This window comes from Ostrea edulis, chromosome 6, assembly GCF_947568905.1.
Source record: "Ostrea edulis chromosome 6, xbOstEdul1.1, whole genome shotgun sequence".
NCBI classification, from domain to species: Eukaryota; Metazoa; Mollusca; class Bivalvia; order Ostreida; family Ostreidae; genus Ostrea; species Ostrea edulis.
In genome coordinates, this window is record NC_079169.1 from 81573021 (window position 1) to 81709219 (window position 136199).

General features: G+C 36.0%; 5 protein-coding genes across 6 annotated transcripts; 3 read left to right on the forward strand and 2 right to left on the reverse strand.

Annotated features, from left to right (window-relative positions):
• The first annotated feature begins 12792 nt into the window (after window positions 1-12792).
• LOC125647389 (uncharacterized) lies at window positions 12793-27461 on the forward strand. The gene is made up of 10 exons (XM_056142012.1): window positions 12793-14169; window positions 16399-16515; window positions 16700-16841; window positions 17035-17515; window positions 17964-18740; window positions 19370-19447; window positions 21090-21261; window positions 24875-25002; window positions 25108-25185; window positions 25373-27461. The coding sequence occupies exons 1-10, from the start codon at window positions 14069-14071 to the stop codon at window positions 25801-25803; spliced, it is 2505 nt and encodes an 834-aa protein (XP_055997987.1). The 5' UTR covers window positions 12793-14068; the 3' UTR covers window positions 25804-27461.
• Window positions 27462-27706: 245 nt separating this feature from the next.
• Window positions 27707-37100, reverse strand: LOC125672533 (apoptosis regulator BAX-like). Of its 2 annotated transcripts, none has more exons than XM_048908727.2 (6): window positions 37041-37100; window positions 34551-34706; window positions 33715-33799; window positions 32919-33054; window positions 31944-32042; window positions 27707-28934 (listed from the first exon to the last, which is right to left on the reverse strand). In XM_048908727.2, exons 1-6 carry the CDS (start codon window positions 37054-37056, stop codon window positions 28827-28829), a joined length of 600 nt encoding a protein of 199 aa, XP_048764684.1. In that variant the 5' UTR covers window positions 37057-37100; the 3' UTR covers window positions 27707-28826. The 2 variants fall into 2 exon arrangements, with proteins under 2 accessions (XP_048764684.1, XP_048764683.1); XM_048908726.2 differs by having other exon boundaries at window positions 36917-37072.
• A 9423-nt stretch (window positions 37101-46523) lies between these two features.
• LOC130047330 (uncharacterized) lies at window positions 46524-64435 on the reverse strand. Its single transcript, XM_056142013.1, has 7 exons — window positions 64295-64435; window positions 51546-52388; window positions 50694-51505; window positions 50425-50500; window positions 49812-49901; window positions 49273-49368; window positions 46524-46544 (listed from the first exon to the last, which is right to left on the reverse strand). Exons 1-7 carry the CDS (start codon window positions 64433-64435, stop codon window positions 46524-46526), a joined length of 2079 nt encoding a protein of 692 aa, XP_055997988.1.
• Window positions 64436-75197: 10762 nt separating this feature from the next.
• LOC125647390 (cysteine-rich venom protein-like) lies at window positions 75198-83036 on the forward strand. Its single transcript, XM_048874070.2, has 8 exons — window positions 75198-75654; window positions 76796-76978; window positions 77505-77653; window positions 79582-79667; window positions 79760-79845; window positions 80030-80131; window positions 80217-80333; window positions 82669-83036. Exons 1-8 carry the CDS (start codon window positions 75543-75545, stop codon window positions 82887-82889), a joined length of 1056 nt encoding a protein of 351 aa, XP_048730027.2. The 5' UTR covers window positions 75198-75542; the 3' UTR covers window positions 82890-83036.
• A 10461-nt stretch (window positions 83037-93497) lies between these two features.
• LOC125672555 (uncharacterized) lies at window positions 93498-120562 on the forward strand. The gene is made up of 15 exons (XM_056140952.1): window positions 93498-94090; window positions 94783-94845; window positions 95006-95171; window positions 96309-96413; window positions 111654-111763; window positions 114486-114703; window positions 114945-115134; window positions 115259-115390; window positions 115516-115637; window positions 115717-115890; window positions 116007-116157; window positions 116553-116704; window positions 116794-116971; window positions 117090-117309; window positions 118207-120562. The coding sequence occupies exons 1-15, from the start codon at window positions 94060-94062 to the stop codon at window positions 119459-119461; spliced, it is 3267 nt and encodes a 1088-aa protein (XP_055996927.1). The 5' UTR covers window positions 93498-94059; the 3' UTR covers window positions 119462-120562.
• Window positions 120563-136199: the final 15637 nt, after the last annotated feature.

The window sequence follows — 136199 nt, forward strand, 5'->3', positions numbered from 1 at the left end:
TTAAAAGAGATATATCTTTAAACAAAAGAGATATACCTTTTCGTGAAAGAGATATCTCTTTTGGTTAAAGAGATATCTCTCTAGCGTAAAAAGATATCTCTCTAACTTACACAGATATCTCTTTAACCAATAAAGATATCTTTCTTATTTAAAGAGATATTTTATTTTACGAATAAATAGTAAAAGGGCTTGCCATACTTACAGCCATTGAGCAGTGAGGGTTCTTTAGCTTGCCACACCTACTGCGACACGGGGCATCCGTTTTTAAGGTCATCTCCGAGGACTCGTGACATTCACACCTGATGCCGAGCATTTGGCGATGGAACTGTCACTACCTGTTTTAACAACTTAGGTTTGTCGCGGCCGGTTGTAGAAGTTACTCACAGACTCAAGAGTTTGAAACTACTATTTGCAATGCGATTACAAATTCTGGACTAATATTGCATGCAAGAATATCTCTTACTAATAACTCAGTAATTCATATACCTCGCCTTAATGTCAAACAACTTGATATATAAACAAGGGGTTAAGTTCTTTAATGCAAAATACATTTTTGCAAATCTCCATATTGTGTTTGTAAGATTCTCGAAGTTTTTCCATTTTTAAACAATAATTTAATTACAAATTTCATGAGTTTGCCCCAAAACTTGAAAAGGTCCCCTTGCATTAATGTCAAACAATCTTTTTCACAATTCAAGGGTTACATACTTTCAAAAAATAATTGTTTTTAAAGTTCCATATTATTTATAAATGATCTGAAGAACTTTTCCATTTTTTTGGCGAGTTTTAAAGAAAAAAAAATCATGTTTTAGCCCCAGAAGTCGTAAACATCCCCAATTATTTATGCCAAACACCTTGTCAATCAAAGGGTTACATAAGTTTACATAATACTTCTTTGTAAATGCCAATGACATCTATATCGGACGTGAAGATTTTTTTCCCAGTTTTCGGTTATTATTTTTACAAATTTTTGGTTTTCGCCCCCCAAATCTAAAAGGTCTCAATGTCAACAATCTGATTTATAGTTACAGGGTTACAGACTTTCAGAAAATAAATGTTTTCAAATATCCATGTCATCTATATAGGATCTGAAGGATTTCTCTATTTTTCGTCGATTCTTAAAGAAATCATGTTTTAGCCCTAAAACTCGTAAATGCCCCCACGTAGAAATGTCAAACACCCTGATTTATAATCTAGGGACTATGTACTTTCAAAAAATACTTGTTTGCAAAAATCCGTAGGGGGGGGGGGGTGTCCCCCATTACCTTTTACTAGCCTATGGTCTATATATAGCAATAAAATGAACGTCTGTTGAATTAATTTCGACAATCATCGATGAAGAAGTGCAAGTTACTAGTATGCTGTACATGTACATTAAACTTATATATAATATATATATATTTAATCAATATATCCTGTCCTATCGATCACTTCTTGCTAGGGTTCATCATTGCAAACTCAGTGGCGTGTTCCTGAATCCACGTGATCTCGATTACTTTACACGAGACGTATTTATGACACTTTGTGACAATTCGATGAGACTAAGCGTCCTGTTTCGCGCTAAGTACTGTCAGATTTGCACATCGTTATGTCAATTAATAGCCTGCTACCAAAGGAACTTGCGAGAATTCAAGGGTCAACATGTTCCTCTGTCCAAGGAAATTGTTCATGTAAGTACAAATGTAGATCTTTTAAAATTAGAGGGGGGGGGGGGGTAGTATCAGTGGTTTAAATTTCTTTTCCTTAAGATGTGAAAGTTTTATAAACTTTTCAAACAATACGTATATTGTAACAACTCGCACGTAAAATAAAACACCATGTACTATGTATCATGACATGAAATGCACGTTAAAATTCGCCTATTACGGTCAATCTAATTCGATTTGACGAACCGAAGTTTTACTACGAACATTACTCTTTAACATTTTTATCAATGACCTCTTTCACTTTGTAAATAAATGTAATCTCTACAACTATGCAGATGACAATACTTTATCAAAATCAGATAAATCTTTAAATCATGTAATAGCAGCACTTCAAGATGACAGTAGATCTCTGATTAAATGGTTTAGATCAAACAAAATGCAGGCAAATCCAGAAAAAATCCAAGCTATCTCTGTTGGAAACAAAACACACAATGAAAACATAGCTTTTGATTTAGATGGGATAAAAATTTCATGTGATGAAGAAATAAAATTGTTGGGCATTACAATTGATTTTAAACTTTCTTTCAACACACATATTACCAATATTTGTAAAAAGGCAGCAAGGCAATTAAATGTTCTTAAACGAATAGGCAAACATCTTAGCAAATTAGGTAAATTAACCATATATCATTCATTTATTATGTCAAATTTTAGTTATTGCCCGTTGACATGGCACTTCTGCACTTAACAAAACACCCGCAAAATTGAAAAGAGCTCTGAGGTTTATCTATGGTGACTATAAAAGTACTTACGAAAACCTATTAAAACAATTTAAATTGCCTTCACTAAAAACCAGAAGAATGCGAACAATAGCTTTAGAAACTTTTAAAATTATCAACAAAATGTCCCCACTTTTTTTTTTACAAGATCTAGTTGTTATAAAAAATCATTCATACAATTTTAGATATACAAATACAGCGGAAGTACCAAGACCTAGAACAACCAGGTACGGGATTAAATCTTTTAGATATGAGGCAGCAAAGCTCTGGAACTCTTTGTCAAACGATGCAAGAAATATTACATCATATAATCTATTCTCAAATTATATTCAAAATTGGTGTGAGGAATTAAATTGTAAATGCAGCTCATGCAGATTCCAGCCTCTCCTGCCTAAATCTAGTTTTGATCTAACTTCTAACTATGCTTCTAAGCTTACATGTACAAATTTAACTGTATTATTTTTACTCCGCTCTGTCTCTTAGGTATGCATATTTATTTAGTCTATGTATATATCCATATTTTTATGTTTGTGTTGCAAACTGTTTTCAGTGCTGCATGCGCATCTTAATATAGCTAGTCCCTGTGTATATATATGCATGACTTGTGATGTCTGTATACATGTAATACTATGCGTCCTGTTTTATTTCAAATTTCTGTTTTTATGTCTATGCATGCAATTATATATCATTAGTGCTTTGTGTTTTTAGCTCACCTGAACCGAAGGTTCAAGTGAGCTTTTCTGATCACTTTTTGTCCGTCGTCTGTCTGTCTGTCCGTCTGTCTGTTAAACTTTTCACATTTTCGACTTCTTCTCCAGAACCACTGGGCCAATTTCAACCAAACATGGCCAAAAGCATCCTTGGGTAAAGGGCTTTCAAGTTTGTTCAAATGAAGGGCCATGTCCCTTTCAAAGGGGAGATAATCACAACAAGAGGCTCAAGGGCCTAGAATCGCTCTTCTGATAAATTGTACAACCCCACCATTTCTATTCTTAGCCTCTTAGTATTCTAAATCTTTAGTTAAATCCTAAGAATTCAAAAAAGTAGGTCAATGTGACCTACTTTTTGGTTTACACATTTTGAGAACCCAAGAAATATCAACTGACAAAGTTTGATGATTTTAAGCCAATTAGTATCTGAATATTGAAATATAGCTGTCAAATTCCAATCGTAGGTCATGGTGACCTACTTTTTGGTCAGCGAACTACGAACATGCAAGACCCATCAACTAACAAAGTTTGATGACTGTAGGTCAAATAGTATCTGAAATATATAAATATAGGTGTCCAATTCCAAAAATAGGTCAAGTTGACCTACTTTTTGGTCGAAACCCTTTGAACATGCAAGACCCATCAACTGACAAAGCTTGATGACTGTAGGTCAAATAGTATCTGAAATATATAAATATAGCCGTCAAATTCCAAAAGTAGGTCAAGGTGACTACTTTTTGGTCGACACACTCCGTAGACTCAAGATGCATCAACTGTCAAAGTTTGATGATTGTAGGTCAATTAGTGACTGAAATATATAAATATAACTGTCAAATGCCAAAAGTAGGTCACAGTGACCTACTTTTTGGTCGATACACTCCGAAGACTCAAGATGCATCAACTGACAAAGTTTGATGATTGTAGGTCAAATAGTGTCTGAAATATAGTAATTTAGCTGTCAAATACGAAAAGTAGGTCACGGTGACCTACTTTTTGGTCGACACAAACCGAAGACTGAAGACACATCAACTGACAAAGTTTGATGATCCTAGGTTTTACAGTGCCCAAAATATGCATCTAAAATTGAAAATGTGAAATTTGAATATCTGCAAAATTCAAAAAGTAGGTCACTGTGACCTACTTTTTTTATAAATATGTTTCAAGGCCTCAAGATGCATCAACTTACAAGATTTGATGATTCTAAACCTCTCGGTATTTGAAATAACAACTTAAAATATATCTATAAATGATAAGCCATAAAATTCAGAAAGTAGGTCACGGTGACCTATTTTTCAGTTGACGCATTTCAAGGTCTCATGATCCACCAACTGACAAGTTTTGATGATCATAGGCTTCAAAGTGTCCAAGATATGCATCAAAATTAATTTTAAAATAAATACCTGCAAAATTCAAAAAGTAGGTCACCGTGACCTACTTTTGAGACAACTTTTCACAAGGTCCTAAGATGCATCAATTGTCAAAATTTGATGATCTTAGTCCTTATAATGACTAAAATATCTAAGATTTAAGGAATTTAAAAATTTTATAAATTTAGGTCAACTTTGAAGTGACCTTGAGACCACGCCCTTTGCCCCAGGGTAATGCCTTGAACAATTTTTAATCTACAACATATCCTCATCCTTATGTGTAAGTTTGGTGATAATCTGCCCTGTGGTTCTTGAGAAGAAGATTTTTTAGCAACCACTACTTTTATTTGCATTTTCCTGATTATCTCCCCTTGTTAAAGGGTCACATCCCTCTATTTAGTATGTATGAAAGACCTTGGGCCAATGATACCCTGTAACAAATTTGAAAAAAATTGGCCAAGGGGTTCTTGAGTTTTAGCCCTTTTTCTAAAAAGTTTACGCACACCGCACACCGCACAAATGGCCATAGCATTAGCTCTTTGAGCCTTTGGCTCAGAAGAGCTAAAAATGCAAAAATAGGGTGGGGTCATTTAAAAATCTTCTTCTCAAGAACCACTGGGCCAGAAGAGCTGAAATTTACCTGAAAGCTTCCTGACATATTGCAGATTCAAGTTTGTTCAAATCATGGCCCCCGGTGGTAGGATGGGGCCACAAGGGGGGATCGAAGTTTTACATACAAATATATAGGGAAAAACTTTAAAAATCTTCTTCTCAACAACCACTAATCCAGAAAAGCTGAGATTTACATGAAAGCTTCCTGACATAATGCAGATTCAAGTTTGTTCAAATCATGGGCCCCGGGGGTTGGATGGGGCCACAATAGGGGATCAAAGTTTTACATACAAATATATAGGAAAAATCTTTAAAAATCTTCTTCTCAAGAACCACTGAGCCAGAAAAGCTGATTTTTACATGAAAACTTTCTGACATAGTGCAGATCCAAGTTTGTTCAAATCATGGCCCCCGGGGGTAGGATGGGGCCACAAGGGGGATCAAAGTTTTACATACAAATATATAGGGAAAAACTTTAAAAATCTTCTTCTCAAGAACCACTAAGCCAGAAAAGCTGAGATTTACAAGAAAGCTTCCTGACATAATGCAGATTCAAGTTTGTTCAAATCATGGGCTCCGGGGGTTGGATGCCCGGGGCCACAAGGGGGATCAAAGTTTTACATACAAATATATAGGAAAAATCTTTTTCTCAATAACCACTGAGCCAGAAAAGCTGATTTTTACATGAAAACTTTCTCACATAGTGCAGATTCAAGTTTGTTCAAATCATGGCCCCCCCGGGGGTAGGATGGGGCCACAAGGGGGATCAAAGTTTTACATACAAATATATAGGGAAAAACTTTAAAAATCTTCTTCTCAAGAACAAATAAGCCAGAAAAGCTGAGATTTACATGAAAGCTTCCTGACATAATGCAGATTCAAGTTCGTTCAAATCATGGGCTCCGGGGGTTGGATGGGGCCACAATAGGGGATCAAAGTTTTACATACAAATATATAGGAAAAATCTTTTTCTCAAGAACCACTGAGCCAGAAAAGCTGATTTTTACATGAAAACTTTCTGACATAGTGCAGATTCAAGTTTGTTCAAATCATGGCCCCCGGGGGTAGGATGGGGCCACAAGGGGGATCAAAGTTTTACATACAAATATAGGAAAAAGCTTTAAAAATCTTCTTCTCAAGAACCATTGGGCCAAAGAAGTTGACATTTACATGAAAGCTTTCTGAGATGGTGTAGATTCAAGTTTGCAAAGGGTAGTTTGGGCCATAATAGGGACTAAGGTTTTACATGCAAATATATATGGAAAGTCTTCAGATATGGGCCAAGGTGACTCAGGTGAGCGATGTGGCCCATGGGCCTCTTGTTTTTAATGCTATATAGTCGGTTAAAGAGCTCTTAGCTCATGTTTATTGTTTACCTGTATATAGTTCCGACTTTAAAGAAAAATTACTTACTTACTTACTATATTCATCTGTCTAATTCTTATTATCAATTATTTACTAGGAGAGGGCGTTCAAATTTTAAGAACTTGTGCCCAATCATTTTGTCTTTAATATCTTGACAATAAAACATGTTCAATTCAATTACACGTATTTATAAATGTATATTTGATTCCTGAATGAAAGGTATGGCGAGATTTACTGAGATTTCATCTTGTGATTCTAAGTCATTAAAACTATTTCAAAATGTAATTATTTTTATCAAAAAGGTGGAGATGTAAACATAAACTTTACAATGTGACAGCTTTGTTATATTGTAAAGTTTGTCAAAAATGTTAATCGTATTCTACCTCACATGACAACGTACGACAATGGTAACATGTACATGTACTGCAATCTCTCTCTCTCTCTCTCTCTCTCTCTCTCTCTCTCTCTCTCTCTCTCTCTCTCTCTCTCTTCCGGAATACATCTTGTCTGTACTTCAAAGTTCTACATCCCAAGTACAAATGATCAAAAAGACTAATCTAATCACTACAGCAATGTCTGATCATATATAGGAAGAAAAATATTCCACAAGACATTTTTTTTTTTACTAAATTCTCAAATATTCTTCATCGGCTACAAAGATGCAACGCTTGCTGTCTTCAGAAATAATAACAAAAGGCCAACAGGCCTTATCGGTCATCTGAGTATTAGTTAAAAGTATCACTAGTCCCAAGGGTATGGGATCAAAAAGAAAAATTCATGTTCTGCATATCTAAGCTAAATTCCAATATTCAGCAAAAGTATAAAACAAGATGTGTTCTTAAAACTTTAAAAATGCCCTTAAAAGTTCATATACCAATGCCGTACTTTACATAATAAAATATATGTAACATTAAAACGATATGACAAATTAAAGACCTGTTCTAAAGTAAAAACCCTAAGGATAATTTTGGTTCATCCTTCCTTGCTTTTCCTAAGTATGCACTTAGTTTTTATACCATACCAAACATAAAGAAGTCTTACAAATGAAAAGGACAATAATCATTCTAATACATTCGGCTCCACCCTGGAAATAAAACCGTTACTCCCTGGGATCATGAAATTTACAATTTTGGTCAAGGACCCATACTCCTTCTAAATATATATTTAGTTTCAATTTAATATCAATAGCATTAAAGCAGATATTATTTAAATGTTTTTACACATACATGTATACATTATATAATACTAAGTTTGGTCCCACCCTGGATTCATAACCTCTACCCCAGGGATCATGAGATTACAATTTTTGGTAGAGGCCTTCCTACTCTACATCACAATGCATTTAGTTTTTCTTGCATATTTGCGGTTGTAGAGAAAACTTGAAAATTCGTCAATTTTTGCTTCTCCCCCAAGGCCCCAAGAATCCTAATATTTACAATTTAAGTTACCCTTGTCCCATAGATATTTCATACTTTTGAAAAGAATTAGAATAGTAGTTATCAAATTAATTAAAATATTCTTTTGTTCTCAAATTTAATAACTGTCAATTTTGGTCCCACCTAATGTCAAAACTCCTACCCCTGGGAGCATGAAATTTACAATTTTGGTAAAGGACTACCTGTCCTTTCTAAATATCCATTTAGTTTCAATTTAGTATCAATAGCACTAAAAAGATGTTATTTAAGTGTTTTACACATAAATACTATATAGTATATACTAAGTTCGGCCCCGCCAAAGTGTCAGGACGTCTACCCGGGAATCATGAACTGTTCAATTTTGGTGCGGGCCTTCCTACTTTACATCACTATATATTTAGTTTTTCTTACACGTGTGGTTGTACATGTAGAGAGGATTTTTGAAATTGGTAAATTTTGGCAGTTGTTACAGTACCCTGCCCCTAAGGCCCCAGGGGTGCAGGAGTTCTGACATTTACAATTTATATCCCTCTTGTCCCAAACATGCTTCATACTAAATTTGAAAGGAATTCGAATGGTAGTTATCTAGACGAAGTTAAAAATCTTCAATTTTTCAAACATTTAATAACTGACCATTTTGGCCCCACCCAGATACCAAAACTCCAACACCTGGGATCATGAAATTTACAATTTTGGTAAAGGACTACCTGTTCACTCTAAATATCCAATTCGTTTCAATTTAGTATCAATAGCACTACTCCAGTGATCTAAAAATGTAAACTTTTGGTTTCCTGAATTTCTTTTCAATGTATATATTATCCTGGTGGTTTGTTTATATACACATGTATTGTTTTACGTCACACTCGAGATATTTTCACTCATTTAGAAACTTCACCATCTTCTTGGAAAATGCCACAAATTTCAGCAACAGCAATAAAACTTCATAATCATGTCAACGCCTACCATAAATTTCAGCAACAGCGATAAGGCTTCTCTATTGTGCCAATGCCTACCACAAATTTCAGCAACAGCGATAAGGCTTCTCTATCGTGCCAATGCCTACCACAAATTTCAGCAACAGCGATAAGGCTTCTCTATTATGCCAATGCCTACCACAAATTTCAACAACAGCGATAAGGTTTCTCTATCGTGTCAACGCCTACCACAAATTTCAGCAACAGCAATAAGACTTCTTTATCGTGCTAACACCTACTACAAATTTCCACTTACAGCAACAGCAATGGGGCTTCTTTATCGTGCCAGCACCTACCGTGATGCAATTTTTGCTCGTAAACGAAGAATATAGAATATCTTATTTGTTTGTTTATCTTTGAGAATTTTCCGCTCATCAGACATAACGTTTACAGCCGTATCAGAAAGGGTTCTCTAGCGTACATGTACTAAAGCCTGTTGTGACACGGACAACGGTTTTTAAGTTCTCGTCCGCAGCGACTGCTGAGAGTGTGGTGAAGGAACAGTCATTACTGTTTTTCTGTAGTTTGACACGGCCAAGGATCGAATCCACAATCATTCGGTCTTACCACTGAGCCACCGGTATATATATACATGTGTATATATATATACACCACATGACGTGAGGCTTCCCGAGTGTCTCTTGATCTTGAAAGGAACGAGAGTTTGCGAAAATCGGTTTGTGAAAGTCTTTCCTTCAGCTGACGCCAACCTATTGAAATATAAATGATTTACATTACATGCAACAGACACAAATTGTTTTGATGACATGCCGAAATGAAATATACATTGGAAAATCTCGAAGTTTCCAAAAAGCTGAGATAGTTATCAATGCCTTTTATATTATAAGGCTTCAGCAAATAAAATTCACATTTACATGTCGTTTTCAAGACTTAACCGTCCTAGAAAAATTTACAAGGAACCCCACCCTTCTAAAAGAAATATGTTTAATATGTTGTTTTACGGCTTACTTGAGATATATTCAGTCCTAAAGAGATGTTACCAGCTCAAGGTAAAGCACCACCAATTTAACCTTACGTATGACGCTATCGACCTCTGTGGTGAGGGCTCTTTATCGTGCCAATGCCTGCCGTGACCTCTGTTTGAATGCCGGTAAAGCCTCTATCTATATTTTAACCTGGGTCTCTCGGTTGCGAAACAGCGAACTGTCACCTCCGGAAAAAATCATACCACCCTGGCTGTCTCTATCGTAAGCAAGCTTCAGGAAAAAGACCTGAATTTCCTATTTTCTTTGTGGACGCAATCAAAATTCTGCTGACTCTTGACACAAGCTTAAAAAAATGTAAGCTAAATGTCAAAATTACACAATTTCTTATATTTGGGAGTTATCTCTCTTGTCAGAGAAATTGTTCTGTTAGGGTGTGATGTATACCAAGGAAATGCTGCGGAAAATACTTAGGAATTAAATTGATATTGTAGACGTTGATTAATTGTTGAGAATCAATATAATACATTTACAAAATCTATCTTTCGTGGCCACAAAATTCTCTAAAGGTTTGTGATAAGACGTTCTTTACTATCATACCATCTTTACTATTCTACTAACATATCTTCACTTCCTTTTTATGCAAGGGCAATCATTTTCCGATCGTGTGACCTTTTCTACAACAAGACAGGTTTGCGCCTTGATAAACAGCTCTTCATTCTAAGGCAAGGCTCTCTATCTCTAACCTTATCTTCGCGTACTTCTTTTCCGGATATTTCTGTTCTCTCTATGCTTTCAACAAAGTTTAATCATTACATTATCTTAGCTTCTTTCATCCATTATCATTGCACATATACATACATATTTAAATATTTAGTGACAAACGAAATGTTAACTTCAATAAAAATCAGAACTAATGAACAAGATAACATTGACACTTTATCTACTATTTTTATCACATGAGAAATGTTAGTCTATCGAAATCCTACAAACGATCGTCAATCTAAGCTTTGAACATGCAACTCTCTATATATACATGTACTACTGTAATATACATGGATAACCCCACTTCTGAACATTACAAACGATATCAGAAAGATGCCGCCGTAAAATGGCTGAAATATTGCCAAAACGGCGTAAAACCTCAATCAATTATGTATAATTTTATTCATTTTCAGCTAGAAAATGTAATTCATATGACAATTTGTCAATATTACCCTTTGGTAAAAAGAATATTTTTAATTAGTTACGATATCTTTACTTTTGATTTTTTTTTTTACAATTTGATAAGACTTTTTTTCAAATTCCTTACGCTAGTCTCAATTTTTGGCGCATGATATACGGAGTATGTGCTTCGTATTTGTTCAGTGTTTTGGGTTTGTCCACAACTCAAACTCTCCGCAATTTGATACTGCCAAAGAAAAGATTGTAGGATATCAACAGGGAATTAGTGTTTGCTAAAGAAAATTGCATACACATTTATATATCATGTCCTAGACCTACCATTCTTGAGCAAAATTTAATCCCATTATTTCTGCTACTTCCAGCTGAAAAAGATGACGCAATCACACGTTTAGTGCACTTCCTACATGCAACAATATGGTCTGAGATATCAGTCTGAAATACCGGTAATTCGTACTTGTAATTCTATGGTCTGAGATATCGGTAGTTCGTACATGTACTTGTAATTCTATGGTCTGAGATATCGGTAGTTCGTACTTGTAATTCTATGGTCTGAGATATCGGTAGTTCGTACTTGTAATTCTGTGGTCTGAGATATCGGTAGTTCGTACATGTACTTGTAATTCTATGGTCTGAGATATCGGTAGTTCGTACTTGTAATTCTATGGTCTGAGATATCGGTAGTTCGTACTTGCAATTCTGTGGTCTGAGATATCGGTAGTTCGTACATGTACTTGTAATTCTATAGTCTGAGATATCGGTAGTTCGTACTTGTAATTCTATGGTCTGAGATATCGGTAGTTCGTACTTGTAATTCTATGGTCTGGGATAGCGGTACTTCGTATTTGTAATACTATGGTCTGAGATATCGGTACTTCGTACTAGTAATTCTATGGAATGGTATATCTGTACTTTGTACTTGTAACGCTATTATCTGATATATATATATATATATATATATATGTTGTACTTATAACGCTATTATCTGATATATATATATATATATGTATGTTGTACTTATAACGCTATTATCTGAGATATCTGTATGTTGTACTTATAACGCTATTATCTGAGATAGCTATACGTTGTACTTATAACACTATTATCTGAGATATCTATACTTTGTACTTGTAATGCTATTATCTGAGATATCTGTACTTTGTACTTGTAATTCTATTATCTGAAATATCTGTATTTTGTACTTCTAACTCTATTATCTGAGATAGCTATACTTTGTACTTGTAACGCTATTATCTGAGATATCTATACTTTGTACTTCTAACTCTGTTATCTGAGATATCTTTACTTTGTTCTTGTAACGCTATTATCTGATATATATATATATATATATATATGTATGTTGTACTTATAACGCTATTATCTGAGATATCTGTACTTTGTTCTTGTAACGCTATTATCTGATATATATATATATATATATATGTATGTTGTACTTATAACGCTATTATCTGAGATATCTATACTTTGTACTTATAACACTATTATCTGAGATAGCTATACGTTGTACTTATAACACTATTATCTGAGATATCTTTACTTTGTACTTATAACACTATTATCTGAGATAGCTATACGTTGTACTTATAACACTATTATCTGAGATATCTTTACTTTGTTCTTGTAACGCTATTATCTGATATATATATATATATATATGTATGTTGTACTTATAACGCTATTATCTGAGATATCTTTACTTTGTTCTTGTAACGCTATTATCTGATATATATATATATGTATGTTGTACTTATAACGCTATTATCTGAGATATCTATACTTTGTACTTGTAACGCTATTATCTGAGACATCTGTACTTTGTACTTGTAACTATGGATTGAGATTTGTGTACTTTAATTCTATTTGAATATTTACTTGTATTTCTCTTTTTTTTTCTTTTTTTTCTTTTTTTTTTTTTTTTTTTTTTTGTATCCATGGGTCCAAAGTTGGAAGAAATCTTGTGATTCGATCTAATATGGCAATCCAATTCTTGATCAAGCGAGATCAACAGTTGTCCATAGTTTAAGAATGAATATCCTTCCCATATCATATTCAGTTAATTGAGGAGAGAGGACAGAAATGAGTTAATTTTTACAGATACTAATTCAAGGTAACTAATGTAATTCCAAAACGTTGTTATACAAATTTAGGTTACTAATTTCCAGTGTCAAAATAAGCAATGGCACAATCAATATATAGTTTACAAAGCATGCATCTCTCACAGAACCCAAATATACATTTCAACGATAGTTGACCGTGATTATACATGTAGTACTTGATTTTTATTATCTTCTTTTTTTTTTTAAATAAAATGCTTATCAATATCGCATTTAACAGTATGCTACCTTACCAGGATAAATCAAGTCAATAATTCACAACATTGTAGTACCGACATGATATGAATTATACATGCCCTCTTCCTTTGCACCTCTACGGGCCGGTGATACTAGACTTGTTTTCTGATAACGCCCAACGATCATACCTGGAAAAGTCTTACTATAACGGTGTGTCTTCTCATGCTTTTATCGATTTTGAAGCGAGGAACACAGCTGTCGATATCATTGTGTTTTGCCATATTTTCATATCTTTAACGAAATATACGAAGGTGATTATTTAGTGTGTCTTCAGCATACAATATCCGTGTCCTCTTTGATGTTGTGTGGAACGATCTTAAGAACATTACCGTAATTTACAGCTGTTCGTGGATATACATATTTCCGGTAGAAATATTGATAAACAACGATTGGGAATTCTTTCTTTTATTTCTTTCAACTCGAGACGGGGAATAATCAGCGGATCCTCGCTATCTGTACATGTACTAGGACACGAAAATCAATACGATTACCCGACATTAAATTTCGGGTGTCTGATAAAAACCGAAGCAAGACGGAGCTTGCCAAAACTTTAGGGATCATAAATGTTGATATTATAGACACACAAGGTGTATCAAGGCTATAGTGTAATATTCATCACATGAAGATCCGTATGTGAATGTTCTTAGTGCTAGTTAGCATGTGATTGTTCTTTGGTCGGTTTTTGGATAAAACAGCTGGTCCATGATTGTGAAAAGGAAACGGAGAATCCCATTTTACTTTCGCATGGGCTTCGGCATCAGTAAACAAGTGACTATAACTGAACGTCATAAAGAACGATACAGGTGAGTGAAGGGGGTCCATGTAAAGAACGATACAGGTGAGTGAAGGGGGTCCATATTACAAAGTTGTGAAATCAAATATAATTTAAGTTTTTTTCTGTACACCATTTTGTGGTCAGCACTAGAGGTTCAGTTGGCCACCTGCCACGCCCACTGTGATAGCACCAATCCTCGTTACGTTTCATCCTAAAATAGTTATTAATTAATGTAAAAATCGTTGTATGAATCACAGCAGCTGTTACTCCGGGCCATTCTTCTTTTTCCTCTTCTTCTATTGATTAACAATTTGACAAGAATGAATGCATCTTCTTTTGTATTTGTATGGTATACTCAACTAAAAATCTGTTATGACCGCGCAGATATGACGACGCACTGAAAACGGACCAGTTTTGAACATACTGTAAACTTTATCTTCCTCGATTGACCATTTAATATCTAAACACTGTTGTGAATTTATTCACTGATAGGTCTATTTGCCCGGGTCTTATTTTCAGAATGTAATCTGCCAAGTGAATTGAATATTGGTTTTACCGTCTTATCTTTCATTTGTTCCTCCACTGGGAGAAGGTAAAAGAGTTTTGAGAAAGGTTAACGGTAGTAATCAAATTATATTGGCAATTGCATGGCGTACGTCTCGTTAGAATGCGGTTCTTGTAGAGGTTCAATACCTATACGGCGTTATTCTGTTCAATCTCTACGGAAAATCGATACGGAAGTGAGGTAAGGTAACTGCAAGAGTGCAACAACTGCAAGTTTATTGCTGGTTTACAAGTATACACCTATAGATTGGTGGTTAGCGCGAGTAAAGGCGTACATGTACATGTATATACCTACATGACCATATGAAGTGATCAATGATCGACTCCTCAGGTGTTTCGGGTATTTAGAGTACACTACATATCCCGCAACAACTCTACACACCTGTTTTTATATTAAATTACAGGGGAAAAGAATTGGTTTTCATAAATGTGGAACAATAAAGAAACGCCTATTTATTTTTCTCTATCGGTAGATTTAAACCCCATTTGACCACATACCCCCATATTATTGTATCTAAACAGTTTACTTTGCTCATGTCATTCATTGTACAGTGTCTTATGTTGTCCGATGGCTGTAAATAAAGTTGTTAAACGTTAGAATGTACCTCCTAGACTGATGACTATATTGTACATGTACCAGGGGAATCGATTTACCTTTTTATGATGGATCACAATGAGATATACGTAAATAGAAAGATAATGACAACGGTTACGATAAAAGTAACATCACTTCCATTAAATTAAAAATGGATAGTTAACCACTTTTTCATATAATATATGCGGCGGGGTGGACAAGTACATATCTCCGCCATGTTCTCCCCTTTTCTTCACTTCCTTCTCCGTAGTTTCACCTATCTCTCTATCCCTTTTCTTCGCTTCCTCCTCCGTAGTATCACCTCTCTCTCTCTCTATCCCTTTTCTTCTCCCTCCATAGTTTCACCTCTCTCTATCCCTTTTCTTCTCTTCCTTCTCCATAGTTTCACCTCTCTCTCCATTTTCTTCTCTTCCTCTTCCGTAGTTTCACCTCTCTCTCTCTCCTTCTCCGTAGTTTCACCTATCTCTCTATCCCTTTCTTCTCCTCTCCCTCCGTACGTTCACCTCTCTCCCTCCGTACGTTCACCTCTCTCCCTCCGTACTTTCACCTCTCTCCCTCCGTACTTTCACCTCTCTCCCTCCGTACTTTCACCTCTCTCCCTGCAGTCCTCCTTCGTTTTACTCTGTCCACCTCCACATGTACGGGAATTATAGATATATTTCTTTAACCCGATGCAAATTCACAAATGTCAATGTCTTTTGTGTATTTCTCCTAATACAAAAAGAAATGTATGACTTTTTTTTCCATTTGTGGTTAGAGTGCTAAACAAACAAGACTGATGCACATGATCATGTTCACAAAAAGGCACATGTAGCTACTGTTGCATTTACTCAGCACTTCACCCTCAGCATAGCGTTTTCAAACAGCACGAATTTCACAATTTGTGTGGAGTTTTGCGTCAGTTATGGTTAGATACATGTACATAAGAAATAGAGAACAAAAACCATTTCAGTACACTGAACAATGTGATGCTCGTAATACGTGTAGGCTTACGTGTATTACATCCTACACGAATAGCTCAGTCAGACAGTAAGGGAGATGTTAAATTAAAAGAATATTACTCTGGAAATCTGTAAAAAAAAATTAATTTTTTTTTAGATCTTCAGCGATCGTATTCAGTCGTGTGGATGCGGAGGGGGTCCTGAAGTTTGAGGTGGCTGGGACCTACTTACTCTTCAGAGACTATGAGACCGATCACCTGTACTTATCCGTGAGGTAATCACACCGCTCATGTCAGTTTGATTTCCATCAGAAAGATTCGTATGAAAAAGAGGAAAAATTTAATATTTGGTTTACTTTTACAAATACATATAGTTTCGGTTGATCTATGTTTAATATAAAAGAACCAAATTGCACATATACATATATGTATATCAAAGACAACAATATTATCCTACAGATCCAACGACTTTGTGGAGCACCACATGATCAACTTTGAAGACAACCTGTACTATATGGGCAACCAACCTTATCCTTATCTCGACTCCATCATTCTCTATCATCAACGACACAAACTTAATGGAATCAAACTCACCCATCACGTATGTGTCATGAACCAAACGTTACGTGTTTAACAGACTTTTATTATTAGTCATCACACTGTACATTCAAAACGAATTTTTAAACGAAATGTGTTATGTTCACGTTTTATCAACTAGACTCGATGCGTTGTCGAGGTGAAAATCATTATATCATTATTTTTTTCTTGGATACAATTCTAGTTTTCAATTTCAGGCTCATCTTAGTGCTCGCACTGTCAAAGCATTCACAACTAAAGTAATGCGTCACAATGGAAATTTGCCAGAAATGGACAATGACATCAATATCCATGACAGTTCTCCCCATATTGCCAGTGTAGAACATACGAATGATGACGTCATCAAGACCCGGATATCAAAATCTAGTGGAAGATTGTGGATTTCCGGTACAATGCAGCAATCACTCAAGCGTATATCTATGCCGATTCCAGAGGCCTACCATCATCTCGGAGACGTCGACAGTAGATTGACTCAGAGTTTCAGAGACAGTGGTGATTTCCTATCAAAAGCGGAAAGTTTCGAGGAATTAAACGGAGACATTTTCGATACAACTTTCTCCGCCAGAAAGCGTTCTGACGACACAGCCAGTGAGTGTAGCTCGGTAAATATAGACAATGACAGCAACAGCGTTAGAACTTTCAAACATGAGGATGACGACGGTGTTCTTGTTTATGATACACATTTATGACATCTTATGAATGTATTTTTATAACTTAATAGTATTCAACTACATTGAGTTATTCTATATCAGCACATACACATATGTTAGTGTTCTATATTACTGTATGTTCAAAATGAATCAGATTTATATTTTATACAGATGTAGAGTACATGTATCTACTTAATCTACTATATATATATATATATATATATATAGAGAGAGAGAGAGAGAGAGAGAGAGAGAGAGATTGTATTTATATATTTGTATAAGGGATGCAATATATTATATTGTATATATTCACGACATACATCGTATTATTTATTTTATTTTATCATTTGTGTGAAAGCTATCAACAAATCGTCATCACTGAAATTATTACAACATTAAGAAACATTTCAAGGTTATGTCAGGTACAATTTTAATTTCAAACGAGAGATAACTAACTACCAACCGTCCGGATGTAGTGTCACTGTTGCTAGAGATAACTAACTACCGTCCGGATGCAGTGTCACTGTTGCTAGAGATAACTAACTACCGTCCGGATGTAGTGTCACTGTTGCTAGAGATAACTAACTACTGTCCGGATGTAGTGTCACTGTTGCTAGAGATAACTAACTACTGTCCGGATGTAGTGTCACTGTTGCTAGAGATAACTAACTACTGTCCGGATGTAGTGTCACTGTTGCTAGAGATAACTAACTACTGTCCGGATGTAGTGTCACTGTTGCTAGAGATAACTAACTACCGTCCGGATGTAGTGTCACTGTTGCTAGAGATAACTAACTACCGTCCGGATGTAGTGTCACTGTTGCTAGAGATAACTAACTACTGTCCGGATGTAGTGTCACTGTTGCTAGAGATAACTAACTACTGTCCGGATGTAGTGTCACTGTTGCTAGAGATAACTAACTACTGTCCGGATGTAGTGTCACTGTTGCTAGAGATAACTAACTACCGTCCGGATGTAGTGTCACTGTTGCTAGAGATAACTAACTACCGTCCGGATGTAGTGTCACTGTTGCTAGAGATAACTAACTACTGTCCGGATGTAGTGTCACTGTTGCTAGAGATAACTAACTACTGTCCGGATGTAGTGTCACTGTTGCTAGAGATAACTAACTACCGTCCGGATGTAGTGTCACTGTTGCTAGAGATAACTAACTACCGTCCGGATGTAGTGTCACTGTTGCTAGAGATAACTACCAACCATCCAAATGTAGTGTCACTGTTGCTCGAACAAGGCATTTCTCTACATACCCGATAGTGACGTGATTGTAAAGAACACGTTCACCCTGCAGAAGGTCACTGAAAGTGGTGCAAAACTTTAAACGCTTAGAACAATGGCATGCAATAATAATACTTCATCATTCGGACGGGCAGTACATCGAAAAAATATTGTAAATTGTGAACATTCTGGAGGGGGGGGGGGGGTCCTATTTCTGATTGCACGGTTTTTAGCTGGCATTATTTAACTCTTTGTACATTTACTATAATGTGAATGGGAAAGGAACTTGTATTTAGAGGAACATGTACATGTACTCAATATTATGAACAATGTATTTGGATTATAATTAAATATGCAATATTGTTTACTATCTTACAGTATTATTCTTTATCTAATGGCCACTTTGCGTCAAAATCCTGGATCCACCAAATAGCATGTCACAAAGTTTATGAGCCGGAGATTACAATATGGTAATTCCCAACAGTTACATATTGAATATCAGGGTGTTTTATGGCTTACGATGCGCGACCAACGTATATAGTTCCAATAAAATGGGTATAATATCAGCATTCAATACAAGGTATTGGGAGGGAAAGAATAACTAAAGAGAGTTATTATATAGCGACAAATAACAGTGTTACAGAGGACACTCTCCCAACACAACAAGGATTATGGGTACATATTTGCTAGTACTACCTATGATTTGGCTCAACATTTTGACCGGTAAGTGAAATAATTTAATTTTTTTTCTTTTCGAGCATTAGCTTCTTTTTATAATCAATGTATCAGAAATATCGTAATTAGGATCACTGAAGCAGATTTTGTAAAAATTATACAAATAGAATTCAATCATATTCACATTCTATAGAGTTTTCTTTCAGTGAAAAATCGCGAAATTTACATTGAAATGAAACATTAGAATAAAGCCGTATAATTAAAACGGAATGAAAAAAGATTTCTTTCCGAAACTGTAAATATAACCCAGAACGAATTTGCAGCAGTTTACAGGATTGACATTAAATTTTCGTTGCACCTAAATGATGAAAACACATGACATTTGTGCTTTATAGAGACGACGAATCTAATTCGAATTTTTGAACGCTATATTGAAACCTGCGCATGTACTCAGAATGTGGTTGTTGTGGCAACATATTTCAAAAAGAAGCATAGTTTTCGTCATATGAAAGCAGTGTACTTCTTATTTCTAGATAGTGTGTAATAGTAAATAAAACGTTTACGAAACCTTAATGATAATCATTCAATTTCATATTGCGTTCTAGTTTGAAAAATATGCTGCAGCTGGTCCCGCTAAAACATTATAGTTTTGAGACAACCTACCGGTATCTATCTATCAATTTATCTTTCTATCCAAAATGGGTATTTTCTGTTATATTCTATAAGAGAATGGGGTAGGGGTGTTTGATCATAGAAATCTTTCTTTAGAATTCTTTCATTGAATTGTTTTCATTAACCCATCAAATATTTCTCTTTTATTTTATTTTTTACGTCCCTTCTGGAACTTTTCACTTTCAAATACCACAAATGTCCTATTTTGATGGCGCTCAAGGCCGTAGTAGTGAGGGTTCCTCATCGTACCAACGCTAACGCGCTTTATGAAATAGTCGTACTACATTTATCAAGATTTATATGCACATTATTCATATTCATACATGTGCAAGGTGAAGATAACGAACAGTGATCAATCTCATAACTCCTACAAGCAATACAAAATAGATACTTGGGCAAACACGGACCCCTGGACACACCAGAGGTGGGATCAGGTGCCTAGGAGGAGTAAGCATCCCCTGTTGACCGTATGTATAAGGAATACCTATTATTTCAATTGGTAAAGACATCAAAGGCAAAAACATTGGAAATGTAAATATTTGGTCATATACGAAAGAGTCGCGACTTCTAATACCGAACGCATGGCAAAAAAACACTCGCAACCTTTGTCAAACGTTTTTGGTTTGACGAGGCGCTGGCATTGAAAAGTCGACCCATGTGCCACCCGGTTGCGAATACAGCATCTATTGATTGTACGTTGTTTAACGTCCCTCTTGAGAATCTTTTACTCATATGGAGACGTCACCATTGCTGGTGAAGAGCTGCAAAATATATAGGGACAGGGAGGGATATTTATCGTGCCTGTTGTGACACGGGACCACTGTTTTCGCGGTTTCATCCGAAGGACCGCCCTATTTATTCACCTCATACGACAAACAAGGGGTACTGAGGACCTATTCAGATCCGGATCACCACGGGATTAGTATCTATTGAAGAATTGAAGAAAGCGATTAGGTCCTTTGATTAAAAACAAAACTGCCACCAGTCGGTAGATTACATCATATCTGATTTTTATTAGTGCTGTCAAAGTCTGAAGAGCCCTGGCAGTGTCGGGAAGAATTCTGTTACTCACTTATCACGCAATATGGAGGCATATCCTTCAGCAGAGCAGAGGAGAAATGTATGGAGCATAACTCGTCCCTGGCCAGCATCCACAGCGAAGAGGAGAGGCAGTATGTGGAAAGTATTAGGTAAGCCAATTTTTTCTCTAGCTTACCCAGTCTATTAGTTGCAAATACAGACTGACATGACTGAATATTGTTCTTAAAGAACTTAGTACTCTGGTTCTTGTTTTTTCCCCCTTTAAATATAGTTACTTTAAATATAGGCTCTTCAGAAGTTCTACATGTATCTCTTCTAGCGAATGGGGCATTGGATATAAAAAAAAATCCGTCCTTTCTTTTTAAGCGTTCTCTTTTAATTGTCCCTTGTCATGATATCTTGTTTTCCAAATTGTTCCTCTGTTTTCGGGTGACCAATACTAATGTCAAGTTGTTGCCTTCGTCTTATGATCAGACAGATTTGAATGCATGCTGATTACCTTAATCTGATACAATTTCTCTTACTACATTGCATTCTCTACCCAGAGTAAAGTGAAGCTTGCGTAACGCGCCCTCCGGTGAGAGAAGGACTACATTGTAGTTGACTTTCGGTTTCAGTTCGTATTTCCGACTGCGCCCCCCCCCCTCCCCAACGTGCCTGAAAATGTACCTAATTTCCTCATGTCTTCTTCTTCTATACAGTAACTCTACGTTTGCTTTCCTAAGACACACAATTACCGAACAGTGTCACCAGCGAGCTAATAGATCGTCCCACTCCCAGACTTTTCAATGTGAATTAACAGTTAATCAGTCCGTCAAGAGAAGAAACAGAACTCCACACGTGTCACCTTTTCTACATGTTCCATTTATCGTCTGCTTTCTCAGAATGAAAACGGAACACCATTGCACTCTTCCCCATTTGTATTCTCCTTCACATGCATACGTTGTATGTATCAATGTGACTTTACCACGATCGTAAAATGAACACATGGTGCGTTTGCGGTAACGAAGACCCTCTCTGTTGGGAATTTATAACATAATTTCTGTCTTGGAATCTCTTCTTTTCCTCAATATTGACTATTCAAATAAGTTTTTGTCAGCTACGGTATAATCAACTTTGAATTAACGGTTTGATCTAGAAAGAGATTTCAATCCCTAATGAATTCGAAGGTACTGCAAGCCATGACACATGTACATGTATGTTGATGCAACACGAATGTCCCCGCCCGTTTGTCAAGTGAAAAGGTACATATGTATCTAGTAATTAAATTACCATGCCAACTGCAACTTAATTGAAAAGATGTCTGGAACTTATCATATCTACACTCAAAATATCAGGCCAACATCTGCTTGTGTAAAATGTACCCTCATAAGTCAATTTCAACCTTTGTAACTCTTTAATATAAAATATGCGACAAATGGCAGTTGTTCAAAGATACATGTATGAAGATTTATACCCCCCCCCCCCCCCCCCCCCAAAGCCGTATAACAGAACGTTTTCGCTGAATCTTTTTCAATAATTATTTTTGGTCTAGAATGAATCGCCTACATTATTTGGGGTCATGAATGAATCGCTTGATCACTCCTTGTTATATCTAACACTATTGATTACTGGATATACTGCTTATAATGAACAATCTAACACTATTGTTTACTGGATATACTGCTTATAATGAACAATCTAACACTATTGTTTACTGGATATACTGCTTATAATGAACAATCTAACACTATTGTTTACTGGATATACTGCTTATAATGAACAATTTAACACTATTGTTTACACTGGATATACTGCTTATAATGAACAATCTAACACTATTGTTTACTGGATATACTGCTTATAATGAACAATCTAACACTATTGTTTACTGGATATACTGCTTATAATGAACAATTTAACACTATTGTTTACTGGATATACTGCTTATAATGAACAATCTAACACTATTGTTTACTGGATATACTGCTTATAATGAACAATTTAACACTATTGTTTACACTGGATATACTGCTTATAATGAACAATCTAACACTATTGTTTACTGGATATACTGCTTATAATGAACAATCTAACACTATTGTTTACTGGATATACTGCTTATAATGAACAATTTAACACTATTGTTTACACTGGATATACTGCTTATAATGAACAATCTAACACTATTGTTTACTGGATATACTGCTTATAATGAACAATCTAACACTATTGTTTACTGGATATACTGCTTATAATGAACAATCTAACACTATTGTTTACTGGATATACTGCTTATAATGAACATTCCCTGTCGACCGGTCACACCCGCCGTGGACCCTATATCTTAATCAGGTAAACGGAGTTAGCCGTAGTCAAAATCAGTGTGTCAAGAACGGCCTAACAATCGGTATGATCAATATACAACTACACACCAAGATTCATTCTCTACGAGCACTACACCTCTGCCAACGGCTTTATACAGAAATCGTGTAAAAGTTTTCTAAAATACAAAATTTGTTTTGCAATTGATGCTTACTGTAAATTGTTCAAAATCGCTGGGGTTTATGTTTTTTTTTAATCCTGAATTTGGAACTACTTCGTAATATGCGTATGAACATAGGGCATTCAAGTGGTGGAGATTTAATGTAAACATATAATCAAAATTAAGAAAGGCTGTGAAAGTACGATAAAACTTGTAAAATAAGAGACAAACAGCTAAATGGTAAACATGCACATATCAAAGTGCCAGTGGACTATGAAAAGAGCCTGGTGTATTACCTGTTGCCAGAACTTTTAAAGTGAAAGGAAATGAAAATGACTGCTAGTTCTACAACGAAAAACGTCAAACCGCCATAAATCAGCTGAAAATAAGTTAATGATGACGAAACTTAATGATCTTTTCAATGTACATATCAGCTGAATATTTTCGAGAAAACTAGAGAAAAAGCCCACCCAGAACTCTGACGGACAGGGGCAACACTACGAGTGTCGGTCAGTATATGACGGGAGCATACAAAGCCAGGAACCTACACTATACAAGTTGTCCCAAACGTTCGTGAACTGGGATTCTATAAAATTAATTCAAAATGTTTCTCGTGTACTTAGTACATAACATGCAAAATGTCAAGAAGATATGTTGAAAATCTTTAAATCAATAGAAAATAGGGTGTCCGGGTTACGCAGAGGTACATGTAGCGCTCTCGCTTCTCACCGCTGCCACCCGAGTTCGATCCCCGTGATTGTATGTGAGAGGGTATGGCCGTCGCCCTCTCGGACACGTGGGTTTCCTCTGGGTACTCCGGTTTCCTCCCACATAAATGACCCCCAAGCGCAAACATCCGTGCATCAAAGGACCCCATTGGAAATAAGCTTTCGAGCTTTCATGGGTTAGCCTTGGTATTTATGTACATATATACCGAATAAATATTTTTTTTAAATCAGTCGACTTGTAAAGTACACGTCACAAACATCAAATTTCTATAACAGCACATCGCAATGCGAGAAAACATCAGCTGGTTCGATAAACATTGAAGTAGATATACCTTTAATATGATACCTTTCATACAAGAATTATGCTTATTACTTCTGCTAAACTGAATTTTAGAGTTGGCACATATTCGTATCTTCTGCTCGCTCAGTCTAATTTATTGTAACGATATCAAAACCGTCTTCATTTTCCTTAGAAACTGAAAAATATTTTCAAAACATCCTACATTTTCATTTCTCTGTGATACACATGCATGACCTGTTAATTTTAAAGCAGAATCTGATTTTGAACAGAAAGACTTCGGTTGGTATGCCGGTGTGGCTTGGTATGAGGAGATCTGAAAATGGCCGTACCTGGGTGGACAGGAGTGCAGTGAACTATTTACCACCACCGTGGGATTATCACTCCGCGAAAAACCAAGGTATACCACAGAATCAAATTATGTCCCCTAACGAAACATGCCTCCGCAAAACCTTAAAATACGCTATTTCTCTGTACATCTCCATCTGTAACCTATTTATTCTAGAAACATGCATTTACACAAGTGGCGACTGGTACGAAGGAACGTGCAGCAACAATTTGTACTTCGTCTGTAAACGCAAAGGTGAGGATGAGTCTGGTCAGGCAAGAACTATTCATGATAATATGGTACCTAACCAAATTCAAACAGACGTTACTCTAACCATTGTATATGCAATATAGAACCATCTCCTAATCTTTGTCATTAATTAAAGGTGAAAAGGTTCACATTTACACATTAAGTTCAATGTACTCTTTCAATTGTTCTGCAGCTGAGAAAAAGCCGAGTTCGTACTCTGTGCTGAGCAAATCAACGTCAGAATTTTGGACCACGGAGATGAGATGGACACCTCTAATACACATCAGCACGCAGGACAATGTCATGGAGAAAGATGAGGTCGAGTCTGTCGCATCCACAACGACAGCACTTTCTGAAGACCTGTCTTTAACGGAAAAATTAAAACACAGCGAGGACCACGAGCGTCCTTATGATGAACAAGAATTTAGGGAAATGTTAAAGAGTTTAAAAGTAAAGAAAAAGAAAGTCAGTACAAAAGAGGCTCCTGGAAGCCAAGCCATAGGAGTGGTCGCCATTCTAATTTTATTGATCATGTTTACTGGGGTCATTCTACTGGACTTGAACACTTTTCGACAGAACTGGAAAATGTTTCGAAGGAACATGTCTTATGTGCGGAGAAAATAATGTAACGACACCGAAATATATTGTCCTTTATATGTAACATTTATACGGTTCACACTGTTTTCTAAAATCAAATAAAAGAGTATCAGTATGTTGGAAGTGAAGATAAGTGGGAATCAAGTCTTACTTTCAGTTTCGTGTACTAGTCAAGACTTGCATTAACTAACAATAATACATGACTTTTATTAAACATAAATCACATACGTACAGACATACCTCAGATTTCGTATAGTGATATAGTCACTCATCCAGACCAAATCAACTACACCTGTCCTAAATGCACTAATGCCCGCTCTTACATTGTAGATCATCCCTTTACGGACATACTTGAATTGAATAGTTTAAGGCCAGAAAGTCAGGAAAGTTCAGTGATGCAGTTTTGCTCTTCATAAAAGTTATCGATCAGAAGAGCTCGCCGAGAAGCATGAATCTACTAACATTGCACCCTATCCTACAGATTCACAATATTTAAAGCCAATGTTAACGTTAATGAAACTAGGTCAAATTCCAATGTAAAGGTCATTAGGTCAAAAGTCTTGGTACCTATAAAAGACCTGGTCATGAGGAATCTATACGCGAAACATTAAAACCCTTTCCCTCTTGGATCAAAAAGATATACATGTAGTCTAGGTTCAAGTTTTTCTAAAAGAGTTATGCTGCCGCTGCCACCGGATTCATGACAAAAGCTCTAGACATTCGTCCCGGCGAGCTAAAAAATCAATTTACTAATATCTGGCAATCTTCATGGACCTTCTAACTGACAATGGGTGAGGGTAATGTCATACCAGAAAGTTACTATGAAACTTGAAGTTAGAATGAGCATCTAATATTCCAACACTATGAAGATATTCAAATGCATGACCTTCACAAAATGTTAAACACTTTATTCTCCAAAAGAGCTTGATATTGTCTAAATGGTATTGAGAGTAAACAGGGACAAATCCATCAGGCATGATAACCCTCTACATAAAGTTTGACAGCTTTAAGTTTTCCCGGTGTCCTTAGCACAGTCCAAATGACCCGACATGTGGTCAGGACACACTGACATGTGGTCAGGACACACTGACATGTGGTCAGGACACACTGACATGTGGTCAGGACACACTGACATGTGGTCAGGACACACTGACATGTGGTCAGGACACGCTGACATTTTGACATTAGCTACGAGCATATGCATTTTATCTTCTTTTTTTTTTTTTATATACAAATGTAAGATAGTACTGACAGAATGCACAAAAATGATAATTTTTTTCAAAAATCTCATAATAGATCCAATTTAAGGAGGTATGCTACATCAGAGAAATTTGATGTGGATGAAAAGTGGAGGATATGTACAACAATATTTTGAAATTGAAAATTTTCAAATTTACTTAATTTTGTCAAAAAATGCAGTTTTAGTAGAAAGTAATTTGGAAAAAAATTAAAACCCCTGCTGGACTCGAACCTGCGACCTACAGTTCAGCAGTCGGTATTCAAACCTACTGAGCTAGTCGGCTAGGTATTGAAATTGAAAAGGAAAAGTAAAATATTGCTGATATCGATTTTTTCATCCATGTTTTTACAGGAAGTCAGCCATTATGACGATGTAGAGTACTACCTTAAATCGATCTGAAATACTAAGTGTACAAGTTTTTATGGTACAGTGTATGCAATATTTCCACAAAATTTGAAAGAAAATCTATCAATAGCATCAGATAAAAGAAACTGTTTACAGGGTGAACAGACAAGGCTATTCCAATATACCCCTCCAAACATCAAATTATGGATGATATAAAGACAAAATTATCATTCTTTGACATGATGTAAATATTGCAAACAGAACAACAATATATTAGATATATCAGAGTTCTACAACACCAGCCCATCCTTTGTTAAGCCTACAGCACTATCGAGTACCAGACACTTCATCTTGAGCATTTCTAAAACACATGAAATTTATTAAATAGTCACATGTTTCGTACAAAATGAAATACTATACACACTAGTTATAGAATATGGGATCTGTATTCCATCAAACAAAAATTCTAATAAACCACTGACTGAGAAATAAAATAATCTAAATAACAATATAGTTTTACATACTTTTCTTCAGGACATTTTCAAATATTTCTCAATGAACAGAACTTATCAGCAGTTGGTGAAGGATGAAAAAGACATCATTCTAAAGTCAATTACATTGACAACATTCACTATGACAAATTTATAGTATTGTAAAATTTCTTGATGGCACTTGCATTTAGCATACATAACATTACGTACTCTTTTACAATCAAAAGTTTGTAACATTAGATACTCTCTTACAGTAACAAGAGTTCATAGCATTAGATACTTTCTTACAGTAAAAAGAGTTCATAGCATTAGATACTTTCTTACAGTAAAAAGAGTTCATAGCATTAGATACTTTCTTACAGTAACAAGAGTTCATAGCATTAGATACTTTCTTACAGTAACAAGAGTTCATAGCATTAGATACTTTCTTACAGTAAAAAGAGTTCATAGCATTAGATACTGTCCTACAGTAAAAAGAGTTCATAACATTAGGTACCCTCGTACAATAAAAAGAGTTCATAGCAATTGATACTCTATTACAGTCAAAAGAGCTGAAAGCATTAGGTACTCTTTAGAATAAAATTCAAGAACAAAAAATAATATGATACATCGAATGTTTCAAACACAGTGTGCAGGTGTGTTTTATGTGATCCATGTTTCCATGATTTTGTGTTGTGCTGGAAAATGTTTGGAGAAAAACACTTATCTTACATTACACTGTACTAATTGGCCAGAATATGAAAGATACAAAAAATCTTTAGCAATCTCTGTATGTAAAACATGATCTGATGTTATCCTGCATGTAAAACATGATCTGGTGAAATTCAACATGATTTTTTCAATAAAAAATTACAATACACTTAAAATGGTACATGAAAAAATCTATTCACGGTACACTTCCTACAGAAGAGTACACATACAAGTTTTTATATCAAATGATTCCAACAATGATCAAAAGGTAGACACTTAAGTCTTTATTTCAGTGCCTTCCAGAGGTATAGTCCAGCACTCACGCCCAATCCCAGAATAACGATTCCAAAAAACTGATTCTTGGGGGTCCCAAAGTATTCTATAATGGCATCCTACATAAAATATAAAAAAAAATTATATATACATGTGTGTGTGTAAATGGACGATGGACGTCAGACATCGCACGATGGATGATGACAGATGCAGACCAATAGCAATAGGTCACCTGAGTGACTCAGGTAACCTAAAAATGACAAAGTTCAACTATATGTAAATTTTTCAAAAAATGTTTTTCATTTTTCAAAAACTTTCAAAAAGACACATGCACATCTTCAATGTGTCCATAACAACTCCACAAAGTTTGAGGAATGTCAAGTTGGGGTGTAAGAGGAGTTGATTACACAAAATAGGTACCTTCTATTCAAGATGTGCTTAAAAAATGACAAAGTTCAACTACATGTAAATTTTTTGAAAAACGTCTGATCGCTTTTAAAAAGGCACATGCACATCATCAATGTGTCCATAACAACTGTACAAAGTTTGAGGACTGTCAAATTTAGCAGTGTGAGAGTTGATTACACAAAATAGGTACCGTCTATTCAAGACATGCTTAAACAAGAGACCCACAGTCTTTATCAGTCACCTGAGTATTAGTTAAAAGTATCACTAGTCCCAAGGGCTATGAAATATGGAGAGAAAAAATCCTGTTCTGAATAACTATGCTAAATTCTAATATTCAGCAGCAGTATCAAACAATATGTGTTCTTCAAACTTGAAGGCCCTCAAAAGTGCATACAATTTACATAATATATGTATTAACATTAAACAATGAGTAATTTGGACCCATCTTAGAGTCAAACACTGGGGTTGCAAAATCCACCATTTTTGGTACATCCTTTTCTGCTATTCCTAAATATGCATTTAGATTTCATACAATATCAGCAAACTTAAAGAAGTCATTCAAATCATTATAATAATTTTGGCACTACCCTGAAACCAAAACCTTACCCCCTAGGATCATGGAATCTAAAGTTTGGTTAAGGACTATCTACTCCTTCTAAATATCCATTTAGTTTCAATTTAGTATCAATAACATTAAAGCAGTTAATGTTTTGCACATATACACTATATATACCAAGATTGGCCCCACCCTCAATTCATAACCTCCACCCCAGAGATCATGAAAATTAAAATTTTGGTAGAGGCCTTCCTGTTCAATATCACCATGCATTTAGGTTTCCTTAAATGTATGCAGGTGTAGAGAAGATGATTTGTGAAAATTGGTCAATTTTTGCCTTGCCCCATGGGCCCCTGGGGTGCAGGAGTCCTGAAATTTACAATTCATGTCCCCCCCCCCCCCTCCCAAAGATGCTCCATACCAAATTTGAAAAGAATTGAAATAGTAGTTATCAAGAAGAAGTTAAAAATGTTTACTTGTTAACGCACGACGACGGATGACAACCAATTGCAATAGATCACCTGAGTTTACTGACCTTCTTTGTAGGGCTGTGAGGTGCACCGAAAATTTCAGTGCATCGCAATTCATACCATTCGATTCGATGCACCGATTACAAATTCCGATTTCGGTTCGGTTTAGATTTTACATACACCAAAACAACAAATATGGCGTCCGAGTGATGTGCAGAACATGTGGTTTTTTATGCAGCAGAGATTTAAATCACTACTGTGTTGAGAGTTAGCATTTTCACCACAGATACCAGCAGAATATGGTCCGTAAGATCATTGCAGTTTATCTTTACATGGCATATAGCATTTCTGTCAGTGGTGAAATGAAATCAACATCGCAGGTAATGACAGATTTGACAGTTAATATGAGAGAAGTAAATCAATAAAGGGGAGATTTTCAAAGACTCTCAATTGATAGAATTGTTGAATTTTTACATATCAATGAAAACAATATCATATACTGTATATTTTAGATTCACTATAGATTTGTTTAATAATCAAAAACTTATGCAGCTCATTAATATAACAAATTTCAACAGACTGTCAATGTTTCCTGTTTTCTATCAAAGTTATAAAATACCATTATAAATAGATATGATGTTTACAAATGACGACATATAGTTATATAACTTAAATAAAATAAAATCAAATATGCTACTCATTAAAATTGTTAATTTTTGTGCTGTCATTAGATAAATTGGACCTAACATGAACCGAATCGAAAATAACCAAACCGTGCTGTTCTGAATCAAAACTGAACCGAATCGAGCTAACCCTGAATCGTCCCAGCCCTACTTCTTTGATCAACTGATACTGAAAATAGTGTTAAGTAGTTGTAAAAACTCAGCTTTTAGGGGCCTAATTTATTCACCATGGACACCATTTATTTTGATGTTGACAAATTTCCCAAATGTTATAACTTATATGTTTTAGCCAACAGTGCATACAAATAGCGATGTAAATACCCAAATTCAGTGAGGAAAGCGAGTATGAAATCGGCAATTGTGTGTATATTATAATGTTTAAATGGACCATCACTGTTTTTAACACTATTGGTAATGCTTATACCTTCGATATAACCATTCTATCGCAGTTTATCTATATCTCTGTCCAACTCTTTATGAAAAAGTACATGGACATAGGCGAATGGGGCTTTTTTATGGAAAAGTCCTTACGCCAAACAAAAAATTCTCCACGTTTTTTCCTTCACACCTTTCTTCCAAAAATTGAAAAAACTCAAGCCTAAATCCTTTCTACTGACAGCTAGTACACCCATATATGGCACAAAACACCCTGATGCAATGTTATTTACAAGCCGTTAATGTGATAATTGGCATTTTTGTCATTAAATCTAATCTGTTTATGAAATGGCTAACAACTGTTTTCAAACCTCGCTCGAGGTCGCACATAACGTCACACATAAAAGCAAGTAAAATATCGAAGTAAATATGCATATCACAAGATTTGAATTCATCACTTTCAAACTCAAAAAATACACAAAATATTTCCTTTAAACATGAGGAATGAGGAAAATTAATTTTGCAGAATTTTTTTTTAAAAAGTCTAGAAACGTGGATTGTGTCCTTTAAGTATAAAAGTTTATGAATGTAAAGAGCACATAAAGCATCCAACAAATGTAAGAATTCTGAACTTACCCATCCACCTCTGTCTATGATCCAACTGGCCACATAATCTGTGATGAAGTTAACTACCCAATTCACTATAGACCTGATCAGATTAATTTTGCTTAGCGCCTAGGTGTAAAAAAGAAAACCATTCAATCAATGTTTATTGTTATATATTTTATATGATGATTTACTAGAAGTATAACAGCGATTTTTTTCCTTATATAACTGGTACCGATAAACGGTACCATTCCCAATGCCAAAAACCATTGATTTTCCCCAATTTCGAGACTAAAAATTCCCAATTTACTTGCTGAAAAATAGACCAGCCGCTGACATCGTAATTTACTTAGTCTGAAATGTTGTACAAATTAACTAAAATGTTCACTTCCAGTATTAAATCGAAAGTACAGATCATAGCAGTGCGCGTGTTTTGTAGAGCTACGACGATTCTAAAACGAGCTTACGACGATTCCTTTATGTCTCACAACAGCAAATATTACCGTACAAATGTTTGTAAAGAGATGACTACTTCTTGTTTTGTTCTCTTTTTTCTTTTTTTTTAATTGAAATCATTTGCCAATACTTTGGTAGAAAATTCCCAATTTGTTCGATTTTGACGCCATTTTTCCCAATTGAATGGGTACCGGTACCAGTACCAATGGGTAGAAAAAAATCGCTGTATAATTACAAATGAGCTTATCATATGCCAAACATTTTTAATTCAGACATTACCGAAAGTACCACAAGAAAAATATTTAGAAACAGATTTAAAGCCAGTAATGATATTTCTAATAAAAAAGTCTCATTTTATCACTGTTGGGTGCAAAATGCTAGAAAACATGAGATTACATGGCTGACACCACATGTGTTGGCACCACAACAGACTTCATAAACATATAATTTACTAAAATAAAGACTTATCCGTAATCAAATTGATATGAATAATATATCATACCATTTCAAAATTCTAAATCCTAAGCTATCCAATTTCTGTATAGTTACCTTTACAGCCATTTTATACGCAAAGTAAAATAGGCACCCCACTCGACCCCAGTTGTAAACACCATCCGCGAAGAAACTATTGGCCACATTGAAGAATGTTTCATGGTTTGCACTCGGGTTCACTTGGTCACACAGACTACAACATAATAATATACATGTAACCCAGCATACACCAATCATCCTGATAGTTCTTGGTTTAATGTTATGTAAAATTTGCTATTATATAAAATAGGAGTCTTGTCCCTCCCTTCAGAGAGAAATTCAACTCCCTTCATACAATGTGTTGTAGGGGTGAATCAATATATCGAAATGTACCGGTATACGTCTGTCCAGCGATATATGATACGGTGTTTCGACGATACGATATAATGTTGGGTTTAAAAATAGCCCTTTTAATAGTCGGGATCGAAGTTCATAATTTAAAAATGGCTTCTAACAGGAACACGATTCCTCAAACTTTATATTGTAACATTGGAGATTTCTCAGACTTTAATCCTTGCTTTTACATTGTGACACATCGGGGATTCCTCAGACTTTAATCCCCGCTTTTACATTGTGACATTGGAGTTTCCTCAGACTTTAATTGTCATTGTTTTGTTATGAAATAAAAGATATTAATTAATTAAACCACTTCATTTTTTTTATTTTGATATTTTACTACAGAAAATACTTAACTACATTGTAAATCCAATATATCGGATATCGCATCAGAAAATATTGTATCGTATCGTATCGGAAAATCTTGAGCAATACACACCCCATATGTGTTGTAAGGATGTCATATTGTTCAACAAACCTCTGAATCTGTTCGTTTCTGTCAAGTTCATCTCCTATACATCGTAAAGCTCGGCCAATTTCTCGAACATATTCTAATGGAGGACCTAAAAAAATTCAAAAACTAATGAACATGTACTCATTCACATGAACATTGTGTACCAAGGGCTACAGAAAATATCAAGTGTCATTCTTCAGTAATACTGTCAGAGTTATCTTTCCTGCTTATACACAATGTCCTCTATTTTCTATCACTTCCTCAATACACACGTAGGCTCTTTTATCATTTGTGCAACAATAATGAATTAACCAAAGGTAGGAATGATGAGAATAGTGAAGAAGTACCTGAGAATGTAGTTTCATTGATACAGACTCACCTGTAAGGGTACATGGGTCCTGTAAATACGGACTCACCTGTAGAGGTACATGGGTCCTGTAAATACGGACTCACCTGTAGGGGTACATGGGTCCTGTCAATACGGACTCACCTGTAGGGGTACATGGGTCCTGTAAATACGGACTCACATGTAGAGGTACATGGGTCCTGTAAATACGGACTCACCTGTAGGGGTACATGGGTCCTGTAAATACGGACTCACCTGTAGGGGTACATGGGTCCTGTAAATACGGACTCACCTGTAGGGGTACATGGGTCCTGTAAATACGGACTCACCTGTAGGGGTACATGGGTCCTGTAAATACGGACTCACCTGTAGGGGTGCATGGGTCCTGTAAATACGGACTCACCTGTAGCGGTACATGGGTCCTGTCAATACCGACTCATCTGTAGGGGTACATGGGTCCTGTAAATACGGACTCACCTGTAGGGGTACATAGGTCCTGTAAATACGGACTCACCTGTAGGGGTACATGGGTCCTGTAAATCTTCTATGTGCAGTACTTGCTCCTGCTCACTTTCACTTGCCAGTCTGTCCTGTATGAACTGGTTCAGGAGAACCCTGGCTTGCTGCCCTACCTCATCTTTGCTGAGCTGCCGAGTCACTCCTGAGGGCCCTGGAAAAAGACAAGATCTTATGGATATCAATTCATTTTCATTTGTATTAAAAGTTTTCCATAATTTTTCACAATGCAATTAGCTGATGAAATGTGTGGAATGCAGATAATAAATTAAAAATGCATGTCAGGATGTGAAACAATATGTATAAAAAAGCATGCATAAAACAGTAACTTTCATGCAATACCACTGTAAAGGACTGTTTTGGTTGGTTAATTCACAGAACAATGCTAAAGTAAAGGATAAAAGTGCAGGGAAACTTTTGCAGGAATCTTCAGGTTTCATTCTTTAATATTTCATAGTCAAATATATTATAAAGTAAGCTTGATTGATTGATTGAATAGTGTTTTACGTCCCTCTCGAGAGAATTTCACTCATATGGAGACGTCACTACTGCCGGTGAAGGGCTGCAAATCTTAGGCCTATGCTCGGCATTTATGGCCATTGAGCAAGGAGTGATCTTTATCGTGCCACACTGCTGTGACATGGGACCTCGTTTTTGCGGTCTCATCCAAAGGACCACCCCATTCAGTCGCCTCTTATGACAAGCAAAGGGGTACTGAAGACCTAATCTAACCCTGATCCCCACGGGCATCATAGAGTAAGACAACCTAATAAAACCTAAAATATTAATTAATATTATAATACAATAAATAGTATACTATAGAAGCTTATTGAAAGTTAAATACTAAATAATGAAAACTTCATCCATTTAAAAAGAACTCTAAAATCCTCTATTTTGAAAATACATTTTCAAAACAAAAAAATGCTTAAAACTTATATGAATAACTATTTTAATATCAATTGTTTTTGAAAATAGGCTGCTTTATAGAACAACAAATACCATCATGTTAGTTACATTTATGGTAAACAAGTAAAATTTTGTATTTTAAATTCACAATAATAAATATCTCAATACAAATACTTTATTTCTGGATACCAATTCAGACTTAAAATTTCACTTATTGTACAAATGACAGATGGCACAAAATATTTTTTCAATTGTTGTAAATTATCAAATTATAAAATATTTGGGACATTAACATTATTAAAAAGGATGCCTTAAATATATCAATATTCTAAAACGGTTAATATTCACACAAGGGTCTTATGTGAAAACAATGTCTTTTACTGAATATATTCATTCTATGGTTATTTCCTATTTAGTCACCAAAAAAAAAAATTATTTGTCAAAAATGAAAAACTGTTAACCACATGGTATAAATTAGGAACGGGCATGCAGGGGTAGACAAATAACACTGCCCGATGGCAAGTGAAATTTTAAAGAAAATATATAATAATATTAAATGTAAATGCTTTGACAGTGTCGATCATGGATAAACTGAGAGTATGTCAACATTCATCCCATGATTTAATAAAAATACATACACCCCTCTAGTGAGAAATGACACAGATCCTTAAAATGCTTATATGCACGGTGAAGTTAAAATCGATTGCAAAGTGCCAAATAGATGAAAAGTCAATGCACAATGCAGAGAAGAATAAAAACATGGACAAGTTTGTGACAAATAAAGGATCCTGGATGTAATAATAACAATGGTCAGCTGTCTGCATCTACAAAGCACACAAAAACAAAGAAAATCTGGGATATTATCAAATCATGGAAGGAAACTTGCTTGTGGCTTATTACAAAGAGAATGAGATATGAATGGATTGATTTAATAAAATACAAGATAAACAATTTCAAATAGTTTTATATATGTATTAATTTACAGTGGAGTAAGCAAAATTTGTGTTAGGGCAAGTGAATTTTGTGGTAGGGTAAGTGAATTTTGTGGTAAGGCAAGCAAATTTGGTGTTTCTACCTGTCCTTGAAAAAGTACTTCTAAAATCTATTTGTCTACCCCGGGCACGACAACATATCTTAGTCCGTCCTGCATTAGTAATATTTTTTCTTTATTTTTGGAAACTGACTATTTGCTAAATAATTCCAAGATCTGTAGCCCTGAGAAACTTACAAAAAATTAAGTGATCCGGAAATGATGTGGAGGTTTATAGTGAAGTACAAGCCCCCCTCTTTTAATTAGGTTTAAGGTAATTTTTGTCACAATATAAATCTACAGCTATCTTATAAGAAGTATACTTTCACATTATTAAAATGGGCGGGCACAGCAATGTAGGATCTAGCCTCAGAACTGTCGTACTTTAAATCCAAAGAATCGTATACAGGAAACAAAGAGGTACAAACTTTTCACAAACGGTCGAAAGCTGTCAGATGAAGTCATGCTAGATATTTTATGATGGTGAAGACGTTAAATTAGATTAGTATAGTAGGATTACTAGCTTTCTAATCTAAACCTCTTTCAATCAACCTTTCAAGATCTCCATTTCCGGTTTAGAGAATATTAAATAAATCGTACTATAAATAGTCGTAAATAGAAAATCTCGAATGTTAGCATACTTCTAGTTAGTCAGGTTCCCGAGACCCCTCTGCATTTATTCTCGGGAACCTGACTAACTTCTAGTTAAACTCGTCTAATGAATTTTCTTGTTAAAAGTATAACAATGAATTTTTGTTTCCGTTAGGATGAGCAAATAAATAGGTACAAATAAACCTCAAGGTTATTTGTATTACAAGCTTCGGGGCCACTATAGTCCGAAATATCTGACGTTTTCCTGGCTTTTTTAATGATAAGGTTAACCTGGCACAGTAAATATCAAAATCATTATAAAAGCCAGGAAAACGTCAAATATTTCGGACTACGGGGCCACCAACGCTGAGATTTTCTCAAATCTGAGAAAGGTAGGAATGATGAGAATAGTGAAGAAAATTTGAGTTTTTCTCACCCAACTGTGCCACCAAATAAATATTTTCTCAAAGTCAGATATGTTTTTATTTTTTTCCCCTCACATTTGAGAATTTTTTCTAATGCGCTTGCCACCAAACTATTTTTGAACTCAACTGAGAAAAATATTTGAGATTTCTCAGAAAATCCCGAGATTGGTAAATAGCAACCTCAAATAAAATCTCAAGTGTATTTACTCACAACAAAATGGCTGCCAGACGACTTCGTCAACGCAGACGTCGTAGAAATGCAATGATTGTGAGGACAAGGAGAATCCTTCACAGCTAGGTCCAATCCTTTGGAAGGGTTGAGAGAGGGTGATATTTTTGACAGATATCGTTTATTTTCCGTCACCATTTTCTTCATAGTACCAGCTGTACAACAATCGTGTCAAGAATAAATCCTTTACACCCCCCCCTCTTCCATTAATAAGTCTTGGTTTCGCTGCGATTTTTTGCCACGGGGTCGTTTTATATTACGGTGGGTGACTCTCAATGTTTCTAAAGTGCAGCAGGCAGAGCAATAAAGCAGGGCCGTAAATTACATGGAGGCGGAGGAGGCAGCTGCCTCCTCCAACTTTTGAGCCAAAAAAAATTAAAATTTAAAGTTCATTAGAATTTATGTTGTTTCCAATAACTAAGAACATGATACCTCCCTTAAAAAGCATTCCAAATCTTTCTTTTAGAATGAGTTAGTCAAGTAACATCTTAGAAGGCCCTAGAATCAAGGATTTTGCACGAAACGTGTTCAGTGTGCACAAAATGTGCTCAGCGTCTGGGGGCCTGGGCGGCCCCCAGACCCCCGCCTAATTTCCTGCCTCCTCCAAATTGAAGGTTAATTTACGGCCCTGTAAAGGTGGACTTGTTGTGTCATTTGACCGAAATATTTTTTCTTTCTTTTAAATTCCCCAGCCGTGAGGAACTTGTGCACATCAAGACAGAATTCCACGAGATAGCCATTAAGAAAATTCCACTTCAAATGTAAATGTTGTCTGCTACAAGCTACTTTATACCTAGTGACCATGACCGATTAATGCGTATCTTGAACCCGAGTTCAGTATCACCCTACTGAAGATGATTGTGTCAATGACAGTCTCATTACCTTTCATTTCTCTATAAAATGATGAAAAAAGGTTACTAAAATACAACGTATATAAAATATCTGAAAAAAATAATTGTACATGATAAATGATAGCTGTATCAGTCGGAGAGAAAATAGAATAAAAATTTACAGAAAGTCATAGAAACAAATACAATGTACTTTGACTGACTCAAAATATTTTGAGTACCTGAACATTCTATTACTTTGTTAAATATTACTTACTTTTTGATAGTTTTTAAGTTTCTATGTTTGAGACTTTGAAAAAGAAAACATTTTTAATAACACACCGCCATCGGTAGATTCGCAGATACATTGTACATGTCATTCTCTACCCAGAGTTCCCTGAGCTCCTTGCACTACATAAACATGGCCGTAGGAACGAGGGGGGGGGGGGGGCACGGGGGGGGTGCCCCCCCCCCCCCCCCCCCCCAATATTTTTCAAAAAAATTCATATAGTAAAATTCACATATAGTGTATAATGTATAATTATTTTTAAGCAGAAAGTTCATTTAATTCAATGAGACTCAGAGTCAGTCAGTGTGACTGTCCTTTAGCTTAAACAAAACAAATATTATGAAAAGCACTTAATGCCTTAACATTTCTTGGGGCATCATCCAAGAGGTCGTAATCATTAGGTAATGGTTCGGTTTTCGTTCCCAATTCCGCATCTGGCGTCAAACCTATGATATGTAGTGACTGTTCCTTTGCCAAGTGCCCGGCACTAGTGTCGTTTAAAGTCTTTTACCGGTATTTGTTGACGACTCGTACAAGTGAAAAAATCTCGCAAGGGACGACTGATCAAAAGGTATCTTATTTGTGTGACCTTGACTAACTTTCAAGGTCTAATAATTCATTAGATAGCTTGTTCATAGAAACTTCGTCTTGATACAAAAATGTCTATGCCCAACTGCCCTAATACCAGTTCAACGTTTGTATATATTTAAAATCTTTTTGTAAAGCTAATATGATGAATTGTTGACTTTTTTATCATCACAGTTTTTATGGTAAAGGTAAACCCGACAATGTGTGAAGTACTATTTATCAGTGACGTAACACCCCCAATGTGACGTAGGTCATGACGTGTAACAACTTTTTTCAAAGCTTGTAAAGTCTCAGGCTGTCAAGTCCTGTTTCATTCTTGGTCCAAGAGTAGACACTATCGTATCAGTGTAAGATCAACCTTCCGCACAGTTTTAACTTTGATTATATTTCACAATGTATGCCCAGACGGACGAAAGAAAGGCATTTTTCGAAAAAGTGCATGAAGAAGCAAGGAATGCAGGAAAAAAGTTCACTTCAATTCAAGGTGAAGATAACGAACAGTGATCAATCTCATAACTCCTACAAGCAATACAAAATAGATAGTTGGGCAAACACGGACCCCTGGACACACCAGAGGTGGGATCAGGTGCCTAGGAGGAGTAAGCATCCCCTGTTGACCGGTCACACCCGCCGTGAGCCCCATATCCTGACCAGGTAAACGGAGTTATCCGCAGTCAAAATCAGTGTGCCAAGAACGGCTTAACAATCGGTATGAAACACGTCAGACAGCATTTGACCCAATGCGAGGTTGTATTGACGAACTAGATCGTTATAACGACCATAGAATTTGCGAAATGCTGACTTCAATCGAGACTGTTGAAATCCCTGTACCATCAACTTGTTTGTCAGTAGCTTACCTCGATTTAAAAACTGACTATACCCAGAACAAGCTCTTGCATATCGAATCAGTTGAGAGATATAAACACCATATGCAGGTGATAATGGAATATTGCTACATAAATGTGGGAAGTTGACGATGGAGAAGCTGAAATCATCCCGTTTGTCATACAGTTGAGTTGTCAGTTTGCCGTTAATGTCTACTTTCAATAAAATATCTAAGTATGAAGCAGAAGTGGACAACTCTGTGGTGTCCTTTATTTCGAGCTCACAGGGATATATCAAATCGACATATGAATGAAAGCTATCTGTCTTTGAAAGTTCCCTGTCAGAAGAGTGTTTAATTACTGGTGATTTGATTGCTTCGTTACAAAAGGAAACAATAAAAACAACACAGAACGGTTACTATTCAAGCCTTTTACATATGTTCGTAGCTTCTAACGTTTTGCAGAAACCAATCATGTCGATTTTCCCCGAGGTGCAAAACCCTGGTGTAAACAGACAAGATATTGTTCCTCTTGACCGTGCTGATGCTAAAGAATATCAGGATGCTATCCACATCATGTGGACTCAAACAATTGCTACAAAAATAGATGGTTGGACACCTAATCATTTTGTTGCCTGTATTCACAAGCATGAGGAACCTCTTTCAAAGCGTTCGAGGTTATCCTTTGAGGATTCTGAACCTCATCGCTCATTTGAACCAAAACAATCACAAGATACTCCTTCCCCACTCTTGGAGTCTAACACAAATGAGGAGTCTATTGAAACAAGTAAATTGGGGGAAACTGCAAACAAAGAAACAGACAAACATGTTAAGGTTGCTTCCTTTATTGATTCTTCTTCTTCAGAAGATGATATCTCAGAAATACCAGTTCAAAAGGCCCAGGTTGTACATGAAAAATGGCATACACCAGAGATCGGTAGTACCTTAAATCAGCCACGGAATATTTTCTTTCCAGCAAAAAAGTTTGGTAAAAAGATGAGATCTTTCAATGCCTCCTGGTTTGATCGGTGGTCTTGGTTACATTATGTAGAAATCAAAGATGTTGTATTCTGTTTTCCTTGCATAAAATCATTTCAGAAGAAGACTCTCAGTTGTCACAAGAAAGAAAAAGCTTTCATATCAAGTGGTTTTAAAAACTGGAAAAAAGCAACCACAAAATTTGCCGCACACGAGAAAAGTGATTGCCATAAAGAGGCAATGGAAAGGGAGTTTACGATAAAGAAGGAGGTTCAAGATGTTGGAGAATGTCTTTCAAAGACGCACGAAGTCGAGAAGAAGTCTAACAGAGAAAATTTGCTTAAAATCAAAACGTTTTGAAGTTTCTTGCTCGACAAGGAATTGCTCTTCGGAGTGACAAAGACGAGAAAAACTTTAATAAACTTCTCATGCAAAACGCTAAACGCGATCCCCAGCTTCAGGAATGGCTACAACACAAGACAAATAAGTATGTTGCTCCAGATAAACAAAATGAAATTTTGCAGGTGATGGGGTTGCAGATTTTGCAACAAATTGTTGCTATCATCAAATCGTCTGAATTCTTTTCAATAATGGCAGACGAAACACGATATATTTCCAACAAAAAGCAAGTTGTTTTATGCATTCGATGGGTTGATCAAAATTTTACCGCTCATGAAGATTTATTAGGGATGTACTGTCTTTCTGACATTGGGGCTAATTCAATAACCCTAGCAATTAAAGATGCCCTTTTGAGATTCGATCTGCCTATCAACAACGTACGAGGCCAGTGTTATGACATGGCTGCTTCTATGGCTGGTTCAAAGACAGGTGTTGCAACACAAATTCATGCACTTGAACCCATAGCCCTTTACATACACTGTTATGGTCATGCTCTTAACGTAGTTCCACACTCCTGTGACGTCATAGGATTTTGCAAAGTCAATGATTTAATGATAGGAACATAAATTTTGTTGGAATCTTTTTCAATAGTTATTGTAAAAAATCTTGTTAGCCATAAAATATTTCAAAAGTCTTCGTTATATTTGAATAGTCAATGATATGTTTCAAAATATTGAATCCAAGGACAATAACTCTGTTCTCATTAAATTATTTATCAAGTCCATAATGCGATAGATTTCCTTTATTTTTGACAAACATTTTACCAAGGTGATCAGGAATCATTATCTGTGTCTTTTCATGAAATTACATAAATTTTTTAATCCTGAGTGATTTTAAATAGCTCAACTTTATGGTGCCATACTTCAGTTTTTGATGGGGGTATACATAATCTGGAAGCTATAGATTTGAAATTATTAAAGAAAGGTATGGATTTTTTTCCATGAATAACTATAACAGATGTAACTCTACCAATATAAACAGAAAAAATGATATGTAAACCATGCTATAAGGAAAGCGCGTCCACATTTGTTTGTATTTTAACATTTTGGAGAATAACGCTAATTCAATAATTTTGCACATATTATTCTAAAACTTGATGAACATATTGAAAATGACATGTGTTTTAGTTATTGACATGTTTCCCGATAAATAAATGCAATTCAAAAAATATTTTGTTGTTTTTATATTAAAATAAAAACAAGCAACTGTTTCCAATGAATTTCATAAAAATCTACATCGGGGTACATGACTTTAGTGGTGTATGTAATGAAAATTAATATGGAAATCCTTAACTGTTTTGCCTTTTTTCATTACTCTGAATGTTAATTTATTGATTCCAAACAAAAAAATGCTACCTAAACCCCAAAAATCCAGGACTAAGGACCCACCTTAACCTAGCTTGCAGTGATTCTATTAAGGGATGTAAGTTGCTTAGAGACACCCTGGACATTGCAAAGGATATAATAAAGTTGATTAAAGAATCTCCAAGAAGGGAGATGATTTTCAATACATTAACAAATGCCCAAAATCTAGAGAAAACGTCAGCGTGAATAAGGGTTTTGTGTCCCACAAGATGGACAATAAAAGCCGACTCATTTTTGAGCATTTTTTTTCAAACTATGAAATTCTAAGAAATGTTTGGGATGAAAGCCTCCAATACGTGCGTGAGGTAGAAATGAGAAACAGAATTAGGGGAGTGACTGCTTATATGTGCAGGCGTGATTTCTTCTTTGGGTGTTTACTGAGTGAAAAACTTTTACGTTATAGTGATAATTTGGCAAGGGCTCTGCAGGCTCCAAATCTCTCGGCGAGTGATGGTCAAAAAATGGCATCAACGACAATGAGTGCTTTGCAAAGTCTCCGAGATGAGACAATCTTCACTCAGTTTTACGAGGAAGTTGTTGAAAAAGCAAAGCAGATGAACATCGATGATCCTGTTCTTCCTAGAAAACGCAAAATTCCTCGTAAACTTGATGATGGGACAGCAGCAAACACTTTTTCATCGTGTGCAGATATGTATAGGAAAGATTTCTACGAGGCATTACATCTGCTTTTAGCTGGCATAAAATCTAGATTTGACCAACCAGGTTACAAAGCTTATGTTAATCTTGAAAACCTCGTAATTAAGGCTTGCACAGGTCAAACGTTTGAAGAAAAATTCAATTTTGTCACGACCCTATATGATACAGATTTGAAGCCAAAGGATCTTCACTGCCAGCTTATAATGTTAAAGACTGTTTTGCCAAAAGGCTTTACGTCAGATATACCAAGTGTGGTTGAATTTTTCAGACATTCAAATGAAAAAGTCTGTTTGCCGAGATCCTCAAAATTCTCAAACTAATTTTGGTACTTCCTGCGACTAACGCTACCAGTGAGCGCTCATTCAGCGCCTTGAAAAAGATTGAAAACATCACTGAGATCAACAATGAGCCAAATACGAACAAGCAATTTGCTTTTATTGCATGCTCATAAAAATGAGACTGATGAACTGAATCCAGAAAATATAGTTGAGGAGTTTGTAAGTGAAAGTGAACACAGACTGGCGATGTTTGGAAAGTTTACCGAGTACTAAATACCTTATGATTCAGAAATGATTGATAACAAAATGATAAAGATAAAAACAAAAACAAAAAAAAAGATTTTTAAAAATCCTTAACACCCCCCCTCCAAAAAAAACAACAAAACAACAACAATCAAAACTTAAAATTAAAGTTGAGGTGTTTTCTGGGAAAGTAATTAGATTCTATGTACATAATTAGATTTATGTACATGACGTACACCTCAATGCTTGCACATATTTATGTAGTTGTCTTTTTACTAATGGCTTTGTCGATATCACTTTTTTGTCGTAAATTACTTTGGTGTGGTGCCCCCCCCCCCCCCCCCCCCCCGAGTGAAATTGCTTCCTACGGGCCTGATAAATGTATGTGAAGCTTGCGTAACACATCCTCTGGTGAGAGAATGTGTACATGTAGGTATTCACAAATATCACATGTCGTCCTCCATCACACAAGACCATTATTGGATTCAAATGTATTTGCAATCGATGCGAATTAATCCACAACCATAATTTATGATATAATGAATGAAAGGTGAAGATAACGAACACTGATCAATTTCACAACTCCTATAAGCAATACAAAATAGATAGTTGGGCAAACACGGACCCCTGGACACACTGGTCAGAGGTGGGATCAGGTGCCTAGGAGGAGTAAGCATCCCCTGTCGAACGGTTACACCCGACGTGAGCCCTATATCCTGATCAGGTAAACGGAGTTATCCGTAGTCAAAATCAGTGTGCCAAGAACGGCCTAACAATCGGTATGAAACATGTCAGACAGCATTTGACCTAATTATAGTTTGTATTGATGAACTAGATCGTTATAACGACCATAGAATTTGCGAAATGCTGACTTCAATCGAGACTGTTGAAACCCCAGTACCATCAACTTGTTTGTCAGTAATTTGCCTCGATTTAAAAACTGATTATACGCAGAACAAGCTCTTGCGTATCGAATCAGTTGAGAGATATAAACAGCAGATGCAAGTGATAATGGAATATTGCTACATAAATATGGGACGTTGACGATGGAGAAGCTGAAATCATCCCGTTTGTCACACAGTTGAGTTGTCAGTTTGCCGTTAATGTCTACTTTCAATAAAATATCTAAATATGAAGCAGAAGTGGACGACTCTGTGGTGTCTTTTATTTCGAGCTCACAGGGATATATCGAATCGATTGATTGAATATTGTTTAATATCCCTCTCGCGAATATTTCTCTTATATGGAGACGTCACCACTGCCGGTGAAGGGATGCAAATTTTCGGCCTATGATCGGCGCTTACGGTCTTTGAGCAGGGAGGGATCTTTATCGTGCCACACCTGCTGTGACACGGGACCTCGGTTTTTGCGGTCTTATCCGAAGGACTACCCCATTTAGTCACCTTCTACGACAAGCAAGGGGTACTGAGGACCTATTCTAACCCGGATCGACATATGAATGAAAGTTATCATTGTCAATAGACAAAACGTCGTTGATATATCTAAATGTCGAATTGAAGGCCACAGCAAGAGATTTTTTCTTCTCGCGTATAAGTTTTTGAATAAATTCTGCTTCTTATGAATATAGAAACAGGTCAGCTAACAAAGAAGCACAATTCGTGCCCATGGAAATTCCAACAGACTGTTGGAAGACGACCACGCAGATATTGTCAATGAGGAACTCTAGCATATTTTTATTTCAACTTCAGAGTACTTGTGTGTGGAATCAGAGTGGTGTTTAACAAAGTAAGTTTTTGGATGACTGATCACTAGATATGAATATTTCCTTTTTTCCATTTTTGTTGAAGAAGCAACTGTCTATGAAGTCAAAAAGTCTAGTCTTTAATTTATCGTGAGGAATGGTCGTGTATAGTGTTGAAAAGTCATAGGTTTTGATGTTATTGATTTGGGAAAAGTTTTGCGATTTCAAGTATACTAAAAGTTCTTTAGAATTTTTTAGAATCCACATTTGATTAACACCACTTCTGGCATATGTAGTCGCACAGTAAGTTTGAAGTTTCTCCTTCACAGCTGTTAATAATTTTTGTGAGGAGGAAAGATAGGGGCTTGGTATAAAAAATAAAGTCCTCAAATGCCCTGATGACCCGACATTTGATAAAATCATATCCCATGAACAGAAGTACCTCATATTCTCGAGTTCTTTGAAAGTACATGTACTAGTTATAAACGCAAACTCATAATTCACTCTATGAAATCTATATTTATTTGTTGAAAAAACATATCTATTATAAGGAACAATATTCTTCTTTGATTTATCCTGGGTGTCCATCAGGTGCAATTTTTCTTATTTCTTTAAATCCATAAAACTTTCTAATCTTCCTGGTCATTTCATCCTCATAGCTGCCTGAAAAAAAATGATTAATCAACACAAGAGAAGAAATTGTCAGACCTTGTATTATTTAAGAAATAAATTTCATTTTTGAAAATCCACTTAAGAAATAAGTACTTGAATATACATAACGATATGAACTGCCACACATTACATCAGCATACTTCAGGAAGCGTGTTAGCGTCATGAAAAGCATGACGACATGAGGGGTTTCAGTTCATACTCTCATGTTTTTCCAAACATGAAATCTATTTTGATATTCACATTATACTTTCATTTCTGTCGGAAGTCACAGCTGTTTTAAAAATAGATGTTTTATATTATCAAGATTCATACACCGCTGCTACACATTCATATTATTGATATCAATGTCAAACATTGGAGATTAAGTATAAACTACAACACTTCACGCTGGTATACTTTATAAAGCACATTATTTCTTATATTTACATTCAACTTTCATTTCTGACAGAATTACCAGGCACTGAATTAGATGTAAGCATTGTTTACAAATGTAACGCGTTCATGTGGATATGTTTATCTTTACAGTTAGTAAAGATATCACAAAATGAAGACATTGGTTATGTAAATATCATATAATACAAGTACATTTCAGATAATGACTTACAGCTGTAACGTCGTCATTATGTAAACAGTCTAGACGGCGTGTAGGACTGGCAACATTACAGATAATGACTTACCGCTGTAACGTCGTCATTATATAAACAGTCTAGATGGCTTGTAGGACTGGCAACATTACAGATAATGACTTACCACTGTAACGTCGTCATTATATAAAGTCTAGATGGCATGTAGGACTGGCAACATTACAGATAATGACTTACCACTGTAACGTGGTCACTATGTAAACAGTCTAGACGGCGTGTAGGGCTGGCAACATTTCAGATAATGACTTACCGCTGTAACGTCGTCACTATGTGAACAGTCTAGACGGCATGTAGGACTGGCAACATTACAGATAATGACTTACCACTGTAACGTCGTCACTATGTGAACAGTCTAGACGGCGTGTAGGACTGGCAACATTACAGATAATGACTTACCGCTGTAACGTCGTCACTATGTAAACAGTCTAGACGGTATGTAGGACTGGCAACATTACAGATAATGACTTACCGCTGTAACGTCGTCACTATGTAAACAGTCTAGACGGCGTGTAGGACTGGCAACATTACAGATAATGACTTACCACTGTAACGTCGTCACTATGTAAACAGTCTAGATGGCATGTAGGACTGGCAACATTACAGATAATGACTTACCACTGTAGCGTCGTCACTATGTAAACAGTCTAGACGGTGTGTAGGACTGGCAACATTACAGATAATGACTTACCACTGTAGCGTCGTCACTATGTGAACAGTCTTGACGGCGTGTAGGACTGGCAACATTACAGATAATGACTTACCACTGTAGCGTCGTCACTATGTGAACAGTCTTGACGACGTGTAGGACTGGCAACATTACAGATAATGACTTACCACTGTAGCGTCGTCACTATGTGAACAGTCTTGACGGCGTGTAGGACTGGCAACATTACAGATAATGACTTACCACTGTAGCTTCGTCACAATGTGAACAGTCTTGACGGCGTGTAGGACTGGCAACATTACAGATAATGACTTATCACTGTAGCGTCGTCACTATGTGAACAGTCTTGACGATGTGTAGGACTGGCAACATTACAGATAATGACTTACCACTGTAGCGTCGTCACTATGTGAACAGTCTTGACGGCGTGTAGGACTGGCAACATTACAGATAATGACTTACCACTGTAGCTTCGTCACAATGTGAACAGTCTTGACGGCGTGTAGGACTGGCAACATTACAGATAATGACTTATCACTGTAGCGTCGTCACTATGTGAACAGTCTTGACGGCGTGTAGGACTGGCAACATTACAGATAATGACTTACCACTGTAGCTTCGTCACAATGTGAACAGTCTTGACGGCGTGTAGGACTGGCAACATTACAGATAATGACTTACCACTGTAGCGTCGTCACTATGTGAACAGTCTTGACGGCGTGTAGGACTGGCAACATTACAGATAATGACTTACCACTGTAGCTTCGTCACAATGTGAACAGTCTTGACGGCGTGTAGGACTGGCAACATTACAGATAATGACTTATCACTGTAGCGTCGTCACTATGTGAACAGTCTTGGCGATGTGTAGGACTGGCAACATTACAGATAATGACTTACCACTGTAGCGTCGTCACTATGTGAACAGTCTTGACGGCGTGTAGGACTGGCAACATTACAGATAATGACTTACCACTGTAACGTCGTCACTATGTGAACAGTCTTGACGGCGTGTAGGACTGGCAACATTACAGATAATGACTTACCACTGTAACGTCGTCACTATGTGAACAGTCTTGACGGCGTGTAGGACTGGCAACATTACAGATAATGACTTACCACTGTAGCGTCGTCACTATGTGAACAGTCTTGACGATGTGTAGGACTGGCAACATTACAGATAATGACTTACCACTGTAGCGTCGTCACTATGTGAACAGTCTTGACGGCGTGTAGGACTGGCAACATTACAGATAATGACTTACCGCTGTAACGTCGTCACTATGTGAACAGTCTTGACGGCGTGTAGGACTGGCAACATTACAGATAATGACTTACCACTGTAGCGTCGTCACTATGTGAACAGTCTTGACGGCGTGTAGGACTGGCAACATTACAGATAATGACTTACCACTGTAGCGTCGTCACTATGTGAACAGTCTTGACGGCGTGTAGGACTGGCAACATTACAGCTCCCCAGGTCTGCGTTACACGGTCCCTCTTCCTTCTGTTGTTAGAAATAATTTTATCAAGCAAGGAACAAGAATGTACTTCTGACGGGCAAATTCTTCACACATTACATTATGTTATGGGAATTCACAATCAGATACTTCAAGCTGTGGTTTCTAGACAAATGAACTTAGGGGGGTATATACGCAAGCGTGTAATGAAGACGTAAAAGTTTTACCAAGAAATACAAGTTTTATATTTGCAGTTGGAATTTATTTCAAACGGACATCTGCATAATATGTTTGACATAAGTTGTAACTTTAGGTTGTTAAAAAAAATTGCAGTCCATGTGTATGGAATGCAAACACATCTGGACAAGAGCATTATCTAGTTCCACCCATTCCCCTGGCCCGTTATAAAGACAAATACTGCAACATAATGAAAATAGATATACATTAATACAAATACCGCAATATAATGAAAATAGATATACATTAATACCTTAAATCTATCTATTTTGAAGAGGAAAAGCTTTCTAGGGAAAAAACTGTCATCATCATACTCGTCATCGACGTTGTCGTCTCTGGAAGGCTGTAAAACAGGAACGTTTATAATGTGTTTGTTGTTTGTGAATTTGTTAACAAGTGTACAACATCAAAGTACTAAACAACGGTTCTATTTGCCATCCATATTAAGTATGCTTTGTGCATGACACGCAGTTGCTATTTTCAACTTGATTGAGATGAACCATATCATGCATATCTAAATTCCAAACTCAATACTCCTCTCAATACTTTATGAAAGAAACTCGTTACAAGCATTTTACACTAAATGCGAGTAAAACTGAGACATTATGTAATTTTGAATGTCAGATACTCAATGCATCTCTGTGTTACAGACAAATAAGTGAAACTGTACGGAACGTGATCTCTACAATGAAACAACAAAGTAGGAATGTCTTTAATGCTTTGAACGTTCGAGATTTTGGGAGACAAGAAAGGTTGTTTTTAAGATACCTAGTCCTTTTGATTTAATTTCGGTAGATGATAGCGTTAAACAATTAAAGATACAGTATAATACATTATTAGTGTCCTTGTCAATTATTTCTAATTACCTCCAAGTCTCCTTTCTGGAGTTCCTGCTCTCTATCTACAATGGCGTCATTATTGTTGCACGCTTCGTTTATTTTCCTGCAAATATAGCATAACATTTCTTCAGACTTACCCAAATTTTGAAAGCATTTTCCAACTTTGTATAACAATGATCAGAAAGAAATGCATGAGAACAGGTATAGGTATTTACGCCATTTATCGTTTACTGAATGTTAAAAAGTGAACCAGTCCTTCAGTGAAAATGTTTAATTTGGGCAAGACGTTAACATACCCGATATTGTCCTCGACAATCTCCTTTAATTCTTCACGATTTCTGATCTCCCGATGAAGAGCTTTGTCTGCTTGTTTCACAATTGGATCCTTTGCCGAATTAATCTCATGTACATTGTCCACCTCTCCTGTATCTCTTGTTTCCTGCCCTGTGGTAACCTGCCCCGTGGAAACATCCCCTGTGGTAACCTCTGTGGTAAACTCCTCTGTGGTAACCTCCCCTGTGGTAACCTCCTCTGTGGTAACCTTTCCTGTGGTTACCTCCCCTGTGGTAGCTTGCCCTGCAGTAACCTCCTCTGTGGTAACCTGCCATGTGGTAACCTCCTCTGTGGTTACCTCACCTATGGTAACCTGTCCTGTGGTAACCTGCCCTGTGGCAACATCCTCTGTGGTAACTTTCTCTGTGGTAACCTCCTCTGTGGTAACCTGCCCTGTGGTAACCTTCCCTGTGGTAACCTCCTCTGTGGTAACCTGCCCTGTGGTAACCTCCTCTGTGGTAACCTGCCCTGTGGCAACCTTTCCAGTGGTAACATCCCCTGTGGTAACCTCTGTGGTAACTTCCCCTGTGGTAATCTCCTCTGTAGTAACCTCCCCTGTGGTAACCTCCTCTGTGGTAACCTCCTCTGTGGTAACCTCCCCTGTGGTAATCTCATCTTTGGTAACCTCCCTTGTGGTAACCTCCTCTGTGGTAACCTGCCCTGTTGTAACATCCCCTGTGGTAACCTCTTCTGTTGCAACCTCCTCTGTGGTAACCTCCTCTGTGGTAACCTTTCCTGTAGTAGCCTCTGTGGCAACCTTTCCTGTGGATACCTCCTGTGGAAACCTGCCCAATGGTAACCTCCCCTGTGGTTACCTCAACTGTGGTAATCTCCTCTGTGACAACCTGTCCTGTGGTAACCTCCTCTGTGGAAACCTCTCCTGTGGTTACCTGCCCTGTTGTTACCTCCCCTGTGGTAACCTCCTCTTTGGTAACCTCCCCTGTGGTAACCTGCCCTGTGGTAACCTCCCCTGTGATTACCTCCTCTGTGGTAACCTTACCTGTGGTAACCTCTTTTAGAGTAACCTCCTCTGTGGTAACCTGTCCTGTGGTAACCTGACCTTTGGTAACCTCCTCTGTGGTAACCTGATCTGTGGTAACCTTCCCTGTGGTAACTTCTGTGGAAACCTGGCCTGTGGGAACCTTCCATGTGGTAACCTCCTCTGTGGTAACTTTCTCTGTGGAAACATCCCCTGTAGTAACCTGCCCTGTGGTAACCTCTGTGGCAACTTGCCCTGTGGTAACCTCCTCTGTGGTAACCACCCCTGTGGTAACCTGCTCTATGGAAACCTGCCCTATAGTAACGTCCCCTGTGGTTACCTCCCCTGTGGTAACCTGTCCTGTGGTTACCGCCTTTGTGATAGCCTCCTCTGTGGTAATCTGCCCTGTGGTAACGTCGTCTGTGGTAACCTGTCCTTTGGTAACCTCCCCTGTGTTAACCTCCCTTGTGGTTAACTGCGGATTTCTGTGCACAATGTCTCTCTCTTTACCAGTTTGTTTCTGATATTCTTCAGCCCTTTGCTGAAGCTTCCTGCGAGAGCCCTTCCTTCTCTTTCTGGCTTTCTTCTTTTCTTTCTTCTTACTTGTATTTTTGTTTTCCTCGCGCATAACGTGATGACACTTCTCGTTTTCTGGTGTGGCATCATGTTCCTTTTCTTCCTACAGAATAAATCATTTGATGAAGACAATTTTACGATTTCCCAAACTGAACAGTCGATATTTTATGCAATGATACGGCATTCTAGGATGAAACACCCGTCATAATCACTATATCGTCGATATCCTCTCTGGAAGATTGTAAACGCTTCTAACAAAGTGTTTATTGTTTGTGATTTCATTAACAAGTGTAGAAAATCGAAGACTAAATATGGGTTATGTTTACAAAAAGGTAAAAGTAAAAAAAAAAAAAAACCAAAAAAAATTATGCTTTATGCAAGTTACTCTGATGTGATTTAAATTTTGATTGGCAAAGCCTCGTCCTAGACTAGGAATCTTGTCCACTAAGTGGTTGATGTAATGTATGAAGCGTTAAACGATTAAAGGCACAACATAATGCAGTAGAACTTTAGCTTTTTAACAAAGTTTGCCGTCTTTAGGAACAACCTTACACAGTAAACCGATATAAATGTATGATATGCTTTAAGTATTTATATTTATATTAAATGACCACATAATCAAACTTTTCTAAAATGTTAAACCTTATATAAAATCAAGTTTTAAAAAACATCTAGAAACTACTGTACAATAATTTTTCTAGTATCACCTTGAACTAGACATGTACAGTGCATGATATTTGTACTAAAAATAGAAAGCATTGTTTCTTCTCTAACTCAAGAAAACAGTGAAAACCAGGCCCCAAGACCATAAACTTAGAATAGACTTAAGTCTAAATTTCAAATCCAGCCAACCTTTGAAATAATTTTCGTAAACAAATACAATTTTCAGTATATGTTTGCATTTGAACTTTTTATAAACCTGCAATTGTTTTTAATCATCTGTGCTGGATAAATCTTAAGATATAAGTAATAAAAAATATTGAATTAAGACTATTCTCACTTTATGGTCTACCGGCCAGGTGTTCACCGTGTTTAATTTTTCACATAGCAAGAAAAAAAACCTACTAAACAGCCGAAAATTGCCCACATTTTATCAAGAAGAATTTTAAGGTTTCACAAATTCTGCGTAGCATGTTGTTTCTGAGGTGTTGGCAGATGAGACGGGTAACAATGAGCATTTTCGACAGCGTTATTCGGCATCAGCGCGTTATTGGCATCAATTTTAACAAGTGATCAATTACAACTTTCTCTAACGATTCATATTCCAAATATGTTATGATATCCTTACTTAGAGATCAAGCGCAAGGGGGGGGGGGGGGGGGGGGGAGTGATCACAATTTGTAATTTTTTGCCATTACGCACTTTCACGCCAAGACTGTGGAAAGACTTGATGTGCAAAAATCATTTTCAAAAATGACCAAATAATCCGGTATGGGGTTATTTGAGTGTTTTAGTTGAATACACAAAAATCATGGCCATGATACATATTTTTGCGTTATTCAACACGATCTGAACAATAACTTAATATCTTCTAAGGTTCCCAAAATCAGAATATCAGTGAATCAATAACGACAACAATCTTTATGATCTTTCTATGTTCACAATTCATTATACATTGCAAGTAATAATTAAAATACTACAAGTAATCAAATGTTTCTTCATTGAAATCAAGAGACGATATTGTCATTTTAACCGCCTTCAGCTAGTCCCCACACTGATCTATGATTTATGTATTGTCAATGGAAAAATTCAGCATAGATGTCTATTAAAATCTATTTAAATCTTCAAAATGACGATGAAAGGTGAAAATATGTATATAAATATTTACCTTTTAGCGCCTTAATTCATATTATACTATTTTGACACTCTAATTTTCCTTTCAGCTCTTACAAGTTTATTTCCAAAATGTCGGCTTGAGCATCACTGAAGAGACATTATTTGTCGAAATGCGCATCTGGTGCATCAAAATTGGTACCATATAAGTTTACATACACTAAAGCAAAAAGAAAAAAGAAAGAAAGAAAAAACAACAAAGAATCAAAAATAAAAACAAAACGAAAAAACAAACAACAGTGTAGATAATAAATGACAAAAATTTCTCTCTGCACATTTTTTCTCTTTTTTTTTTTCGTCCTATGATTGCATCTTTATTATAAAAACAGTTTTGATATTACCCGAATTCCTAAGTGTATCAACATGAAACAAGATTTGATTCAAAACTCCTAAAACTTGAAATACGACAATACACTGTAGTTTTCAAACTGCAAAAAGGTGAGTATCGAGTTGGCCGGGTGGTTACCACACATCCATGAACAGAAGCTCGTGAACATGAAGTAGATCTAGCTGCTTTAGTCTCAGTAGAAGAATCTGTGTAAATGACGATAAAAGGTGAAGATATTTACATAAATATTCAACTTTTGAGACGCTATAATTTATTTTATAAACTATAGCATGAAAACAACAAACAAACACCAAAACCAACAACAAAGAAACAAACAAAATAAATACTACAAAATTTGTCTTTGCATATTCTTTCTCTTTTTCTTCTTCTTCCTAAAATTGTTTTGTCTTTCTTGTCAAAAAAATCAACACGTTTTGATATTACCCGATTTTCTAAGTGTATCAACATGAAACAAGGTTTGATTCAAAACTTGTAAAATTTGAAATACGACAATGCACAGTAATTGTCAAACTGTAAAAAGGTGAGTATCGAGTTGGCCGGGTGGTTACCACACATCCATGAACAGAAGCCCATGAACATGAAGTAGATCTAGCTGCTTTAGTCTCAGTAGAAGAACCAGTGTCAACCCACCAATCCACGGCTCACCCGATATCTGACGTGTGTAAATAGCTATATGTATATAATGCAAAACTCTCAGTGAAAGGGAAGATAACTCGTAACAGATATTGTGCAATACCAAGTAACATGTACTAGTGATTTAATTTATACAAGTGAGTCACAAAAGACAAGGGCGGATCCAAACGTTTAAGTTTGACTATGTACACCAGGATTTATCCACTGATTACATGGCTGACATACACAGATGTATAATTATACACAATATACATATTGCAATACCTGGTGGTAGGTTCAAATCTTTCTTTCTCATTACCGTAAACGAGTACGATATAGCTGAGTTTGGAACAGACAATTTGAAAGGGTTTGGGGGGTGTAGTAGTAAAAACAATATGAATTACTGTATCAATACACATTCTGAATACAGAAAGGTATATTCAATATTCTACAAAATAAGCCAACATCGGGATCGATTGTCTAATGTGTCAAGGTATCACATCGGTAATTGTCCAATCAAACCGAATTTAGTCAATTGTAGTTCCATATATTTAAAAGAATGATTTTTTCCCTGCGCGATTCTTCTCATTTCCTCTTCCTCTTTTCTCTTAAGTTTTGTACCCTTGATTAGGAAAGTTTGTGTAATTTTCAGAAATAATCAGTTGTATACAAAGGAACTATTTGATGTTGGTAGCTGAGGCTACTTCCTGAGGTGCACTCAGTCTGTTTACACACATGTGAAAAATATGTGGATTTGAGGTAGTCTTGTTTTCGGTAAATACTTTCGAAAATTCTGCGTAGCATGTTGTTTCTGCGGTGTTAGCAGATGAGACGGGTAACAATGAGCATTTTCGACAGCGTTATTCGGCATCAGCGCGTTATTGGCATCAATTTTAACAACTTTCTCTAACGATTCATATTCCAAATATGTTATGATATCCTTACTTAGAGATCAAGCGCAAGGGGAGGGGGAGGGATCACAATTTGTAATTTTTTGCCATTACGCATTTTCACGCCAAGACTGTGGAAAGACTTGATGTGCAAAAATCATTTTCAAAAATGACCAAATAAGCCGGTATGGGGTTATTTGAGTGTTTTAGTTGAATACACAAAATTCATGACCATGATACATATTTTTACGTTATTCAACACGATCTGAACAATAACTTAATATCTTCTAAGGTTCCCAAAATCAGAATATCATTGAATCAATAACGACAACAATCTTTATGATCTTTCTATGTTCACAATGCATTATACATTGGAATTAATAATTAAGATACTACAAGTAATCAAATGTTTCTTCATTGAAATCAAGAGACAATATTGTCATTTTAACCGCCTTCAGCTAGTCCCCACACTGATCTATGATTTATGTATATTGTCAATGGAAAAATTCAGCATAGATGTCTATTAAAATCTATTTAAATCTTCAAAATGACGATGAAAGGTGAAGATATGTATATAAATATTTACCTTTTAGCGCCTTAATTCATATTATACTGTTTTGACACTCTAATTTTCCTTTCAGCTCTTACAAGTTTATTTCCAAAATTTCAGCTTGAGCATCACTGAAGAGACATTATTTGTCGAAATGCGCATCTGGTGCATCAAAATTGGTACCGTATAAGTTTTACATACACTATAGCAACAAAAGAAAGAAAGAAAAAACAACAAAGAATCAAAAATAAAAACGAAACGAAAAAACAAACAACAGTGTAGACAATAAATGACAAAAAATTGTCTCTGCACATTTTTTCTCTTTGTTTCGTCCTATGATTGCATCTTTATTATAAAAAAAGTTTTGATATTACTCGAATTCCTAAGTGTATCAACATGAAACAAGATTTGATTCAAAACTCCTAAAACTTAAAATACGACAATACACTGTAGTTTTCAAACTGCAAAAAGGTGAGTATCGAGTTGGCCGGGTGGTTACCACACATCCATGAACAGAAGCTCATGAACATGAAGTAGATCTAGCTGCTTTAGTCTCAGTAGAAGAATCAGCGTAAATGACGATAAAAGGTGAAGATATTTACATAAATATTCAACTTTTGAGACGCTATAATTTATTTTATAAACTATAGCAAGAAAAAAACCAAACAAACAAACACCAAAACAAACAACAAAGAAACAAACAAAATCAATACTACAAAATTTGTCTTTGCATATTCTTTCTCTTTTTCTTCTTCCTAAAATTGTTTTGTCTTTCTTGTCAAAACAATCAACACGTTTTGATATTACCCGATTTGCTAAGTGTATCAATATGAAACAAGGTTTGATTCAAAACTTGTAAAATTTGAAATACGACAATGCACAGTAATTGTCAAACTGTAAAAAGGTGAGTATCGAGTTGGCCGGGTGGTTACCACACATCCATGAACAGAAGCCCATGAACATGAAGTAGATCTAGCTGCTTTAGTCTCAGTAGAAGAACCAGTGTCAACCCACCAAGCCACGGCTCACCCGATATCTGACGTCTGTAAATAGCTATATGTATATAATGCAAAACTCTCAGTGAAAGGGAAGATAACTCGTAACAGATATTGTGCAATACCAAGTAACATGTACTTGTGATTTAATTTATACAGGTGAGTCACAAAAGAAAAAGGGCGGATCCAAACGTTTAAGTTTGACTATGTACACCAGGATTTATCCACTGATTACATGGTTGACATACACAGATGTATAATTATACACAATATACATATTGCAATACCTGGTGGTAGGTTCAAATCTTTCTTTCTCATTACCGTAAACGAGTACGATATAGCTGAGTTTGGAACAGACAATTTGAAAGGGTTTGGGGGTGTAGTAGTAAAAACAATATGAATTACTGTATCAATACACATTCTGAATACAGAAAGGTATATTCAATATTCTACAAAATAAGCCAACATCGGGATCGATCGTCTAATGTGTCAAGGTATCACATCGGTAATTGTCCAATCAAACTGAATTTAGTCAATTGTAGTTCCACATATTTAAAAGAATGATTTTTTCCCTGCGCGATTCTTCTCATTTCCTCTTCCTCTTTTCTCTTAAGTTTTGTACCCTTGATTAGGAAAGTTTGTGTAATTTTCAGATATAATCAGTTGTATACAAAGGAACTATTTGATGTTGGTAGCTGAGGCTACTTCCTGAGGTGCACTCAGTCTGTTTACACACATGTGAAAAATATGTGGATTTGAGGTAGTCTTGTTTGCGGTAAATACTTTCGAAAATTCTGCGTAGCATGTTGTTTCTGCGGTGTTAGCAGATGAGACGGGTAACAATGAGCATTTTCGACAGCGTTATTCGGCATCAGCGCGTTATTGGCATCAATTTTAACAACTTTCTCTAACGATTCATATTCCAAATATGTTATGATATCCTTACTTAGAGATCAAGCGCAAGGGGAGGGGGAGGGATCACAATTTGTAATTTTTTGCCATTACGCATTTTCACGCCAAGACTGTGGAAAGACTTGATGTGCAAAAATCATTTTCAAAAATGACCAAATAAGCCGGTATGGGGTTATTTGAGTGTTTTAGTTGAATACACAAAATTCATGACCATGATACATATTTTTACGTTATTCAACACGATCTGAACAATAACTTAATATCTTCTAAGGTTCCCAAAATCAGAATATCATTGAATCAATAACGACAACAATCTTTATGATCTTTCTATGTTCACAATGCATTATACATTGGAATTAATAATTAAGATACTACAAGTAATCAAATGTTTCTTCATTGAAATCAAGAGACAATATTGTCATTTTAACCGCCTTCAGCTAGTCCCCACACTGATCTATGATTTATGTATATTGTCAATGGAAAAATTCAGCATAGATGTCTATTAAAATCTATTTAAATCTTCAAAATGACGATGAAAGGTGAAGATATGTATATAAATATTTACCTTTTAGCGCCTTAATTCATATTATACTGTTTTGACACTCTAATTTTCCTTTCAGCTCTTACAAGTTTATTTCCAAAATTTCAGCTTGAGCATCACTGAAGAGACATTATTTGTCGAAATGCGCATCTGGTGCATCAAAATTGGTACCGTATAAGTTTTACATACACTATAGCAACAAAAGAAAGAAAGAAAAAACAACAAAGAATCAAAAATAAAAACGAAACGAAAAAACAAACAACAGTGTAGACAATAAATGACAAAAAATTGTCTCTGCACATTTTTTCTCTTTGTTTCGTCCTATGATTGCATCTTTATTATAAAAAAAGTTTTGATATTACTCGAATTCCTAAGTGTATCAACATGAAACAAGATTTGATTCAAAACTCCTAAAACTTAAAATACGACAATACACTGTAGTTTTCAAACTGCAAAAAGGTGAGTATCGAGTTGGCCGGGTGGTTACCACACATCCATGAACAGAAGCTCATGAACATGAAGTAGATCTAGCTGCTTTAGTCTCAGTAGAAGAATCAGCGTAAATGACGATAAAAGGTGAAGATATTTACATAAATATTCAACTTTTGAGACGCTATAATTTATTTTATAAACTATAGCAAGAAAAAAACCAAACAAACAAACACCAAAACAAACAACAAAGAAACAAACAAAATCAATACTACAAAATTTGTCTTTGCATATTCTTTCTCTTTTTCTTCTTCCTAAAATTGTTTTGTCTTTCTTGTCAAAACAATCAACACGTTTTGATATTACCCGATTTGCTAAGTGTATCAATATGAAACAAGGTTTGATTCAAAACTTGTAAAATTTGAAATACGACAATGCACAGTAATTGTCAAACTGTAAAAAGGTGAGTATCGAGTTGGCCGGGTGGTTACCACACATCCATGAACAGAAGCCCATGAACATGAAGTAGATCTAGCTGCTTTAGTCTCAGTAGAAGAACCAGTGTCAACCCACCAAGCCACGGCTCACCCGATATCTGACGTGTGTAAATAGCTATATGTATATAATGCGAAACTCTCAGTGAAAGGGAAGATAACTCGTAACAGATATTGTGCAATACCAAGTAACATGTACTTGTGATTTAATTTATACAGGTGAGTCACAAAAGAAAAAGGGCGGATCCAAACGTTTAAGTTTGACTATGTACACCAGGATTTATCCACTGATTACATGGTTGACATACACAGATGTATAATTATACACAATATACATATTGCAATACCTGGTGGTAGTTTCAAATCTTTCTTTCTCATTACCGCAAACGAGTACGATATAGCTGAGTTTGGAACAGACAATTTGAAAGGGTTTGAGGGGGTGTAGTAGTAAAAATAATTAAAAAACAATATGAATTACTGTACCAATACACATTCTGAATACAGAAAGGTATATTCAATATTCTACAAAATAAGCCAACATCGGGATCGATCGTCTAATGTGTCAAGGTATCACATCGGTAATTGTCCAATCAAACTGAATTTAGTCAATTGTAGTTCCACATATTTAAAAGAATGATTTTTTCCCCTGTGCGATTCTTCTCATTTCCTCTTCCTCTTTTCTCTTAATTTTTGTACCCTTGATTAGGAAAGTTTGTGTAATTTTCAGACATAATCAGTTGTATACAAAGGAACTATTTGATGTTGGTAGCTGAGGCTACTTCCTGAGGTGCACTCAGTCTGTTTACACACATGTGAAAAATATGTGGATTTGAGGTAGTCTTGTTTGCGGTAAATACTTTCGAAAATTCGGCGTAGCATGTTGTTTCTGCGGTGTTAGCAGATGAGACGGGTAACAATGAGCATTTTCGACAGCGTTATTCGGCATCAGCGCGTTATTGGCATCAATTTTAACAAGTGATAAATTACAACTTTCTCTAACGATTCATATTCCAAATATGTTATGATATCCTTACTTAGAGATCAAGCGCAAGGGGAGGGGGGATCATAATTTGTAATTTTTTGCCATTACGCATTTTCACGCCAAGACTGTGGAAAGACTTGATGTGCAAAAATCATTTTCAAAAATGACCAAATAAGCCGGTATGGGGTTATTTGAGTGTTTTAGTTGAATACACAAAAATCATGACCGTATATTGCAATTTTACTTCTTTCTTCTCTTCGTTTTCATCCCGTGGGGATCCGGGTTAGAATAGGTCCTCAGTACCCCTTGCTTGTTGTAAGAGGCGACTGAATGGGGAGGTCTTTCGAATGAGACTGCAAAAACCGAGGCCCCGTATCAGAGCAGGTGTGGCACGATAAAGATCCCTTCCTGCTCAAAGGCCATAAGCGCCGAGCATAGGCCTAAATTTTGCAGCCCTTCACCGGCAATGGTGACGTCTCCATATGAGTGAAAAATTCTCGATTGCGTCCTTAAACAATGTACAATCAGTCTTTTTCATATAAGCATTCGTATACGCAACATCTCCGCACATTGTTTCATCTTTTGAACGAGACATGGAATGGAATATTGTACTTTATCATTTTTTTTCTACATGCAGTTAATTATGTTTTGCAAAAGCATTTTCTTATGCTTTATTCCTAGGTGACAAGGTCTGCCTGAGGTTTTCTTTATTGATTTTGGTGACATGAATTCAGAATTGGATGGTCTACTTTTTCCGGTGCTAAAATTAACGCTATATTGTTGGTTGCAATCGGCGGCATGCAAATCTGAAGCTGTTTCAATGTGACTTCACTAGTCCAGGTGTCCCTTCTGTTTTCACAAATCCGTTTCAGTTTGAAAGTCAAATGTCATAGGGAAAACGCCCGGATTTCCAAATTTTGCACTCAAGCCACAAAATAGACAGTTCTCTTTAAAATCCAAATTTTCAGACATTGATCGAATAACTGGTCGGGAAACATTTCCTGCTGAGCTTGTATCTTTTTCAAAATTTCAATTTCAAACGATTTCAAGTTGGTAAAATCTCTTGGACATGTCTTGTGAACTAAATGGCCTTCTGCCGCCTGTATATCAACATTTTGCTCTACACTGAATTCGATTATTCTTTGAGCTCCTTTCCCCATATTTTCACACTCTCTTAGTTTTCTGTCACGTTGTTTAATCCAACTGGACAATTACCCATCTTGTAGGAAGGCTGTCAAACCTAGAATTTAATATATTGAAATGTTTCTTTCATTCCAAATAATATATAAATAAAACTTTTATTTCTGTACTTTCAATTATTAAGGATGTTTAACTATATGTGTGCATTGACACACTACAACTTAATCTGATTCATTTTCTTGGTATAAAACATCAAACCATATTGTTCGCAAGCAACATTCTGTAATATGGGAGAAACAAACGCAAATTGTTTCATATTGAACTATTTATAATAATTCATCAATATCTTATCTATTTCAAAGAATAAAAAGTCCAATCTATAACCATGTCACATTGACGGTCATCACTTGACTGGTAAATCAATCAAATTTGAAGTATAGCGCACTTGGTATGCATTTTCGCCTACATAAATACTTTTTTCTTGAATATAATTTTTTACAAATATTCTGCTAAACAATGTCAGTTTATACTTGTGTTTACCCAAATTACTCAATAAAGTAAAAGATATCTATATGTTTATAGTATGTTTATTTGATAAGCATAAACATCACCGTGATTATATAGAATATAAAGTAACGTAATGGGCCTTTAAAAAATGCAAACTGTTGCAAAAGGCCACCCTAAACCAGAAATACTGTAAAACACTGAAATTGTTTTACTTGATTATGACTGTGTATAAGTCCATTTGAGGAAATTTGGATTAAGGTGGCCCTCTTGTTGAAAATGACTAAAATATGGGGGGGGGGGGGGGGTCGTTCTCAAAATTTACCTTAACATTTAACAGCCTGTCAAACGTAAAACCTTTAAACTTACATGCGTGTGTGGCCTAGTGGTTTAGGTGCCCGGTAATTTTATATTTAAAGCATACATTCCGAGTTCAAGTCCAATCTGGTTTTTATTGTTTGTTTGTTTTCTTGGATTTTCATTTAGGGGGGGGGGGGTATAAATGTGATACATATATTTAAACAAATATTAGTGATTTTTATCATAACTTCCAATATTTGCAATTTACGACTTAAAGAAAAAAAAATTATTTTGAGATCACTGTAGTTCTGATTGTTTACACTAACCTGTTCCTGTGTGCACAGAATTTTCAAATCGTAATGTGGCTGACGAAAAGCTAAACAAATACTACAAGAAAAGGGGCACAAATGCAGCGGCGTAGCTTGGGGAAAATAAATATGGAAGCAGAAAGGGCAGGGAGTTTGTCTTTAATTTTAAACACAGGCACATGGGGTAAGGGTATCGTAACTTCCTCCAATTAAAAAACAAAGATTATCCATTAGTTTTACTGCATTTTTATTTTTATTTTTTTTGGAGACGTTTTGTACTCTTTTTATAACAACTATATTAAATGTGTTTTTGAATTCCGTGAAAGCTGAATTAAAACTACTAAAATTCGATGTATCTAAAATGAAAGAAGATACAATCGAATTTTGGTAGTTTTAAATAAAACTTTGACAGAGTTCAGAAACACATTAGTTGTAAATAACGTCTCAAAAACAATTGTAGTTAATCAAATTAATAATTAATTATTTTGTTTATGCATATCACACTCCCTGTGCAGACACATACACGGTATTATGTGTAAATACACGTACATGTGCGTACGTTAATGACGTTTTGCCTCGGGGGGGGGGGGGGGGGGGGCTATATAAACCAAGTGTGTTCTTTTCATTCTCTACCCATAGGTGTCACTGCTCGCTAACACCTCTGTCAATGCCGAAATTTCAAAATTCTTGTAAAACGCTTTGTCAATTTTTATACAAACGTTTAACTTAATTCGCTTAATCGATTTATGATGCAAAATTTTAAGAGTTGTTTTATCGCTGGTAAACAATATCCAAATGTTGATTTTAATCAAAATGAATCATTTCCCACCGTTTTTGGCGTTATCTTATCTACATTTTAAATTCCGTTCCGTTCCGTCTTCCATTCCGTTTTTCGTTCTGCGTTTTAGCAACACCCGATTTATACAAGCTATCCACACTTCAGCTGCCTGTGTGGATTCCCCATTTCATCCCTCTTTCTTGGATTCGCGCTGTATACTCTGCGTAAATGAGTGTATCTTAGGATCTTATTTCAATTAGATTGCACACAACCCTAGGAAAGAAACAAAAATTGGTAAACAAACAGGGGGTCCCAGCTTCGGGACACATTTTCCAAGAAATTGCAAATTCCTAAGGAATTTTGGCTAGCGGCAGGTCAGGGAGATGTCATACTACAAATCTCTTCAACTTAAAAGCCATCTCATCTTTTTTATCTGTCACAATTTTGCCTGCAATAATCGGACAGGGCTTCTTCTCTTCCACTGGCAGCCTAAGAAGAGGTAACGGAGTATGTGAGTTACGCGTTGTGTTCATAATTGGCTTGCGAAAATCAGTGTTAGCGCGGTATTTTATTTTACCGGTAGAAGGTCAATCTCTAAAGCTTACAAAAAAGCGTGAAACGATTGCATATTAAATCGAAATTGGGATGAGATAGACAGGGAATTCACACAGTTCAGAAAAATTATCGCCGCAAAAAAAAAATCAAAGGGAGGGGGGGTAGTAGCTAGTGTCCATACTTCGGTGCCTGTGCTTCTACATGTGACGTCATTGCATGATTCGAAAATTACATGTAAAGCACATGCTAAAGTCTTGTAGTTAAAGTAAACAACAAAGTGAAAGTGGATTTTATGGAAGTAAGGCCCCTTGTAACAATGAAAACACATTGAGTTATTTTGTCAAATCTCAACTCAGGTGAGACAACTTTGAGAAAGTTTGGTGGCACGGCATTTTAGCAAAATCTCTGCTGAGGTGAAACACGTGACTTTGAGTCTGAGTTAGAGATATTTATATATTGGTGGTGTATTAATATTTGCATTTAATGTACATGTACCAAACTAAAACATGGATCATGTTATGGGTAAATTCTCCGAAAAAGAAGGTTAGGTTTGTGGGATGGATGGTCAACACTATCCATATACATGTATGTACGTATATGTAACTTCTCAAGCAAATATTGGCAAACAGCATATGTAGCATTTCAGACCACAAAAAAAAAGACATCAGGCCAGCACAGCAATTGGTTTTTTAAAACAAAAGATGTTTGTAAAACACATATCCCCCCCCCCCCCCAATGGTGCAGAATTGAAAAGGTTTATACACACATCTCATTTAATTGATAGTATTATCATCAATTCAAAATACATTGTATTGAGCAGACAATATCTTCCTATGTCAAGAGTGAATTGACTATGTGACTTAAAATTCAATAGGGGTCATCTACTCCTTATGCTGTACCAGTGTACCAAGTTTCGTACGTGCCAATTAAGCAAATAATTCTTAAAATATAGGAGACAATATATTACTATGTCCAGTTCAACTATTGACTTTTGACCTCAAAATCAATAGGAGTCATCTTCTCTTGAATATACACCAGTGTACTATTTGAAGTTTGATGCCTGTCAAGCAAAGGGTTCTTAAGATATTGAGCAGACAGTATAATCCAATGTCCAGGTTAACCCTTGACCTTTAAACATGTGACCTCAAAATCAATAGGTATCATCTCCTGAAGATGTACGAGTGTACCAAGTTTGATGTCTGTCAAGCAAAGGGTTTTCAAGATATTGAACGGACAGTATATTCCTATGTCCAGTTTGACCCTTGACCTTTGCTCATGTGACCTCAAAATCATTAGGGGTCATCTTCTCCTGAAGACGTACCAGTGTAACAAGTTTGATGTCTATCAGGCAAAGGGTTCTCAATATATTGAACGGACAATATATTCCTATGTCCAGTGTGACCCTTGCCCTTTGACCATGTGACCTCAAAATATGTAGGGGTCATCTTCTCCTGAAGACGTATCAGTGTACCAAGTTTGCTGTCTGTCAAGAAGAGGGTTCTCAAGATACTGGGCAGACAGTATATTCCCACGTCTAGTGTGACCCTTGACCTTTGATCATGTGACCTCAAAATCAATAAGAGTCATCTTCTCATGCAGAGCTACCAGTGTACTAAGTTTGATGTCTGTCAAGAAAAGGGTTCTCAAGATATTGAGCAGACATTATATTCCTATGTCTGGTTTGACCCTTGATCTTTGACCATGTGACCTCAAAATCAATAGGGGTCATCTTCTCCTGAAGACGTACTAGTGTACCAAGTTTGATGTCTGTCAAGCAAAGGGTTCTCAAGATATTGAACGGATAGTATATTCCTATGTCCAGTTTGACCCTTGACCTTTGAACATGTGACCTCAAAATCAATAGGGATCATCTTCTCCTAAAGACGTACCAGTGTAACAAGTTTGATGTCTGTCAGGCAAAGGGTTCTCAAGATATTGAACGGACAGTATATTCTTATGTCCAGTTTCACCCTTGACCTTTGACCATGTGACCTCAAAATCAATAGGGGTCATCTTCTTCTGAAGATGTACTGGTGTACCAAGTTTGATGTCTGTCAAGCAAAGGGTTCTCTAGACATTGAATGATCAGTATATTCCTATGCCCAGTTTCACCCTTGACCTTTGACCATATGACCTCAAAATCAATAGGGGTCATCTACTCCTTAGGATGTACCAGTGTGCCAAGTTTGATGTCTTTCAAGCAAAGGGTTCTTGAGATATTGAGCGGACATTATATTCCTGTTCCAGAGTAGATTGACCCTTGACCTTTTGACCTGAAAAATAATAGGGGTCATCTTCCACTCATAACCAACCCACATATGAAATATCATTATCATCAAGTGAATGGTTCTCAAGATATTGAGCGGACAACACATGGTCTACAGACCGACAGACCGACCGACCGACCGACAGTTGCAAAACAATATGCCCCCTCTTTTTCAAAGGGGGCATAAAAATGATAATGTTTTCCGCATGGCTTAATCATTGCAGAGATTGAAGAGAAACTGTATCAAGAGTTAATTTGGATGGCCATACGTACAGTGTGTGCAACTTTTCAGCAAATTAACTCTCTCTCTCTCTCTCTCTCTCTCTCTCTCTCTCTCTCTCTCTCTCTCTGAAAATTACATTGTGTTCAGCTTGCCAGAATTTGTGCAATAGCTGATCGAATATTTTCATTTTTTATCTGTGAGTACAATGGTGAAACTCAACTGTATGACAAACGGGATAATTTCAGCTTCTCCATCGTCAACTTCCCATATTTATGTAGAAATATTCCATCACCTGCATACGGTGTTTATATATCTCAACTGATTCGATACGCAAGAGATTGTTCTACGTACAGTCAGTTTTTAAATCGAGACAAGCTACTGACAAAGAAGTTGATGGTACGGGGATTTCAACAGTCTTGATTAAAGTCAGCATTTCCCAAATTCTATGGTCGTTATAACGATCTAATTGTCAATACAACCTATCATTGGGTCAAATGCTGTCTGACGTATTTCATACCGATTGTTAGGCCGTTCTTGGCACACTGATTTTGACTACGGATAACTCCGTTTACCTGATCAGGATATAGGGCTCACGGCGGGTGTGACCAGTTGACAGAGGATACTTACTCCTTCTAGGCACCTGATTCCACCTCAGTTGTGTCCAGGGGTCCGTGTTTGTCCAACTGTCTATTCTATATTGCTTTTAGGAGTTATGAGATTGATCACTGTTCGTTATCTTCACCTTTCATTCTGTCGTCAACTGAAAGACTGAGTTTCTCAGAATTTAGGACCTTTTAAAAGTAGTCATTTCAGGACTTCATTTACAACAATATTAACCCTTGAACATCACCAGCAATGACATGTCCAGCTTGACTATAGTTGAAAAAAGACGAGGAACAAGACCACGCAGGCGGATTAAGTATAAGATGGTCTATATATCTAGGCACTTCAAAGTTTGTTTATAATTTATAAAGTTTGGATGCAATAGTGGAAGAACATATGTAGAAAATACAGGGTGTAGACTTGAACTTGAAATATGTTGGAATACAAAACTGAACTTTTTATGACGTAGAATATTGCTTATGTTGACGGCATCTAATGCTTTGTTAGTAAATTTGAGTTTAAAGAATCGGAAGGAATATAATCCATAACCCGAGGTGTTTCAAAGAGCTTGTGATGGACAACATCTATAATCACAGAGTTCAGTCTATAAATCCAAGTATAGACTACCTGTGGCTTCATCAAATAACGTATGTAAAACTCTCAAAGGAGCACAGTAGAGTGTTGTGCACCTTTGGGTATTTCGAAAATTTCCCATCACATTCATGTTATTTCCGTGTGGACTAGTCACATCATCGTTGCATCCATATGGAAATGCAGTGCCTAGAACCTTGATCTAGTGATCTACGAAAAGGGGTAGGATTGTTTGTATGATGGTATTTTTTCCCCTCTAGAATCCTGACCCTCATGGACACGATGGAGTGGTCTGGGGAATTAAAGTATTTATGGAGAAGTTGGTTACCATCATTATTTATTTGAAATCTGTGTCCCGATATTCTTATCACTAGTGATAGTAGATGAGAGGATTAAAGGATCTAATTTTAATTAGATTGATTAAATCACAAAGGTTACACTCAATAGCGTGGACAACGTTAGGAGATTTACAGGTCAAATTTTTCAAATGTTTTTGGTACTGAACCTACATTTGTGTACGTCCGGTGAGATTACTAGTAAATGAATTTCTAGTGATTCATATATGACAGAGGTTGTTTTTTTTTTTGGGGGGGGGGGGTAATTTTGGGTTGTTTTTATTTTACTTTTTTATAAAAGCATTTTGAGATCAAGCACATGGGATCTGAAAAGGAATCACAATCTTTAATTTGGATATACGAATTCGCATTTCTGTACCAGAGCTGGGTATTTGACGACTCTACATGATGAATCTTTGATATATCGAAGGATAATCCAAGGAACACCAACCATTCTGTTAGAACATGTGCCCCTTATAGATTCCACAGAGCAACGTATTTCATACTGGGCGACGTATCAGCCAGTATTGTATCGTTATCGTTTATATATGATATATTCACGTATTATCATTTTTAAGCTGAATAAGACATTTCTAACTCGGCAATTTTTGATGCCGTCAAATGGGAAGCGCTTGTATTGTCACTCGGGGGTAAGAGCCTGTAATCAAGTTAATGTATCTGTCTACAAACCTTAACTTTATGATTTTTTCTTGCTCTCGAAAAACTGTCTATTGTATACATCATATGAAATCCTGACCACTGTGCACCTGACAAAGCCAAGGTAAGAAATTCAAACCTGCCGTGCATTCCATATACAGAACATAAGACTATCTACATCAAATGAAAAACACCACCAGTTTGGTCTTTGATTTGATAGCAAACTGCGAATATCCATCATTACGTTTTCTCTCGGAACTTGTAGAATTCTATCGTCGCAAACCACGGCCTGTACCATCCTCTCCTATCTAGTATATGCGGACTCCGGACTGTTGCTTGAGACGAATGGTAGAACTCCTGAAGGATATCGAAAATTGCGACATAACTTTTGAATTCTATTTGGCAAAAAAATCTTGTAGAATTTTAAAAAAAATTCACGATCTAATTAAAAGTAGATCCTTTGACTCATGTACATGTATATCGATACACAATGTGTAGCGACGTACGTGAACGGATCAAAGGATCTAAATTTCAATTAGATTGTAAAATTCATGAAGACGTTTAAAATTTAATTTCTTAAGTACATGCAGGGGAAATATAATTCTAATGAAATACCACACAATATATTTAAAAAATATTAATAGAAGTATTGTTTCATAGGCAAAATTAAAAATTGGGATATTTGCTAAATTTCTTAAAAATTATACAGTAGTTAAAAAGCCTGGAAGATATATAACTAAACCCATGGATGTAGGAATTCTGTAGTGATTGAAGGCAGCTCGTTATCGAATTTGTCACTTTGGAATTGGCAGATTATTCAACAAACCGTAGAGGTACAGAAAACCCAAATCCTGCTTGCCAAGTCACCCTGTCGTATTTACATGTTTCTTGTGTCAGAGCAACCTTATCAATCGGTGGGCGCATGCGCTGTAATAGTGTGAATTGTATATTAATTTATATTGATCCTCTTGATAACATTCATTTACAATCAACCTTAAAAGGTTAAGGATTGTGTGTATTCTTTACCGGAACAAAGGATGAAGTATTTTCTGCTTTTATTCTTTATTGGAAGATACATAGGTACGACTAGTACTGCTCTCTCTCTCTCTCTCTCTCTCTCTCTCTCTCTCTCTCTCTCAGAGCACTAACTGTGATTAAAGAATTTGGTAACAATTTTAAAACAGTTTAATGCACAATAATGCTTGTATACATTATACAATGTACGTAAACTAAGTAAAAATATATTGAAGCTTTTTTTTTTTTTTTTTTACTAAATACGTACAGAACATGAATATAGAAAAGTATTATTTTTGTCTATACAATGTACAAAATACTACATACATGTAATTTCATTGGAAAGACAACTTCTTCAAGACAATTTGACTTGTCCAAAATGATCAACGTGTATTGTGATATCGGTCTTGTTAACATGAATGAGTTATACTTCTCGGGGCGTGGCAGTGAGAGTTCTTTAACGTACCAACGCCTGACGCGACATGGAACCTCCGTTTTTAAGAATACCTAGCGTTTGGCGAAATAGCAATCACTACCTATGTTTACAGCTTAGGTTTAACGGGGTAATGACAAGAGCGAGGCTCGAACTCCTGATCTACCATTGAACTAGTGTTTACACGACCGATATCGCAAAGAATGTCATATACACCAAGTTCATGTACTGTAAATATTGATTTAGGAGGGTCATATCCGAGTATTAAGATGAACGAGAGATCTGGGCTCAATTCTTGATTGACTCAATAGGTGCACAAGCAAACTCTTTTCTGTGTTCTCACCCCCCCCCCTTCCTACCGCCAGAGAAAACGGAGACCGATTCGTTGTCGAGTAGGCTGAACTAGTTGTTGCTGTTCTGTCGATTTCAAATACATATATGAAGTAACCAATAAATTGTAAAGCTTATTAGGCTAAAGTATTTTATTGAGAACATTATGAAAGGTGAAGATAATGAACAGTGATCAATCTCATAACTCCTACAAGCAATACAAAATAGATAGTTGGGCAAACACGGACCCCTGGACACACCAGAGGTGGGATCAGGTGTTTAGGATGAGTAAGCATTATATATTGTGTTATTCATTTCCTGTACAAATCAGTGTGCAGACTAATTACCTTAACTCGCTGTGCATCGTTCTGTGTTGGTATCATAATAGATGAACTGGTAATAAAATTAATCTGAACATTTTTTTAAAAACTTGTCAAATATTTTCTTTAATTGTTATCGATCCCTCCAGATTTACCAAATCCATGGCTTTGTATCTTTGAAAGGACAGTACATCGCATGTTTTCAAAATATACAAAAATTATATATGCATTTTGTCTTTCTTATGCTTATAGTAATTAATTCTAATAGTTCGCCGAAATATTGCGTTGATTAGCCACAATACGGATTTAGATTTAAGCCCTGATTTTAAAAAAAGTCTCATTAATTAGTTAGGTAATCACTTGATACAGTGACGTCACATGCGACCTTCAATTACATATACATGGATGCAAATGGTTAAAAATCAACCTCGATATAGCTTAGAATTAGCACAAGATATTATGAATTTTATTTTGAAATAAGATAAGATTGATTTGAAGTAATTATATCATGGGTAATATTATTCTTTAGAAACACATTGCATTCAGTCTTAATTAAACGTCGCATAAACTGGGGGGGGGGGGGGGGGGAGGGATATCAACTTTCATAATTGTGAAATATCTGACATCCGTAACGTTGCCGAAAATGTAGACAATGTTTGCATTTATTAAGATAGGCTTAACTGACACATCCAGCTAAATTCTTAATTAGAAATTCATATTGCTCATAAAATTGTGTCACAAATATTCAAGAAATCTCTTAAATATTTAATACGACTAGATATCTCAAAGTATTGTTATGGGTAAGAATTTACCCTTAATAAAGCAGTAGAATTTTCAACAAAGACAATTAAACAAAAATGATAACATTTATTTCCAATTATTGGAAGAAAATTATAGCAATAACAAAATACTTACTTAGGACAGGTGAACAGTAACAATGTCTAATGCCGAGCTGAAGCTACACACAAAACAGTCACAAGACGGCTATCAATTCCGATCAAATTTCTGTAATTCTAGAACAGAGAAGTTGAGGCTGACCCATAACAGAATTGGGGGGTTCGTCCAGGATAAAGAAAATATATTACCGCATGTTTTCAAGATTTGTATTTTGATTTTTTTTTCTGAATTTATTGAATTTCATTGACAGCAGAATTTACCCTGTTTTCGGTCACAAATTGTCTTACTCGCCGAATGTTTAAGTGTTTGATGCTTTTAAAATAGGATGAGTTAATTAGTTTACCTGTACACTTCCGGTAGATTAAATTTACAATGAGACGAGATATTAAATTTGAGATTGTTAAAAAAAAAACTTGTAGAAGAAAATATTGTCTTACTCGCCGAATGTTTAAGTGTTTGATGCTTTTAAAATAGGATGAGTTTGATTTTCCGAAACAAACAGTTGAACAAGCAAAAGTGACGGAATTAGAATTAGAAAAAAATATGATTAGAATGAGAAAGAGATAATGTAAATTGAGAAAATGAAACTAGAAAATGAAAAATTACAAAAAAAGGGAGAGAAATTGATTGATTGTACGCTTTTTAACGTCCCTCTTGAGAATCGTTCATTCATGTGGAGACGTCACCACTGCCGGTGAAAGGCTGTAAAATTTAGGCCTATGCTCGACACTTATGGCTATTGAGCGGGGGGGGGGGGAGTGTCTTTATTGTGTCACACCTCCTGTGACATAGACCTCGGTTTTTGCGGTTTCGTCCAAAGAACCGCCCTATTTAATTGCCTCTTACGACAAGCAAGGAGTGCTGAGGACTTATTCTAACCCGGATCCCCACGGGAATAGGCGGAGAGAGAATGCGAAAAAGAAATTTTAAGACAAGAGAGATATGAATATGAGAGAGAAAATGTATATATATAATGAAAGAGCAGAGAAAGAAAGAAAATTTGAATTGGAGAAATTAAAATTACAGCACAGATCTGAAATTGTGCCTGTCAGAAATGAATTCGATGCTAAAAATATCAGGTTGGTTCTAAAAGTTCAAGAACAATCAGTTGTTGAATATTTTCTTCAGTTTGAAAAAGTTGTAGCAAAATCTCAAGCTAGTAATTTATCAAATGTTCAGACTCAGATAAAAAGAAAGTACTTTATATTGTGAGAAAAAAGGTCATCTGATTAATGAATGCTTTAAGCTTAAGGGGAAAAATGACCTTGACAAACCACAGTCACATGCTTGTACAGCATTTAGAAATGATAGAAAAGCCTTTGTTTCCTTTTTTTCTGACATTCCTGATGTTTTGGGTTTTCTGTGGAGGAGTATGAGCTCTTTCTGTCTCGGGGATTTGTTTCATTCAATGGCTCTAATGAAGTCTGACCTGTTCAGATTTTGAGAGATAATTGTACTGGTGCTGCACAGACTTTGTTGTTAAAGAATGTTTTGTCTTTGTCCGAGACTTCTACTGGTGGGTCAGTTTTATAACAGGGTGATGAGCTAGGTGTCATTGATGTTTCTTTGCGTAGAATAGATCTGAAATCAGATTTAATTACTGGACCAGTTATCATGGGTGTTCGTACTACTCTTCCTGTTCAAAGAGTTTCCTTGTTGCTAGGCAACGATTTAGCTGGTGGCAAAATTATATCAGATGCCATAGTTTGTGAGAAAATCACTTCCCACGGCGCGTCCGATGAAGAAGAAGACTTATATCCAGGTTGTACTGTCACCAGAGCAATGACCAGAAAAAATGAAGTCGAGGCTGACCCATATAACAATATTTAATAAGACTGTAACCCTTCATCGCTTCGTAATCATTAATAATATACAAATACATGGGTATTTTCCCGTAAAGAACTTTGTGATCTTAATTTTTCATTTCAGATTGATATTCCTTGTTTTACAATCCCACTATTTAGTTTGAAAATTATCGATGTGGAAGTCAGGAGTTACGCCGGTCGGGTTTTTCAATGATATTTCTTCGTTTGCTGTTACATTTGCCCGATATTTCCTTCATAAGAACACATCTTCATCAGCGTATGCAACCCTGTTAAAAACATCAATTATCATTTCCCAACATAATCGGTCTATTTTGTGGAAAAGTGCGAACTACGGAAGTCATGCATCAAAACACGACAATGCATCTGCCACAAAAGAACGGACAATGATAGAAGTACCTCTCAGAGAATGTTTAAAACGCTATATTCAGGGAATATATGCATGTACAATTGAGAGCTAGTCGATTGTTACGAAAGTCAAGGGGAAAATGGCGACAACTGGTTAGATTTTTAAAAAATAAAGCAAAGATCTACCCGCCATGAAAATTATATTTTTGACATATGTGGTTTAAAATCTCTTCTCGTTTACAATTCTATATAACAGAGAAAGATCTCAAATTTGTAAACGATCATAATGAAGTTGTATTACATATTAATTAAGCGACACCGGAAAATCCAGACTTGTATATATTGCTTAATGGCATGACTTTTACAAATGCATTTCACGCAATGAATACCACATGTAATTGTATGATATCAAATTTATGTTATCTTCCCTAGTTTAACGTTAGAGAAATTTTGCATGAAAAACCCTGATAAAAACTCGGCTACGCAAAATATTTCATTTAAAACAAATTTAAAGTAATATTGGGCATGAAAATAATTAATTTTGCCGAAAAAATTAAAAAGTTTAGTAACAAGCGATGTGCCTTTTAAAAAAGCGAAGCTATCTCATAAATCCCATAAAGAATACAAAATTTGGAGAAGGCCAAACACGGACCCCTTGACATAACAGAGGTGGGATCGGGTGTTTAGGAGAAGTAAGTATAAAATGTTGACCAGTCAAGGAAATTGTCTACTTGTCAATTCTTTTCATGTATGGGAATTTCAAATCCAATAGATCATCAGTGACCTCTTTACTTACGACACTTTTATTAATTCATTTCAATGCTAAGTAAATAGAGAGGAAGGAATCTGTGAAAATATTAATTATCGACAGGGAACTTTTTAGATATTTTTAAACCTTAGAAATTCACATCAGATAAAGCGAGTAAACCATTCCTATTTACCAAATTTGATGGTCGTATATTCTGGTATACAAAATAGTTTGCCGAAAATATTTATATTGTATTTTTTATTTACTTAAAGATATGTTTGTTTTTACATTCTTTTGTTATTGTTATGTTCATGCTTTCCTTTTTCATTTACTTTATAAAAAAAAAAAGTGTCACGACCAAAACATGAACTCAAGCCCTATACTAAACATTCAGCATATTAACGCTTTAAGAATTTAGAATTTGCTCTTAAGATGTAAACTCAGCTATTGATAGATGAATTTAAAATCAAAATTTACATTAAAAATTTGTCAGTAATATGCATGTAGTTGATTGTATTTCAGAGTTCACGGAGGCGACTTGCAGTGACAAATTTAAAGTGTATCCCCATCATACCGCATGCCTGTCTCGGGCTCCGAATTCTAAACCAGGTAAGGTCAATAATCCCTATTCTTTGATGCCGTTGGTTCTTGTTTAATTTACAGGATTTATTTCACAATTGATTCGCGACCTCACGTCGTTATCCTGACCACTGACACTCAAGGTTTGCCATCCGCCAACAACGATAATGTGTTACTTGTAAGATCATTTATTTTGGTAGATCTTCTTAATTTATGTCCAATGTGTTTCTGAAAGGTAACTAGGTGGGACTTGTTGGGTAATAGAGGTTTCCATGATTTAATACGGATTAAATCAAGCCGCCTGTTTGACAAATTTGTTTCTGTGTAAAAGCTAATTGACCAAAGCATGGACTTCCTGTGCGATTCTTTAACCGAAAAGATGAGATTCAGTGACGATTTCATGTGTGAATGGCTGTGTGAATTTAATTGTAAACAACTGTATGTTTCAACAAGAAAACATAGACTAGAAGGGTCAAAGTAAATATGCCATTGAACTGAAGTCTTCCAAATGAAAGACTCCACTACCCTGAGTTTCTAACGCGCGCGCACGCACGCACAACAGACACACACACTCTTATCTATTTTAAATGTACACTTACATACCATTAATGTACACTTACATATATACCATAATTATGACTATGAAGTAAATTCACTGGAAGCTTTTTCCATCAACAGCTGATATTTCTTCCTGTATGGAAACTATATAGATTATGCAAGATTTTAATGATTCTTCTAAAATACAACTTGGACTAGTACTTTTTTTAAGAATGTTTTTTTTTTTTTTTTTTTTTTTTGGTTGGGTAAAATCATAAAATCATCCATACTCGATATTCTTTTCCAATAAAATGTTTCACTCACTGTACATGCCGTAACGATATTTATCAATACTTTCAAGGTTATTTTATTCACGAGGATGATATGCTATATATTTTCTTTTTTTTAAATCAAATAAAACTTGAAGAAGTCATTGTGATAAACGAAGATAGCCAGAAGTAGCGTTGCTCCCTTGTCATCTGAAAATTCCTAAATTATCTTCAAAACCTGGAAAACTTACGTGCCTATCACCATACAAGATTTGACTAATTGAAGTTTTCCAACAATTCTTATCGATTCTCATTTCATATGTTTTGTTATGTCACAATTAAATTTTATTTTAATGAATTAACAGGAAGTGTGACACCGCAGGAGGTGGTAGACGCCCACAATAAATACCGAGGAATAGCCGTCTCCAAAAACGGTGCTCTTAACATGATGAAGATGATCTGGGACCCGGAAGTTGCTATGGTTGCGCAGAGGTGGGCGGAAAACTGTAAAACGGAACATGACGGAAACAGAGAGCGGTTTATTCCTGGTAATTCACAGTATACACGGCTTAATGCAATTAGATTGATTAGAATTCAAAACACGGATATGTACAAGGGAAAAAGAATTATGAAATCGGCCTTTTGCTCTCAAATGGAAATGGGATGACCGGTTCTTAAACATGCAACTTTGCAAAATACACTTTTTCGTGCAATTTTTCAATGGATTCTAAAACAATTTCCTCATTAAAGTAATGTAGTGTGCCATATTTTGTATGACTACTGCATTTAGTATATTCAAGGACATTTTTAGAATAAACAACTTAGTAAACAACGAGTGTTTCAGTGACGTTTGATTTGAAATCAGATCACGTCTTATTATTGGGTTCATATTCAATTTAATTGCAGAAATTAAAAACAATCGAAAAGCATCTTATGATTTACAGTTCTTCTCCAAGAGAATAATTGCGGTTACTTTTCCGGAAAGTAAATTGCTAATTAAAATTCTAATCAACTATTTGAAGATTGCGTAAAATGGAAATGTAATGCAGGAGAGTTGTGACACTTTTTTTTTAGGTCGATTTACGCTAGGACAGAACCTTGCATACAACCACGCTGGGTCAATGACGTGGGAGGCTGTCGTCAAGCTGTGGAATGACGAAGAGAAAGACTTCACGTATGGAACAAGCAATAACAAGTATATGAAAGTCGGCCACTATACTCAGGTGCATACACTTCACGTTATTATGTTCCCCAAACAAAGTTTGGGAACATATTGTTTTTACTCTGTTTCTTATTATTATTATTATTATTATTATTCTTTTTCTCCGGTACTTTTTTGTCCGGTAGTGTTCTCAGAAACTACAAAAGGGATCGATATGAAACTTTCCAGGATGATAGTATAGCGTTTGTAGATGTGCATAGTGATAGTCCTTTTGTCTGCATGTGCATGCACGCGCGCGCACGTGCATTGCAATTTTGGTACAAAAAATGGAAAATCAGAATATTGAAGGAAGCGATATAAAACCTAACTAGGATGATAGTATATCATTTGTACATATGAAAAATAATAGTTATTTTGTCAGCACGCGCACGCATGCGCGAGCACACGCATTACAAAATTTGTACACTAACTTTGGAATCAGTCTAACTTTTTTGTTGTTCATTGAAATGGCTTGAAATTCATATCATAGATAGATATTGAGACCCTTAACTGATTTGCATGGTCGAAATTACCAATTTGCACGCGCATGCACGTGCGCTTCATTTTGATTGGATAATACTAAAACCTTTGTAACTATCTTTTTTATGAAGCGAATGAGATGATATTCACAGCATACATAGACAATATGTGTATCTATATATTGGTGTAACAAAAATATGCCAACGCACACGCGCATGCGCGTGCAACGTTTTTTAAATGTTCAATATTTAAAGGACGATAACGTTTTTGTTTTTCTTCAAATTCTATTGATATTAATGGTTTAGATGTGTCTTGGTACTCCTTACAAATTGCTGTGGTTAGAATTACTGCTCAGCACGTGCATGCACGTGTGCTGAATTCTGATTGGACGATTTTTAAATCGCTATAACTTCCTTATATTTGGTGAAAATGTTATGAAATTCACACTGTGGGTATATGATACACATGCCTGTTGAATGACATCAACAAAAATTCGGAATCATACACGCGTGCGCGTGTATGCGCGTGCAACGCTTTCTTTCATTTTTTGGTACTGAAATGACCATATTGAACGTACTACATGTAATTAAAGGCTAAAATAAAATGATTTTTTGCTATAGATTCACAAGGACATCACTTTTTAATTGGGGGAGGTTTGGGGAACATCTGTAACGGTCCCCGTTACAATTAGAACTAGTTTCCAAATATTTTAAACTTGGGGGGAAAAAAACTGTTTTAAAAGTTCAAATTGTCATACATGCACATTATGAAAGCATACAACTTAACTCTTTAGCCTTTTGAAATTCACTATTGTGAATGAAATTGATATTTGTTCATCATGTTTCATACATATTTACGTTACATTGTTTGCCATGGCCATTGCTTCCTTTTAAAATCAAACACTCGCCCTTCAACGACGCTCAAATCAAGAGAGCGGTCACTCAGTGACCTGCTACCGATGTTTTCTTTCTGTTGCTAGGATTCAGATTCACGATATAACATATTGCTTTAGGATGAAATTCGGTTAACGATACATAAAATAAACTATGGTAACAGAATAACCGAACTTCCATATATTGTATGAAAGGCACTTTTAATGTTTGTTTTGATTATAAAGATTTTACTTTAGTTGAAACACTGAGTAAAATCAAAGTACAATTTCCTTGTACGGGATGAAAAAAAAATAGTACTATGGGAGACTTTTCTTTGCGGGTACAAAAATCATAGAAAAGAAAACCATGAAGCGGTATAGTTATTATGTACAACTGTAAATAGCTGTGAGAGTAGCATTACCTATACCTAATTAAAACACATTTACGAGGAAAACTTCCTATTTACCGTCTTCAATGATAGTTGTTGTGTTTTTTTTCTGCACGTCTTCCAGTTTTTTATGCTTGTTTTTATTCGTCTTCCAACTGGTCTGTTACTGTAAAAATTGTATGCTTGTTTCTATTTCTATTCGTCTCCCAGCTGGTCTGGTCGGAATCTTACGTTCTTGGATGTGGCTACAGCGATTGCAACGGAACCCATCTCTACGTCTGCAACTACGGTCCTGCGTAAGTACCAGGATGTAGGGTTACGGGTCTTTAATTCTACTGGTATATATTGGATAATGAATAAGCTTAGCAAGCTTTCTTTACTTGTTTAGAGGAAACAGCCCATCCAGTAGATTAGGAACACCTTACGAGAAACACGGACCTCCATGTAAAAGCAGCGATGGCAACGGGCTATGTGGTATGAATGATATGATTATTGCCATAGTAACAACCTCTGGAGCACGATAATAAAGTTTATTTTATTGTATTAAAAGTCTTCTTTGTGTTGGAATTTTTCATATTTCAACTTAGATCAAATGTGAATTATTGTGACATAAGGTCTTTAAATTTTCGTTTTTGTGACTGTTGTCAATTTGATTCAGAGTGTGGGGTCGAGGCATGTGAAGGAAATATAAAGAAAAACCACACAACATGCGCATGTGCATGTCCTGGTTCTACTATTTACACAGGAACTAAATGTGAATGTAAGTCACTGAATTATATTTCATTAAACATTGTCGTTTGTTTCCATGACTAATGATAATTTAAACCAGCCATTAAATATTTCAGTGACTTGTAGAGGAGCGCAGGACCCATCGTATTGTTCGATTTCTTACACAAAGGATCAATGCGTCAGGCTCAGTAATGTGGCCTTCGATTGTCCATTCCTCTGTAACGTTTGTCCGTGTGGGTATTTCTCTCTCTCTCTCTCTCTCTCTCTCTCTCTCTCTCTCATCGTAATCATATTCAGATCAGCTCCCAGACATATAAATCAGTACGCGATACCTGTCAGGTAGCTCCACTTCTCCTGCTGAGATCTACTAAGTTTATGTACGTAATTGTGATCAGCTCTGCCTGGGATCTGAATTTAATCAAAGTGTTATATATGTACTACATAGCTTCTTGTTTATAGTTTGATTAAGAGTTAGATAAAACCGACAGTGTAAAATATACCGGATAGCTATAACACGTGATCATGATTGATTGATTGAACATTGTTTAACGTCCCTCTCGAGAATATTTTACTCAAATGGAGACGTCACCACTGCCGGTGAAGGGCTGCAAATGCTCGTCGCTTATGGCCATTGAGCAGGGAGGGATCTTTATCGTGCCACACTTGCTGTGACACGGGGCCTCGGTTTTTGCGGTCTCATCCGAAAGACCGCCCCATTTAGTCGCCTCTTACGACAAGCAAGGGGGTACTGAGGACCTATTCTAACCCGGATCTCCACGGGATCGTGAAATTAGTCACGTGTCTACAGATAAGTATCCATATCATTAAACGAAGTTCAAGTAACATGCGCACGATAGACATTGTGTGTATATGTAATCAAAAGATTAGCTGCAGTAATACAGCCCTCTCCGACTTCTATCATTGGGAGAGGGTTATACATGTACAACTCACTCCTCCAACATTTAAACATTTACTGATGTTCTGCATTTAAAAAAAAATGATATATGTTTCTTAGTTAATACATAAATTTACAACCTGTAAAATGAAAGGTGAAGATAACGAACAGTGATCAATCACATAACTCCTATAGGCAATACAAAATAGAGAGTTGGGCAAACACATATCTCTGGATATACTAGAGGTTGGGTCAGGTGCTTAGGAGGAGTTAGCATCCTCTGTCGACTTGTCACACCTTTCTGAGCCTTATGTCTTGATTAGGTAAACGGTGTAATCCGTAGTCAAAATCAGTGTGCCAAGAACGGCCTAACAATCGATATGAAACATACCAGACAGCATTTAACCCAATGATAGGTTGTATTGGCAAACTATATCGTTATGACGACCAAAGGATTTGCGAAATGCTGACTTTAAGAGACTGTTGAAACCCCTGCACCATCAGTTTGTTTGTCAGTAGCTTACCTCGATTTAAAAATTTACTATACGCAGAACAAACTGTTGCGTATTGAATCAGTTGAGAGACATAAACACCATGTGCAGGTGATAGTGGAAAATTGCTACATAAATATGGGAAGTTGACGATGGAGAAGCTGAAATCATCCCGTTTATCATGAAGTTGAGTTGTTAGTTTGCCGTTAATATCTATTTTCAATAAAATATCTAGCTAGGAAGCAGAAGTGGAAGACTATGTGGTGTACTTTATTTCGAGTTCACAGGGATATATCGAATCAGCATATGAATGAAAATTATTGTAATTGTTAATAGATAAAACGTCGTCGATGTATCCAGATGTTGCATTGAAGGTCATAACAAGAGACTTTTTAGTTCTCATGTAGAAGTTTTTTTTAATAAATTCTGCTTCGAAGTTCTACATGATGTTTGATTTTTAAAAAATCACCTTTTTTTGACATCCAAGCTCAAAATTGGTACTCTAAGCGATTGAGTGTAAACAACATGTAAGAGACACATACAGGAAGTTTATTATAGGTTATTTTGCACCATTAAAAAGATCGTATGGAATTATAGACCTTTTCCAAAAACATCAGAATAAAAAAATCGGAGAGGGTTACATTATTGCAGCTATCAAAAAATAGACACACTATTCATCCGTAATTCAAACACGATATGGATAAATAATTACAACACGATAGACACGGTATAAATGAGTAATCACATCACCATAGACACGGTATGGATCAGTAATTAAAACACGATAGACGATATGGATGAGTAATTACGGTATGGATGAGTAATCATAACAATATAGACACGATATGGATGAGAAATCACAACAAGATATACACGGTATGGATGAGTACATTACGGTATGGATGAGTAATCTCAACACGATAGACATGATATGGTTGAGTAATCACAACACGTAGACACGGTATGGATAAGTAATCACAACACGATAGACCCGATATGGATGAGTAATTACAACACGATATATCTAAGTAATCACAACATGACAGTGTGTTTTAGGGGGGACATTTTTTCTCTTTTCTTCAATTTTGAATTGCACAGAAATACCCCCAACTCCTCTTGATCCGTGCGTGAGGTGATATTAAAGTATATTAGCTTGACTTTGGATTCTCTTATCTTAATCAGATGCTGAGAAAGGTTACATAGAAGGCAGTAAAATACCACAATGTGTAAAGAGTGGAGGATGCTCAAGCAATTCCAATGGATCTAGTGGTAACGGATCTAACGGGAGCGGAACTGGTAAAAGCGGGAGTGGATCCGATCAAAATAACGGAACAGGCATTGAAGCAAGCATGTCACATGTACTGTTGGTTGTAATTTTCTCCATTATATATATATCTAGATGATTTGATAAACACTATCTAAAAGCCAACTCCGAGAGGAGTAGCAATTATGAGATATGTCCATTTCAAAAATTATAATTTGTGCTCGTATTTCAAAAGACTTCTAATGAATTATTCATGGATTTAAAAATAAAAATCTAGAATGGTTTACCTGTATGTTTGAAGAAATTTGTTTCTAGATAGAGACTTGAAAACTTGTGCATCAAGACCACAATTAGTATTTTTGTTATCTATTATAGATTAAAGTTAATTGATCTCTAAAGTGTATGTACAATATATAGTGCTGATAAGGAGATGAGAGTGGAACACTAAGATATTTTCTGTAAATAACTAATACACCGTATATCGACCATACATGTACACTGTAATAGGGGTGCTTTGCTTTCATAATAGATACATAAAACAGGATTAATATTTCAAACACGATATAATTGTACATTTTGGTAAAAAGATTAGATACAGTTTCTAAAGCAGTGGATTCTCAAGTATTAAAAGCAAAGACACACGGGGAAAATTGCAATTTTCTGACGGTGATAGATGATTCTGTTTATGTACATCTCGTATCTTAAAAAGTGTGATGACATATGTATTTTATTTGATAATTTGTTAGTTTTAACTCTGATGAATGGAAATAAATACATTTTTCAAACTTGTATCAGATAAAACTGCGAGTATGGAGTTACCTTAAACAATATTCAATCAATTTCAACATACATGTACGTGTAGCTAATAATGAAACACTTTATTATAAAGCCTATATTGTTTATAATTCATGCTTAAGATTAGGAGATCCATTTCCTATATAACGCGGACCATTGGCGGATTTAGAGGGGGCGCAGCCGGCGCCCCCCCCCCCCCCTAAAATTTTCAATATTAAAGCAAATCGCGGTATCTTGTTTCGGAAAATGTACTAAACGATAAAGAAATTTCTTCCACTCCCGGAGAAATAAATGACAAAATCCTTTGATTTCTTGAATTACTTTATTGGGAGAACTTAATTGTTTCCAAAAAAAACCCTTAAAATTTGGGTCATTTTATTAATTTCACCTTATTAAAATGATAGAAAATAGTACAAATGACTTAATAGGAGAAATATTTCAAGCTCTATAAAACCTGTAAAATCCAGGAGCTTCCGGGGGCTTCACCCCTGGAACCCCACCAGGGCTTCGCCCTGGACCCACTGCCTCATAAAGTTGCGCGCCCCGTAACCACAATTCCTGGATTCGCCCCTGCGGACCTACAAATGTATGAAGAAAGGTTCCTATGGACAGAAATCATAATATTTCATCTTCCGCTTTTATTTCTTCTATACGAAACGTGCTTGTTGTTGGTTGGTTGTTTTACGTCCCGTCAGGGCTTTTTCACTCATATTGATACGTCACCAGTTGTAGATGAAGTACCACAAATTTAGACCTATGCTTAATCGCTTACGACCATAGCAGTGATGGTTCTTTATCATGCTAACGTCTGTGTAGACACGGGAACTCCGTTTTTAAGGTCACATCTGAAAGACCCGTAATTCTCACTTCTAAACGCTGAGCGTTTGGTGAAGGAGCAATCATTATCTATGATGACGTCTTAGGTTTAACGCAGCCATGGCATGGGCGGGGCTTAAACGATCTCCCGTTACGGTTGTATTGATTGTATCTTGTTTAACGTCCCTCTCGAGAATTTTTCACCGATATGGAGACGTCACTAAGACCGGTGAAGGCCATCAAATTTAGGCCTTTGCTCGGCGCTTACGGCCATTGAGCAGTGCGGGTTATTTAGCGTGCCACACCTACTGTGACAGGGGACATCCGTTTTTAAGGTGATCTCCAAGGACCCGTGACATTCACATCTGATGCCGAGCGTTTGGTGATGGTACTGTTCAACTGTCACTACTGCCACTACCTGTTTTAACGACTTCGGTTTGTCGCGGCCGGGATTCGAATTCCGGCCTTCCGCATGCGGGACGAACGCTCTAACCTCTAGGCCACCGAGGCAGTCTCTCCCGTTACGAAGCGAACGCTCTACCAATGAGGTATCACAACCGGTTGAAACTTGTTTGTTTGGTTGGTTGATTAGTTGTATATTGTTTAATTTTTCACTCATATGGAGACGTCACCACTGTCGGTGAAGGGCTGCAAAATTTAGGCCTATGTTCAGGCGCTTATGGCCATTGAGCAGGGAGGGATCTTTATCATGCCACACCTGCTGTGGCACGGGACCTCAGTTTTTGCGGTCTCATCCGAAAGACCGCCCCATTTAGTCGCCTCTTACGACAAGGAAGGGGTACTGAGGACCTTTTCTAACCCAGATCCCCACGGGATTGAAACTTGTTTGTGTGTTGTCATTAGATGAAATGTATAATCGCGTATCACCATGAGACAAAGTATCATGTATCAGAATGAGACTATGTATTATATAATAGCGTATCAACATGATATGATGTATAGCATGTTATAATGGCACGATGTATAGCATATCACTGTGGGACATGCATGGCGCACCATACACTGTAAGACAGTGTTTTGTGTACTACCATGAACAGGATGTGTAGCGCATCAACAAGAGAGGATGTATAACGTATCAGTATTAGACGATGTATAGCTTAGTACCATGTGGCGATGTACAGTGTACTACCAGAAGACGATGTATCGCGTACCACTATGAGACGATGTATCGCGTACCACTGAGACGATGTATCGTAAACTACCAGAAGACGATGTATCGCGTACCACTATGAGACGATGTATCGTGTACTACCATGTGACGATGCATTGCGTACCGCCATGAGACGATGTATCGCGTACTACCATGAGACGATGCATCGTGTACCACCATGAAACGATGTATCGCGTACCACCATGAGACGATGTATCGTGTACTACCATGAGATGATGCATCGCGTACCACCATGAGACGATGTATCGCGTACCACCATGAGACGATGTATCGCGTACCACCATGAGACGATGTATCGCGTACCACCATGACCCGCCATCAATTCAATGATTTATAAAAACTTCCTGTACTTTGACAGTGGACAAAAGTTTCGGGACAATTAAAAATTTCACTATATTTTTCATAGGAAGTGATGATAGGGTTTTGTCAAAAGGAATCGTTCCAAGCCATTTTGATCCAATTTTTCTATACTTCACACCATTAAACTTATAAGTGTTTAAAGTAGTACGGTCCGAATTTCGACATTTTTTCCCACCTTGTAGAAACGCTCTTACTTCATCGCACGCACGTATATACATGTATGAGGCTGTACGACATGTCATACATTATTTCACCTGTTTTGACCCAAATTATTTAATTTTAGATCGGTGTTTAAAAACAACCGTCACTCGGCCATTTGCACGAATGAAATGACAGTCACGTGTCCAGTTCAGACTTTCAAAGGTACATTATGTACGTGTACTTATCTCTGTGTAAAGCTGTGAATTCCGTTACAACAATACCGTGCCATAAGTTTAAAAGAGAAAAAATCTATCAAATACCTCTTAGTAATTCGTGTTTTACGCTCTTTCAGCCTTAGGTAGATCGATCCTCGTGTGATGTCATAGGTTTTTGCAAAAATCTTTATTAAATTAAACTTTGCGCATGTTAGAAATATATCTTTCAGAGGAATTTATTCACTGGATAGAATGAAAAATTTGGTAAACTATTGATAGTGAAAAAATGTATATTCCATTGAAAATCAATTATTTATAAGGAAAAATGTTGTCATGGGCAATTTTCCCAGCGAAAGGTGAAGACAACGAACAGCGACCAATCCCATAACTCCTACACTGTACAAGCAATACAAAACAGAGAGTTAAGCAAACACGGACCCCTGAATATACCAGAGGTGGGATCAGGTGCCCAGGAGGAGCAAGCATCCCCTGTCTACCGGTCAGCCCGCCGTGAGCCCTATATCTTGATCAGGTAATACGAATGAAAGGTGAAGATAACGAACAGTGATCAATCTCATAAATCCCATAAGCAATGCAAAATAGAAAGTTGGGCAAACACGGACCCCTGGACACACTATTATATCAATAAAACAGCACTTCGTTACTTTTGATAAGTCATTTACAGGATCCCATGTTCATAAAAATTAGATAATTGCAAAGGATCTCGCAGAATATCCATGGATTACTTTACCCATAGAGGAGATGGGAGTAGTCACTCAAAGTCATTACAAGCGTGCAATCTATGTCGCCGGCACTTTATTAGAAAACAATCTATGTGTATATCAAATCAGATGTACATGCAAGGTGAAGATAACGAACAGTGATCAATCTCATAACTCCTACAAGCAATACAAAATAGATAGTTGGGCAAACACGGACCCCTGGACACACCAGAGGTGGGATCAGGTGCCTAGGAGGAGTAAGCATCCCCTGTTGACCGGTCACACCCGCCGTGAGCCCCATATCCTGATCAGGTAAATGGAGTTATCCACAGTCAAAATCAGTGTGCCATGAACGGCTTAACAATCGGTATGAAACAGTCAGACAGCATTTGACCCAATGCGAGGTTGTATTGACGAACTAGATCGTTATAACAACCATAGAATTTGCGAAATGCTGACTTCAATCGAGACTGTTGAAATCCCTGTACCATCAACTTGTTTGTCAGTAGCTTACCTCGATTTAAAAACTGACTATACCCAGAACAAGCTCTTGCATATCGAATCAGTTGAGATATATAAACACAATATGCAGGTGATAATGGAATATTGCTGTTAATGTCTACTTTCAATAAAATATCTAAGTATGAAGCAGAAGTGGACGACTCTGTGGTGTCCTTTATTTCGAGCTCACAGGGATATATCAAATCGACATATGAATGAAAACTATCATTGTTAATAAACAAAACGTCATCGATATATCTAAAAGTCGAATTGAAGGTCACAGCGAAAGATTTTTTCTTCTCACGTAGAAGTTTTTGAATAAATTCTGCTTCATATGAATATAAAAACAGGTCAGCTAACAAAGGAGCACAATTCGTGCCCATGGGAATTCCAACAGACTGTTGGAAGACCTGATCACCAAAGACCACGAAGATATTGTCAATGAGGAACTCTAGCATATTTTTTATTTCAACTTCAGAGTACTTGTGCGTGGAATCAGAGTGGTGTTTAACAAAGTAAGTTTTTGAATGACTGATCACTAGATATGAATATTTCCGTTTTCTGTTTTTGTTGAAGAAGCAACTGTCTATGATGTCAAAAAGTCTAGTCTTTAATTTATCGTGAGGAATGGTCGTGTATAGTGTTGAAATTTATCGTGAGGAATGGTCGTGTATAGTGTTGAAAAGTCATAGATTTTAATGCTATTGATTTGGGAAAAATTCTGTGATTTCAAGTTTACTAAAAGTTCTTTAGAAGTTTTTAGAATCCACATTTGATTAACACCACTTCTGGCATATGTAGTCGCACAGTAAGTTTGAAGTTTCTCCTTCACAGCTGTTAACATTTTCGTGAGGAGCAAAGATAGGGGCTTGGTAGAGCACTTACTGGATCCAGCAATGTATCTTTGTTTGTAAGGGTTTTTATGTAGTTTAGGAATCCAGTATAGGTACGGTAACTCATATTCATTCGACCCATTGACTGGAATATTAAATGCGTCTAAAACTGAAGCATGGTTTCGAAGAATTTCGTCTTTTGAAAGGGCAGTTGGAGTATAAGTATGATTACCAAAAGTGGAATTGATGCCAAGTTCGTTTAAAATACAGTTGTAATAATGAGCCTTACAAACAAATACAATGTTGTTACTAGCTTTGTCAGTTGGAACCAAAACATATTCCTCATGTAACCTATCTAATTCTTTTATCACTTCTGGTTTACTAAACACAGAAGGATAGATGGTACGTACTTTTGTTTTCATGTGTCTAATGCGGGATTTTGATATCCCTCTTAATATGCTTTTAACCCATTCTGACAATGTATCAAGTTCTTCTTTTTCATATTTAACCCATCGTCTGGCATAATCTTCGACAGAACTCATAATAGAGATGAAGTTCTGTCGCCAATTAAAAGACCGAGGTTCTCTATATTTAGGACCTTTAAGAATAAGTGATTTGAGGTCCTCATTTTCAACTATATCAACATCACCAGTAATGACATGTCCAGCTGGACTATAGTTGAAAGCTAAAGAACAAGAACATGTTGGTGGATTACGTATAAGATGGTCTATATCTAAGCACTGCAAAGTTTGTTTATAATTGAAAAGTTTGGATGCAATAGTAGAAGTATAGCTGTAGGAAATACAGGGTGTAGAGTGTGTGCTATACTTTCATGGACCTATAGCCTCCTTAGGCATGATATAGTTTTTCTTTCCTCTTTACATATAACCTTTGTAGGAAGCCTAGATGCCCTCATTTTGTAACATACGTCGACTTAATCTTTTAGAATTGATTAACAAGCAAATGAAGAAGAAAAAACTGAGACGGTGTTTATTGATTTTCTTTGCATTGTTTCCATTTGTATAAAAGTTTAACGCCTTTTGCGTATGTCTTTAAGCAGAAGCGTGTATATTGTGCATGTACCACCCTAGGGTCAATGAAACATCCAATAAATGGCCACAGATTACATCTTATTTTATTTATCGCTAAGATATATTTTTAAAAAAACCTTAGGAAATAGGTTCATCAAGCGATATTTGAATATGGCATTGAGACAAGTTATTATTCTCCAAATGTAAGAAATGTAACTTTCGATACAAGAAACGTTTTATCAACACGTACTATTTCCTTCATGAAAATTTCGTAGCGTACTGAGAGTAAGATTTAGACTGGCAAATGCTGTAAATTTCATTTCTTGCCATAATTTAATGTTCGCCGGTCTTATAAAGAAGCCAATGATTCACCTGAAATTCAACAAACGCGTCAAGATATAACATTCGTTACTGAAACATTTACTAAAGGGCAAATATAACAATTCCTCGCGCATTTCTGCCGGCTGTCTGCATCATGTGATACCTGCTATGAATATTTGAGTTTGAGAATCGATAAAGTCAAACTTTGAGAATTATGATTACTTTTCTCTTAGGGTAAGTAACTGCAATATATTTATACAATATTGACTGCGCAGACGGAATTTTCTGGTCTGAATATGTTCTTCTGATATTCACATTCTAAATACCTGGTATACGCAATTTCCGAGTTGCTCAATTTCATTCCGTGGGCATCCGTGTTAGAATAGGTCCTCAGTACCCCTAGCTTGCTTGTCGTAAAGAGATGACTAAATGGGGCGGTCCTTCGGATAGCAGGCGCGTAGCTACGTTTACGTCAAAACGCCCGGGCGTACACACAAAAAAAAACCCAACTATTCAATGCTACAAACATAGGTGAAAAATAAGTGTCTGCAGTATCTGCGGTACATCAGTCTCCCTAGGACCCCCTACCAGGGCCTTGCCCTGGACCCGCTGGGGGCCTTGAGCGGCCCCCAGACCCCTCGCCGTACAATAGGCGTACACATTAATTAACTCAGGCTACGCCACTGGATAGAAGCGCAAAAAACCGAGGCCCTGTCACAGCAGGTGTGGCACGATAAAGATCCCTTTCTGCTCAAAGGCCGTAAACGCCGAACATAGTCCTAAATTTTGCAGCCCTTCACTGACAATGGTGACGTCTCCATATGGTGAAGGATTCTCGAGGGGGACATTAAACAATATACAACCAACCCAATAGTTGTTTCCCTTTGTTGAACTCTTATGCACGGTGAGACACTAAATAAGTTTTCGTACACACGCGGTGGGTACAAATGGTTATCGCTGCATTCATGTATTGCCTAAATGTGTGTGCAACCTCCTGAACTCCAGGGAAACATAAATTGAGTAATTCTATGAGTGTTTTTTATAGTGGATAATTTTTTGTTGTGTTGTTTAGATATTTTCGAAGAAAACCTGAATTCAATGTCTTTCTCAATTCAGAAAAATATCTGCCCAACCACGTCCAATACAAGCTATGAAATAATACATGGAAAAGTTTCTTACACATCATATTGATCAAGGAATAAGTAACATATAGGTTACATGGGAGAAAAGTTTTGAAAAATAAACCAAACTTTGACCTGTTTAAAAAAAAAACTAAAAAAAAAAACTGTCATATCAATTTAAGACGAATGGACAACAGATCCATTATGTACAATGTATCTAGACCTACCATTACAATACACTAGCTGTACAATACGCATATTTAAAATGGTCGGTAAACCCTGATTTTGAAACCTTTTCACGCTTTTATTGACCTTTAGTGATTACAGGTTTAAGGACTTTTCCGTCCCATAGGACTCAGGGGCCCGTTTTACAAAAGGTCGTAAGTCTTAAATTAGTCGCAAGACATAACTTACGATTTGAGACCGTTTTACAAAGATTTAGGATTTACGAGTTACGATGAAATTCGGCCTTAAGTCTACGACCGCCCGGTGGCGACCCTATGTCCCACGTTTTGTCGTAAGTGCTCCATAAAATCTTTGTTACTATGCCCGGGTTATTAAAATAATTCAACATGGCTGCATTTCTAATGTTTAATGTTATAAATGAGACTCATAAAAAACGTGCGTTGCGGGTGTTTCGCGATAGAAATAATCCGCTGGACTACCTCGGTGATGTTGAGGTAGTCGAGAGGCATCGTTTGCCCAGGCGGTATCTCTACGAGTTAACAGATTTAGTGCGGGGAAACGTAGAGCATCTTACAAACCGAAGCAAGGCTGTACCAGCTATTATTCAGTGCATACCATGATTCATTATTGTCTGCACACATAAAGGCCTGCCCTGCCTCCTTTGTTTACTACAATGCGTCAATTCCTTTGATGACTTCGTCACACAAAATGTGGTTACGTACTCGTATATTTCCGTCAGTGCGCGGATCAAACAAATGTAGCAATTTTAAGTGTGTGCCATAGGACCCATTGCAATGTTTTTACAATATTTGTATATTCCGGCATAGACCATACTTTTTCCAATGATCATGATGATGTTGACTACTTCAAGCATTTTTAAAAAGAATGTATGCATGTCATATCAGATCTTATTTCGACACACCCATCCACACGTAGGCCTAGTTATGTACGCCTATATTATACATGTATGCACTTACATGTACTAGTACATCATTTATATGCACGGTGTTATCCAATACCATGGTAGATTTATACCAATTATTAGTATGTATGAGAAAGACACTGTATTGGGAAAAAATTGTGAGTGAATTAATCCCTAACCATTTTCCACGTCCGCCCCTATCCATTAAATTAGTAGTATGTTTGTAATGTATTTCAAATGAAAAAAGAAATTGTGAGTGAATTTATTAATTAATAACTACATCCCCCCATTATACCAGTTATTAGTATTTATGAAAAATAGACGGTGTTGCATTTTTTTTTTTAAATGTGATTGAATGCCCCCCCCCCCCCCCCCCCCCCCCCCCCCCCCCCCCCCCCCCATAAACAAGTACCATCATCCATCATATTGCTTGTTATATAGCCATTAACGAACTTCAAAGATTCACCTTTCTGTCCTATATTAGACTACTTGATACAGCCACGTACCTGTAAAATTATAATTTTATATCGCCTAGTATATCATGTATATTATACATGTAATACACAAGAATAACTCTTATTTAAAATCTAACTTTAAAAAATCAAGTTAATTTCCTTGATATTGGAAATCTGTAATTAATATTAAGATAATTAGGAATATATATAATTTGAGATCAAATAATAAGTCTAATTATTCATATAATATGCATGTATTAGCACATCTAACTTATAATTAGCAATTCGACACACACCCCCTACCTTAGTCTTTTAACTCGAATATAAATGCATGTGTATATGTATATACAATGTATGTAAAAACAAAATGCTTGCTCATAACATGTTGTGCAGTAATTAAGAATTGTTTATATGTACATGTATTGATCAGCTTCAAATGGTTAACATTTAATCAACAGGTTTTGGCTACAGTCAGGTGCCTAACTAACCCCCCCCCTTGATTTTTTTGGCGATATTTTCTTCAAAATGTGTGGATTCCCTGTCTATCCCATCCCAATTTAGGTAATCGTTTCACGTTAGGGATTGGCCTTATTCCGGTAAAATAAATCTAGTGTCCAAAAAAAAAAAATCAGGAAGGAGGGGGGGGGGGAATAGTAATCAATGTCCATACTTCAGGTGTCTGTGATTGTAATGATGGATCATCAAGATATTTGTACATTTAATGGGTGAGACGAAATGGTTCAACAATACTTATGTGAAGCTTCTTAATTTGGGAGGGGGGGGGGGGGTTACAGTATATCATCAGAAAGGTATATATAGACATTAAATTCTCGTATCTTTAATAATAGAAAGAACAATGAATATTACACAACTATTTGAAATTTCCAACTGCGAAAGTAGTACGCTCTAAATTAACAAAGCTAAAAATATCTGCCCACCCTTTATAAATTGAAACTGGCAGATATTCAAAACCATGTATTTCAAAAGAAAATCGTTTTTTGTCAGTTTCGTAAAACTACTTTTGAAAATTAGTTACATTTAGCTACTGTTGTATGCAATACTAAATTGTATACATACAGTTTGATGTCACAAATACATGTCAAATATATATACTTGTATATGAACTGTTAGTATGAATTAGTAGTTTATTAATTAATGTATCAATTAAGATTGTATGCCAACATGTTTGGTAAATCAATAGATTGAATTGAATAAATTTACTTCGCTTAATTAGCAATGCAAATATATAATTCAAAGTTAATTTGCTCCAATTTTCTTTCCTCCCCAGTGTCTGCGCGTCAAAGCGTCGGGTTTCGCGCGGTATCTATGTTCAATTCTACAACTTCATGCGCTGAAGAGTTCCATATACGACTTGCGATAAAAGAATTTACGATATACGATTACGATACGTTTTGTAAAACGGTCCAACGATCTGTCGTAAGTTCTTCAAATTTAGGACTTAGGACTTAAGATTTCCGACTTTTTGTACGGTATTGTCATCGTCTCTCTATGAAGTCTAATGTGTCTAGTTATTTCCCGATGTGATTGCCGTATAAAGATGGACGCGGAAGTTGCGTAGTATGTTCACTGTGTTTAATAAGGGACACGTTACAGGATCAACATGAGAACAACCGTGAGGTCATTTGCGTCATAAATCCTAAAAACTGTCCCTCCTCAATGTGAGGTTACAGAGAGGCGATGAACAGCGACATTAAATTAGATCTGCATGGTAAGTCATTATGTATGCACAGTGTACAATACATATAATTATAACGTACGTCTGCGTTGTGGTAAAGTTTGTGATTTAAAAACACCCCAACTGTCTTGTCCTCAGTGTCATAAATGTCGAGCAATTCTAGTGCTTTATTTATAATTCATCTCCTTTGTTGACAACAGGATTTTAAAAACTATGAAACACCACTTCGGTATATACTAGATAATACGTATATTCGTGGAATGTTTCATTATCAGGGACAGACCCAAAACATGTTCAGTGGGGTATTAAGACTTTTAAAAGTAATACTTTGTTTGCCCCAAAAGAGGGAAGGGGTTATAGCGTCCTTGAAAATGGAATAAAAATTTAAGGGGGCAGGTTTACAATGGAACCCCAACGGGGTTTGCACCATTGCAGCCAGAGGACGGGGGGCATGATTGTAAACCCCCTTTATATCTGCACAGTTTTACCTCAGTCTTTAGTGGTCGCCAATCTTCCTGAGACACTCAAACGTAATATTTATGGCAATAGAAATGATGTAAATGTAAACACAATCCGCGGCCAAGGACTGTATGAAATACAAAAGAACAAAGTACTCTTGGTATTTTTAAATTCCTTGAAAATGTAATCCATTTAATAAAATCTAACGTAGCGCCCTTGGGCATTTACGACCATGTGTAATCATTAAAAAAAAAATCTTTTTTCAGAAGAGAAATCTTCGGAGAAGAGCAAGATTCCACTACTAAGTTATCCAAGTCCTGAGACAACAGGTTCAATATGGCACTTTCATTTTCATAAGTCTCCAGGGGGAGCCAACCATGTAAAATCTAAACCACTATTTTAAATCTACGTGTATTTATAATCTTATTTTGATGAATGGCAGATAAACAGTAGTTTGTAGATTATATTAAAGTTAGTTTTATCATACAGACGTTCCGGTAGTTGTTGTGAAAGATGATGACGTTTGGAATCCCTCAGATGCACACACTCCTGATATGACCCATTGTCCCCACTGCCAGAACGATGTGGTCCCTGTTGTTGAATACAAAATGGGCTTTCTACCCCCGCTTGTCACGTGTTTCATGATTATGACGTGGTATGTATTGTCTCTCTGTTGTGAAATTCCACGTATACGACTTTAAATACGTGTAATAGCGTATACAGTGAACCTCGTTTATGGCGAACTTAAGGGGACCCCTAGATTTAACCGAGTTCGTTATAAACGTTATTCACTCTATCCGTGTAATGAATTATAGCTACAATTCTTAACGAATCTATTATGAGCAGATTTTAAAGCATATATAATATAATTTCCCAAATATTCATCATTGTGTATGGCATCGAATTTATCATTACCATTAAAAATTCACAAATTAAAATTTAAAAAAAAAACTTGGAGGTACTGACATCGTCCCTTCAATTATTCACTGGCTCAGTCACTGTATACCACCGAACTAGAAACGCGAACAAATACATATTGTTCACATATAGGTTCTGTAAAATATACATTTTACATGGTAGTAATGCAAGCGATAATTCATTATAATAGAGTTAAAATACTCGTACAAGTTAGAGGCTTGGTTTACGTTCCTATAATCCTTATTTACCTCAGACTCTTACATCTGAACGCCATTTTTAACGAGCTTATTCCGACTGAATTTTGATCGTAAGGATTTCTAAGCGAAATACACATAAAAATAAATTAATCTATAGGTACCTAAACCTTTCGTTACCGTTAATAACTTTTATCTAATAGGAAGCCAGAAGTGATAAAAGAGTCATAGTATATTTTATGTATCTGATACGATATTTCAATATTCCTTTTGGGTTTTTCTCTGGTTAGACGTTAAAAAGATTACAGAACTTTCTTCCAAACATACATATACAATACAATGTTTTTTGTCCATTAATTAGGGAACGCTTCACCTGATAGTTATCAAACTCAGTAGACATGATATTCAAGAGTAGCAGGTGACCATTATTTATTTACAAGTCTAAAGGCCTCTAAAAGGTCACAATCTCTTTTATACATGAAAGGGGGGGGGGGGTTGGACATTTTTTTTTTACAAGCATTTCTTCTGGGGAGGGGGTTGTAAGTAGGATAGAATTTTGATATAGATAACAAAAGTAATCGAATGTTTTCGATTTGTATGGCAAAGTATAAATAGTGTATAATTGTTCAAAAAGATTTTATACATCAAATGATTTAATGTGAGCGTATTTAATGTTTCAGCATCTTTTGCCTCGTTTCCTGGCTTCCGTTGGGGAACAAGCTGTTAAAGACCGTTATTCACTTCTGTCCGGTATGTAACCGTGAGATCCGCCGGCTGACCAGGATGTAAATTAACATGAATGTCCAAAGAAAACAAATCTACCGTAAAACAGGGAAATTTACCTCGTTCCAGCAGCTGATTTTACACTCATAATACGCTCCGGTGATTCCAGCAGCTGATTTTACACTCATAATACGCTCCGGTGATTCCAGCAGCTGATTTTACACTCGTCATACTACGCTCCGGTGATATTTGGTGACATGTTTTAAAAAAACACCATAAGATATATTATCAATATTTATTTGTATGTTGTCTGGTTGTTGCCTCTCTTGTGATAAGAATCAAATGATTTTATACATGTAGAATTATTATCGGCCGTCAGGAGGCGGCGGGCGATTATATGTTATAGTTTTAGAAAGACGACCGTGCCTACAGTTATAAAATGATAAACTTAATTATGTATATCAAGAGTCATCATAGTTATTTGATTATTCTATTAAATCAATCTGATTAAAATCAGCTCCTCGATCCGCTCCTTTATTTCTTTTGATTTGTCGCTACTCGAGTATTTTCTGCGAATCTAATTTTCGACACACGGAATCTGTTACATATAACGCGTACTTTTTATTTTTTCTTTGAAAGAGACAATTTATCTTTATGGTTTTCCTTCAAATGATCAGAGTTTGTAGTTTTTATTTTCTCTTTGTTGTATGCTCTATCTTATTCACTTTTCGTCAATATCCATGCGTTACTGTTTTTAAACAATGGTCAGATAGCTAGAGTATTCACTTGTACAGGTATGTGGCATTCGGGCATTATCCTTGAATTTATCCATATTTTCTCATTCTGTGCCATAACCAAAACTCAATGGGGTCTTTTGATATGATTCGACCATTTCTCTAGCCAAGGCTTAGTAAAGTGGTTTTGTTTAATTTTTCTATGTATTTATTATGTAATTTATGTATTTATAAAAAAAAAAACACACGTGATATGCAATTTCTGTATATGTGTGTCATAAATTCTGAATTAAAAAAAACATCAGGCAAATAATTTTTATGTATAAAATGTGCAAATTTTAAAATCATACAGTATCTTCTTTTTTGATTTTGGAACTTTAAATAAAACAAATTCCTCCATTTTAGTTCTGTATTTGCGAATGTCTTAAGAGTTAACCTTGCAAGCATGTCATGTTTATAATAAAATGATATTATCGCTATTATTTTTGTCTTTGGAAACTATTTCATATTCATTACTTACAAAGGGCTAATGGGACGATTTTTTTCCTGTTACAACCACCTGTATAAATAACTATATGGCAGTACGGTAAGCTCTTAGAGGAACTTGGTATTTCCCACCAAATAAATGATTATATATACCCCGGTATGATGAGCTGTTACAAAAATGTAATGGAGATTAGCTAAATGACCTTCGTTGGGGGGGGGGGGGGGGTATTTAGACATTTTTAAAAACGGTTATATGTTCTTATCTTTTCAGCTTTTCTTCCACAAAACACCAATGGCTTAGACAAACTTTATTACTGATGTCATAATTAAATTTATCTTTCCAATATATATACTTATTATAAATCATAGTAAAATGCGTTTGTCCAAAGCTGTGCTCTATGTTTTCTGAAAGAAGTTAGATTGATCGAGACATCAGTGAGGTTTAGCTAATCAACGCGTACGTGTACATTTTACCTCGTGTACTCTATTATAAGTTACTAAATGTTAGACACAATTCTAGCACGATTATTGCAAAGATCAAAGGAATGCCGCGGTCATTATCCTAAGATATAACTTCATACGTATTAACTGATTATGAGAAAATTGATACACATCTCGCTTGCACTTCGAGTTTTGCTAATGCAACAATAAAGTCGATGACTGATAATTCAGTTTTATAATCATAAAAATCAATCAATATATGTTTTAAAGCAAACTCATAAATGACTCAAGAACATTTGTCATTCAGTATGAACTAATCGTCTGCATTCCGGAAGCGATACACAATGTCATGTAAACATGGCGATGCACAGACAAGTTTTTCTTGAACTGTAATCAAAGCAATTGATTTAATCCGTTAACATTAAACTAAATCCTTGAAATATTTTTTTTTTCAAAATAGATTTAGAGTACCCCAACTATCTCACCCTTTTCGTCAGCAAAAAAAAGGACGTTTCGGAAACTATCATGACATCACCGTGACCGAATTCGTAGCTATATGAGAAAACGATCGACCGTAGTAGATTAGAAATAAAGTTATTGTTTTCGTCTGATGCAGGGTAAGCTCCTTGTTCTCAAAATGTTGTTTGAAATATAAAAACCTCGGCGTTAACATTTCTCGACCCCGGAGGTTATTCTGCAACATACACGAAAATGCGATCATTATATCTCTTAAATATAAAAAACGGTATTGAAAATTACCTCTTATAAAATTAAATAAGATTGAGTCTTTTTAGTCTTTCAATTTTGTGTTTTAACGATCCCCAAGGCAAGTTGCTATCGTATAATAGTATCATCAGGGTCCTTTCATTACAGTTATATATTTAAGAAATCAATTTCATTATCGAACATATAGTAGGGCGTGAACAGCGACGCTTCGCGAAAGTATACTTCAACGCTTCAATTCATACCCTCATGAATATCTGAAAAGGAAATTTGTTTTTATATTTTCATTCTACCTTTATTTTTGTTGGAATTTCCAGCCATTAATACAGGGGTATTATATTTATCAAGATTCAAATGTACACTGTTCACAAATGCATTGCATTCATGAGGAAATGAAGATACATGTTGATAGATATACTGTAGTTAGATAGATATATATAGTTTGTTTATTTCTTTGTTTTAAGACCCTTTGAGTATTTTTCACTGATATCGAGGCGTCACCAGCTGGGGGTGAAGTTCGACATATCATGCAGATCTGTGCTTAACACTCGGGGCCGCTTTATCGTGCCAATACCTGTCGCGACACAAGCCTCCGTTTTACGGTCATATCTGAAAGACCCGTGACTCTCACTTCTAAAGGCCGAGCTTCTGGCGAAGGAACAATCACTGCCTGTGTTTACCTCTAAGGTTTGACGTGGCCATGGCACAGAGGACTCGTACTCACGATCTTCACGAAGAGATTTATCAATAAACGAATATAATATTCATGTCTGGTATGGTAAGATATCAACGACTATTGTTTTTAATTCCCTTTACCTTACCTGATCACGACAGAGAGCTCATGGTGGATGTGGCCGGACAACAGGGGATGCTTACTCCTCCTAGACACCTGATCCCGCATCTGGTATATCCAGGGGTCGATGTTTGCCCTGTTCTCAATTTTGTAGACAAAATTGTTAAACCTGAAACTAATTGCAGCAGGAAATTTCTTAGCATAATTCTTTAGATTTTAAAGTAAATATACAATTTTTAAAAATCGGACAAATATTTCATAGAGTTTTAAACAGTCAAAGTTCGTTTCTTTGGGGGGAAAAAAGAAGAGCACATACGGTGCACCATATTTACCGGAAGTACTGCATTACCGCATATTTATAGCAGAAATAACATGAGTACTTGGCATGTGTTTGTGACCGCAAATGTATGATCCCCCCCCCCAATAATCCATATATCCCTGCTATCGATTTCACATTATTTGTAGGATTTATGAGGTTGATTACTCTTGGTTATCTTTACCTTTTTCATTTACGAATATAGCATTTTTTCAGAAGATTGGGCTCACAAATAGTCTTTTGACCCTGCTTCTGACGGTAATACAAAAGCTAAAATATACAAAAATAAAAATGATTTTAGAAGTGGATTATGAATTACGATATATGACATCAAACGTACGAATTCTCTTCTAATTTCATTGAAATGATCTAACAATTGCCCTAATGTTTTCAACCACTGTTTGGTTTTTGAAGCAATAGGTTACATGCATCAACTACGATAAACTGATACATTTTGGTGTTTCGATCTTTACGTTGCAAACACATATTTAAAAAATCTAGTTTTCATCAACACATAGATGTGGTCTATGCTTTTTATTCGAATTTCCCTGGAAAACGTAAAAATTTCACCAAGTCGGTGACGTCATTTTTCATTTATATTTCATATTATGGAAAGGCCATTGAAAGTTTAGTTTCTAACAAAATCAAAGTAGGGGGTGTTCAAGGTTCTATAGTTTAGGATGTGATTTTTATTAATGCATTATATTTCCACGAGTACAAAACACGAAAGAAAAGATGATGTTCCACGGGAGAAAGTCCTAATACAACGGACTGTTACATTTTCTGTTTATCACATTTTTCACGGTTACCGTTTTGAAATATTCCCAGTATTACCACAAGAACATTTGGAGACGTCCTGTTCACACTGTGAAATTATCACATTTGGAGACGTCCTGTTCACACTGTGAAATTATCACATTTGGAGACGTCCTGTTCACACTGTGAAATTATCACATTTGGAGACCTGTTCACACTGTGAAATTATCACATTTGGAGACGTCCTGTTCACATTGTGGATTTATCACATTTGGAGACGTCCTGTTCACACTGTGAAATTATCACATTTGGAGACGTCCTGTTCACACTTTGAATTTATCACATTTGGAGACGTCCTGTTCATACTGTGAATTTATCACATTTGGAGACGTCCTGTTCACACTGTGGATTTATCACATTTGGAGACGTCCTGTTCACACTGTGGATTTATCACATTTGGAGACGTCCTGTTCACACTGTGAATTTATCACATTTGGAGACGTCCTGTTCACACTGTGGATTTATCACATTTGGAGACGTCCTGTTCACACTGTGAATTTATCACATTTGGAGACGTCCTGTTCACACTGTGGATTTATCACATTTGGAGACGTCCTGTTCACACTGTGGATTTATCACATTTGGAGACGTCCTGTTCACACTGTGGATTTATCACATTTGGAGACGTCCTGTTCACACTGTGGATTTATCACATTTGGAGACGTCCTGTTCACACTGTGGATTTATCACATTTGGAGAAGTCCTGTTCACACTGTGAAATTATCACATTTGGAGACGTCCTGTTCACACTGTGAATTTATCACATTTGGAGACGTCCTGTTCACACTGTGAAATTATCACATTTCTTCAATGGAAAAATTACAATTTTTCACTGCTGAAGATGTAAGAAATTTCATCATTGCTAAAATGTGTAATTAGAAAAAATCAGAACCTTTGAATTCATTAAATCTATGAATCACATGTATACTATAATTATCATATCTATGGATAAGTAATATTAAAGTGAAATATCCTCTATTCTAATTAGTATGTAGCATTATCAAAGAAGAAAATACCAAACTAAGAATAAACTATGCCCATGTTTCTATTCTTTTTATATCCCCGATTTTGTACTTTTTCTTTTGAGGTGGAAGACCGCCGTGGTGGCCTAGAGGTTAGAGCGTTCGCCCCGCATGCGGAAGGCCTGTGTTCAAATCCCGACCGCGACAGACCTAAGTCGTTAAAACAGGTAGTGACAGTTCCATCGCCAAACGCTCGGAGATGACCTTAAAAACGATGTCCCGTGTCACAGTAGGTGTGGTACGCTAAAGAGCCCTCCCTGCTTAATGGCTGTAAGCGCCGAGCAAAGGGCCTGAATTTGAAGCCCTTCATCGGTCTTGGTGACATCTCCATATGAGTGAATTATTCTCGAGAGAGACGTTAAACAAGATATAATCAATCAATCATTTAAGTTGGAAAGTCTCCAGCATGTGGCAATAGATGTAAATATCTAATCACACCAGGAAAACAATAAAGATGAGCTTCAATATATTCCTACATGTAATTTGTTTTAACTCTAAGAGATAATCATAAATATCCGTGTCCTAACACACAAACATAAGATTGCCTTAAAATTTTCGATTCTGTACCTCAAGTGCAAAGAAAGTATACGAGTATTATCAAAGGGGGAACAAATTACTTTGCTCACATTCTTCTCTTACTGAAGAAATATTTTGCTACATCTAAGGTTCAGTGCTGTATTTTGTATAAAAGGATGTGACTTGACCAATGGCAATATCTCATAATAGTTGTGTTTTTCCACAAAAGACGATAGGTACATACATTGTCAAGGTAGGGCCTATATGACCCTCGTAAAGTCTTACAGTCAAGTACGAGATTTGGATAGATAGATAGATCGATAGAGAGAGAAAGAGAGATCGAGATCGAAGAATTAGAATATCTTACTTTCAGACTATCACTGCGTATGGTTACACTTGGTATAATCTTGACTGACACCAACGGGTTTCCTGGTCAACGCAATCAAAATGATTAAAATGTAAACATAACAAAATTGAATGTCTTTTAGTTTTTAAGCATGTGATATGATACACCGCGAGTCTCTTTACACCGGCGTATATTTCAGGGAGCGGTAACGTGCTCCATTCAAAATATAGGAAGAGGCTCGAGAATATCATCTCATTTCTTAATTACATAGGCTGTTACTGTTTTGTAGTCTACACAACATTCACAACAAAGGAGTTTTCTATTCTAACGTAGCCAGATTGACGGATCAATTTTAATTGAAAGAAATTTATTCTTGACGGAATGTTATTTTTATTCTAAGTTCAATTTTTTATTTGTTGAGGTGACGTCCATTTCCTGTAAATTCCAAAATTTAAAAATAAAAGGAAATTGATTTTCAAAAACCAGCAAAACAGTAGGCCTAGTGAATAAAAGGAATTCTAATATTTGGACAATAGAGGTGCCATTGTTAGTCCTGTGTTTACTAAGGCACTGCTGGGGTAATAAAAATGTCATCGGCCTGTGGTCAGACAAATGACGCTCAGGTGCATTTGTTTTACCTAAAAGGTATGTGCGCAAGAGTATAGCGTTATATTTCAATAAAAATGAAACTAGTGTTCAGCTAACTTTATTAAGCCTATAAAATGATTTTAATTCGAAGAAAGGAAAAAAGCTACAGTATGTAAGTTCACGAATAGTGTTATTTGGCCTTAGCTCTGAATGTAATTAAAAGGTACATAATTAACAAAAGCATTTGCACTTTGTTGTTAAATAGGTAGAATATGCAAAACTAATTATAAATTTAGAAGTGGGTTATGAATTTCCGATGTACATGTATGATATCATAGTGTTCCGCCATGTTTTAATGACACAAGATCGCTATTTTTCAGCGTATTTCTTTTTTCTTCTTTTTTTTCTTTTTTACTATTTGGTAAATTAAAAATAATGTAATCACAAATTTCCGAGAAGTCAGATAATGACAGAAGTGAGGGATGATACAGTGCACAGAATCCCACAAAGTACACAATGAATATAGAAGTGAGGGATGTTATTGATACAGTGCACAGAACCCCACAAAGTACACAATGAATATAGAAGTGAGGGATGTTATTGATACAGTGCACAGAACCCCAGAATCCCACAAAGAACACAATGAATATAGAAGTAAGGGATGTTATTGATACAGTGCACAGAACCCCAGAATCCCACAAAGAACACAATGAATATAGCTAGCTTTATTTAGACAGAATTTTTTATCATCAGAAAAACTTCAATTCCGGGAAAAAGACTAAAAAAACCAAATAACAAAAACCCCATCAAACGCGCCTTAATTAGTGCAAGCCACCCACTGCATGCATCACTTTTATCTGTGGTAAGTTAGTATAAGCGGTCCAATACATACATTGCTTTTCAATGCCTACTTCTGATTTATCGACGCTCCTTTGTGGTGAGCCAAAAATTGTGAATCATTTTTATATTTACACAATATGAAACGATGCTTCTTTGGATGATTGCGAGTCTTAACCGGAACATTCAATGTGAACAGTTTCGTTTAGCTACATATTTTGATTGATAACTTTAAAAAAAAATCTCTTTGTTCAGAGAAATCCATGTCTCATTTACGAAAAGTATAAAACAGGGTTACAGTTTTTAAAAATGAATGTTTTATTTACCTTTGATTTTAATTCCTCACGAAAAAGAGATGCTTATTCTTTGCTTTTCATTTCATGTAAACCATTTGAATTTCACAAAAAAGTGTGAAAATTATTACGAAACGAAGTCAATATGGCATTTTCATTTTTTATTTATTGATTCACATTCTAATCGTAAATGCATCATTTTGGCAAAATCATGCTTAAAAGCTAGCAAATAATGATCAAATATAAAATACCATAAAGAATACGAAATTGATATTTGGACAAACACCAGAGGCGGGATCAGCTGTCTAGCGGGAGTAAGCATCCCCTTCCGACCGGTCACACCGGCGGTGAAATAAAATAATATTTCAATTATGGTAATATTTAATGATACATTTCACAATATCCGATAATGACTATTTATATGAATATCCTTAAAATATTTTCAATTTATGTGGTTAAAAATACAAACCTGTGTTATAGGGAATGTAACCTGTGGGTTTCTTTGATTACAATAGGTGATGTAGAGGTTAATTACCGGGGAAAATACCTTCTTTGACAATAAAGCATGCTGAAAATATACATGTAATTTTTGTTGCATAAATAATTTCAAGAAAACAATGTGATGGGGACATTGTACATTACGTATTCACACAAGATCGGCACTGCCAAATCAGCCTACAATTCTTCCTAGTTAGTCCCCTACTGAAGAGACCATACTCCGGTACATGTCTTCTCCGGCTATTCTTTGTATATGTTGCATCGTATATCTGGGGTTTTTTTCTTCTGTAGAACACTACAAGAATGTATACTGTTCGTTACCAATATTGAGTAGGGGAGAGGAGACGGTACATTTTGTATGTTACATGCACTACTTATAAATCTAACAATTATTTTTTTAAAATGCGTGTTACTGTTGCCAAGAAAGTGTGTTACTAAAAGTAAATGGGTCTAACAACAAATTTCGTTATATCAATGAATTTAGATACTTCATGTAGTAGCCTCATTATTCGATATTTGGATGTTTCTAGCTTGAAAAATGACGTGTATAAAATTTCACCCTAATTGTCTGCTTTAAAAATAAGTTTATGATTAATAGAGTTCAAAGCTTTGTACATGTAATTGTTAGATCATTAGTGATCATGTGGAACATTGTCAAGTTCTGAATATAGCTGAGCACATTTATCAAAAATGAATAATCGTATTTAAATAGACAGTCACATTTTCGATTCATAGAGAACTAGGTACGACAAAACTCTTTTCCGGCTGTAAAATTTCAACATTCTGCATTTAAAACACAATTCTGTAATTTCGATGTTGAAAAAAAAAAACCACCTGAAATTCATATCACTATTTGTAATATGCCGTAATAAAGTTTTTGATTGTTCAAATCTTCTGGAAAATAGAAATAATCGGTTCTTTGACAGGAAATCCACATGGTTTTTTTTTACTAAGCATTTTATAACAATGATATCAAATTCGAGATTTGTTTAAAAATATATATATTTATAAACTTTCTTCAACGATGACCTATATGAAAAATATGTTATTACATAGATTTAAATTGTAAGAATTAGGTTCAAATTATAGTGTTAAGTGTTAGTTTAAGCAACTGAAAAGTGGAGTTTTGAAAGAATGAGTTAGAGATTAGTCCTGTAGACAGAGATTGCTGGAATTTTGTTGAGTCGATGTCGGTATTAACGGCAAAGCGTGAGACACGTGCGTGGTGTGGGATGGGATCAGAGACCAGACAGGCAGGGTTCTCTTGAGGGTTGTCATGGCTTCCAGGTGGACGAGTGAGTGTTGCTGAGGTTTTACCAGTGAATTGCTTGAGACATTGCTTTTGGTGATCACTGTAATGTCTGTTGCAACTTCGTACGGAAGCCTCGTTTCGGTGCCACTCATGAACATAATTTGCCGGAGTTCGAAACCGGCGTCGTTAAGGGCTTGAATTACAGTCGCCCTGATGCAGTGTGCTGTGTACTTTTGAGAATTTCTAGAAATGTCAGACACGAGTTTCGAAAACTGGTACGCTTTGACAGGCTTTGCTGTGAACCACGCATTCTCTGATTGTGGAGATGCCAGTGCAGCTTTCGAACGGTTATTAAATAACAATGTGGCATTCGGGTCTGTGACAAGAAGTTGTCGCAGGATGCAAACTGGACAATTGTTGAGGCCACAATAGGGGATCAAAGTTTTATATGCAAACATATAGGGATAATCTTTAAAAATCTTCTTCTCAAGAACCACTGAGTCAGGAAAGTACGAATTTACATAAAACCTTTCTGACATAGTGCAGATTTAAGTTTGTTAAAATCATGGACCCCGAAAGTAGGATGGGACCACAATAGGGGATCAAAGTTTTATAAACGAATATATAGGGAAAATATTTAAAAATCTTCTCAAGTACCACTGAGCCAGAAAAGTTGACATTTACATGAAAGCTTTCTGACATAATGCAGATTCAAATTTGTTAAAACCATGACCCCCGGGGGTAGGATGGGGCCACAATAGGGGATCAAAGTTGTCCATGCAAATATTGAGAAAATCTTTTAACTATGGGTCGAGGTGACTCAGCTGAGTGATGTGGCCCATGGGCCTCTTGTTATTTTGGATACAATATACCACTAATTTTTCAATCAATGAAAAACGTGCTGCGTTAGATATTAAATGATTATCAAATCGAGATTTTCCTTCCACAATTGACCAATGATATCTATACATTTATTTCCGGGCTATTGTTATCAGAGTTCATTAAGAAGGTTGAACGAGAATAATCATTTTCATGAATTTATCTCATTATGCAAAGAAATTCAGAAATACATTTTCTTTGGCGTTGGGAGAAAGTTGAAAAGATGGTTGAGTTTGATTCCAAGCACACAAATACTATCTTCACGAACGAGAGGAGCTATTCACCACAGTTTGATCAAAGATGAAATTGTGGGTGACTGAATTCCATAAATAGCATTTTTGTCCGTTCGCCTTCGCAACCAAAAGTATTGATACGCATGATTAAACCAGAAAAATGGTCGATAACATTTCTTACTATTGTGAATATGGTTTTGTTTACCCTAATGAATGATTCTTTATGCGAATACTATAAACAAGAAGTCCAACGAAGCGGCAATTTGGGGGAGTGGTCAATTTCCAAAATAAACTTTCGTCAAAACTTCACTTTCGTGAAATATCGGCTTTTCGAAAATTAGCGAAGAGCTGCACTGCATTCTGAACTGTTGTCTGCAAGACGAGTCGTCCTGCACAATTCTGAAAATGGCGTCTCAGTTTGTTGACACTTATAGTGAAATTGAAAATATTTTGACAGAGAGAGATAGTACTAAGAACACAATAATTGTGACTATGTGGTTAATAAGAATGATTTGATGTGATAGCCAAAATGTGGCAAATTTTTTGATAGTGATTTTGAAATGCATTTGTTGAAATGTGTATATATACATGTTCTTTTTATAATTTCATTTCTCTCTCTCTCTCTCTCTCTCTCTCTCTCTCTCTCTCTCTCTCTCTATCTTTCTCTCCAGAACAAAAATTTATATGTTACACCCTTAGTCGATAATTATATAATGTGTATTCCATAACGGGTCTGTAAATGTGAATCCCTTTCTTAGTTACTACATATTTTTTGCATACTGATTCCAGATAACTACTACATGTATTCACTGTCATAACATGGTGAGGGTAAGTACATGTTGTACATTACCATTGTGACTTGTACATATAGCGAGTGCATTACATTTTGTGAGCATCAAAAAGTTTCTTCCTGCTAAACAAATTTGGTATCTAATTCTTGTTCCAAAATACTTTAAGAGATAGCAATGCACTCATTTCAGTTTTAGTGTATCCCAGATGGAAGAACTCGTTAATCAAGTGATCCACCTTGCGCATGCGTATATCGAAACTTTCTCACGCGCGAAGGGTCGGACGAGCGAAGTTGTGAAGGCCAAGTAGCGATATTAGTTTTTTCCCCTTGCCTTCGCGGTCTCCCACCTGAGCTCTGTCAACTTCACACTTTCACTTTGTCGTCATCCCTTGTCCTCACAGCTTCCCTCTTTTGCATCTTCGCCCTAAAAGTGAAGAAGCCAGCGGTCCACTCATATCACCATAGATTTTGCCATTGCTTGGAGACGTTTTAAGTTTTCTTTTAGTTTCTTCAATTTTTTGCTCTATGTCACTCATGTTTTCTCTCAAGATTTCAAAACCCCAAATGAAAGGAATATTCTTTTTTCTATTTATTCCTCCTTTCTAAACCTTTTCTTTGACCTCTTTTATGCCCACCGAATCTTTCTATTTTTCTTTTTAAACAGAATGGCATCCGGAATCATCTCTGGGAGGTTTTTTCGCCATAAACGTTTGACATAATAATAGAGATAACAATTTCTTTCACATCTGTATTTTTCGTAATCACTTCTTTCATTTTAGATGACATTGGCTTGTTTGAAATATAAACTGAGCCAATGTAGGCTTAATGACTTGGAATTCTGATGGTATTCCATCGCATGTACTACTGGGGTTTTATTTTACTATTACTTGACTTATTTCTGTTGGCTCCCGGTGGAGCATAGGGCTGCAACAACACCACGCCAACGGACTCTGTTCTGGGCTGTTCTCTTCAGCTGAGTCCACGTCATTCCGACTTCCTTCACTTCACTCTCGACGGATCTTCTCTACGACTGTTTGGGCCGTCCCACTTTCCTTTTTCCTTGTGGGGCCCACTCTAGTGCTTGTCTTGTGACGTTGTCAGTTGGTTTGCGGAGCATATGGCCTATCCAGCCCCATTTTCTTTTCTTGATGTCCTGGCCGATCAGATTCTGGCTGGTTCTTTTCCATAGGTCTACGTTCGAGATCTTCTCCGGCCACCTGATGTTGAGGATGTGGCGCAAGCACTTGTTGACGAATGTCTGTATCTTGTTGGTGATGGTGTTGGTTACACGCCATGCCTCGGATCCGTAGAGGAGGACTGCTTTGACATTGGTGTTAAAGATGCGGACCTTGCTGTGCTGGGATAGGGCTCTGGAGTTCCAGATGGGCCGCAGGGTGTTGAACGCTACCCTTGCTTTGTTGATCCGGCTCTTAACGTCCTCGTCTGCGCCGCCATCAATGTTGACCACGCTTCCTAGATAGACGAAGTGGTCGGTTTCCATGAGGTCCTTTCCGTGTAGCTGATACTGGCAGTGACTAAACTTTTTTCTGATTATTTTCTTAGTATTCTTTGACTTTTCGCCCATTTTTTGTCCATATTTGATTTCATTTTCGATGACAGTGTTGTGCGAGTAGAATGGTACACACGCCGTTGAGCACACAATGAATACAGTCCGAATATCACTCAAAGAAAGCAAAAATGAAAAAGTGTGCATTCCATATACATTTAACTACACATTTTCACTTCTCAAAACTCTACAGAAAAATGCGGCTGTCGAATTTTCTCTACGTGTGGCAATTTCAAAATAGGGTAGGGTGTTGCATTGCAGAGGGTGAGCGTAGAATACCCTTTAACACGCTTCACCGTTTGATGATTGCTTGTTCCGGTAGATCACGTGTTCGAAACTGATATACATGTACTTAGTTACGTTGTTACAGTTTACATTTATTTCGTTTCCTTGAATTATCAATGAAGTAATTGTTAGACCTAAATTATAACTAATAATCAATAGACAGTTAACAAATAATGTCGCTGATTGATATAAAATTTTATACCGATTATCATATTTTTTTATGCTTACCGAATGTTGAATTTGAAATTTGGTCTGTAGAGATCTGCAATAATGCTTACTGTGTTAATTAACTACGTAACATCTACAAGGATCATAGTTTATGCAGGGCTAGCTTTACACGAAATAAAACGTCAATCTCAGTATCACGTAGCATATCTTGCAGTAGGAATATGTGTTCCTTGATTATTTCTTTGTGAACCATTCAATACCTGCTAATTCATCCACGTACAGAATGTATGCTGACTTGGAGACGGCGATATCTGTCCTACACTTTCAACAGACACTCTGGTGTAATAAAAGATGTTAATTCAAACACCGATTATGTTGTGAATCGCTTTTACATGTGTCAATGCATTACTTCACATTCAAGACTTATATTGTGGGTTACACGAGGGACTGAAAGTCGCAAAATTATTTTTTTTATAAGCCACAGAATGAAATGTCAATGAAAAAATAATAAATATTCAGCCTTTTCTTTGGTGAATAAATACATATGCTAAGCTTCCTCTTGTTCAGGGTTTTGAATTGTATTATCTAGGTAAAACCTTTGACTTTGAATACTTTTACACACACAAACACACAGACAGACAGACAGACAGAGAGAGAGGCAGGTACTTTTTATAGAATCGCCTTTAATACTTCTTCATGATGCGCAATCTCACCGCAGCTCTGTTTTTGCTGAGTAAGGATCAATTTAATCAACTCTAGTGTAGTGATGAAAAATGTCATTTATTGAAAATGATGGAAAATAAATCTTGTTTTTCTTCATTTAAAGAAGGTCTTTGTATCTGAAGCATGGTGCAGTTTCTTTCTTTGATAAATATATATTTTCATTTTAAGTTGAAGGTAATTTGTGTGACAGCATTTTTATCAAGAAATAAGGTCAACGAAACCACATATGTTTCTTTAGTACTGACGAAACATTGGTATATTGAAATTTTTATCATATCATAGTTCATACTAATAAACGCTCACAATTAATTCAACTTTCTCACCGGCTTTGTTTCTAAAGAATTTAGTTTGGAAAATAGAAACTTTTATTTTAGTCTATTTTAAGTTCCCCATAAACATGACTCGTCCAAAACAATTTAAACCGTTTATGATACCGTGCCATTTGATTCAAAGGCAATACTAAAAATGACTAACCACATTGTCGCGAAGACTGTCACGTCAAACCGTTTCGACACCTAAATATACTCTTAGCTGCTTTTTCAGATAAAGACTGCATAAGCATTGACAAGATATCACACAGTGATCCTCACAACAATAACATGCATTATTTGTTTCTGATAATTCTGCGAGGAGATACGTCACCATCCTGGATGGCCTGGGTCGTACATCCGTCATTTTGTGGTCACCATAAATCATTTAGATTTTCTATTAGCATGAATTAGAATGAAACACAAATGACTATTAAAAAGAGCACACTAGCAACAAAGTATGCAAATCATTCTGAGGGCATGACTGTATCAGTCAATCATTCCGGCTTAAATCATCGATGTTTCTAATTAGTTTATATATAATTCAAATGGGATACCTGAATCGCTTTTAAACCGACCCAACCATCAGGAAGAAAGGCCACCAAAAAAAATTAAAACGTTTTTGACAAACTTCTGAAGTGCCATCAAGATCCAAGGGAAAACAACTTTAAAGAAAACCCCATTTTAGAGCCATGTCCTTTCGATGTGTTTGTTTTATTACGTTGGTCGTATGCGGTGTAATAGATGCACAACTGGATTGTAGCATAGTGTTGCACGGGACATACGACTATATAGTGGGTAAGTTTTATGAATTAGTACACTTTTATTAACATATCTACCGGAGTTGCATATTTACAATTTTGTGAACACTTTTCTGTGAAATTGTTGGCGCTTTGCATTTTTAAAAAAAGATACTGGAATAGCATTTAAGCAATATACAATTTTTATTTTTAAGACATCACACAAACTTTCATGCAGAAAAATATGAACATGATTTATTTTGAGATTGTTCTGCATTGTTTTGTAGTTTCATTATAGTTCATGAATTTGACGTACAGATGTAATCTTGAGTAATTTCTGAAACCTGCATTCACTTTGATGTTTTATGAAAGCAGCCTCAAGTATATTTCTTTATGACGTGTAATGATTTACCAATGATTTACCAGTATCACACTATTGGACTGTGGGTGTTATTTGCAATTTGATTTTATGTCACTCAAAATCGAATATATAAAGAACATTTGATTACTTTTATAAGCTAAATCTGATTCCTAAATAAGGCGGAATATTCGTCTTTTCAATTATCCGAAACATCAGAAATAAATTAGCAAGAGGACAAATCATAACACGGGATAAATCGATCGATCAATCAAAATGGCAATAACAACAAAATTTTAAGATTTAAAGCATGGTTTTTTTGTGAGTTTATTCGGTATGAATGAATCTACATATGATATAAACCAAGAAAAGTCAATTCATCTCAAATATGCCAACATTTAATTAGTCCTGTCAGAATATTTCAACGTTTTAATCAATTAGAATTATCATCAAAGAAGACATTTTTCTTATTGTTTTTACATCTTTGACAACAAAGGGTCATTAGAATCTCCATGCTTTATTCTGTACATATAATCACGTTCTCTCCATCTCTTTTATATATGAAATTGAACATTTTTTTATTTTGTGTGTTTGTCATCATGCAAATCTAATACAGTTTTAAAATATAATTAATGATCATATCTGTTAGTAGATGAAAGCAAAGAAATTTAAAGTTTAATAAAACAGACTATATATTAAAACCACAACCAAATTTAAAAATAGGTGATCATTTCATAAAACATGGGGGAAAATTACAGATGTGGTTCAGTGTGACCAAATTACGTCACGAATATTAACAATAATTTAATTAATTGAAATGTTCTATTATTTTTCTTTGGACTTGGCCTCAATAATGATAATTTATTATGGACTATTCAGTTGGATTTTCTGCGAAAACAAGAATGAGTTCAGTTATAATTATGAATATATGTTATAAAGATAAGTTTCTCATGAGGCAGGTAGTAAAGAAATACATAAGTAATACATATCGTGATTGTCAGATATGCCGATAGCAATGGAAGAACAATGGCTGAAAACCACAAATAGCAGATTGAAAAACGACGCCTCAAAATTAAACCACTTGTCATGGTTCCAGATATGTAATATTTCCGGCAATGCTGTCTAAAACACACCCAGAGGTTTTTAAACTAAACCGCTCATGGAATTTTATCAAAAATGAGATTTGCAATGCTTGCGTTTTCCAAAGAAATTTTAAAAATTACACAATTGAATGTTCTAAGAGATGTTCATGACTTTATATATTTTGCTTGCCGGTGCTTCGTTACATGTCAATTTCATCTGAAATATTTTCCGTTATATTTTATTGAACTTCGCTCGGAAGTAAGCTAAGAAATGTAAGTAACGTTGCCATAAAAATCGATCCTGAATCACAAAATATAATACTGAATATTTACATGTCCAATGTTTTTACCTATGATATGTTATGTATGCACTGTACGTGTGGATCCTGAGAATATAGTGCGATTATTTTAACGGCTGGGGTATTCTGACAAAAATGAAAGTAGAGTGTATAAACATAAGAAATACATTTTATTTTTGAAAATACACGAGAGCATAAAATGCGGCGTTTATGCCAGCATACACTGTACCTCATGCAGTACGTTAGCGCTTCATGAAAAGTAAGCTGGCATAAATCGTTAAAGTTCATGCCTTGATATATTTTCAAAAATGAAATTTATATCTTAAATGAACGGAGGTCCCATGTCACGACAGACGACGGTACGGTGAGAACCCTCATTGCTACGGTCTTGAGCGCCATGAAAAATAGGACATTTGTGTCAAAAGTAGTCCGGTGTGAAGCGTTGCAGTTCATACCCTAATGTATTTTCAAAACTGAAATTTATTTGTTATATTGACATTCTAGCTTGGTTTCTGTAGGAATTTCCAGCCGTTAAAACAGACGTACTATATGTATCAATATTCATACGCGTATTGCTCACTACTTCAGCAAATTCATGAAGCTATCATTACACTTTGTAAAGATATGAAAGGCAAAGGCATGCAAATGTAAATATTAAACTGTGTCTTGAAAGATAGTTGTTGACAGACGTAGTCTTGAGGGACAAAACACTTGGTATTGACCGAGTAGCCAGTAAATATGTATCTTATTATTGCAAAGCTACAAACAAAAAAATTGTGTAATTTGTTCTCTGAGCGAAGTGAAGGTTATGTTGATTTTGAATACGAGGCTGCAGGGCTATTCCGTCTACAAGCAAATAGCAATAAATATATTTACCAATAAAAACTAGTATAGCAAATCATGCCCAACAAAAAATAAAATCATACTGGATTTTGTTTGAATTTTACCAAGGAATTATATCAAAGATCCAGCATTCCATAACAACCTTGGGAATATCGTAATCATTACTAAATGCAGTGTATGGACTTTTATTGCTTGTAGTGGGTGGAGGAACATCCGGGTCAGTAATTGCGTCTAGGCTGTCAGAGGATCCAGACATCCGGGTCCTTGTATTAGAGGCGGGAAAAGCAGATGATGACATATTTGAGAGTCACGTGATAGACACCCCTGGCCTTTCCTACAGTCTTGTTGGTAGCAGTGTCGACTGGAAGTATGAGACGGAGCCTCAACAGCATTGCTGTAATGGCCTCTCGGAAAAGGTATACGATAAAAAAAAGACCATTTAAACAAATCATCATTTTAGCTTTCCATTTAAAGTTGTTTTAGCACTGCATCTTGAAGATTTTCAATAACTGAAGTAATTAGTACACACAGGACAACAAAGCCTAATATGATAGAAATATTGAACAAGAGTTTGCCGATATCTTCTCGGGCAATACTATATTTGATATTTCAAATAAACAATGAGTTTTATCTTTATGCATTTCTTTCATACAATAGAAAGTCAGGTTGTCGCGAGGAATGGTTTTGGGAGGAACTTCCGCCATTGATTCTATGGGACACATCAGAGGAAGTCAGTACGTGTTCGACGAATGGGAGCAGTCTGGAGCCATAGGCTGGAATTTCACCAATGTGAAGGATTTCTATAAAATGGCAGAGGATGTCAACATCAAACGTGTCCCACTGACAAGTATGTGGCCAATAAATACGGCCTAGATATTTTTTTTCATTATTGAGATCCACGTACAGTATATGCATTCTACTGCCTTATAGTTCAAATATTACATAAATATGTGCATAAATTAATTTTGTAGATCACAGAGGTCAATGTGGACCTTTCCATGTCACGGAACAAAAGGACGATTCCTTGAGATATTCCATGTTCAAAGCTGGTACGAATGAAATGGGCTGGCCGGTGGTGGAGTGTAATATCGGCGAGAATATTGGTAAATACCGCAGTGATAGCATGAATATCTATTAGTGTTTTTGGTATGAAATTTCTAGAGATTTGTGTGCAACTAGTCATGGATAATCATAATTCTATTTTCAAAATAAATCTGTAATATTTTAGGTCTTTGTCGAAGCCAGCTGACCACCAAACATGGAAATCGAATCAGCTCAGCAAAAGCTTATCTTAACCCTGTTAAAAAAAGAGTAAACTTGGACGTCCAAACTGAGGCTAAAGTTGTTAAGGTTTGTCATCCTCTTCCGTTATCAATGACAATCCATTTCTTATCTTTCTTTTGTAAGCATCGATATATTTTGTTTACAGATAATAATCGATGAGTACGATTTAAAGGCCACGGGTGTGGATTTTCTGTACAGAGGGAAAAAATATACCATAAAAGTGCGTCATGATGTAATCATGGCAGCTGGACCTATTGAAACTCCGAAGCTGCTCATGCTGTCTGGCATAGGGAATCCAGATCACTTAGCAGCCTTAAATGTAAGTTACGACAGCAAGAAAGGAAAGATTCATTCAAACTTGGGACTTCTCGAACAATTCTAGTTGTGTTGGTAAAAGTACCACTTTTGATTAACGAAAGGTCGTGAATGTTACAGATAACTGTCTTGGAAGACCTCCCTGTTGGAAATAATTTACAAGATGGTTATGTGGTGCCTCTGCGACTGTACATAAAGCTCCCAACATATCGACCTGATAAACCCATGGAAAACGTACAGAGATGGAGAGATTATATCTATCTTAGACGAGGTATGTAGTTTTAACACTTCTTGGACTAAACGTCTATAAGTACAAAGATATTGTTTAACGTCCCTCTCAAGAATTTTCCCCTCCAATGGAAACGTCACATTGCCGGTGAAGAGCTGCAAAAGTTAGGCCTCTAGTCGGGGCTTACGACCTACCTTTAAACAAGGAGGGATTTTTATCGTGCCATACCCCCTTTGACACGGGACCTCGGTTTTTACGGTCTCATCTGAAGGACCGTCCCATTTAGTCGCCTCTTACGACAAGCAAGGGGTACTGAGGACTTATTCTAAGCCAGATCCCCACGGAAAATGCAGAGTACATCCCTTACTTTAAGCAAAATTTATTTTATAATGGCCTTTTGTGTCATTTCTGAATATAGATATGTTTCGTCTTTGAAGGTGAATTAGCCGATGGACTTCTAGATGCACACTATTTTTTGAAAACATTACCAAAAAAGACGACAAAATACCCAGACATTGGAATCTCTGTCATCAACATGTTGCCCGATAATGACCATTCATTGCTCACGAAGATGAACGTTAAAAAACATGTAAGTGAATTTAAATCTTGTTGGGTTTTTTCAAAAAGAAACTATACATTCTCTCAACTTAGTATATGTATATTGACATGCTTTGCTAGGTGAGAGACACTTTCTACAAACAAGGTCGTGGTAAAAATGGCGTTCTCTTGGAGTTGGGGTTAATGCATGCCAAAAGCCGTGGGACAGTCCGGTTAAGAAGTGCTGATCCACAGGATCCACCAATCATTAATCCCAACTACTTAGCCCAGTCTGAAGACGTCGAAGATTTACGCAAAGGTAAAAAAAAAAAAAAAAAACTTGATCATGAACATGACCATTTCAAAGCAACTTTGCTAGATAGTAGATGACTGAGATAAAAAGTTCGCAGTTGATCATGCATACCGTATCGTTGCAGGCATTGAATTCATCCTGAGGCTCACGAAAACGGTTGCCTTTAAAGCAGTAAATGCAAAATTGGAAGAAAAAATTGAAGAATGCGAGAATCACCCGTTCAAATCCCAAGACTACTGGAGATGTTATATTCGATATGTAGGATACAGTCCGAATGAACTGGTGGGAACTGCACGGATGGGGAGTTTAGATGACAATACTACAGTCGTTGATAGTTCTTTAAGGTATATAGTATGTGGGGATAATATAAGTGTTACACTTACATATACAAAGTTATGTATAGAATGTACGGAAGTCTCAGATTATTTACAATATATCAATGACACTGATATATTGATAGATAATACTATCGTATATATTTACCAGACTAAGTATTAAGAATAGACAGCAGCGTGAATACGTAAAACTTTTATACACGTTTCTCCCTCCGGATATGCAAGAGAAATCACTGCTTGTCTACTTGTAGTTCCATATATAAGATTCTGCATATATAACTTAATATACTTGGAAATCTCGATATTTTAAATTCATTTCATTTTTAAAAAGCAAATGTACATATATTCTTTACCCCGATTCACAGAGGTTTGTCTTCGGGATTGTGGATAATAAAAAAAATATAAGAATATTAATCCTCTCTTAAACCCCCTTTGAAGTCGTTTTGATAAAGATGCCGAAACGTTTTTGGTAATTAATTTATACCCCCTGCAAGTAATATCATATCAATATAAGGGACGAAAGTCGACATCTTGGAAAAATATCCCCACTCATTTCAACACCCGTTTCAGTACTTTAAATCCATGTAATGGATTATCGTGGTACGAATCATTGCAGCGATGATTATCCTAAATAATGATGTATATGTCACCGGTCGACATGCGTTCTATCGAAAGGAAACGCATAAGATCACATCGATTTTGATGGCCATCTCGTCAAATCGGTCTGGAAAGAACGGGAGTTTACAAATACGACGCCTGACTGAAGGGAAAGTGTGACATTCGTTTTTTATTTTCCACAATCCGGAAGACAAGCCCCCTGCTTCGGATAAAATGAAAACTACATGTATTTTGCAAACTGCAAATCATACCTAACATTTAAAAACATTGTCATTTTCTTTTTTACAGAGTAAAAGGAATAAATGGTTTAAGAGTTGCAGATGCGTCTATAATGCCACAGAGCACAGGATTAACTCGAGCCTCGGTAATCATGATTGGAGAAAAGGCTGCTAAGATCATCAAGAGGGATTACGAAGAGTACAAAGCAAATCGTCACCAGCCCAAATCATTTATAAGTTCGATTAAAACCACAGAAGAGAAAAACCTGGATCCGCTAACATCTAGCGTCTATGACACAAAACCATCACTTGTCCAATTAGAAAACACAAAGCCCGTTGATCCAGTGACGTCAGAATTAAATTCAGCATCAGAAAAAGATTTGTTGAGTATGTTTGAACAATTAATTACGGAGCCTGCTTCAGATCCCCAACCATTTTTGGGAACCGAGGCAGGAAGTTTGGGTAGTGGCCACTTGAAATCCAATACCGGGATTCTAGATAAGTCAGGTCGTCTAACGGAAGATGCGCTGTTGCATCTTGTAGGAGCTGCGTCAGAATCTACCAAATCGACAGCCGGTGGGTTGATGGCTTCATCAAGCACACAAAAGTCTCTGAATCATCCAAGTAAGCCACTCGATATTGCCAAGGCAGCTAGAAATACCGTCAAACAGACAAAGGGCACACAGACAGTGGATGTCTCATTGTCAGACATTTTCTCTGATTTCCAGAATCTTTCATTAGATTTGCCAAGTATGACGAAAAATAAAAAACGACCAGTTTTATCTATTCCAAACACACTGAGCATCGAGCGCACCCAGGTTCCAGCAAGCACAAGGAGAAGTTCGCAGACTTCTAACGCAGGTGCACCTCGGCAGCAATCCATCCATGAGAAATCCACCAGGAGAGATCCTACGACAAATCATCGTGTAATTGATATGCATTCATTGATGAATGAACAATCAGCTCCAAGCTCAGCAAAAAGGGTAATTGACATGCATTCTCTTTCCAATAGCCAGTCGCCCGCCACTGCAGATACTAATAAGTTAATTTCACCTGAATCTATTGCACTAGATGGCGTACCGAAGACAAATTCTGAAATAATTCGTGAACGAACCTTGCATCCTTTGTCAGATTCTTTACAAAGAAGTCGTGTGTCGTCTGTTGGTACAGAATCACTGTTTGACAATCACAGGGAAATGTTTCCCAGTATGGAGCCTGATGTTCTTGGTTTTTCAAGTAATGCTGGTTCATTACAATCAAACAATTTAAACAATGGGCATTTAAATCATAGAAGGAACGAATTAGTCAAAGGTGCATTTCCTTGATAGTCATTCTCTAAACGATTTTGGGAAAAATCAACAACAATCACTTAAAGTCTTATAATTTATCTATTCATTAGATGAAAATTTGTCTGATGAAAGGAAGGTCGGTTCACGCGGCAGTAGCTGTTCACTTCTCATTGTCCTCTCGCAGCGCATTATTGCACTTGTAGACACTCCCATTCATCTACAACAAAAACTACATCTAACACTGCCATAATTGACTATTGATAATCATTGAATAATGAATTCCACTGGTTTAAGATAAGACAATCATCAAAGGCAATTAGAACACCAGATACAGATTAATTAATTCAAATGTGTGAATTAGAAATCAGTAAAGTAGATGTGGTTTATGTAAAATAGTACTTACCTGTCACCTGGTTTTTGTAACTTTGTTCATCTTTGTCGATCTGCCGACATAAATTACAACAATACTTTCTGTAGTGAGCACAAAACAGCTGTGGTTCGTTGGTGTAGAGACATCGCTGTCTCAGAAAACAGTTTGGATACTGGTCTGTGTGGTTGCAATCCTCGGTATTACCTGCCAGGTGTAGTGTGTGATAGAGAATGTAAAAAAAAAAAAAACGATGGTTAGATGAACATTTAGATACCATATGCAGAAAGTCATTTACATTGATAGTTATGCGGCAGTCATGATTATGGTTTATACTTGTACATGTATATCATATATATGTGGATGTTTTTATTCAGCTTTGAGTTTATTCAGTCAAATTTGAAATATGAATCAATTTATCAATTTGTCCAAAGCCGCGCGAAAATATAATGGTTTATACATGTACAGTATACATCATTTGTGTGTGGATTTTGTTTTCAGTTTTGAGTTTATTCAGTGAAATATCCATAGCCGCGCGAAAATATGTATGATGTGATGCATACAACTGGGTATGACTATGTAATAATACCGTTGGTAACTAGTTTAATTAGCTACATGTATTTGTTACAATGCGCGGTACTATATTTCTGTAAATAATGATGTTTCGTCTTCATTACTCCTATTTCATTGTCTTTCACATGTTATTTGTATTTAAATTAATTTATGTTCAATTATATATAATCTAACTTACAACAAAAATATTATAAATACATCTGCGTTGTTTTATTTTGTATTTAGTTTTAAGGAGAAAGAGAGAAGAGAGAGAAAAGAGATAGCTCTTGCAGTAAATATTACACATACCATACGCTATCATTGGTAATATGCACATATAGACAAACACAATACTAGCTGTATCCAGGCAAGACATTTTCCGCACTGAAATCTCGGCAAATGGAAATGTGCGACCAACAAAGCGACACTTAACTACCTAAACTTTTATTGTGCTGACAGCTGGTAGATTCTTATCAGATTTAGTAATCCAGTAATAATTGATTTATCGAGGATTCTTCGTCATCAATCACAAATATAATGTATGTATACCATATGTAAGTTATGATACATATAGAATATCACACTCTAATGTTGATCTCGGACCTGGGATTGGCCCCGAGAGTTAATATCGGCCCGAGCCCGTAGGGCGAGGGCCGAGATCACTCGAGAGGCAATCCCAGGTCCGAGATCAACATTAGAGTGTGATATTGTTTATATCATATATCTAAAACACAACAAGTCGATTAACATTTTTTTTAAGGGGGGGGGGGGGAGGGGGGGGGGGTATTGACCCAAACATAAATACATGGTATACTGTACAACGATATTTGACTATTTCATTTCTTCAGTTGGTTTACTTTAACGGATATGTTTCCAGCACTATTGGCATTGTGAAACATGCTAAAGTCTGGGTTTTGTAGCTTTATTCCATTGCTGGTCACGGTAATTGGATGATTAATTATGGACATCCACTCATGTGGTCTAGAATCTGGCGTAACTGCTTGGCTGAGAAACCCGTCATATCTATCGCTGTGTTGTAATGTACATGCATATTCTATTAAGCAGCTCCTATGGGCTTGCTAATTGATACTAAAATTGGAAATAAGTGAATTATTTTTATTTATTTTTTCGGATTTACCAACTCGCCCGTTTTCAATATTTCATATAATTTGTAAGAGTTGTAGAACTTTGTTTACGTGGCGTCATCGTATGAACGTCTGATGCTGCTATTTCTTTGCTAAAGGGAATGTTACCTTATACTGAAGTAAGGTTGTTGTTTTTTTTTGTTTTTTTACCGTTTCCCATCTGTTTAGCATCTATAAGTCGTTGAAATACGTCGGAAGATAATGGTTCTGCTTTTCTCGTTTTATTGCCAAGTCCTCGGGATTTTAGATTTTAGAAATCGTTTTAAAGCAGTTTTCTACATCAAAATTGCTGTAAATTAACATTTTATCTCCATTAGGACCGGGAATTTCTGAAAATGCTTCAGAATCACCCTCCATAATCCTCCTACTGTTTTCTGTCGCCTAGAACGTTGATTGTTTTGAAATGAAGTTAAACGTGTTATTGTTCTAAATAAACAGTTGTTACTTGGGTTACCCCCCTTTGCTTAGATACTCGCTACAATTTAGCGCAGTTTTTGAAAACGTTTTTATTTAATTTTTCTGCTTAAATTAAATTTTGTCGTGGAAGAAAGTATCATATTTGAAAAAAATTGTGTCTAACATCATTTTTTCATATAGTTATGTTAGATTTCAAAAGATTAAAGAAGAAATAGCCATTTGAAATTTGAGGGCGAGACAGTCCCTTGACAACGGGCCGAGACAGAGATATATCATATACCTAGTAGTGTATCAGCCCTGATACACCTATCTTGGCTAGGGTGAGACAGCTGCAAGTAGGTAGGGCTGTCTCGCCCTAAGGGCCGAGATATCTCTGTCTCGGCCCGTTGTCAAGGGGCTGTCTCGCTCTCAAATTTCAAATGGCTATTTCTTCTTTAATCTTTTGAAATCTAACATAACTACATGAAAAAATGATGTTAGACACAATTTTTTTCATATATAATACTTTCTTCCACGACAAAATTTAATTTAAGCAGAAAAATTAAATAAAAACGTTTTTGAAAACAGCGCTAAATTGTAGCGAGTATCTAAGCAAAGGGGGGTAACCCAGGTAACAATTGTTTATTTAGAACAATAACACGTTTAACTTCATTTCAAAACAATCAACGTTCTAGGTGACAGAAAACAGTAGGAGGATCATGGAGGGTGATACTGAAGCATTTTCAGAAATCCCCGGTCCTAATGGAGATAAAATGTTAATTTACAGCAATTTTGATGTAGAAAACTGTTTTAAAACGATTTCTGAAATCTAAAATCCCGAGGACTTGGCAATAAAACGAGAAAAGTAGAACCATTATCTTCCGACGTATTTCAACGACTTATAGATGCTAAACAGATGGGAAACGGTAAAAAAAAACTTACTTCAGTATAAGGTAACATTCCTTAAGCAAAGAAATAGCAGCATCAGTAAACATTCCCGTTCATACGATGACGCCACGTAAACAAAGTTCTACAACTCTTACAAATTATATGAAATATTGAAAACGGGCGAGTTTGGTAAATCCAAAAAATAAATAAATATCAGCAATGGAATAAAGCTACAAAACCCAGACTTTAGCATGTTTCACAATGTCAATAGTACTGGAAACGTAACCATTAAAGTAAACTCTCTGAAGGAATGAAATAGTCAGATATCGTTGTACAGTATACCATGTATTTATGTTTGGGTCAATGACCCCCCCCCCCCCCCCCCCCCCCCCCCCCCCCCCACCCCACACCCAATTTAAAAAAAATGTTTATCAATTTGTTGTGTTTTAGGTATATGATATAAACAATATCACACTCTAATGTTGATCTCGGACCTGGGATTGCCCCTCGAGTGATCTCGGCCCTCGCCCTACGGGCTCGGGCCGAGATCAACTCTCGGGGCCAATCCCAGGTCCGAGATCAACATTAGAGTGTGATATTCTATATATCTCGGCCCTTAGGGCGAGACAGCCCTACCTACTTGCAGCTGTCTCACCCTAGCCAAGATAGGTGTATCAGGGCTGATACACTACTAGGTATATGATATATTGAATGTGCAACGATATAGATGGATATGGATATAAAAGACTTTAATGACAAGTCACATGGTTAAACGTACCCATATTATGGCAACGGTACCTTCTTACACACACACACACACACACACACACACCAATCACTTCCATCGTTCGAAAGCTGACAGATCCTTGCATGATCGACATGTTGCAGTCACAGTCACACTAACACTCGTGAAAGGAAGGGTTTGTTGAGTTCAGATGTCACAATACGTCATATAAGAGTTGAAAGTCTCTCCATTCGATTGCAACTAGGGTGACCTGAGATCGTACTCGGGGTGTGATTGATTGATTGTTTGCTGTATTCAGCCACACTCAACAATTTTTCAGTTATCTAGTGCCGCCCAGTTCTTATCGGTGGAAGAGAGAACCCAGATACAATGTACCACCGACCTTCCGACCGGGTCTTTTTGTAGAGCTAAGAAACATTTATGTGAACAAGCCCAGAAAGCTATGTATGGAATTATAAGGAAAATGAGATTGTTTGATTTACCAATTAGTTGTCAATTTGACCTGTTTGACAAAGTAGTTTTACCAGTTTTAATTTATGGATGTGAAATATGGGGGTATGAAAATTTACAAGTTGTAGAGCGCATTCACTTAAAATTTCTGAAACACATTTTTCAGCTGAAAAGCTCTAAGCCCTCATTAATGGTATATGGTGAAACAGGTCGTTTCCCAATCTATATTAATGTGTATACATGTAGTAGAATGATTTTATACTGGGCTAAATTATTGCAAGGTTGTGACTTTAAAATTGTTAATGTACTTTATAAATTTTTGCATACACAATATCTTAACGGTACTGTTAAAAACCTGGTTTGAATGTATTCATCGTATTTTAAACATGTGTGGTCTTTCAAATATATGGAATCAACAAGAGAACATAAATGGAAAATGGATAACGAATACTGTCAAACAAAGACTTAAGGAGCAATTCATTCAAACATGGTCGAGCGATATGTTCAATGCATCTAAAGGTAAAATATACAGAACTTTTAAAATAGACTTCGAACCAGAAAAATATTTAGAAAAATTGTCAAAAAAATTCAGAACTATTTTTCTTAAATTTCGCACCACAAATCACCGCCTTCCAGTAGAGGCTGGTAGATGGATTGGTATTCCATATAATGAAAGATTTTGTGTTTTGTGTAACGAATCGAAAATTACAGACGAATTCCATTATATATTAGAATGCAATGCTTTGTCAAATATTAGAAAAGAATACCTACACAGTAGGTATTACATAAGACCTAATGTTATTAAATTTCATGAAATTATGTCAACCAGTAAGGTTAAAACACTTAAAAAACTCTGTATGTTTATCAAAAAAATCTATGAGTTAGTCTGTCCTCCTTAATATATTTTGTAAATGCTTTTTCAATACATGTATATTGCATATTTGTACATACTCTGACCTTATTCTTACTCAAATGTATGTTTATTTAATGCACCTCATGTATAATGTTGTTTGAGTGAATAAAATGAACTTGAACTTGCAAGTAAACTGGGAAACTTACCGGCACGAACGGGATTCGAACCCACGCCGACCAGAGGTGAGAGGCCGTGTGATTTTTTTTAGCACGATGCTCTTTTTTTTCTCTCTCTCTCTCTTTTATTAATTAACATTTAAACAGATATCACAGACTAATCATCAGTTACAATCACATTTAAAACACTTTGTATCTAAAATATGAACAATAATATTCCCTCTGTGTCTTTCAATAGAAGATTTCTATGTAAGAAAAACTTTTTAAACAGGTTCATTTTCTTTTCTAAAACAGTCAATTGATAATGGTTATATGAAATGTAATGTCTCAATGTATATCTACAAAGCCTTTCAGTATCAATTTTCTTTTCACTTTGCAAAAAAATCTGTCTTCTTCTATAAATACAAAATCTGCATACTGATATAAAATAATTTACAAAAAATACATTCACGTTTTTGATACCCTTATGTAATGCTGTCATGAATATTTCTTCAAAGTTTAATCTGTTAAAAACATCACTTTCACAATCTTTCAATAACGATTCAAGATGATAAATAACAAAATTGTTCTTAAATTCAGCCAACTCTTTACATCTAATAAATAAATGCATTATATCCTCGCATTCTAGCATACAAATTTGACATATTTTAGAATCAGACTTCCCTATCCTAAAAAGTTTCTCATATGTAAATATAATATTGTGAAAAATTTTGAAATCTCGCCAATAAATATTTGACACCGGTTCTTGAAACATTTTTTGAACTAACAAATTATAAAATATTTGTACTGTATCGGATTGGAACACTATCCTTTGATCTCTATATGAAATATCAAAATTTGGCTGAAAGCATGTTCTTTTGTACTCATTTTCATGAACATAATTTTCCCATTCTTCTGGAATAGATGATAACAAATCCTTGTAATTTTTTGTAATCAGTGAGACATTTACCTCTGAATTTTGTTCTTGAAAAATCTCCACAATACATGATATTGGTAAAAATCCCGGAATTACTTCATATGAAATATCCTTGACATGTATAATACTAGCACTAATAAAATCTTTCCAATTCAACATTTTGTTTCTTCTTTGTACTTTCGGATTAAAAAACAAACAATAATTAAAAACATCATTTTCTTTTTCTGTAACAATGATATAATCTTTTATGGCATACCATGCACAAAATAATTCATTGTAAAACTGTGGTAGACCCTCTAAATCTGTTTTCTTAAACTGGAGTAAAAATATCTCCATTCCTGCTCCTAAATTTTGAATCTTTGATAGGAAATATCTAAAATTATGTTTCCACAGAAAATCTTTATTACAACAAAAGTGCTTTGCAAGAAACTTTAGTCTAAATGATAACATTTTTATATAGATATCAGCTATTTTCAAACCACCATTGTGTTTTTCACCAATTACTGTTTTATAAGATACCAAGTGTGAGCCAAAATTCCATAAAAAATTGGTACACTCCTTTTAAGGAGGTATGCTACACCAGAGAAATTTGATGTGGATGAAAAGTGGAGGATATGTACAACAATATTTTGAAGTTGAAAATTTTCAAATTTACTTTATTTTGTCAAAAAATACAGTTTAAGTAGAAAGTAATCTGGAAAAAAAATTAAAACCCCTGCTGGACTTGAACCTGCGACCTACAGTTCAGCAGTCGGTAATCAAACCTACTGAGCTACTCGGCTAGGTATTGGAATTGAAAAGGAAAAGTCAAATATTGGTGATATCGATTTTTTCATCCATGTTTTTACAGGAAGTCAGCCATTATGACGATGTAGAGTACAACCTTAAATACTGTCTCTAGCCCATTGTGGAATCGATATAACTGACAATGAGTACCATAATTTAGACATAAACAAGGTATTAGTTAAAGTGGCTCTACCTTGAACTGCTAAGGATCTCTGTCTCCATAAATTAAGAGTTTGCTTAATGTTTCTAACTTTGTCTCTCCAATTTAAATTTTCACACTCTACTCCATTTTTGCCAAAATAAATACCAAGAATTTTCATGACACTTGTCTCAGAAACACTCAATGATATCTTTTCCTGTTCAAAACTTCTACCAGTTCCTATACACATTATTTCAGACATGTGAATGTTTATTTTGGTACCAGATGCTTTTTCATACATGTCAAATACTTTGAAAACTTCAAAAACAGAATTTTTGTCACACATGTCATTGTAGTATCATCAGCATGCTGAAATATCAACCCATTCTTTTCTGACATTGGTATTGGAATACCTCTTATTACTGTATTTTGTTTCATGACATAATTCAGAGGTTCTGCTGATAAAACATATAATAATGCAGATATTGTACAACCTTGTCTAACAGAATTTTTAATAGGAAAATATTTAGTTAAATTACACTTTACACTACTGTATATATCCGTATAAAATATCTGTACCCATTTTCTAAATTCGGTTCCAAAACCAAATACTTCTAATACATCAAGTAAATACTCATGACTCACTCAATCAAAAGCTTTTTCCTGATCAATTTTAACCACATAACCCTCTAAATTATCCATCTCTACCATATCAATCACATCTCTAATGTTAACTAGAGTATCTGCAATATCCCTTCCTATTATGTAAAACTGATACGGTACCAATTTTGATGCACCAGATGCGCATTTCGACAAATAATGTCTCTTCAGTGATGCTCAACCGAAATGTTTGAAATCCGAAATAACTATGAAGTTTTAGAGCTAAATATAGCCAAAAACAGCGTGCCAAAAAAGTGGAGCCAAATACAAGTCTGTGTTTCAGACACAATATTTGGTAATACCTGTTTCAGTCCATTTGCCATAACTCTTGCTATTATCTTATAATCTACATTTAACAGGCTTATAGGCCTCCAGTTTTTCAACAATTTCTTATCTCCTTTCTTCTTGTATAACAACGTAATAACACCCATTTTCATAGAGTTAGACATCGTGTATTCTGTTAATTTCTTTAAATAAATTGAGTAGAATATCTCTTTAATTGTGGTAAAAACATTTTATAAAATTCAACAGTCAACCCATCAGATCCTGGGCTTTTATTATTAGCCATTTCCTTGATTGCAGTTTCAATTTCTTCTTTGTTAATATCCCTTTCACACATTTCCTTATCATTTTCTTCAATTTTTCTATTCACATATGACAAAAACTGTGCCTTACTTTCAGAGTCAATTCGCACTGATGAATATAAGTTAGAATAGATATTGTACTCTATTTCTAAAATTGAATCAATATCCTTCTTTATTTCTTCTGTGTCACTCAACAATTCTTTTACTGAATTTGATTCTTGTTTTCGTTTTTCTAAATTAAAAAAATATTTCGTGCATTTATCTGATTCATTTGCCCACTGTGCTTTTGATCTAAGTGTTGCACCCTTACATTTTTCATTTTCAAAATCTGACAATTCTTGTTTGATTGCTTCATATTTTTCAATATCAACTTGTACTCCATTTGCTAAATTTTGTGAAATTCTTTGCATTTTGTTTTGTAAACCATAATAGTCTTTATTTCGTTCCCTGGCTCTAGTTTTGCTAAAACTTTTTGAGATTGTATTTCAAATTATCCCACCACACCAACATTGAATTTTCATATAACATACAACTTTTTTCTCTTTCAATAATTTCTATGATTTTTGTTTTATATGTATCATCATTCAATAGCAAATTATTATGTACCCACAACCCTGGTCCTCTTTCACAAACAGTATTATTCAAGTACATCACGACCATCGAATGATCGCTTAGTGTAGTTTCAACATAAAATATATTTCTAACATATGTTCTTATAACGTGTGAAACTAGAATGTAATCTATTCTACTTTGAACTAACATGTTTCCTACTAACATTTTTCTTGAAAAAACTTGTTCTCCTCTATTTCTACTTCTCCATAAATCTGCTACACCATGTTGATTCATCATATTGAACAGGGCTTTGTAACCCTGGTCATAAACATGACGTGTCTTACCACATCTATCAATCTCTGCAAGTGTGTTATTAAAATCACCTAGTATTATAAGATTCACTGAATATGGAATGATACTAGACATATCTTGAAAAAAAATTGGCCCTTTCTTTTGCAATGTTAGGTGCATATATGTTTATAATATCAAAATTTTCATCATTTTCTTTGTATTTTATATGTAGAAATCTACCATCGCACTCTTTTACATATTGAATATTATCTTTTAATTCATTTCTAATCAAAAAAGCTACACCCTTTGACGACGTCTCAGAGTTATTGTACATAATACTTCCTTTCCATAAATGTTTATATTTTTCAATGAAGTCATCTCGCCAATGAGTTTCTTGTAAACCAATGATATCATACTTCCTTTCATCCAATAAACTAAATATCATTTTCATCTTATTTACATTACACAATCCATTACAGTTCTACGAAGTTACTATCACCATGATTGTAAATAAGAATAAGAGTTTGTCCATTCGTTCCATTTCATTTTTTTTTTTTTTTGCGTTTCTCTTCTTCTTCAATTTCTTTTTTCTTTTGGCTTTCCCCTCTACGATGATGATTTCATTTTCCGAATCTGTTCCTACATTAGAGTCACTCTCACTCCGCTCTTGAATCATGTTTTCACAATCTTGAGAGGCTTCATTCAATTCCCGCTCTTGAATTTCGTTTTCATCATCCTTAGGGGCATTTTTATTGGTAGACATATTCACTTTATCGTTTTTATTCACAATAATTTGATTTTCTGTCGTCTCAGTATGTTTCTTTTGTTTTGTTTCCGCACAAATAAGTGATTCGTCTATATTTTCGTTCTCATGTTGCACCCCTTCGTTCGCTTCTTCTGTTTCCATATTTGTGTTACCCTCTAACACGTCCTCTTTCTCCACCTCAGACACTTCCAATTCATTGTTTTCTTCAGAACTGTGATCACTCATGCAACACTGGCATTTAAATGTCCATTCACCACACTGCTCACACAAGTGATTTTTACAGGCCCTCGCGTAGTGACCTTGCTGCTTACACTTGAAGCACACAAATTTTGGACATGCTCTAAATAAATGATCACTCGTGTAACACAGCGAACACACTTTCATTTGACCGTTATGAATACACCTATGATACTCCTTTTGAAATTTCACAGTGTATGGAAAAGAGGGCATATGAGGAGGTAGTTTCACCCTAACGTACCTTGTTCCGTCAGCAATTGTAGTTCCAGGATAAAATCGTCTGTTAATAGGTGACAGCAATTCAACACCCATTGATGTTAAAGTTTGTGCAATCTCTCCATCATTTATGTAAGCAGGAAGGTGTAAAAAACTAACAATCAGTGAAGTCTGTACAACTTCACGACATTCAAACAAATCATTGCCAAGTCTTATTCCTTCCAGCAAATATTGTGTTTGTACTTTTCCATCAAGAGTAAGTTCATACAAATTACCTGATTTAGGCACACATGCATAAAGAGACCCCAAACCACAGTTCTCATTGACGAATTGTATAATTCCCTCGGGTTTGATGAGAGAATTGTCTCTAACATTTACAACTACATTGTTCTCACGACAGTACTTTCTGTCTTTGAATAAATTGTTAGATCCGCCAAGATGGCTGCCACCCGACGTGGCTGCCATCTCACGTTTATGCACAATTATTTACAATGTTCTCAAAGTCTAACTATTTTACACAGAAAATTGAAACATATATACATAAAGCCTTCTGCACTACAGCAGTCGGCAAATATACTACTCACAGTAGACGCAAAAAGGTAAATTTTCCGACACACAAAATTTCCTCGTGCTCACTACAACAAGTAGACCGGAAGTCTCTATACATGTATATTGTATATATTTGTACATACTCTGACCTTATTCTTACTCAAATGTATGTTTATTTAATGCACCTCATGTACCATGTATAATGTGGTTTGAGTGAATAAAATGAACTTGAACTTGCAAGTAAACTGGGAAACTTACCGGCGCGAACGGGATTGAGAGGCCGTGTGATTTTTTTAGCACGATGCTCTAACCACTCTGCCACGGAGGCCGCTTACACGAATATGAAACGAAGTCACCCTACATGGTCAGTGCGAGTGTGTAATTCACATTTCATGAGTTCTTTATACAGCTCACCGGTTACAAGTTGTTCTGACAGTTCATACCGTTCACCGGTTACGGGTTGTTCTGACAGTTTATAAAGTTCACCGGTTACGGGTTGTTCTGACAGTTTATACAGTTCACCGGTTACAAGTTGTTCTGACAGTTCATACAGTTCACCAGTTACGGGTTGTTCTAACAGTTTATACAGTTCACCGGTTACAGGTTGTTCTGACAGTTCATCGGTTACGGGTTGTTCTGATAGTTTATACAATTCACCGGTGACAAGTTGTTCATACAGTTAACCGGTTAGGGGTTGTTCTAACAGTTTATACAGTTCACCGGTTACAGGTTGTTCTGACAGTTCATCGGTTACGGGTTGTTCTGACAGTTTATACAGTTCACCGGTTACGGGTTGTTCTGACAGTTTATACAGTTTACCGGTTACGGGTTGTTTTGACTGTTCCCTTGGTCATAGTTCATGGGTACTCCTATATGTATGATTACAGTTTATGGGCACCTGTATAATTACTGTTCATAGGAGTCTGTGATCATTTTCATATATGTCGTCACCACTCATGAATACATACAAATTTTCTCATATGTGTTGTAACTCTTCATAGGATTTTATAGCAGTTGCCATATGTATGACATGTTCAAGTATTAAAACTATTTTGTTTTCGATCTTGAGATAGTTCTCTAACAACAAATAATTTTTTGTCAATGTTCATGGGTAGCTGCTATATCATGGGCTCTGTTCATGTGTACATAGAAACAGTTCCTTTATACGTAGTTTGTATTCAGGAATACCTCCAACAGTCTTATATGTACGGGCAGCCAATTAACACTTCCTATACCTGTATCAAATACATGTAGGCATCTCCCAAATGTATGGTCCATGCTTTGGTCACACGAATGCGCTGCTGATAGTTCCCATGTGTTTAAAAGGTACACAATGAAGAAATACATTTTTCAATTGCTACATGAAAGGTGAAGATAACGAACAGTGATCAATCTCATGATTCCTATAAGCAATACAAAAGAGAGAGCCGAGCAAACACGGAACCCGGATACACCAGATGCGGGATCAGGTGTCTGGGAGGAGTAAGCATCCCCTGTCGACCGGGCACACCCGCCGTTAGTCCGAAATATCTTACGTTTTCCTGGCTTTTTTATGATTTTGATATTTACTGTGCCAGGAAAACGTCAGAACCGGCGGCATTACGTAAACTGGAAATTTTCGCCGCCTCCAGCTGGAGGCGGCATTCTCAGGCCTATTCTAAATACTTGCGAGCCGTATTCAATGTCAAACTTTTAACTAATCAATAAAACGATGCTTCTTGTACTTACTAATATCGATTAAAAGAAAATATCACTCCAAAATTCAATAACAGACGCACACAATTGTAGTCAACCGAATTTTCGCTGTCATTTGAGCGAACGAGTCACGTGTCTCAAAACAATCGACAGTTTGTTAAAATGTTTTCAAGAGACTGTATATGTGATGAAAGAATCCATAAAATCGATTTTAGTTAGTACGACTTGCCGGTAGACTAGATAATAATCCATAAGTAACATTTAAATGTGATATACATGTATGTACTTTTGATTCATCTCAAAGTTTGTTTCAATTTGCAGCATAATCACTATGTAATCTATGAACATCTTTCAGTCAATTTTATTCTACAGAAAATTCTAGGATTAGGGCATTTAAGATTATTCCTTGAGGGTAAGAACTTTACATCATGCCCCTTCACGTTTGATAGTTACGACTTATTCCCATAACTGAATATTTTTCTGGTTTTGATTTTGTTCTCCTAGAGAGAAAAATGAGTCCTTTAGAAGTTTCGAAATGAAGGAATAAAGGGATATTTTACTACTCCGTTTATTTACTGAAAACATGGTCCCTTATACATGTAATTCAAGTTCCCCCGATCCCATGTTAGTGTTTAATGTTACAACGGCAAGTAAGCGTATGAACCTGAAGAAAATACACGCACGTGTGGCGCATACCACTTAATTTGAATGATGACAGAGAACCAATCCCTAACTCACAACACATTTACAATGCATCATGCATGTGTCAGAAGCTTTATGTCGCTGACTGGAGTGATTAAAAGTAAATTTTCGTTATTTCCTTTTTCTTCGACACTTTCTTGATGAAAATCAACGTTTATTTTACGTATCAGAGTGCTACATTTCAAAATCTCGTTAAATTCTTGATTGGAAAATTTGCTGGTTGAATATATTTTAAAGTTTAAAGTTTCACCACAGTTAAACTCATAATATCTAATGATATGCAAAATAATGACAGTGATGTTAGAACCTTGTGGAGATTTTGTGGGATTCCCATTCCCACTCAAAATTCCATCATCCTTTTGAACACCTGCGAGCTAGTTGTTAGTGTGCTTTCCATTGTCTGCTATCAAAATTATTGCACGAGTAAAAAGGCGTTTAAGAAGGTACACAAAATAATTGAAAATGGACAAAATCGACTACTACATTTGACCCTCAGTCGCAAAAACGTATTGCGGTATCAAGAAGCGCGGTTGCAAGACAATCCGAGTTTCTAACTCAAATACAAATAAGGCATTTGAATTTGAAACGAATTTGGTACTTTCTAAGAAATTACACAGTGTTTAATTTTCTTATTCTTCAATGTCAATATTAACCCCACACATAATTGTTAAAATTCCTTTCGCATAACATAAATTTCTTTTCATAGTTTACTTATACTAGTATTCAAGTTTAGTTAAAATAGAAATTAGATACTCTGCCAACATGTTTGAATAATTCAATTATTAATTCAGCGTAAGATTGATGTTATATTTGAACAGTCACTTGTTGTGGTGAAACACTGTCCTTAATTAGTTCAGGACGCATATTAAAAGTGTTTTGCAGTAAACCAATGTATCTGAACTGAAATTTTAAAAAAGATGTGACGAAAGAAGAAAACGGGTAACCCTGTAATCATTTTAAAGGAATCTTCCAGTGTCAATATGGACACTTACATGCATTTAACATTACTTTAGCCTATGGCGTTGTTTTTAATAGAATTCGGGGTATATAATTTTGCATCGATTGATTGATTGTTTTACTTTCCGTCGAGAATTTTGCACTCATATTGAGAAGTCACCGCTGTAGGTGAAGTATCAGAAATTTAGACCTACATATACATGTATACTTAGCGCTCAGGACCGTAGTAGTGAGGATTCTTTATCGTGCCAACACCTGAATGTTTCTCTTTCAACATGAATGGAAAGCAACATACAACGAAAATCACAGGCTTACTAAAACACATCACAGCAAACTCAAAGAAATACAAAAGTCAGAGGTGACCCCCCCCTCCCCAAAAAAATCCCTCACAGAATCATGTGATAAAAGAAAACACACAACATCGAAAACTTAACACAAGTAAAAAAAAAAAAAAAAAAAGCACACGCACCTCACAAAATTGCAAACCAGAATAAGTGAAACACTGTTGTCCCAGTATGGCCAAACCAGATTTTTCGAGTACGAGGACATAAAAAGATTAACATAAAACAAGATAACTCAAACAAAAAATAAATAAAAGTGATCATGAAAACTCACAGAAACACAAAACAGTAACCAAGGAAACTCACAGAAATACAAAACAGTAACCAAGGAAACTCAGAAACACAACGCAGTAACCAAAGAAACTTACAGAAGCACAAAACCGTAACTAAGGAAACTCACAGAAACAAAACAAAAAAAAACAACCCAGTAACCAAGGAAACTTACAGAAACACATAACAGTAACTAAGAAAACTCACAGAAACAAAAAACAGTAACCAAGGAAACTCATAGAAGCAAAAAACAGTAACCAAGGAAACTCACAGAAATAAAAAACAGTAACAAAGAAAACTACCAGAAACACAAAACAGTAACCAAGGTAACTCACAGAAACACAAAACCGTAACTAAGGAAACTCACAGACACAAAAAACAGTAACCAAGGAAACTCACAGAAACCCATAACAGTAACTAAGAAAACTCACAGAAACAAAAACCATTAACCAAGGAAACTCACAGAAGCAAAAAAACAGTAACCAAGGAAACTCACAGAAACCCATAACAGTAACCAAGGAAACTCACAGAAACCCATAACAGTAACCAAGGAAAGTTACAGAAACACAAAACAGTAACCAAGGAAACTCACAAAAACAAAACAGTAACCAAGGAAACTCACAGAAACAAACAACAGTCACTAAGGAACCCAAGAGTGTTTCAATTAAGAGTAGAGCAAACACGGATCCCTGGGCATACTAGAGGTGGGGTCAGGTGTCTAAGAGGAGTAAGTATCCCCTATAGATCAGTCACACCACTGTGAATCCTATATCTTGATCAGGTAACGGAGTAATCCGTAGTCAAATTCGAGGTGTAATGGGCGGTCTACCATGGGTATGAAACACGTTAGACAGACATCATCTGACCTACTAACAGGTTGTATTGGTAAATCAGATCCTTATAACGACCATAAAATTTGCGAAATGCTGACCTTAAAAGAAACTGTTGAAAAGCTTGTCACATAATATAACACAACAAACAGAAGACAAGAGGAAAATTCAAAGAAACAAAGGAGAACAAATGACAAGAAAGCTCGCATGACTAAACACTCACAGAAACAAAGGAGAACAAATGACAAGAAAACACTCACAGAAACAAAATAGAACAAATGACAAGAAAACTCGCATGACTAAACACTCACAGAAACAAAATAGAATAAATGACAAGAACACTTGCATGACTAAACACTCACAGAAACAAAGGAGAACAAATGACAAGAAAACTCGCATGACTAAACACTCACAGAAACAGAGCACAGGAGAGTGGAAAGAAGATCTAAGGAGAAGAAGTGATAAAACCTCCAAAATGTGATAATTGAGAAAGAAATTAAAACATGAAAATATTCAATTCATATGGCTCACGGCGGGTGTGAAAGGTCAACAGGGGATGCTTACTCCTTCTAGGCACCTGATCCCACCTCTGGTGTGTCCAGGGGTCAGTGTTAGCCCAACTATCTATTTTGTATTGCTTATAGGAGTTATGAGATTGATCACTGTTCGTTATCTTCACCTTGCATATGCAAGTACTCACACACAGTGGTG

Excerpts from the sequence above, each read along its gene's own strand:
- LOC125647389 (XM_056142012.1), top strand. The coding sequence starts at position 14,069 with ATGATTGTGAAAAGGAAACGGAGAATCCCATTTTACTTTCGCATGGGC. Across the intron at positions 14,170-16,398 it reads CGTCATAAAGAACGATACAG|ATCTTCAGCGATCGTATTCA; the intron begins GTGAGTGAAGGG and ends ATTTTTTTTTAG. Across the intron at positions 17,516-17,963 it reads CGGTGTTCTTGTTTATGATA|TGTCACTGTTGCTAGAGATA; the intron begins CACATTTATGAC and ends GTCCGGATGTAG.
- LOC125672533 (XM_048908726.2), bottom strand. The coding sequence starts at position 36,953 with ATGACTTCATCTGACAGCTTTCGACCGTTTGTGAAAA. Across the intron at positions 33,800-34,550 it reads GGACCCATGTACCCCTACAG|GTCCTCCATTAGAATATGTT; the intron begins GTGAGTCCGTAT and ends GAATTTTTTTAG. Across the intron at positions 28,935-31,943 it reads TCATAGACAGAGGTGGATGG|GATGCCATTATAGAATACTT; the intron begins GTAAGTTCAGAA and ends TATTTTATGTAG.
- LOC130047330 (XM_056142013.1), bottom strand. The coding sequence starts at position 64,435 with ATGAACACAACGCGTAACTCACATACTCCGTTACCTCTTCTTAGGCTG. Across the intron at positions 52,389-64,294 it reads TTAAGTTGAAGAGATTTGTA|GAAGAAAAGGAACATGATGC; the intron begins GTATGACATCTC and ends TTTATTCTGTAG. Across the intron at positions 46,545-49,272 it reads ATAGTGACGACGCTACAGTG|GCAGCTATGAGGATGAAATG; the intron begins GTAAGTCATTAT and ends ATTTTTTTTCAG.
- LOC125647390 (XM_048874070.2), top strand. The coding sequence starts at position 75,543 with ATGCATGTAGTTGATTGTATTTCAGAGTTCACGGAGGCGACTTGCAGT. Across the intron at positions 79,846-80,029 it reads CGATGGCAACGGGCTATGTG|AGTGTGGGGTCGAGGCATGT; the intron begins GTATGAATGATA and ends AATTTGATTCAG. Across the intron at positions 80,132-80,216 it reads CACAGGAACTAAATGTGAAT|TGACTTGTAGAGGAGCGCAG; the intron begins GTAAGTCACTGA and ends TAAATATTTCAG.
- LOC125672555 (XM_056140952.1), top strand. The coding sequence starts at position 94,060 with ATGAACAGCGACATTAAATTAGATCTGCATG. Across the intron at positions 115,638-115,716 it reads CTGAGGCTAAAGTTGTTAAG|ATAATAATCGATGAGTACGA; the intron begins GTTTGTCATCCT and ends TTTTGTTTACAG. Across the intron at positions 117,310-118,206 it reads GTCGTTGATAGTTCTTTAAG|AGTAAAAGGAATAAATGGTT; the intron begins GTATATAGTATG and ends TCTTTTTTACAG.